Source organism: Nuphar pumila, chromosome 7 (assembly GCF_984573655.1).
Source record: "Nuphar pumila chromosome 7, dmNupPumi1.hap1.1, whole genome shotgun sequence".
Classification (NCBI taxonomy): domain Eukaryota; kingdom Viridiplantae; phylum Streptophyta; class Magnoliopsida; order Nymphaeales; family Nymphaeaceae; genus Nuphar; species Nuphar pumila.
Genome location: NC_143255.1, coordinates 39,042,986 through 39,187,164, shown reverse-complemented (window position 1 = coordinate 39,187,164; position 144,179 = coordinate 39,042,986). Strand labels below are relative to the sequence as shown.

At 38.3% G+C, this 144,179-nt stretch overlaps 5 protein-coding genes across 6 annotated transcripts; 1 reads left to right on the top strand and 4 right to left on the bottom strand.

Annotated features, from left to right (window-relative positions):
• Window positions 1-29,303: 29,303 nt before the first annotated feature.
• On the bottom strand, window positions 29,304-30,254 carry LOC149831986 (chlorophyll a-b binding protein 3C, chloroplastic-like). The gene has a single exon (XM_090014248.1). It carries the CDS (start codon window positions 30,199-30,201, stop codon window positions 29,404-29,406), a length of 798 nt encoding a protein of 265 aa, XP_089870374.1. The 5' UTR covers window positions 30,202-30,254; the 3' UTR covers window positions 29,304-29,403.
• Window positions 30,255-31,967: 1,713 nt separating this feature from the next.
• Window positions 31,968-32,913, top strand: LOC149831985 (chlorophyll a-b binding protein 3C, chloroplastic-like). The gene has a single exon (XM_090014246.1). It carries the CDS (start codon window positions 32,021-32,023, stop codon window positions 32,816-32,818), a length of 798 nt encoding a protein of 265 aa, XP_089870372.1. The 5' UTR covers window positions 31,968-32,020; the 3' UTR covers window positions 32,819-32,913.
• Window positions 32,914-44,255: 11,342 nt separating this feature from the next.
• On the bottom strand, window positions 44,256-45,201 carry LOC149831984 (chlorophyll a-b binding protein 40, chloroplastic). Its single transcript, XM_090014245.1, has one exon. The coding sequence runs from the start codon at window positions 45,162-45,164 to the stop codon at window positions 44,367-44,369; it is 798 nt and encodes a 265-aa protein (XP_089870371.1). The 5' UTR covers window positions 45,165-45,201; the 3' UTR covers window positions 44,256-44,366.
• A 2,798-nt stretch (window positions 45,202-47,999) lies between these two features.
• On the bottom strand, window positions 48,000-98,591 carry LOC149831983 (Nuclear transport factor 2 (NTF2) family protein). The gene is made up of 6 exons (XM_090014244.1): window positions 98,407-98,591; window positions 98,049-98,088; window positions 96,233-96,312; window positions 96,039-96,128; window positions 61,201-61,307; window positions 48,000-48,777 (listed from the first exon to the last, which is right to left on the bottom strand). Exons 4-6 carry the CDS (start codon window positions 96,105-96,107, stop codon window positions 48,195-48,197), a joined length of 759 nt encoding a protein of 252 aa, XP_089870370.1. The 5' UTR covers window positions 96,108-96,128; window positions 96,233-96,312; window positions 98,049-98,088; window positions 98,407-98,591; the 3' UTR covers window positions 48,000-48,194.
• A 33,911-nt stretch (window positions 98,592-132,502) lies between these two features.
• On the bottom strand, window positions 132,503-135,061 carry LOC149831982 (ethylene-responsive transcription factor ERF118-like). Of its 2 annotated transcripts, XM_090014238.1 has the most exons (3): window positions 134,977-135,061; window positions 134,389-134,872; window positions 132,503-134,287 (listed from the first exon to the last, which is right to left on the bottom strand). In XM_090014238.1, the coding sequence occupies exon 3, from the start codon at window positions 134,060-134,062 to the stop codon at window positions 132,950-132,952; it is 1,113 nt and encodes a 370-aa protein (XP_089870364.1). In that variant the 5' UTR covers window positions 134,063-134,287; window positions 134,389-134,872; window positions 134,977-135,061; the 3' UTR covers window positions 132,503-132,949. The 2 variants fall into 2 exon arrangements, with proteins under 2 accessions (XP_089870364.1, XP_089870365.1); XM_090014239.1 differs by having other exon boundaries at window positions 134,389-135,039.
• Window positions 135,062-144,179: the final 9,118 nt, after the last annotated feature.

Here is a 144,179-nt window from a genome sequence, read left to right as displayed (position 1 = left end):
TATGAGGTTCTTGTGACTCTTACATGACCATACCATAGGCATGCACACTAGTAGAGTACTATAGAATTTATTAATTCATAAATTCATGATTTGTCAAACATAGCAAATACTTTAACTTTTTTAACTTTCACTATAGTTTATACTCCCACTATCTATGTGCATTATCATATATTGATCATCATCATTTTAGATCAGTATATCCAGATCTAAACAGTCATAAATATAACTGACCATGTTGCATTTCATGCAAAATCTTCTAAAGCATGAAAAATGTCCTTTCATGCATTCATACAAGCATACCATATAGAGCATTATTTATGATGATTATTTATCATCATATACAAATAAATATCCATACAAGTGCAAAAGTTATAATTCAGCTCCCACTATTCTAATATATTGCCTTTGAGCAATATTTGCATTAAGTCATGACATCATTAGGTTTTACATACACTAGCTTGACTTTTTCTTCATGATATGTCACCATCATGAGGCTATTCACTTAACTAGATTGATTTTTCATCATAAAGTAAGGTATAAATCTTCATATTCAAATCCAGTTTGAATATGCACTAGATCCATATCTAATGAGAGTTATCCTATTATCATTTGGATATATCAAACATGATGAGCCAATTTCAAGGCTTTAAACAAACCACAAGCTTGTGAACATATAAGTTCAAATTCATTACCGAATCTACTTAAGTTTTAAATCCAAATCCATTAGATTTGTATGCGACTTGAGATGTTCTCATCAAGTCCAACATGATTTATATTAGAATTCAAATGGATCTCATGCAAAATAAAACCATGGATCATAAAGGGTTTGACCATAATCCAAATCCATATCTTTATGGATCCAGACCACATATTCAGTAATACACTTATATAGATCTAACCATGTCAAACCAGAACCTATACAAAATATATGTCATTATTAGGTCCAAATATCTAGCCCGATACTATTCAGATCCAACATAAAACCTAGATCAAATATAGATCAATACAATATATTTGATTATATATATATATATATATATATTAGATTTGTCTCTTGATCTAATATGGATCCATATCCTATATCTAGGCATTATACTATCTGAATTCATTATTAGATCCATTCAATAAAAGTCTATTCATGCATCAAACCATAACTAGGTACATATCATATTATTAGCTTTAAGTCAAAACTTATTCCAAACTGGATCTCAATACTTTATTCATGTTGAGCTATTTGCTCAACATCTAAATAACCTCAAAACACTCATAAAATGTCCCATTCAAATATGCTGAATAATATTTCCTGGATCCATAACTTATTAACTTGATATATTTAGATCTATTGAAGTTCAACAAAATCTAATAGCATTGTCTGGTTCTAACCTCATTTAATTGGATCTATATTCAATCAATTTGTTATTATTCTCATTTTGATCTATCCAGATCCATACAGATTAAACCAGATCCAAAATATTTTACTTGATCAAACCAAGGTCTGTGTCACCTTACTGGATCCAAACATTTGATCTAATACCGATCAAATCCAATCTTGACCCAAACATTAGATTTAATGGATCTTGATCTAATTACACTTGATTCATATAAAACTAGATAAAAAAAGGGATACACTAGATCAAAATATAATATGATTCAAAACATGAACAAAATATTAAAGCATATAAAAAATAATATGCAAATACAATATTTCAGGATCCAAAAAATTATATATGTATGCTAATTTTTTTTTTCTGTACGAGGGTAGAGATCCAAAGCAAAACATAATTGGGTCCAAAAAGTTTTACAGGATCCAACCAAATTTATAAGAAACTACCTGAACAACTTGACCCAATTCAAATAAAAAATTGTTTGGATAACACTCTAGGAGGTATTTTGTAAACTAGAAGCACTTTTCTACAAAATAAAAAAAGTCAAAATAGTTATGGGTAAAATCAATAAGCCAGAACATTAAAAATGAACTTTTAGAACTTTCTGAGTTAAACAAAAAAATTTAGGTGTTTTTTTGTAATTTTAAAAAAGGTTCAAGAGCAGTTCTGAGAAAAACCCCAAACTACATTCCTGTCTCAGATATTTTTCAGAGAACATGTATATTTTTGAATTTTTTAAAAAATAGCCTATGTTATGAAAATATTAAAGATCTCACAACGTAATATTATAGAAAATAATGACTAAATATGAAACAATCAATAAAAATAAAATAGATAAATAAAGGATAAAAGAATTTTTCGAGTTTTCGAGAAACCCTAACCCTTTTCGTTTTCACCCTTATTTTTTTTCGCAGGTTTTTTCATGACTGAGGTTTTCGGCAACCGTCCGGTGGAGAAAAGTCCTCTGCCTCCCCTGCTCTATCGGCTACCTACAAAGGCTGGCTAGATCTCCCATCTTGCTCTCTCCTTCATGTCGTTTCTTCCATTTTTTTTTTCTTTGTACAGTAAAAGGCCCTAATATGAGAGGGAAGAGGATGAGGCAGCAGTTGCCACCCTCTTCCTCTTCTCTAGTTTTCCTTTTTCTTAGCTATTGCCGAACCCTAGTAGCCATCGGCCGACAGAGACAATCTCCGTAGCTACTACATCTCAGGGTAGTATCTCTCTCTCATGGCAGCAAGGATCCCATGGTAGTAGCGGTTCGGTGGAAGAGTATCCTTCTCAGTCGCTATCCTTCACCGTGAACCACTGTCGTCAGCAATGGCCCCTGACGGAGTTCTACCACCACCAACCTGACCCCATCGCACGGTATTCCCTTGTAAATTTCTTATGTAGATTCCTCCAGCAATCACCCCTATTCTGGGAACCATTTGGTGGAGAGAACCACCACCTTCTTTACACCAACCCCAATTTCCCATTTCGCCTCTTGTGCCTGGAGAACATGGCATGCTTTCCTCTCTGTCCACCAGGTTAGCGGGTAGCAGTTGCGGGTAGCTGGTTAAGCATTCACCAGGTTTTGCGATAGGAGAATAAGATAATCAACATCTTTGTCAGCGGAGAGGCAAGATGCCTTCCCGGTGGAGGGGCACAGGAAGTCAACTTCCTTGTGATCAGAACCTAAGCAATTGGGCAATCTGTGGTGGCGTAATCAATGCCATCGGTCAATGCAAAAATGAAGATTAGAATTCTTCTGCATGTTGATGCTTTTGTAGGCGAAGAACTCGCCAGAATCCGGTAAAATCTTGACTGAGCGACCACGAGGGTATTTGCAGCCTGCTCTAAAACTCGACAGAATCCGATGTTGATTTTTTTTTCTGCTTCTTTGATGGCTCTGGCGGAGCCAACTGTTCGGCGAGGCTCAGCCAATAGAGTCTGCACTTATTTTATTTTTCTTTTTGCTCCCTTTTTTTTCTTCGGTGGTGGTCGAACCCATGCGTTGTCATCGCATAACGCACCCAAGTCCATGCCTTGGCTCACCGCTAACTTTTTCATGAGTGCACTGATATCGAGCTCTGATACCACTGAATATTCTGAATCGTGGTGTGCACAAAGAAGGAGCACCATAGAGAAGAGAGGAAAGAAGGATGAGAGATTTCTTGTAAACGACCTACTTCAAAGGGGAATTTCTCAATGTAATTATCGAGCTCTCAAACTGCAGAGGTAGAGGCTGAATTACTTATCCTCTCATGGGTACCCATAACTGTCCTATTAGATTCTCAAACATGTGTTGTGAGGCCTACCACTATCTCACTGGTTCTAACTCAATGACCCACTTATTGGATTCTTCTTGACCCACTACTCTAGATCATTAGATCTAATACCTAGATTCATATTTTCATGTGTGAGACCCAATGGCCACACTGAATCCGTACCAAAATCCCACACATCCTTGCTTTCCACAAAAAATATAATTTTGTTGTGACTCCACAATTTTCTCTAGTACCAGACCGGAGGGAGTCGCAACTTTGAGCATTTCCACATTACCTTTTGATATTAGGGTCTACCCAACTAGCTGACCATTTTTGTTCATATGCGCATACATATTTTTCCCTAATAGCAACAAGGTGTTGTTGCACCGCTGGTGTGCGTGAGTCACCCTCAATGCCCACGCTATTCTTATCGCCTTGGAGTCCTCAACTGTAGTAAAGATGCGAATTAATATCCTGCAAAAGTTGGTGGGTTGTACCCTCACACCTTCCACAACCTTCTCCCATATTCTGCAAGCTGAATTGCCGCACCTCGCATTACTATCCATCAATGAGCTAATCATTGTGTGCATAAACTGGTAATATGTTTAAACAATTGAATTCCACTTTGTTGAAATTTCAAACATTAGTGCTCCAACAGTTCCCCTCTCAATCCTTCGCATCAGAGAAGCTATCTCACTGGTCATGCTATTTACCAAACTGGTAGAGCATGCTGCAAACATGGCCCACCATGGTCATGCTAGGCATTACCGAACACTGCACTAGAGCATAAAAAAAGTGTGTCGGCTGCAGCTCACCAATGTGATGAGAACCCTCACATTCAAGTCCACAATCAACTCTCTGCTTTTGGTCATTAAGAGGTTGTCAGGTCCTCAATTTAATACTTGCACATTTTGCATTTTCCATCTCCATGATATATGAGCACTGCAATTGGATCCTTCTCAAGCCCTTCATGAATGCAGTTGTTTTGAAGCCATAGGTTCCAAATATTGTTTATATGTGTTACCAAGATATGGTTTTGCCAAATATTGTGAGGGAGACATAGTTGGCACAAACATTCTCTTGTGAATGGTGTTGAGATGTGCCAATTCCATATTCAATGTAGCCATTTTGGCAAGACCACTAATCCCATACAACATAGTGTTAGGACAAGGTATTGCTCCTAAACAGCAGAGGGTGTTGGAGAAACTACAATGCACTGCTCACAAACGGTAGAGGGTGTTAGGGTAACCACAATGCACCTCCCATACAAGGCTCCCAAAAAAGGAAATCAGTTTCGCTCATCCCATATGTCATCCCTATCTTTATACCCCTCATTGGGATTTCATTGCTTTAGGTTGTCTTGATCAAATCGGACTCCACAGATGTATGAACAAGTAAATCAACAAAATCCAACTTTTGTATAGGATTTTTTTGGCGATTTAACATTTGACAAAATACAAAATTTTGTGATTTAAAAAATCATATTTTGTTGTTGAAAAAGTATGATCTAAAGGTTGATTCTTATTAAATGGACCATGATAAATCCATCTATAGGGTCAGATTAATTTAATCAAAACAACTTGTATCATATGATTTAAGTCAGGTATGAAGATGGAGGATGACTCAAGGGATGAGTGAAACCTAACTCCCCAAAAAGAGCTATTTTAAACACACAACTGTCTTCCAACTTTATATTGATACCAATTCAGCTGAGGTCAGATCAGGCGACATGCCAAAACATAGTTTGTTTCGTCTTTTAAAATCACCATTGTCCGTGGCTTTCATCTTTATGCAATGATGTCATCAACCATTTTTGGTGGTCTCCACTGTGCACATTAATGAATGGTGGTGATGAAGGCTGCCGACGCTGGTGATTTCAAAACACAAAAAGATTCTGCTTTGACACACCACCTGATTTGACTTTCCACAATAAGAGCATCTGTGATATAGTATTTCCTGTGATATTTTTTTTATGAAAGATAGGGAAACAACCCTCAAAATCATAGACCAAGTCACACTCGCTAAGCCTACCGTACTTAAGGTCACTGTTGAGATGGTATAAACCCATGGCACACCCCTTATTAAGACAAGAAAGCTATACATGATAATTTAAGCACAAAATGTTGATGATGAAGAACTAGAACAACTGAATTTCAGCTAAGACAATGAAGAAATATGAAAAGAATTGAAGAATTTGTTAAAGAATCTGTGAAGACAAGTCTGCAAATGTAAAGCTTTTTAAAAGTCATAGATTCTTGTAAGAGCCTTACTTTGATTGCATATCTTACTTGCATTACACCTAAAAATACTTAGAAATTTTTTTCTATAAGAACCCATGGCGAAAATCATTTCAGAAAACTATTTATCTACATTTTCAGGTTTATTAGTCGACCAATAAGTTTCATCAGTCAACCAATTTTCTAATGTCTGTTTTTCAAAAGGCCTATTTTCTGATCAGTCGACTAATCTACTCTTAGTCCACCGACTCAAGAGTTTTTTTCTGGAAAGTTTAACAACAGTAGACTGAAAATTTTCCTAGTCGACGGGACAAAATGTTCAATTTTCTGGAAAATTTAGCAGAAGTCGACTGAAAGTTTTTTCAGTCTACTGATGATTTTCATCAGTCGACTAACTTTTCTTTAGTCGACTAAGTTTCAAAAATCCAGAATTCAAAACTAAACGGCTAAATGCAGTAGTTGACTGACGGTAACACTCAGTCTGCTAATATTTGAGTTCAGTCTACTAATAACTATTCCAGTCGACTAATATATCCATTTTTCTGAAACTTTCAAAAGTTGCGTTCTTTCATTTTTCAAACATTTTTTATTGTTCAAAAACTTCAGTTTGACACCCCTTCGTACCACCAACATCTTGAATTGTTTAGCTATAAATAAAAATGAGATCTATACTCAAAATCATCAAGAGAAACATCAAATTCTTTGTTTTTCACTCAAGTATTCATTTTCTCGCACACTGAGTATTTTCACTCTAATTCTTTTTGCGAGTTAGTGAAATTGTGAGTTGAGTATTTCAGCAACCTTAAAAGCCTATTCCATTCTATTTGCATTCATAAGAAAGGCTTGTAGGTTGATTGTAAGTTGGTTATTTCAATTTTTTTGTAAAAGGACAAAGTCTCCTTGGTTTAAAGGAGAAGTTTGCTTTCAATAGGGTTGTTGCTGAAAGTGGAACCGGTTTTGGTCTGTTTGAGCTTGTAGTGACACAAATGTGATAGTGCAAATCTCAAGCGGGTTTTGCTTGGGGACTGAATGTAGGTCTGGAAGACCGAACAATGATAAAATTCTTGTGTTCTTTGTGTATGATTGCTTTGCAGTATTTAAATTTCTTCAAATTTCAAAGACGAAGATTAAATGCACTATTCACCCCCCTCTAGTGCTCGTTACATCGATCCTACAATACTTTTATTTGGTATTAGAGTAAGGTTTGCTATCTTTTGATCTTACCATCATCTAGCATGTCAACAATATCGTCTTCTCATCACAAAAAAGGATGCTCCTCAGATTGTCCTCCTTTCTTTGATAGAACAAACTATGGATATTGGAAAGTAAGAATGACAATATTTTTACAAACCATGGATCTTGAAATTTGAATAGACATTTCAAAAAAGTACCAAGCAACATCAACTGATTTCAGCCTATGGACCGATGAAGCAAAGAAGACTGCTTCACTCAACGCCAAAGCTATGAATGCGCTATATTGTGTTATTGATGTAAGACCCATCATATTTCTGAGATAATTTTATATGTCCTGTGTTTCAGTGTTGGTCATTTCTTGTTTTATTGCGAGAATTTCTCGTAATTGTGCATATATAGCTATACGAGGTCTTGAATTGCGTAATTTTGATTTACGAAGCGATTAAGGATGAACCACGATGAGTTAAGGTCTGATATTCCTAGATTAGATTTATTATATATCTAATCAGACACACCCTGAATTCGAAACCTAAACGAGGAGAATACCTCATTATATTATGTAAATTGGTGAAAAAGGGTATATCGATAAAGTGTGAGTCATAACGAGGAATAAATTTTGTCGGAATTGAAAATCTAAATAAATGATTTTAAAACTTAGGCCTTAATTCATGAAATATAAGTTTAAATTAAACCATTTAAACCGTTTAAAACCTAGCTTTTTAAATAAAAAGCAATTAGGGTTTTTAAATAAGCAAATTATAATTTTTACACAACCTAAGTGAGGCTTTTTCAAAAATTTCTAAAAGAAGCTTGTTTTGGGAATTTTTGGAAAGTAGTTAGCATGGGACCCACCTCAGCCCATGCTACCTTAATTTAAAATAAAATCGAATTTCAAAAAAAAAATGCATCTTATAAAGGATTTTTGAAAAGTTGGTAAAAAACCCAATTTAAGGTTGGGATTTGGCATTTCACAAAAGGTGGTTGGCATAGTTTGGGGGGCCCTTAGGGGGTAGCCCATGCTACCATTAATGCATTTCAAACACACACACACACACAAAAAAAAGAGTTTATTAAAAAAAATGAATTTTTGAAAGAAGCCTTGTCTTTTGAAAAGTCAAAAGACAACTTCCCCTAAATCAAGGAGTGATTTAGGGGAGAGTTGGTGGGGGTGGTTGGGTCCAGCCATTGACCCTTTGACCTAGGCTTGAAGGGTAGGGGGGGGGGGGGCGTGGAGATGGAGGACTCTCCCTCCTTTGCTCCCAGCCCTCCATCCTCACATCCCCTTTTACATCCTTTATAAAAATAGAAGAAGGTGAGGAGAGAGAAAGGAAAATCGATTTTCCTTCTCCTCTCTTTCCCCATCTTCTCCTCTTCACTTGTGTATGTGTGTGTGACTAAGGTGCAAACCCTTCTTTCAGCTGAGGAAGGACTTAATCTCCTCCACTAAGGTGAGCTCCCTCCCCTATGTTTTTGTTTTTTTGGTAAATCATGAGATGCAAGCATGGGACCCCAAGGTCGTTTGCACCTGTAAAGTGCAAACAGGTCCAAATTGGCTTCAAGCCATGGGTGTGCTGTAAGGAACCACTTTGGTTTCCTTTTTCTTTTCCTTCATTTATGCTCCATTCACATTAGCATGCATTTTCTTTTTGTTTATGCACCCTTAAAAAATTCAGTTTCGTTATCTTTGTTGGAACGCCCCTTGTGGGGGCTGTGCTTGTTGGCAGTCGGGTTGGGCTCCTTTGCAGCCAGCCCAGGCCTGCATTTTCCCTTGTTTTGGGCCCCATGGCCCATTGGGTGCTGCTACGGCCATTGCAGCAAGCCCTCAGACTGACCAAGGGTCGGTCAGTCCAGGCCCCCTTCATTTGCCCTTGTGCGGTTTTGAACTTGGGTTTGCAGCAGCCCCAGCTGAGCTGCTGCGGCCTCCGTGGTGTAGCAAGCTGGTCTGGGCCACTACGGGACCCAAACCTACCTGAGTGACCCACTCACAGAGTGGGGTCACCATTGGGGACCCATCCCCTTAGCTGCTAAGCAGCAACATTGAACCAGGTGCACACAACACACGGGTTCATGTCCTTGGCGCACCCACCATTGTGGTGCTAGCCACCGGATGGGGTCCTGGTCTGGACCCTTTCTCGGGTCAGACCAAGGGTGTAGACTCCCCAACACCACTCCCCACTCTCTTGACCCAGCAGAGTTTGGACCCACAGGGTCCAGACCATGCTGCTTGTTAGGCGCTGCCCAAACTGGGTGCTGGTCACCCCTTGGGCGCACTTGCATATGGGTGCAGGCTGCGACATGTGGCCCTGGCCTGGGCCTTCCCTGGGTCCCAGCAGGGGAACATGCATAGCACACACACCTGTGTGCTACCCTGCCCCGTTTGGCTCAACAGGGTCTGGACCCACAAGGTCCAAACCATGCTGGTTGGCTTGACCCACCAATTGGGGTCCTTGGGGTAGCCACACCCCATTTAGGTGGATGCTAGGCCTACTACCCTGGTCTGAAACCCCTAGGTTCAGACCAGGGGCACCTTCTGACCCAGTTGGGTCTGGTCACCACTAGACCAGACCCTGCTAGGTGGTCTTTGCTCTGCCCACTTGGGCATTTGCCCCAGCCGAGCCATTTTGGAGCTCTATGCTTAGTTGGGTGCTAGTGCACCCAGGTGAGCTGGATTTTTGGCCCCATGGCCAGTGCTGCATCGAGGTAGCACTTGGTTTGCACGTAGGGTGCAAACCAAGGTAGACTTGGGCTCCGTGGCCTAGTCATGCAGCAGGCCCCACTTGGGCCTTGATCCTTGCCTTTGTGCCAAGTTGGCACCGAGTGCTAAGGCACTCAACAACCTTGCTGCCCCTTCTAGAGATTTCGGGCTGGACTACGTTCAATCCACAACCCATAGTCTGAGCCATATGCGGGCTCAGACCTGATTGCCTTGGCCTCGTTGAGCATCCAGCGGAAGCTCAATAGGTGGCTGCAACTTCCTTGTTGCCTCCAATCTGCAAGACAAAACCACTAGCTATGAAGTGAAAGATTAGCTTGTGAGCAATGAGATCATTGTGATCTTGGGCATCGGATGCCCGTGCCTCGCTGTCCTATCATGGCAGCGAGGTGTTGATCTTATGATGTGTATTATTCTATACTCTTACACGTATTTTCCCTCGCCTTCGTCGGATGCTCCGACAGATAGCATCGTTCGTGCCTCGTTTGTGCGGGCAAAGTGCGGCCACGCATTTGGATATGCTAATATAATTTCCATACGAATGGATTAAGTTAGGTCTCGTTCTCGACACTCATGAGTGCCGATTTTGCGAAGGTCCTTCGCAGAAGGTTTCACTATGCGAGATTTGCCACGGTACGATGTTTGGAATACGTGTATTTGGGAAATACGTATTCCAAGCTCCGGACACTCTTTGCATGAACGATAGTGATTGTTTATGCATTTTGAGCCTCGTATCGCTCAAAAATAGTGAATTGTGCCATTTTATAAATATATTGTTGTATCATTTCTCATTGCTCGATACTTGTGCAAGTTTAAGACTTTGTGGGCTTCCCTATTTTGCACGTGCACATTGGCACATCCTGACACGTATGTCACTGGTTTTGATTTGTCCAGTGTCACTTGTTTTGGCTCACATTTGTTTCTTGATGAATGTACTACGCACCAGAGGCGTGCTTCATACTCGATGTGACATATACTTGAAAACTGAAAACACCATAAGGGTATAGCACAATTTTACCGGTTGAGGTTTGGGACTCGGTTGGAGTCTTCGAGCAATGACCCCATGTTCGTGAAAGAGAGAGCTTACGTATTGTGATACCCTAGGTGTAAAATGAAAATGGTATTAAAATCATCTTCACAAGCGATGTGATCTTTTGTGGCCATGTGAGGCTGAGCACGTGGATGGGCAGGCTAAGTCCTCGTTAGCATACCCCACGGGGACCACAAGGCAGAACTACCTCGAGAGGAGGTAAGACTTGATGAATGGGCCTAAATAAGATAAATCTGCTGCGCCCCATTCACAAAGATGGTCACCCAGGGAGAGGGTGAATGATACAACCCTAAGTGACACATCGTTACTATGACACTTTCTTTTGAGGAGCTGTAGCGTCCTTTGACCTTCAGTCACTCAGAGTTAGGGAGGTCGAGGTTACCCTTTTCAGGGACCTTTACTAATGCAGTAGTACGGATTGCAATCCTTTACCCCTGCGAAAGGTTTATCCTAGTTGTGTGCTGCCCGTAGGTGGTTGACTCAGTATGTAGCATCCCCGATTATTATATTAGAAATTGAATAACAGACGTCGGGTGCATTGGTGTGAGTTTTGGAAAATGGTTTTTTTTTAAATAATATTTTTAATCAAAATCAAGTGAAAGCCAGACACCAAAAATATAAAAACTGGCTTGCACGAGTGGTGGAGTCCGGGTCGATCTCAGGGAACGGGAAATACTTGTATTCAACCACACAAGCTAAACTACTCTTTATTGCCAAAAGTAAAAGAATAAATTAAATAATTAAGTAACTAAGGGAGTATGGCCCTACGCAGAGGGCTTAAACAAAATAAATAAATGGTTTTATTACAGACCCAATTAATAAAATAAAATAAAACTCTAATCTAAAAAGAAAAGGCTTCAGTGCTTCGAGTCTTCTTGTCCCTTCTTGAGGTAATGTATGTTTTCTTGAACTTTTGCTTTTCTGAGGGCTCCCTGAGGGGTCTTTCTGAGGGTCTGAGGGTCCCTTGAGAGGACCTTTTAGAGACCTCAGAGGGCTCTTTTAGGGCACGAAAAGGGCTCTACCGCATGTTCCAACGCTTCCCTGCAAAACACAAACCAAAAGCAGTACGAAGAAAACTAACAAGAATTTACTGATTAATGCCTAAAAATATTCAACATAAACAAGAATGAAATTAACTAAACTAAACATAAACTAAACTATGAACAAGCTAATATAACCACCTACATTAAAAGACAAAATAGCAAAACAGATTTAACTAACTAGAATTCAAGAATTAATGTAACAAACTAATGCCTAATACAAGAAATCAAGAAACTAACTAATAAATGATAGAATAACTAACAAACTGCTGAAACTCAATAAAACACATTACATAACTATGTTGTCTAATGAACTAAATAAAGGGATTAAGCAAAAAGCAAGAATCAACTAATGATTAAACAAACTATTAAAATAAACCACCAAAACAATTAACGTCTATTGTAGAAGACTACTTTAAAAAAAAAAACTTAATAAACTAAAACTAAAACAACCAAAATAAATGCTGAATGCAATAACAGGCCAACTAATAAAGAAATAACCAAAGCAACAGACGTTGATTCAGAAAAGTTAACATGTTGTATGCACAAGATTAAACTGACTAACAAAAAAACAAACAAAAAAAAATGATTAATAAAACCAACTGAAAATTCTATATGCTGGAAACGACTAACATGCTGAACAAAAACCATAATCGGCTGATAAAAACTATGCACTCAACTACCTAACAGACATTAACACTATCCTAAATAAATTAATCTAACACTGCAGCCAAACACAATGGAAATCACCCACCTGTGCAAAAGAAATTCAAATGAAATAGCAAACCAAAACCGGCTATTCTAATTCACTACAAAATTAGAAAAAGTAAATTCTAATAAATAAAAAGTTAAACAACTAACCTAATCAAACAATGATTGACATAATAAAACAAAAGAACAAAAAAGGCTTTCACGCAGCTGGTAATGTATTGCTGGCTCAAGAGAGAGACCAACGTGTCACGCTGATTGATGTTAGATAAAAATTAATATTGAACTTGTTGACAGCGTGAAACGCTGTTCATGGATTTTGAAGTGCGACCAGATGAGTGCAGCCTGCACGGTCTGCGTTCTCCAGCACAGCGGACCTGCAGATTGTGCTGAACTAAACCACGATTCCCTGTTTGCGTGACTAAAAAAAAACTATACACAATAATGCAACTAAACAGTGAGAACACAACGATGTTTAAAGTAACTATTACTAAAGAAAAATTTATGCTATCTAGAAGATGAGACGAGCATCAAACGTAGCCAATATAATTTCTACCATGCCAAGATGAACGAATAAAAAAAACATACCAGATTATGCTATATGTAGAGAATAGGTAAAAAAAATATCAAGTACGAAGCATGCAATGATCCTAAGATGGGGAGAAAAGAAGGACTTACTAAGATCGGCTGGATGGGTTGAGGAAAGAGGGTGGTTGATCCAGCTGCATCCACACGGTCCCGACGAAAAAAAAGAGGCTGCCGATGAAGAAGGGGTTCGAGGCTTGATGAAACGAAGGGGGAAAAAGAAGAAGGTGAGAAGAAGAGAAATCAGGAATAGAGGGAGAGAGCAAGGGAGAGAGAGAAGAGAGAGGCAAGATGGAGGGGGTGTGAGGGCTGCTGGAAAAACATCTTCTCCAGCCCTATTAACCTTATTTATAATCCCTAATTAGGTTAAAACATGTTTTTTCAAAAAGAGTCCAAAGATTTTTGCTAATTTCCAAAACAAGGTCTCTTATGAAAAACATGTTTTTCTAAAAATCAAAACTTACTAAACTAATTAAATTTTAGCTAATACAAGCCTAAACTAATTGAACTATAATTAAGAAAATCTAAATCTAATAAAAATACTAAAACTGTAGGAAAAGCTTTAAAAACTCGATTTTCTGATAAAATTCAATTCAATGCGGTTTTTCAAAACTAACGATAAAAATGGGTTTTTAAAGCGATTTTAACATGGATCATGCATAAATAACGATTAATAAAATGCAAATATTATGCATGATCAAATACCCCCATGCTTATCGTTTGCTAGTCCTCGAGCAAACTGAAGCAAAAACAAAAATACTAAACTAGACAAAATAAAAACCTAACTCACTTTCGTAGGAATCACGATTGCATTTAGCATATGCCACGAGCCCTTTCAACCCCTGGGTTACCCCAGTGGACGAGTAAGGTCTCGTGAGGGTTTACAGTGATGCTACCCACAAACATCTCTATCAAGTATGCATAAAAACACAAGGCATTAGGCAATTAAGGAGTTTGTTTTCACAAATATTTCATGCCATTGCATTATCAAAACATGATTAGAGACTTCTACCTACCACCACAGAATAAAATATTTTCTTTCACTTTTCTAAATAACATAATCATTTATGTTTCATCCTCAGAAATTCAAATACATACATATTATTATTTACTTCTCCTCACTCATATGTGTTCTACACAGGTTTTCTCAATATTTGCTTTTAAGCAATGAACTTTTCTCTTTTACGCTCTTTTCTTTTTCTTGATTTTCAATTTTTCTCATTTTTCAATTTTTTCTGAGCACTATACCCAATTTCTAGTTTCGTGACCCGTGTAACGAGCTTTGGGTCAGTGACTCCCAGGCCAGACGACCTTAGGGCACCAGATACAAAGTATCCCTCAGACTTAATTGCTCGAGTAACTAGACCTTTAATTTTCTATAGTTTATGTATAGTCTACTTCTCTGTCATGTGCAATGTCAATATCTATTAGGCTCTCTATAAAGTCCATGTAACGAGCTTTCAGGCCGATGGCTCCCAAACCAGATGGCTTTAGGGCACCAGGTGTAAACACCCCTCAGGCTCTACTTGCTCGAACAAAATAGGCCACAGATATCAACGTAGACAAAGAATTGACTTCCTTCGTTATCCTTTTCAACATGGACTCAAACACTTCAACTTGTGTCTAAGCCCAGCTACTAGGGAGTACGAAGATATCAAACAACTAAACGTATGCTCGTTTCACTTTTTGAGCTCTTTTGCAACGTTGTTCATTTGCTTAGTTTTCAAAAATAAAACTGTGCATATTCATACTTGTGATTCAAAATAAACTCTAACATGCATCCATAATCATTTCTTTGAAATCCACATAAACAACCATGGTTTTCTAGATTCGTGTTAGAAAAAGTTTTTCGTGGGGCCTAAAAATTCTCTAAAAACGTTAGATGTTGCAAAGCAGTCATATAAGTTCAAACTCATTCCCTAAAAGCCTAATTTTTATGAGTTGACATAAAAATGCAAGTACAAAGACATGAAAAAAATTGGGTGTGCAAACTACACCCTCCCCCATGCTTGAATGACACTGTCCTCAGTGGCACTCCCCCATGCTTGTATGAAACTAAGAGAATGCATATGAAAACAAAAATAAATGAGAGAAAAAAGAGTAGAAGTCACCTGATCCATACTATGAAACCTTACCAGATACGACATGCGAATGGCTCTGCATAGGTTCCACCTGTCTCACAGTTTATAACTCATAGAGATATGCAAAAGAATGCAATGCATACATGATCTAGGCTTGACGCTCATGAAGAAAAACTACCTAAAAACAAAAAATATTAAAGCTACTAATGGTACATCAAAAATATGGGTTGCCTCCCATAAAGCGCTAAGTTTTACGTCCCCAGCCAGGCGGATCTCTGAAAAAAAAACCTTCATCGTCCATGAGATCAATGGACATGAAGTCTCGCTCAATCGGGCTCAATGAAGAAAAGAGTATCATTCGTGACACTACGCATTGTGTTTCCACCGACTCGACCCCTAAAAGTAATATCATGACTCTCGCTACAGGAAGAACAAAGGTTAGTCTCCTCTGGGAGACTACTCTCAAAAGGAGAGTCTAGGACCAATCGACTATCGATATATGCAACCTCAAACAAGTGGTGGTCCTGATCCTGCTTGACTAGGTCAAGCATCTTTTGCATCTGCACCTCTTGCTTGCTAAAAGCAATCGGCGGTCTGAATGCCTGGGAGACTGGGGCTCGATGAATATATGATGACTATAGAAGCTGTGGGCCTTGCCCCTTCGCCTGCGGCCTAATGGAGGAGATCGACTCATCAGTGAGTATGACATTGGGTTCATGAATCGATTCCTGAATGGGGTGACACGCCTTCCCCTTCTTAAGGGATGTAACAGATTTGACCTGCGTAGGATGTGAATCTGTGGGGTGCAGGTCAAATGACATGAGATCCTTTTCCTTTGGGTTGACAACAGAGTGACTAGATAGGCTCCCCTGGCTTTGTCTACTCAGTGTTAGAGCTAACTGTCCCATTTGGGTCTCTAGCTTAGCTATTGACTGTGCATGGGAGTAAAGAGTGACCTTGATATAAAAAAAAACCTCTAATATCTTCTCCTGGAATGATGGACTTGAAGTGGGCTCTTGAGGAGGAGGTAGACTAGATTGGGGATGAACCTGTGCAAAAATGGGATGCGAGTAACCTTGTGAAGGGTTACTGTGTCCATACTGTGTCTGGGATGGCTGATGGGATGGAGAAATGGAATGGTTTCGCCAACCTGGGTTATATGATGGTGTAAATGAATCAGGCATGGGTCTAGCGAAACCTTGGGCAGCATTCACCTGCTCCTGAACGAATTCAGGATATAGCGGCACTGCCGGAAAATCAAAAGCACAGTGTGCAGGGCTAGCACAAAGCTCACACACTTTTCCTACTGGAATTCTCGAAGAGTTTGCTAGGAATTGATCTAACTTCCTATTCAACTGGTCAACCTTGGTATGCGAATCTAACTCAGACCCAACTTCGAAAATTCCAACTTTCCTAGGACCACTAGACAAAGATGTAGTCCTATCGAGCTGTGAAGACAAAGCATGATGCATCGTGTTTTCACTTAAGGTCTCAAATAAAGACCATGCCTCGTCCTCACTCTTGAGCATAAAAGTGCCCCCACACAATGAATCAACCATTTGACGGTTCTTCTCAGTAAGACCATCATAGAAATATTGCACCAGTTGCCAACGAGGCACCTGGTGGTGGGGACACTTGAGAAGAAGATCCTTCATCCTCTCCCAAGTCTCGTGAAACGTTTCCCTCTCTATTTGCGAAAAGTTGGTAATGGCCTTTCGATACTTGTTCGTCTTACCAATTGGGAAATATTTTTTTAAAAACTCTCTTTGCATCTGTTCCCACATGGTAATTTGAACTGTATCTAACGCTTTCAACCAATGCTTGGCTTTATCCTTCAAAGAGAAGGGAAACAGGGTCAACCTCATAGCGTCGTCTCCAAAGTTATTGATTCGCACTGTCGAGCAAATCTCAAGAAATTCATCGAGGTGACGATATGGGTCCTCATTGCTAAGGCCATAAAACGAAGGTAACATTTGAATCACACTGGCCTTAATCTCAAAATGGCTCACTCCTACATCAGGTCTCGTGATGCAGGAGGTGGGAATATACGTATTTGGCATGAAGTACTCCCTCAAAGGATGGATCAAATGATGATCGTGAGCCTTTGCGTACACCTTGGAGTAGACCGGTGTAGCACACGTCCTAACTTTGGGTTTTCTACCTAACTAACGCACTTAGCTGCCAAACCATGCAAACTACAAAGCGAGTAAAAACAAGAACTAAAAAAGCGTGTACAAACACCACACACTTGCACTCAGCAGGGATTTTGCAAAAAGCAAACTATGAGCACGGTACCAATCGTGCGCAGTCACCTCTAAGGGAATCCTATTGGTGGGCTGTGCAAGAAAAATAAGATGGTCTCTACGTTGTGCAAACACGTGGTTCTAACCTAAATATGAAAAACAACTAGAAACCTAAAAATACGAGAACAAACAAAGGCAATAAAGTGAATACCAGTATTTCGTCGTTCCCCGGCAACGGCGCCAAAATTTGGTGTGAGTTTTGGAAAACGGTTTTTTTTTTAAATAATATTTTTAATCAAAATCAAGTGAAAGCCAGACACCAAAAATATAAAAACCGGCTCGCACGAGTGGTGGAGTCCGGGTCGATCTCAGGGAACGGGAAATACTTGTATTCAACCACACAAGCTAAACTACTCTTTATTGCCAAAAGTAAAAGAATAAATTAAATAATTAAGTAACTAAGGGAGTATGGCCCTACGCAGAGGGCTTAAACAAAATAAATAAATGGTTTTATTACAGACCCAATTAATAAAATAAAATAAAACTCTAATCTAAAAAGAAAAGAAAAGGCTTCAGTGCTTCGAGTCTTCTTGTCCCTTCTTGAGGTAATGTATGTTTTCTTGAACTTTTGATTTTCTGAGGGCTCCCTGAGGGGTCTTTCTGAGGGTCTGAGGGTCCCTTGAGAGGACCTTTTAGAGACCTTAGAGGGCTCTTTTAGGGCACGAAAAGGGATCTACCGCATGTTCCAACGCTTCCCTGCAAAACACAAACCAAAAGCAGTACGAAGAAAACTAACAAGAATTTACTGATTAATGCCTAAAAATATTCAACATAAACAAGAATGAAATTAACTAAACTAAACATAAACTAAACTATGAACAAGCTAATATAACCACCTACATTAAAAGACAAAATAGCAAAACAGATTTAACTAACTAGAATTCAAGAATTAATGTAACAAACTAATGCCTAATACAAGAAATCAAGAAACTAACTAATAAATGATAGAATAACTAACAAACTGCTGAAACTCAATAAAACACATTACATAACTATGTTGTCTAATGAACTAAATAAAGGGCTTAAGCAAAAAGCAAGAATCAACTAATGATTAAACAAACTATTAAAATAAACCACCAAAACAATTAACGTCTATTGTAGAAGACTACTTAAAAAAAAAAACTTAATAAACTAAAACTAAAACAACCAAAATAAATGCTGAATGCAATAACAGGCCAACTAATAAAGAAATAACCAAAGCAACAGACGTTGATTCAGAAAAGTTAACATGTTGTATGCACAAGATTAAACTGACTAACAAAAAAAAATGATTAATAAAACCAACTGAAAATTCTATATGCTGGAAATGACTAACATGCTGAACAAAAACCATAATCAGCTGATAAAAACTATGCACTCAACTACCTAACAGACATTAACACTATCCTAAATAAATTAATCTAACACTGCAGCCAAACACAATGGAAATCACCCACCTGTGCAAAAGAAATTCAAATGAAATAGCAAACCAAAACCGGCTATTCTAATTCACTACAAAATTAGAAAAAGTAAATTCTAATAAATAAAAAGTTAAACAACTAACCTAATCAAACAATGATTGACATAATAAAACAAAAGAACAAAAAAGGCTTTCACGCAGCTGGTAATGTATTGCTGGCTCAAGAGAGAGACCAACGTGTCACGCTGATTGATGTTAGATAAAAATTAATATTGAACTTGTTGACAGCGTGAAACGCTGTTCATGGATTTTGAAGTGCAACCAGATGAGTGCAGCCTGCACGGTCTGCGTTCTCCAGCACAGCGGACCTGCAGATTGTGCTGAACTAAACCACGATTCCCTGTTTGCGTGACTAAAAAAAAACTATACACAATAATGCAACTAAACAGTGAGAACACAACGATGTTTAAAGTAACTATTACTAAAGAAAAATTTATGCTATCTAGAAGATGAGACGAGCATCAAACGTAGCCAATATAATTTCTACCATGCCAAGATGAACGAATAAAAAAAACATACCAGATCATGCTATATGTAGAGAATAGGTAAAAAAAATATCAAGTACGAAGCATGCAATGATCCTAAGATGGGGAGAAAAGAAGGACTTACTAAGATCGGCTGGATGGGTTGAGGAAAGAGGGTGGTTGATCCAGCTGCATCCACACGGTCCCGACGAAAAAAAAGAGGCTGCCGATGAAGAAGGGGTTCGAGGCTTGATGAAACGAAGGGGGAAAAAGAAGAAGGTGAGAAGAAGAGAAATCGAGAATAGAGGGAGAGAGCAAGGGAGAGAGAGAAGAGAGAGGCAAGATAGAGGGGGTGTGAGGGCTGCTGGAAAAACATCTTCTCCAGCCCTATTAACCTTATTTATAATCCCTAATTAGGTTAAAGCATGTTTTTTCAAAAAGAGTCCAAAGATTTTTGCTAATTTCCAAAACAAGGTCTCTTATGAAAAACATGTTTTTCTAAAAATCAAAACTTACTAAACTAATTAAATTTTAGCTAATACAAGCCTAAACTAATTGAACTATAATTAAGAAAATCTAAATCTAATAAAAATACTAAAACTGTAGGAAAAGCTTTAAAAAACTCGATTTTCTGATAAAATTCAATTCAATGCGGTTTCTCAAAACTAACGATAAAAATGGGTTTTTAAAGCGATTTTAACATGGATCATGCATAAATAATGATTAATAAAATGCAAATATTATGCATGATCATGCATGTCTCACAGAATGCTAGGTTTCCTTCACGTACCCGAAAGAGTAATATGAAGAACATAATTACTAACCAAACAAACTGACATACTGTAATTGTTTATTTACTTTAACACTGCTCGTACTTCTGTTATGTTTGTCTAGCTTGTTGCTTAGTTCTTGTTCTATTTGCTATAGTTGTTACACTTGTCACTTACTTCATTGTTGCTTAGTCTTGTAGCACGTGCACCTACCTGACACACACTTGTACCTTTGTTTCAAATGTTTCTAACTATTTCATCATGATAGTCATAGCATGTTACATGTAGATGTAGCATATCTGTATCATGTTGCTTACTGTATGTTTTTTCATAAAAATGATAATGTATGGATGGTTTATCTCACCAACTCGCAAGAGTACTGACCCCGTTTTATGGGGATACATGTGACGAGTAGACGCAATGGTGATGCGATGGCACACATCATGAGACTTGAGACTCACACTTAGCAGCAGATCTGGGCTCCTTCTGGTTTTGGGGTTTGAGGTTTTTTTCCTCTCATTTTGAGAGACTATTTCCTTTTGATGTACTCAATCTCATTTTGTGATTTTGTAAACATTGTGGTAATGGAATGTATTTTGATTCGACTTGTGGTTTGCTTTTCCTTACTGTGGCTTGCTCAGACTTGCGGCCTTTGTTTTACCCATGTTTTCTTTCTGTACTTCCGCTGGTTGTTTTCAAACTATATATCAAATTTTTTTTTTGCTTAAAAACCAAAGGTTTTTACAAGGTCGGGGTTTAGGGCGTCACAGTTGACAAAGTAGAGTTCAATTGTATCTCTCAATGTTCTATTGCAAATGAAATTATACATAATCTTCTCATGACTCATGAAGGTACATCAAAGGTAAATGAATCTAAAATTGCCTCTTTAGTTCATAAATTTGAGTTATTTAAAATGAAGCAAAATGAGTCAATTTCTAACATAATAACTAGAATGACCGATATTACTAATACTCTCAAATCCCTTGAAAAAAAATATTCGTAAGTAGATTTAATTAGAAAAGTCCTGAAGTGTTTAACTCCTCAATGGGAGAGAAATACCATAACAATAGAGGAAGTCAATGATTTAAACACCCTTTCTCTTAAAGATTTAGTTGGTAATTTGATGGCATATGAAGTTCAACTTCAAGATAGACAAGAAGAAGAACCAAAGAAGAAATCTCTTGCATTTAAAGTCACTTCAGACTCTGAAGATTCAGATGAAGATATTTCCTTTATCACTAGGCAATTCAAAAGATTCATAAAAAAATGAAGATTCCAAAGAAAGGTGAAGAAAATTGAACCATTAAATCCTGATGAAGTCAAGTGTTTCAACTGCAAAAAGGCTAGACATATCAAAAGAGATTGTCATCTTCTCAAAATCAAGCCTAAGGACCAATTCAAGAAGAAAAAGGCATTTCAAGCAAGTTGGAATGAGAGCGACTCTTTTTCCGATGAAGAATAAAATGAAGAAGTCGCCAACAAGTGTTTTGTAGCATAAGAAGATTCGGTAAGTCAATTTGATTATGATGACTTATTAGAAGCTTTTAATGATTTATATGCTAAATTTAAGAGTCTAAGTTCTAAAAATAAAGAGTTTAAAAAAAAATTGACTTTTGACTCTAAGAACAAAGTGTTACTTTAAGAGATGAAAGATCTCAAAAAGGAAATTTTTTCTCAAGCATCTAAGATAAAATAAATTGGTATTAGAACCAATGTCTTACAAGAAGAGATATCTAGTTTGAAAGAAAAATCTAATGATCTTCTCTCTATAGTGACTGAGTTCACTAATGGTCAAGAAAATCTAGAAAGACTTCTTGGTTCTCAAAGATGCTCGGTTAACAAAACTGGATTGGGATATAGTTTCTTTGATACTCAAAATAGACCAAACTATATGGTAAAGAATCAAAGTTAAAATTCTCAATCATTAGTTCAAAGAACTTAGTTTTTTAGACATGTATATCATGGTAGAAACATATTACATCATGGTACTTCTAATGCATATAAGCCTAGACATGATTATCCATCTTATCATTCTAGAAATGCTAAATCATTTTATAATAGAAAGAATAATTATTCTCAAAGGAAACCAAAATCCAAATGGATTTGGGTTACTAAGATTAACTCTCATGGACCCGAATATAAAAAGGGGTCAAATGCTTTGTCTTCCAATTTTGTTGTAGGTACACAAAATAAGGAACAAGTGAATCTTGGACAATAGATGTTTCAAACATATGACTGGAAGGTCGGAGTTATTTTCCACCCTTCAAAGTAAGGATGGAAGAACCGTCACCTATGGTGACAATAAAAAGAGAAAAGTAATAGGTATTGGTAATATTGGTAATCCTAAATTTTCCTTGATAGAAAATGTTCTTTTAGTAGATGAATTAATGCATAATTTGTTGTCTATTAGTCAATTATGTGACAAAGGTTTTTTTGTTTCTTTTGAACATGATTTATGCTTAATTTCTGATTCTTGTTCTAAAAAGATCATCTTTAAAGAAAAGAGAAGAAACATTGTATATGAACTTTATCTTTATGAATTACCCACCTTCAATGAAAAATGTTTTATTGCTTCAAATAAAATTCAATGGTTATAGCACAAGAGACTTGGACATGTTAACTTCAAATTAATTTCTAAGTTATCCAGGAATGATCTTGTTAGAGGCCTACTTAGAATATCATATAAAAAGAATCATTTATGTGATGCTTGCTAAATGGGTAAACAAATCAAGAGTTCTTTCAAAGCAAAAGATATTGTTTCAACAAATCGTCCTCTCGAACTTTTACATTTAGATCTATTTGGATCATCTAGAATTGAAAGTTTGAATGGTAATAAATATGCTTTTGTTATAGTAGATGATTATTCTCGTTTTACTTGGGTGATTTTTCTGAAAAGCAAAAATGATGCTTTTTCAGAATTTTCTAAACTTTGTAGAAGAATTACAAATGAAAAATCTACCTCTATTATTACTATTTGTAGTGATCATAGAGGAGAATTTGAAAATAAATATTTTCTAAAGTTTTGTGATTTATATGGAATATCACACAACTTTTCTTTTCCTAGAGCAACTCTCCAAAATAGAGTTGTGGAAAGAAAGAATAGAATATTGCAAAAATGTGCTAGAACCATGCTTCAAGATAAAAATTTACCAAAATACTTTCGGGCTGAAGTAGTAAATACATCATGTTGTGTTTAAACCACATTCTTATTCGATCGCTTTTATATAAAACATATTTTGAATTGTATTATGATCGTATACCAAAGATCTCATATTTCAAAATTTTTGGTAGTAAATGCTTCTTGTTAAATACCAAAGATAATCTTAATAAGTTTGATTCAAAATCAGACGAAACAATATTTTTTAGATATTCTTCCAGAAGCAAAGCTTATTGTGTTTTTAATAAAAGAAATTCTTTCATTGAATAGTCTTTATATATTGTATTTGATAAGAATTGTTAGCAAGTTATACCTCTAAGCAAAGGAGAAGAAGGCATACCTCAAGGAGGACCTTTGATAAAAAGCATTTCACAAGAAAACATTCCTCAAAATCTTCTACTAGTTTGGAAAGAACTTTGTAATCATCCACATAAGCAGATTATTAGAAAAATAAAGAGTGGTGCCCAAAGTAGAAATCATTTGGAAGAATATATTGCAAATTTTGCTTTCATATAAAAAATAGAACCCAAGAATATCAATGAAGCTTATGGTGATGAATTTTGGCTTTTGTCCATGTCTGAAGAACTTAACCAATTCACTTAGAATGATGTATGCGATTTAGTTAATAGACCAAAGGATCATCCGGTAATTGGAACAAGATGGGTCTTCCGGAATAAGCTGGACGAGAATGATAAAGTCATTTGAAACAAAGCAAGGCTAGTAGCACAAGGCTATAACCAAGATGAAGGCATAGATTTTGATGAAACCTTTACACAGTGGCTCAATTGGAGTCAATTCGAATGATGCTTGCTTTTGCTAGCTACATGAATTTTAAGTTATACCAAATTGATGTTAAGAGTGCATTTTTGAATGGATACATCAATGAAGAAGTTTATGTAGAACAACCTCCGGGCTTTGAAGATGAGAAATATCCAGAAAAAGTCTACAAATTAAAAAGAACTTTGTACGAATTCGAACAAACATCAAGAGCTTGGTATGAAAGACTATGAAGTTTTCTAGAAAAATCTAATTTTTCCATCGGTCGAGTAGACTCCACTCTATTTATTAAAAATCTATTTTCAGATATTTTTACTGTACAAATTTATGTTGATGATAAAATATTTGGTTCTACTAATGATTCTCTTTACAAAGATTTTGCTAAAGATATGCAGGAAGAGTTTGAAATGAGCTTGATGGGTGAATTGAACTACTTCCTTGGACTTCAAATAAAACAAACTGAAGAAGAAATCTTCATTAACCAAGCCAAGTATACAAAAAAAACTTCTTAAAAGATTTGGTATGAACTCATCTAAATCAAGAAGAAATCCTATGAGCACAACTACCTCTCTTGACAAAGATGAAAACGGTAAAACTATAGATACTAAGCTCTATAGAGGTATGATCGGATCTCTATTATATTTAACTGCTAGTCAGTCTGATATAATGTTTAGTGTATGTATGTGTGCTAGATTTCAACTTAATCCGAAGGAATCACACTTAATTGCTGTAAAACAAATTCTTCGATACTTGAAAGATACTTCAGACTTTGGTTTGTTTTACCCGAAATCATCTTCCTTCGATTTAGTTTCATATAGTGATGTAGATTTTGCTGGAAGCAAATTTGATCCCAAGAGTACTAGTGAAATTTGTCACTTCTTAGTCTCTTGGTTTAGTAAAAAGCAAAATTCAGTATCACTCTCAACTACTAAAGTAGAATATATAGCGGCTAGTTTAGCATGTTCACAAGTACTAAGGATGAAGCAAACCTTAAGAGATTTTGGTTTGAATTACTCTACAACAATAATTTATTGTGATAACACTAGTGCTATAAATCTTTCAAAAAATTATGTTCAACACTCAAGAACTAAGCATATTGAAGTGAGACATCATTTTTTACGAGACCATATTTTAAAAAGATATATTTTTTTAAATTTTATACCCATAAATGCACAACATGCAAACATATTTACTAAACCACTCAAAAATGAAGATTTTATGAGAATTAGAAGCGAACTAGGCATTTGCTCATTATTAGATTTATAATTTGTTTTTAAAATTTTCATTTTTCTTGAAATTTTTCAAAACTAAACTTTTCAGTCGATTGACATTTGTCAATTAGTCGACTAATAGTTGATTATTTTTTTAAAAAAATGGAACCAACTTCTTATTTGTTTTAAAAACAAAGGGTAGTTGACTTCGGTTACACCCCCCCCCCCCCCCCCCCCCCCCCCGTGTTTTTCTCTCTTTCTCTCTACCGCCTCTTCCCCTCTTCTAAAAACCCTTGGTGAATCAGTGTCCCTCTTCCACTCGTTGGATGACGCCAACCTCTGCAGTGCCGAACAATCTCTCTTCCACTCGCCGGACGACATCACTGCAGCGCCAAGCGACATTCACTGCATTCTATTCCTCACAGCGTCCCATTCTTTATTGCGGCAATGCCATTTTCAGCAGGTTCCATCTTCTTCGTTTCTTCTTTCTTGACGACAATGCCTTGTCAGAAAACTGCCTTCGGACATGCTTACCCTTCCTCATCCACACCCACAGCCAAGGCACGACATGGATTCTCACTTAACCTTCTTCGAAATCCTCTTTTATATGATAGGTTTGGATCTATATCTGCCCTTTCGATTTTACCCTGTCGAAATGTCCTTTTTCATGTCTATGAACAATATAATCTCAAGACATTGTTTACAAAAATTTCACATCTTTTTAATGCTTCTTCTCATCGCGATTATTATCCTTTATTGATCCATTTGTTTTAAACAAATTTGCAAATAGATCACGATACTGGTTTTATTTCTTCTCTTGTTAGAGGTGTTGAAATCGAATTTGACTATAAACTTCTTGAAAAAATTCTTAATGTTTCATCTTCTGGAACTCTTTTCAATTCCATTGAACTTAATGATGAAAATATTTTTGAACAAATACTGCTTCCAGGCACTCCTCATTGTCCTCCTTTCAAAAATACAAACCTTAAACCTCGCGCTCAAATTGCAGGAAGAATTCTTGCTCATAATGTCCTTCCAAAGACAGGGTTTTTTGATTATTTTTTCACTGATCTTTCTACTGCTCTCTATGTCTTATTTGGAAATATATCTGCAAACTGGGGAACATGTCCTCTTCACTACTTTATGGAAGAAAAAACCTTTTCTTCCATATGGCTTAATCCTTACTCGAATATTTAAATATTTCAAAGTGCCTCTGAATAATGAAAAGTCTATTACTCAAAAGAAAATATTTGATGAAACTGTTTTTAAACGAATGAAACTTTTCTCTCTAATACCTTTATCTTCTGGATCTCCTTTATCTTCTGAACCATCACCATCTCCTATATCACCTCTATCTCAAGGCAAAAGGAAGAGATTCTCTACTGGAAAAGATGATGATGAAATTCTCAAACACATTAAAGCTTTGGAACTTTAACAACATACATTTCGTGAGGATGTTACTCAACAACTTTCATCTATTCAGTCTGATATTATTGAAATCAAGGAGATGCTCAAGCAATACTTCTCTTGAACTTTGTTTACTGATATTGCTTTGATAACACTTTTGGGTTGTAATATTTTGAACTTGTATATGCATTTTTTTTTATACTTTGACCCCCACCTACTCCTTTTGATCATGAAAAAGGAGGAGAAGAGACACAATATGCATGAGAAGAATGTGTTTTGATATTATGCTAACTTCTTATGTTTTGATAGCATATTGATAGGGGAGTAAGTTTTCTCTCTGTTTAAGTAATGCTCTATCTGTGACTAGTTTGTCATCATAAAAAAGGGGGAGATTGTTAAGACAAGGAAGTTGTACACGATAATTCAAGTACAAAATTTTGATAATGAATAATTGAAACAACTGAATTTCAGCTAAGGCAATGAAGAAAGATGAAAAGAATTGAAGAATTCGTTGAAGAATCTGTGAAGACAAGTGTGCAAATGTAAATCATTTCAAAAGTCTTAGATTTTTGTAAGAGTCTTACTTTGATTGCATATCTTACTTGCATTACACCTAAAAATACTTAGGAAAACTTTTCTAAAAGAACCCTTGGCGAAAATCATTTCAGAAAACTATTTACCAACATTTTCAGGTTTATTAGTCGACCAATAAGTTTCATCAGTCAACCACTTTTCTAACGCCTATTTTTTAAAATGTCTATTTTCTGATCAATCGACTAATCTACTCTTAGTCGACTGACCCAAGAGTTTGTTTTCTGAAAAGTTTAACAACAGTCGACTGAAAATTTTCTTAGTCGACCGGACAAAATGTTTGATTTTTTGGAAAAATTAGCAGGAGTCGACTGAAAGTTTTTTCAGTCTACTGATGATTTTCATCAGTCAACTAACTTTTCTTTAGTCGACTAAGTTTCAAAAATCAAGAATTCAAAACTAAATGGCTAGATACAGTAGTCGACTGATGGTAACAGTTAGTCTGCTAATATTTGAGTTCAGTTAACTAATAACTATTCCAGTCGACTAATATAATCATTTTTCTGAAACTTTCAGAAGTTGAGTTCTTTCATTTTTCAAACATTTTTTACTGTTCAAAAACCTTTGTTTGACACCCCTTCGCACCACCAACATCTTAAATTCTTTAGCTATAAATAAGAATGAGATCTATACTCAAAATCATCAAGAGAAATATCAAATTCTTTGTTTTTCACTCTTATTCATTCAAGTATTCGTTTTCTCACTCACTGAGTATTTTCACTCTAGTTTTTCACTTTAATTCTTTTTGTGAGTTAGTGAAATTGTGAGTTGAGTATTTCAGCAACCTTAAAAGCCTATTTCACTCTATTTGCATTCGTAAGAAAGGTTCATAGGTTGATTGTAAGTTGGTTATTTCAATTTTTCTGTAAAAGGACAGAGTCTCCTTAGTTTAAAAGAAAAGTTTCCTTTCAATAGGGTTGTTACTGAAAGTGAGACCGATTTTGGTCTATTTGAGCTTGTGGTGACACAAGTGTGATATTGAAAATCTCAAGCAGGTTTCGCTTGGAGACTGGATGTAGGTTGGAAGACCGAACCAAAATAAAATTCTTGTGTTCTTTGTGTGTGATTGTTTTGCAATATTCAAATTCCTTCAAATTTCAAAGGTGAAGATTAAAAGCACTATTCATCTCCACTCTAGTGCTCGTTGCATCAATCCTACAATACTTTCACCCCTTTTCATCGGGAAATTGTAAATCTTTCACTAAGCAAGGGCTTATACCTTACCCTCATTAATGCAAGGGGTTGACACTCACTGGAATGGAACTCTTACCACCCCTTTAGTGGCCGAGTCTCCCTCTACTGCACCTAATTGAAATATGCATGCCTTACTCATCAATTAGAATGCACGTTTCCTTGAGTTTTATATAAAAAGATCCCCTCCTTTGACATAGGATACAAGGGATCCTATGTGGTCTAGCTGATGGATCTGGATGGCTAGTATCAGTCCACATCTAGGTCAGAATGTGAACCAATCGTAGCCATTGGATGGATGGCTAAGATTGAATGTGAGATGAAACCCATCCTATTTCAAATGATGGGAACCTACTCGAGTTTTATTTTAGGACTTCACATTATGTGCAGCGTCACTGCACGGTGGCGTTCCGCAACCTGCCTGGCAACCATCCATCTTGGCATTTATCAAGATAGATGAGTTGTCCATCTCCAGAAATGTTGAGAGATGGATGGTGCGCAGTAGTGGAGCTGCATGTAAGCATGCAACACTGATGCATAAAATTGACCTCTTATTTTTTAGTACTAAATCTCCTTTTCTGATACTGTCACTGTGTAGTGTGTAGTGATTGGTTTCCTTCAGCTTCTGGCAACAGGGTGATCATCTTGCTACTTCAAAGGCGTTGCAAAATTTGGGTAGTGTGTGGTTCATGATCAACACCTGAATGCCGGCCATTAACATTTCCACACTCGGTCCATAAAAGTAGCAATACTATCATTAACATTTGCACACTCTTCAGGCTTACAACAAAGGCAAACAGATCATTTACAAATTAAACACTCCTCCAACCACTTCATTTTCCAGGGACAAAGTTGGTAGCGTAGGCCCAGGCATTGTTATTGACTGGGTCTGCCAAGTGATCGGCCAGGTTCTCCAACGGACCCTTGCCCGTCACAATGGCCTGAACGAAGAAGCCGAACATGGAGAACATAGCAAGCCTGCCATTCTTGATCTCCTTCACCTTTAACTCGGCAAACGCTTCAGGGTCATCAGCCAGACCCAGTGGATCGAAGCTGCCACCTGGGTAAAGCGGGTCAGTCACCTCACCAAGAGGCCCACCGGCAATGCGGTACCCCTCGACCGCACCCATGAGTATGACCTGCGTGGCCCAGATGGCCAAGATGCTCTGAGCATGAATCAAGCTTGGGTTGCCCAGATAGTCAAGGCCTCCCTCGCTGAAGATCTGAGCCCCGGCCTTGAACCACACGGCCTCACCGAACTTGACTCCATTCCTAGCAAGCAACTCGGGGAAGACACAGCCGAGGGCGCCGAGCATAGCCCACCTGGCATGAATCACCTCGAGCTCCCTGTTCTTGGCGAAGGTCTCCGGGTCGGCTGAGAGACCGGCGGTATCCCAGCCATAGTCACCGGGAAATTCACCAGTGAGATAGGAAGGGGCATCACCTGAGAAGGGACCGAGGTACTTGACTCGGCCAGGTCCATACCAGGGGCTGCCAGAGGAGACGGGCTTGGGCTTAGCCACGGTCTTTCTCATGGTGACGCGTCCCTCACCAAGGAGCTCAGAGGTCATGGGGGAGAGGTTGATTGCACGACCGGCCAGGGTAGGGGAGGAGAGAGCCATGGTGGCCATGTTTGAACTATGAAGGGCTAGGCTGGCGAGTGAGCTAGATCGAGTGTGGTGGGTTGGCAATGACAGACAAGTGAGTGCGCTATTTATAGCAGGTATGAGGCTGAGTAAGATCTGATCTGGAGGGTGGGCCCTGCCCATCCTCATCCAATAAAATCTTCATCTCTTATGCAATAGGTTGATGCTATTCGGCAATGTTGTAGAACCAATCATGGCCACTCCTTTTTATTCTCGTGTTCTGCTGCCAACCTTCAATTTCTGAAATTCTTAAGATCCTTCCTTGGAACTCCCAATAAATGCTACTTGTCAAGTAGTGATTTATTAAAATAGAGTTACCTGAGCATGGCTGAGTAGAGTGATCTTCAGACTTTTTAGATCATTTAACAATTTAAACCACTATAACCATATGTGCTCTTTAAATCATTTAACCTCTTAAATATTCTTCCAAAAGAAATTCAAGAAGTGCGTAGCTTCTTCACCATGAACTTTACTTCTTTAGATTAAGAGATTAGAAAAACAAAGAATAAAAGCACATTAGAAAGCAATGTAAATTACCCAACATTAATATTGTGTTTTCTGAAGTTACAAACTTTGCTACCGCTAATAAATTTTACATTGTAACTCTGGTACTTCATGTAAGATAACACCACTATGGACGATCTTAGGGATGGCAGTGGGGCGGGGCGGGGGACAAGGTTTCCACCCCCGCCCCGCCTCAAAATTTTATCCTCCACCCACGCCCCGCCTCAAAATTTTATCCTCCACCCCCGCCCCGCCTCCGCGGCGGGGATGGATTTTATCCTCCACCCCCGCCTCCATCCCTGTTTCATACCCTTCATCCCCGGTCCAAACGGGGATGAGGCGGGGCGGGGCGGGGATATTGCGGGGAAAAGTGGTTGGGGCGGGGATGAGGCGGGGACGGGGCGGGGCGGGGAAAAGTGCACGTCCATCCCCGCCCCGCCTCCGCGGCGGGGATGGATTTTATCCTCCATCCCCGCCTCCATCCCCATTTCATACCCTTCATCCCCGGTCCAAACGGGGCGAGGCGGGGCCCCACTTTCCCCCGGTCCACTGCCATCCCTAGACGCTCTTATACAAATATAGCACGCTCATTTTAAGTGAAAATTAACTAATTCTAGCTTTTGTAGATTAAGAAAACTTTTGATCGAATTTCAAAATTCACTACTGAAAGATAATGAAACTACCAAGGTGTACAACATCCAATGTGAGCCATGGACGTTAAGTGAAAATTAAACCTTCCCAAGTGCAGAGATGGAGCCGCTCTGGCTCAGCCTGCCGTACTTACGGTCTCTGTCCATGGTGGTGAAAAACTCTGAGGGCTTACCCTTCAACCCCAGGGAGTCACCAAGTTTTGGCTGCATATGGGATTTGAACCTAGACCGCCCGTCGAAAGGTGTAGGCCCATCCCACTACGCCAAACCCCTTGGGTCGGGCACCTCTTAGATGAGAATACTAACCAACATGGAGGATACGTACGTGTGCGATACCTATTCAATATCACCAAATATTTTGGTGATATTGAAAGAACCAAATCTCATCTAATTTGGATTTGTTGGCACAAGTACACGAGAATACAAAGGGGTGGCCAAGATTGCTGCCTACGAACATTGTGGAATAGCATCAACCTATTGCAGAAGAGATCAAGATTTCATTGGATGAGGACGTGCAGGCTCCACCCTCCACATCAGATCTTGTTCACTGCCTCATACCCGCTATAAGTAGGGCACTCACTTGACTGCCATTGCCAACCCACCACACTCGGTCCACCTCAATCACCAGCCCGGCCCTTCATAGTTCAAACATGGCCACCATGGCTCTCTCCTCCCCTACCTTCGCCGGCCGGGCTGTGAACCTCTCCCCCTCCACCTCTGAGCTCATCGGTGAGGGCCGTGTCACCATGAGGAAGACTGTGGCCAAGCCCAAGCCCGTCTCCTCCGGCAGCCCATGGTACGGCCCCGATCGAGTCAAGTACCTCGGTCCCTTCTCTGGCGATGCCCCTTCCTACCTCAGCGGTGAATTCCCCGGTGACTACGGCTGGGACACCGCCGGTCTCTCGGCCGACCCGGAGACCTTCGCCAAGAACAGGGAGCTCGAGGTGATTCATGCTAGGTGGGCTATGTTGGGCGCCCTCGGCTGCGTCTTTCCCGAGCTGCTTGCTAGGAACGGAGTCAAGTTCGGTGAGGCCATATGGTTCAAGGCCGGGGCTCAGATCTTCGGTGAGGGAGGCCTTGACTATCTGGGCAACCCAAGTTTGATTCATGCTCAGAGCATCTTGGCCATCTGGGCCACGCAGGTCATACTCATGGGTGCGGTCGAGGGGTACCGCATTGCCGGTGGTCCTCTTGGCGAGGTGACCGACCCGCTTTACCCGGGTGGCAGCTTCGACCCGCTGGGTCTGGCTGACGACCCTGAAGCGTTCGCAGAGTTGAAGGTGAAGGAGATCAAGAACGGCAGGCTTGCTATGTTCTCCATGTTCGGCTTCTTCGTTCAGGCCATAGTGACCGGCAAGGGTCCGTTGGAGAACCTGGCGGACCACTTGACCGACCCAGTGAACAACAACGCCTGGGCCTACGCTACCAACTTTGTCCCTGGCAAATGAAGTGGTTGGAGATGTCTTTAATTTGTAAATGCATGATCTGTTTTGCCAATGTTGTAAGGCTTAAGTGTGTGGAAGTATTGTTAATTTTATGCCCATCATGCATGTGCTGATGAACAACACACACACAAACCAAAATTTCCCAAATTTTACAAAGATTGCTCCTAAGGACCGGCAGCTACTATTTTGCTAACAATTTACACATAACACATGCCCTTGTTGAGTATATAGGGAAAGGGACTGAAAAAAGTGAACAGAAAGAATCAACAATACTGAAGCACAAAACTACAAGTGGCTTAATTGCTCATGGTATGGATGTAAACCTATCTAATGGTTCATGTTGCGCATATACATTCATGAAAAGTAAATGAGAAAAAGAAAGAAGCACAGTGTTGAATCAAGATCTTCTGGACGAGGCCTTGGGCTATAAGTATAGTGGGAGATGTCAGCCAGGAGGCTGGTAGTGAACATGTTAAATTGTCATGAGAAAACTAAATTTGTGTGAGTGAATCCCGTGAAAGCTTTTGAGATGTGCCTTGAATTTCATGTTACAACCTCGACATATGTCGCTTGAAGAAAACCATATTAAGAAAAATTTTGGAAGTATGTGGTGGTAGAGGAGGGGATCGGGCCGTTAGGCCCGGGACCATATAAGCTCACCACTGATTTCGTGGGGGTGGGGGGCAATGGACCTGATCCATTTGTAAAAAAAGTCCTATAAATACTCTTTTAGGGTTTCTTATTGAGGTAACTTCTTTTTGCGAGTTTGGGCACGGTTTTAGGGTTTTATGTGAAAAGAGAGCCACCATCTACTTTTGTAATTCCCGTGGATGTAGGCCACGTAAATCGTGTCGCTTGTTTTCTTCTTGAATCTCTCTTTCCTCTCAGTCATGTTTAGTCTGCTTTTAACAAAAGCCATAAGCATGATGAGACTGGCAAAGTTTACTATAATAAAAATGTGTGATGACCTGCAGGATGATAATTATTTTTACAATATTGTTGGCACTGTGCATTCAGAAACAGATATTAAATTAACTTTTAGTGTGAGGATCTTATTTGGGCTCAGTGACTAGTTATCATGCTATTTGAAGGCAATGGGCTGTTTTCAATAGTTGAAGGCCTTTAAAAGGAAAATTGTAGGATGTCTTTTACCACTGTTGATGCTTTGTTTCTTGATCTGGTCTTTTGAAAATCTTCTTTGGGCTTGTATGATGTGTCTGTTGGAGAGTGTGCAAGAGCAAGCTATAGAGTTTTCAAGGAGTTGTGTACTTCTATTTTGTGGCCTGAGATATGAGCAGAATGTCATAAAAATCAATTCAGTTAAGCTGGGTGGGCATTTGTATTTCTGGGTATACATGGTAGGGAATACAAATTTCGGTAAATATGGTCATAGAACATAATCAGGTATGCAGTTTATCATAAGTGTGAAAGATCTCCAAATTTGATGAGCTCTTTGGGTTTGAGTGAATCACGAAAAGAGAGCTGAGTTTGGTGGTTAACAAAAACTTTTTCCTGTTATTCAAGCTATGTTTCTTGGACTTCAAGGCTGAAACAGAAACCTTGATCACAAAGGATGCATCGATTCGGATTCATAAAACATTTAAACAAAAATTCGCTGAGTTGTAGGGGGGCAAAAATGTAGGGGGCGTCTCTCCTTGTTGCAGGAAACAAAATGGGAGAGGAAGAAGGTCGTTGGGTTACCTTGAGCTTACCTTGAGAAGTGAATGAGCATCGAGTGAGCAATAGAAGAGGAAGAAGGTCGCTGGGTTGTAAGAAACCAAAGTGGAGGGTGGCGTCTCTCCCTAGTTGCAGGAAACTGAAGAGACGCTAGAGAGGGGCTTTGCCCTAAGCGCAAAATTTTTTGATTGGAATCTTTCCTATAAAAAAAGCACTTTTTAGAAAATGTTTCGTAGAGAAACATTTTGTTTCTTTTTGGAAAGGCAGGAAAATCGGTACTTTTTTTTACATTCACTTTTCCAAGTTTTTTTTTTCACTTCCAAACGTGCCCTAGGCCATTGCCGCATTCTGATGAACCAAGGAGCAAGAACAATAGCTTAATGCTAGCAGAAAGCAGCTTCATATAGCGAGCACAAATGTGATCAGAAGCAGCAAGGCCTTATGCGTGAGGTCTGCATCTGTGGATCCATATGCAGCACCAGCAATGCTTTTTATAATCAAACAGATACTTCTCTTACCTAAGGACAAAAAGAATCGTGTTTCACTTAGCACAATACATACACATTGGAAAGATCATAATGTTGGTGTATTCGCATAAACAAGACCGAATTGTAAATGTGTACCCGTAGACGTCATTAAAACGATGTATGGGTGCTCGGCGTTCTCCTCAGCCTATCAACGCCCACGATGAGCCTGGGCCTTAGGTCGATGGTGAGTAGGACCATGAACCCAATGCTAATACCAGAATGTGGGCAATATGGGGTGTTGGTGGTTGATGGCTCTCATCATACGTACAACCCCACCCCTCTCCTTTTATAATGGGAGATAGGGGTGGTTACGTGAATGTGGTCTCTCTACATTCACGTAACCTCCACCCACTAACTCCTCTTAACTCTCCACTAACCAGCCCACTAATAGTGTCAAACTGGGTCACCTGATGGGTTAGACCCAGACCCAAAATGTTTAACATTCTTTCACTTGACCCATTGACACTAAAAGTACACTAAATTGAGGTTTATACCGTTGTCTCGATTTAATGAGCTCACATGCTATCTTGTATCACAAGAATGAATCACATGAGTAATAGAGATGAACACATTTTTATGAAATACTATATTTTCATATACTATAATACAATTCATTATCAATGCTTTAGCATGTTAAGATTACCTTTATGAATAGGTTGGTCTTTAACCTATTCTATTGGTCCTTTAATATTGTTATTCTGTTATTCGCTCTAACCAAATGATAAATTCTTTATGCAAAATCAATAATACACAATCTCATTAATATTGTTATTCTGTTATTCTCTCTAACCAAATGAGAGATCATTTATGCAAAATCAATAATATACAAAATCATAGAGAATTAATTCATTTTCACAAATGTGATCACATATAATGTATTGTCATACATCAGAAGGAATAAAAAAAACCCATCACCTTTACATGTTGGGAATACAATCCCGGTGCTAGCCCTTTAGAAAGGGGATCCACAATTATTTCCTTCATCTCAATTATATCAATACATATCAGATAATTCTCAGTCATTTCTTTAACAATAAAATATTTTAACTCCATGTATTGCCACGAGGTTGAGCTCTTTTTGTTATTTGAAAAGAGCACGACTGCTTCATTATCACAAAAGATCTTTAGTGGTCTCTCAATATAATCTACAATACCAAGACTCATAATGAAGTTTCTTATCCAAATAGCCTGAGATGAAGTCTCATATAGAGCAATAAATTCTGCCTCCATGGTATGATAAACAGTTGTAGATTGCTTTCTACTTCTCCATGAGACGGCACCACCTGTTAATAAGAAGATGTATCCAGTAATGAATTTTCTACTATCGAGACATCTTCCTAAGTTCGTATCAGAGTATCCAATGACCTCTATGTGGTCAACTTTTCTGTAGGTCAATATGTAGTCTTTCGTTCATTGTAGATAGTGCATGACCTTCTTCGTTGTCTTCCAATACGCAATGTCTGGATTTGACTGATATCTACCAAGCATTCCTACAACAAATGCTATATCAGGTCGTGTGTAGGTCTGCGCGTACTACAAACTCTCAACCGTTGAAGCATATGAGACAATTGTCATCTGAGTCTTTTCATTATTATCCTGAGAACAATCCTTTACGCTCAATTTATCCTCTTTCACTATGGATGCCGAACCAGGAGAACAATTCTCCATCCTATATCTTTTAAGAACCTTAAGGATGTAAGATTTGTGAGAGAGGCCAAGGATATCCTTAATTCTGTCACGACGGATCTCAATTCTAAGGACATAAGTTGCCTCACCCATATCCTTCATATCGAAATAAGAAAAAAGAAAATCTTTTGTCTCATGTAATAAACTCAAATCATTAGTTGCAAGAAGAATATTGTCAACATATAAAACCAAAATTATGAACCTACTCCCACTAGTCTTTATGTAAATGCACTGATCAACAATGTTTTCAATGAATCCAAAGTTCATAATTACCTAATTGAACTTTTTATACCACTGGTGGCAGGCCTGTTTAAGTTCATAAATTGACTTCTTTAATTTGCAAACTAAATGATTTGAGTTATCTACACTAAAACCAGGAGGTTGTTGCATGTATACATCCTCTTCTAGATCCTTATTCGGAAAGACAATTTTCACATCCATTTGAGGTAGCTCTAAATCAAAATGAGCTACGAGGGCCATAATTATCCTCAACGATTCCTTAGTTGAGTCAGGAGAAAAAGTCTCATTATAATCAATGCCATCTATCTGTGTGAAACCTTTTGCAACAAGCCTAGACTTGTACCTCTCCACTTGACCTTTAGAGTTTGTTTTGGTCTTATAGACTCATAACCAACAGATCTAATTCTATCAGGTTGAGGTACAAGATCTCACACTTGGTTCTTTGCCATAGAGTCAAGTTCTTCTTTCATGGCATTGATCAAATGTGTTGATCTTTCACTTTCAATGGTTTTTATAAAAGTAAAGGGATCATCCTCAATATCTATGGAAATTATTGGACTCTTGCTAATACACCACATAGTTCAGATTGATAGCGAATTTCCTTATCCTCATAGACCTCTATACAGGTGCTACAAGTGGTTTAAAATAAACTTATGTATCATGTTGTTGTTGTATATCCTTAACAAGAACTAGCTCTATTTGTGATTGATGTTCATTGATCGAACTTTCCCTAACATTATCCAAAGGAACAATGACAGGAAAAACTAGGTCTTTATCTTTAGCAGGTATGAAACTTGAATCCTGCATTTTCTCAAAATCAATATTTCGATATGCATCTATCCCAATAGAACCATTTAAAAAAAATCTCACTTTATTTATTTCTACTATTTGTGGTATATAAGATGAACAATAAAACATAAAACCCTTTGACCTTTTTGGATAACCAATAAAAAATCCACTAGTCGTCCTAGGATCAATGACTTTTATATGTGGGTTATACAATTTAGCTTCAGCTGGACATCTCCATATGCACATATATGACAAACAAGGTCTTTTATCTATTCATAACTTGTAAAGAGTCTTCTGAACAACCTTCGCAGGAACCTTATTCAAAATATGTACTACTATCTTAAGAGCTTCACCCCCACAAGGTCAAAGAAAGGCTTGAGTGATTCAACATCACTCAGACCATTTCTTTAAGCGTACAATTTTTTCTTTCAGCTACACTATTCTGGGAAGTACTACCAGGCATGGTATACTGAGGTACAATGCCTTCATATTTTAAAAATCGCGCTAATGACCCTTCCTTTTGTCTCATCTTAGTGAAATGAACATAATATTCACCACCTCTATCAGACCTGACAACTTTAATAACTTCACAGGTTTTTTTCTCTACTTTTTTCTTTAAGTCCTTAAAAACCCGAAAGGCTTCTCATTTTTCAAATAATAAGTAGAGATACATATACCGTAAGTAATTATCTATAAAGGTGATAAAATATTTTTAACCCGTATAATATAGTGAAAAAGGGTCGTAAGCATCCGTGTGCACTATCTTCAACTTTACATTATTGTGTTTGACATCTTTCTTATATGTGTTAGACTGATTAGCCTTTATACAGTCAACACATGGCTCTATATTCGTAAAATCAAGAGATCCAAAGATTCTTTCTTTCACAAGTCTTTAGACTCTCTCTTTCAAGATATATCCTAACCTTCGATGTCAAAGTAAGTATGATTGATATAACTTTAGACCACGTTTATTGCCAATCAATGTGTTTTCAACAGAATGGGATTCCTGAATTTGAAATTCGGTTTTTAACTGATACAAATCATTACACACGTATGCAAAACCTACATTAATAAAAAAATTTATAATAACAAGCTTGGAATTTTTAAATTTAAAACTAAAATCAAACTTATCAAGTTTCGAAATTGAAATCAGGTTCCGACTATAGTATGAAACATAAAATGTATCAACTAAATCCAAAACGAATCCCGATTACAACACTACTCTGCAGCTCTCAACGTTCTTGACATGCGAACGCATCTTATTTTATGAGAAAATGTTTCTTTCATGTTCTGTTGGTTCTCTTTTGTTCAGAAATGTCTACAAAGAGTTGACAATATGCACTGTGACACCATAATCAATCCACCAACTATGCAACGAAACATGAATTAAATTTCACTCATGAGAAACAAATGACTTATTACCTTTATTTTCAAGTCATTTCTTATGCTTTAAACAATGCACCTTCTTCTTGCAGAAAAAATACTTTATAAAAAGCCTTCTGCCTGGGATTTGACTTTCACCTGAGAGTTAAAACTCTCCCCAAAGGCCTTCTTGTTCTTCCTTTTGAAGGAGTTTTTCTTTGACCCCGACCTCTGTTTTTTCTTATGAGAGGCCATATGTGCACTCGACACCCTCTAACCCTTCAGTCTTTCATCTCCTTCAACACACTTGGACAATAGGTCATTAAAAGACCACTCATCGTTATGTATGTTGTAGGAGATTTTGAATAGTCCATATTCAGTAGGCAACAAAGTCAAAATCAGATGGACCAAGAAAGAATAAAAAATGGTAAACTTCATGCCATTCAACTGAGATACAATATTCCTCATTTCCAAAATATGTTGTCGAATGTGACTGTCATTGATATATTTCATAGATACCAATTTGGACATGAGTATACTGGCCCTTGCCTTATTATAACTGATAAATTGATCCTCTATGGCTTTCAGAAATTCCTTCATTGTCCTACAGTGAGGAATGATACCTCAAATATTCTTAACTGCTCGAGATTGCAAAAGCAATAGGCTAAGTCTGTTTGAGCGCTCCCACTTCTCAGAGGCAACTTTCTGTTCGGCTGTGCTCTACTCTGTAAGAGCGGGAGGTTCCTTAATTCTAAGGGACAAATCAAGGTCCATATAACCCAGAGTAAACAACACTATTTCTCTCCAATTTGAAAAAATACATCCATCTAAAAGGGAAATATTACTAGAACCTTCAATAAGAAAAGAACTTGATATAACAAGGAATAAAAGATAAAACTTTATTATTGCTCAAACGAGACTCTGGATGAAAAGGTAAAAAGTGAGACCCTTTATTATTCATCTTTTCTAAGACAAGCATAGTTGAACCATTATCGTTTCACTTTAGTGGAAACGATAATACTCATAGTTGCCTTGTCTCTTCATTTCACAAGGAATTTACTTCAGTTGGTGAAACTAGTTGATCATGCAACTAGAGGCAATTCAGCACTGTACCTTTGGGTACGAATATGCTTCATGAGCTGGAATACACATCTGTTATAACACCCTTTGTGAATTTGGAACACAACAACCTACCTTTGGGTAGAATTATTTTTTCATAAAGTCACACACAATCATAATAATGAATCTTAATACGGTCCAAAGAATCCTCAATCAACACAACTCAGATCACTTTGGAGATTGTATGAATCAGTCAATCAAGATCTTTTACCGAAAATATATTTGTATTATGGAGCATGTCCATGAACACATGTTAATGCATGTATATTCATGACAAAATATACTTTATATCATCAAAATACAAGTTTATGCTTCAACTTATATGCATAAACTAATTTTGATGATAAAATATCATGAATTTAGTCAATAATTTATGCTTAAAACATCATGCATAACTTAACCAACATAAAACACATAAATTAATATACATAAGTCATGCTTTCTTAACAATGAATACTTATAAAGCATGAAAAATAACAAAAGCAAGCTCATATGGGTAAAACCCGAGGTCCTCAAAATAGAACCGGTTTGAAAATATCTCTAACCGGTTTGAAACGGCTCCGAACCAGTCATCCAAGGGTCTGAACCGGTTCTGAACCTAATGAACCAGTGAAAAAATATGAACAAAAAACTCATAAAATCCTATAACCGAATGAGAAAATCCCTATATTTTCATAGATTCATGAAAACATGGTCTCTACATATCAGAACTGGTGAAAAATCAAAGGAACCGATCAAAAAATGGCTTCAAACCGGTCCCGAAAAGGGTCGTATTAATCACTGATCCGGTTCAGGTGTAAATAGTACCTGGACCCTGTTATGGATCCTACCCAGTCCAGGATCCGAGTCTGACCCGGTCTAAAAGGGACCCGGTTTGGACCAGGTCCATACAGGATCCCAACTTTTTGGATCTAATCCAGACCCGAGCATTATCCGAATCCAAAAAAGATCAAAACCCAGACTCGAAACCCAAATGTGTCTGGGTCCAAGCCTGAGTAAAAAATGACCCGATATCCAGGCATACTAATCCACCCAAAAAAGGTTTGGATCGGGCCTGTCATTGGGTCGGTACACCAGTCTGACCCGGTACTCAACGTAAAATGAGGAATCACATTCAGTTTCTGAGAAATTGAAAGGATTCGGTTTCTCAGAAATTACAATACCCATGCCGCCTAACGGTGACCCACATCGTCGTACAACGACCGACACTGGTGCCTAGTCGGCGACGGTTACCTACCCCGGTGACGCACCCCCAGTGATACCTCGACGACAGCGGCGCCTTCCGGCGATGATCCTGACGGAAACCCCCTTTCAATGAAGGGGTTCCATCAGTGGCCACTCTGTCCAGATGTCGATCGAAAGCATCACTGGCAACCGGCCGACAAAGGGCTCCTGCTCCCCCAGTGACGCTCCCTGACCCAGTGCCACCGGCGAGAGGTAAGGATCTGTACTTTTTTTTAATATCTATCATTAAAGCTGGTGGTCGCCACCGACGACCAAACTTTAAGGTCGCAATCACGTCGCCCTATAGTGACGGATGGTCTCCGACATCGACAATCGACCAAAAAACCCGTCGCCGACGACAACCTTGAGCCCGACGATCTGCTCTATCCGGCGATGACCCCAACGAAAACCCCCTTCCAATGAAGGGGTTCCATCGCCCGACCATCTGATCCAGAGGTTAGTCGGCGACGATGGTCTCACGATCAGTCAGGTCACCCCCTGTGCAGGAAACAGACAGTGTGCCCTCCGATGATGTCGATGGTGAACGACATCACCCCCCTTCTCGATCAACGATCCATGGCCGAAAACCCCTCTAACAAAAAAAATGGATATGGGGTTTCGACGGTCAGGCGATCGTTCTGGGAAAATGGTGAGGTCTCCCAGCAGCTAGTGGCACCGGCAAGGCCGCCGACTTACATCGCCCCTCTCACCTTCCATCAACAAAGCCGCCTACAGTGATACACTTTGTATGCCTGACAACCACCACAGCAGTGGACCTGCCAGCTAATGTGGCTGTAAAGGCCGATGGCAACGGCCAATCACCTGGTAGCAGAAACGGGCATACATTCATGTCGGTCTCGATTCTGCTACCCGCCCGGTGATCGCACCTATCGCCAACACTCAAATGCGACAGAGCTTGCGGCAGCAGCGAGAAAACAAATACACCTTCGTCGACGAGCGTAAACAAGATGCTCCTGACGCACCCACACGCGTAGTGGAATTGCGCGGACGTGGGCCCATAACCCATTGTTGGTGTATTCACATAAACAAAATCCAATTGTAAATGCCTACTGGTAGGCACCATTAAAACGATGTGCGGGTGCTCCACGTCCTCCTTAGCCTATCGACACACATGATAGAGCCCAGGCCTTAAGTCGATGGTGAGCAGGACCCTGAACCCAATACTAATACCAGAATGTGGGCAATATGGGGTGTTGGTGGACAACCCCACCCCTCTCCTTTTATAATGGGAGATAGGGGTGGTCTCTGGATATTATATTTACGTAACCTCTACCCACTAACTCCTCTTAACTCTCCACTAACCAGCCCACTAATAGTGTCAAACCGGGTCACCTGATGGATTGGACCCAAACCCAAAATATCCGACACAGAATTGTTTCGCAATTGCAAACTTTTTATAATCTTCTCAAGGAGTTCACTTCCCGGGAACAAAGTTGGCAGCGTAGGCCTAGGCATTGTTGTTGACTGGGTCTGTCAGGTTCTCCAACGAACCCTTTCCGGTCACAATGGTCTGAAAGAAGAAGCCGAACATGGAGAACATAGCAAGCCTGCCGTTCTTGATCTCCTTCACCCTTCAACTCTGCTAACGGTTCAGGGTCGTCAGCCAGATCCAGCGGGTCGAAGCTGCCACCCGGGTAAGATTCTATCTAATTGTAAATTTGTAAGTAAACAACATGAGATTTTGACTGCTAAGCTTTTGTTTTGTATTGGATGTTGAAGGTAGTGTGGGTCTTAACCTCATGCGTGATCTAGATCTAAATCAAGTAGAAAACTCCAAAAGTCGTCCAGCCAATGAAGATAGAAACCGTCGAGATATATTGTCTATTGTTGAAGAGAGATAATAAGAAAGTTGATAAAAAGGACTCAAATAACAATAGTAATCCAAAAGAAGTTGGGCCATAAGAATAAGAGATTAGCAAATTTGTTAAAAATTTCCTTCCTTATAATGAGCATTATTTATCAAGGGAACCTCCTCTCATGTTAAGCGTGTGAGAGAGGAGAGAAAAAGTTGGTTGGTCATAGACATGGGCACTTAGTGGCCGAAGCACATTAAATCTCTGTGATTGTGTGTGATTTAGAGTGTCTCAATACCTTACATAGCACAGGATGAGGAATCCATCTGTGGAAAGATAAACCCAACCCCCAGATTGGGAGGTTAACACTGAAAGTTAATGTTTGTTCAGAAAGAAGGGGGGGGGGGGGCTTAATCCCCCATTATGTGAATAAAAAAATTGGTGCAGCTTAAGAACTTGTAAGTTGTAACTTTATGTCTTGAAGAAAGTAGTGCTTCTTTAAGTAATATTAATAGAAAGTATGTCGCACAGTTAAGGGAGCCAAATGGGTTCTACTCATCCCCAAAGTCATTCCTATCTTCCTGCCCCTCGGGATTTCATCGATGCAAGTTGTTTTGATCAAATCAGACTCCATAAATATGTGTTCTACATATTCATTAACGAATACCAACATTTAAATAGTCAAAATCGGACTTGTGTGCAGGATTTTTTGGTGATTCAGAAATCAATGCTTGACAAAACACAAAATTCTGCAATTTAAAAAATCATATTTTTCTATGATCTAAGGGTCGATTCTTATTAAATCGACCAGGCTGAATTCATCTGTCATTGCAGCTGATCCCTGCAAGGGATAACTCGTGCATTTCCGACTTGTCACCCCCTCAGTTACAATAGTTTGACCAAACCATTCAGCTATCTTGTTCGATCCCTCCCGACTTAATAATTGAGTATAATACTATCCAAGATTTTGCGTGAGTTACCCATCCATGAAACATTGCAGAATTAAGAGAGAAAAATAAAAATGGCGTTTTTCAGTAGCACAGTACATTTTACACATTGGAAAGATCACAATTGTTTCGGAATTACAAACTTTTTATAATCTTCTCAAGGAGTTCACTTCCCGGGGACAAAGTTGGTAGCGTAGGCCCAGGCATTGTTGTTGACTGGGTCCGCCAAGTGGTCCGCCAGGTTCTCCAATGGACCCTTGCCTGTCACAATGGCCTGAACGAAGAAGCCGAACACGGAGAACATAGCAAGCCTGCCGTTCTTGATCTCCTTCACCTTCAACTCCGCGAACGCTTCGGGGTCGTCAGCCAGACCCAGAGGGTCGAAGCTTCCACCCGGGTAAAGCGGGTCGGTCACCTCACCAAGAGGACCACCGGCAATGCGGTACCCCTCGACCGCACCCATGAGAATGACCTGCGTGGCCCAGATGGCCAAGATGCTCTGAGCGTGGATCAAGCTCGGGTTGCCCAGATAGTCAAGGCCTCCCTCACTGAAGATCTGAGCCCCGGCCTTGAACCACACGGCCTCGCCGAACTTGACTCCGTTCCTAGCAAGCAGCTCGGGGAAGACGCAGCCGAGGGCGCCCAACATAGCCCACCTAGCGTGGATCACCTCGAGCTCCCTGTTCTTGGCGAAGGTCTCTGGGTCGGCCGAGAGACCGGCGGTGTCCCAGCCGTAGTCACCGGGGAATTCACCGGTGAGGTAGGAAGGGGGCTCGCCGGAGAAGGGACCGAGGTACTTGACTCGGTCGGGGCCGTACCACGGGCTGCCGGAGGAGACGGGCTTGGGCTTGGCCACGGTCTTCCTCATGGTGACGCGGCCCTCGCCGATGAGCTCGGAGGTGGAGGGGGAGAGGTTCACCGCCCGGCCGGCGAAGCTAGGGGAGGAGAGAGCCATGGTGGCCATCTTCTTAAGGGTTGTGATGGTAGGCGAGTGGAGAGAGTTGAGTGTGCTTGAGTTGAAGGTGAGAGATCAATATATATATATATATATTATGTGCCGAGCTTTATCCAACGAAATCAATATCTTCTCTGTAATTGGTTACTCGGTTTAAGGGATCTGGGGAACCAACCATGACCACTCCTTTTTGTTTTTTTGGAGTGTGTTTTCTTGGTAGATCTATGCTGTGCGTGACCTAGGTGTGCAAAAGGATCGGATTCAGGCAGGATCATGCCATATCCGAATCTAAATCCAACACGTGAACAGTAGATCCAAATCTGGACCCGAATGTGGTAATAGTGGATCTAATAAAAAAGAAGAAAAAAAAGAAAAACAACATTATTTGCATACAAACGGATCAAATTTTGATCTGAATCTGAATTAGGTTTGGCTTACAACATTGATCCAAAACTGACTTGACAGATCCAAATCCAATCTGAATGCCCATTTGAATGTTACTTCAAGGATCTGAATCCAGAATTAACACATCGGGCTTGGATTGGATATGTGACCATATCGAATCTCTTTAATGTCGACTGTGTTACCGTTGTGGGAAAATGGGTGAGCAGATCAGGTCGAAGGACCTTGGACAGAAAACAGTCCAAGACACTTTGGATGCCGTCCATCATCAAGATGAATAACTCACAAAAGCTACCAAAAATTGGTCTTGTAACAGTCTTAGCTATCCATTTTTCAGCCTTTGGTGCCGTTCATCTACAAATCAAACAGCATCAGATCATTGTTGTGGGGCCCATCTAGATAGGGTGCCAGTCCCTTGTATGGGTTTTCGGAGATGAACGGTCCAAGGTGCCTTGGACCTGATCTGTTCTCCAAAAATGGGACCATGTGATCGGCACAGTTACATCGATCATCTTTCGGACCAAACCAAAGACAGTGTTGGTTTGGATCAATTATCTGGATCACCTTCGAACCAATCCTAAGCGTGGGTATGTGATCCCCAACAAAAGATGGCACCCACAGCCAACCTCTACAAGAACAGCATTGCTTAGATACGATATTTGAATGATGGTCACTGTTGGTTCTGGGCCCCAGCAAAACATAGGGCCCACAGCCAATGCCATTGCTTGAATAGGTGATTGGGTGATAACCAGGGTTGATTGTGAGTTTGTGAGCCCCAAGAAAACGTAGGGCCCACGGCCAATATAACGGAATGTCATTGGTTGGATTAGGTGATTGGGGTGTGATGGCTCCAATCACTTGATCTCAATCCACCAAAATCACATCTACTTCCAATTCTTAGACAGGACAACTAATTACTGGCGCACTACTGCTTTTATCCTCCCAAATGAACGGACTACCAAAAGCTCTCTCTCTCTCTCTCTTAGAGACAAAAAAACTATTCACACTCATTTTGGATGGTTTCAAGGGATAATACGCCACTGGTTCATAGTAGCCTTTTTCTTATGAGTTATGGGAAATTTACATGTGTGGTGCATATGATTGCGAGAAGAATAAACATGCCAATCTTCCTTCCCTGCATTTCCAAAAAGTGCCCACTAAGGGTGGCGTTTGTGTCATGCGGCATAGAGCCTCTTTCCATGGTGACAAAATCCAATGTGAGTGCCTTGTTTGTATTGTCAGTGTGCGCCTGTGGAAAAGCTCAGGTTTTCGCGTGTTTTCTGTAGAAATGCCACATCTTTTGTGACATGCAAACATGCCGTAAAGAAGGCAGAATGCATTGGGCTGAGATGATCATTCCAGGCGACGGGATCCCGTCTTTTCCATGAAGTATTGATTTGAACAACACTACCTTGAAGCATCGGGGATGTTATTCAAGTATTTCCATAAACAACAAAACGGGCCAGCTATCTGTCTGGATGATAGGTCACCAATATTGCCAATATTTTTTAAAATATTGTGATTTTATTGAGATGTTTTCAAAACTGATGCAATACACAAAAAATGTGTTTTTTTTTCAGAATAGTTCCTATTTTGAAATTATTGCAATTTGTTGCAATATTAACACAACAAAAAATAATTTTGGCACTTTTTTATACTTTTACTATATTATTATGCATTTCGATATTTTCCATAGATTTCACCAAGAAAATCAAAACTTTTCAAAATGTTTCGAGGTATTATTCCCTTGCCAAAACCTTTTCCCAACATACTTGTGACATTAGCTTGACTAGTATCCAGAAGAAGTGTTAGAAGCTTGATCGATAGACAATATCGATGAACCTAGAAAAAAAAGGTTGAAGGTTGGAACAAACATATGACAGGAACTCCTAGAATACTTTGGGAATTCCTGATTGGTGCCAAATTCACCCCGCCCAAAGCTTTCCAAGAACATAAGATCATCAAGGGGTTGATGTAGGTGTAACTGACCTATAGAATTGAATACTGTCGGTCCACTATTTTCCACTACTAGAAAGCAGCAGGCATAGTTACAGACTTACAAAGAATGCATGCAGGTTATGTTTGAAGTTGACCATTTGCGAGATTTTCCTTTTGGGTGGATTGATCCCATAAAATTTTCATCCCACCAATTTAACATACATTCAAGTTCTTTATGGCTGGGTCTGAGATGAGTGCACGGAGCCCCAACATGAACTGTATCCATCCTGTGCAACATTCGTGTCCTAATCATAACAAGCATTTCTTTTTCCAGATAACCAGGGAAAGACAGCCTCACTTACCGAGTTCATTAGGCCCCCCTTGCCCACCAGGGAGTACAATTAGCTTTGGCCTCATGGCAAAGGAAGTATACTCATAGGCTTCCAACTGTGACATCCCATCAACTTAGTAACACCTCTACCAGATGAGCGGAGCCCTTAATCATAGACAGCAAAGTTGGCAATACATGAAACAAACCAAAATTCAAATCTCCATCTTCAACCCAAAATTACAATTTGTATAAATGCCGTACACCATCTTCAATTTCTAGACATTCTTATGCAATACAAATTCACAAATCCTCTCCTCTGCATACAAAAACTAAAAGAATCCACATGCAGCAGGGCATGAATGAATACCTCAGACGCCAATGTATGATGCATGGTGAATACAAAGAAGCCATTGGCCCTTAACCTTTTCAAACACATTAGTGGCAACTTGCCTTCCCCAACTGCTTCCTTTGGTTTTAACCACTTCCAAGCATGTCACATAACCAACATCACCTCTAACATAAACTTCAGTATTCTGCAGTTCAATCTTGAGCGGGAACTCAATATCAGTGTCAGCAACCAACTCCCAGCTTTCCATAACAAGATCATAGCCACAAATCCGCCCTGCACCGGGGTGCACACATTGGACATGCTCACCTTTTGCCCAGATCGTCCGCATAGCAGCTAGATCACCTTTGCTGAATGCATCATAGAAGTTCTCATTCGCTGCAAGAATTGCGGATCTCTTGTCTTCATGCAGGAGCTGAAGAGCATCCCGAAGTTTTGCCGCTAGTGAGTAATTCTCATCAGCAATGGCATTTTGTAGTTCCTGCTCCAGTGTTTGCTCATCTGAGGTCATGCTATCTTTGCTCACACCACCCTCAAAGTCTCCACTTATTCCCCGAAGTGGAATGCATGAGTGCTGCCGGGAAGTTGTGTACAGAGTAACTGCACTGAATGCCGCAAAGTTGGATTAATTTTTGTTGCATAAAGTACAAGTTTCTCAGAATATGAACCACAGAAGCAACACTACAACTGAGAATATGCACATGAGCACAATGTTAAAATACTGTATATATATATATACCTGACTGATATACGTATATTTATACAATATATGTATATCAGGGGTATTTTGGTCATTTTATAAGATGTATTTTAGTACAGTCCATTAGGGACCGAAAAGTCTTTTTAATTTTTATTTTCTTTAAGTAATATGTAATATGGCTGTTGGGGGACAGTCCAACTAGTTGCTGGACTACCTCCCTTCACTATATGTGAGGCTCTATGATAGAGCCTCACTCCCCCCTTGTAAAGCATGCTTTTGAGAAGCATATTGTGAAATATATAAAAAAATTCTTTTTATGTTCTTGTAGGCTTTGTGCATTTGTGCTATTGTGGAGTTCATCCTTTTTATCTCTTTTGTGAGATTGTTGTCGGTCCATTAGAGACCATATCACATTTGTGTAGCCCGTCGTTGGCATTGTAATTGTGCGCTCTTGCTTCATTACATGGTATCAAAGCGAAGCTCTTGAAGTAGTGAAAGTTATCTTGAGATTATTCTACTTGTTTTGGTGCTATTCAAGTCTTACTCCTCTTCCAATCTTTCCACACAAAAAATCTTGTAATCATTATGGAAAAAAGAGATTCTACCTCCGTCATCTCCTACAAGCTCAATGAAAACAATTATTTAATGTGGGCGACGGCGATGGAGAATCACATCAAAGGTAAAAAGCTATGGGGTTTTGTTAGTGATACCACTAATGAACCGCAACTCAAATTGACAAGAGGAGATCAAGTCAAAGCTTTGGCCGAAGAAGAAAAGAAGAAAGCTTTGAAAGAATATCAAGACAAGTTGGAGGATTGAGAAACTAGCAATGCTCAAATTCTCTCATGTTTCATAAATACCATGGAGTTCAAAATCGCCACCAACATCATCAAGTTTAAAAAGGTCAAGTTTAAAAAGGCATGTGATGCATGGATTTTTCTAAATAATAACTTCATCCAAAAAGATATGGCTAGGCTATATTATCTTCAAGACAAGGTACATAATATCAAACAAAGAGATAAAAGTGTAAAAGACTTTTACGATATTTTATCTCTTATTTGGGATGAACTAGCCATGTTAAAAACAAAATGAGAAAGTTTGACTATTGAAATAAGAAAACCTTTTTTTTTTCTTTATGGTCTCCGATCGAAATTTGAGCAAGTTAGGTCATCCTTGCTTCATAGGATCTCGACTCCTTCTATAAGCGAGGCTCTTGCTCAAATTTGCCAAGAGGAAACAAGACTCAGAATGCATAAGTTTAATGATGAAGTCCTTGCCATGGCAAGACCCAAATTTTTTGTAAAAACATATAAACCACCTCACTTTGAAAAGGAAATTCAATGGAGGAAGATACAAAGGTAAAATCATTTATCATCATTGTAAAGAACTGAGGCATATAAAACCGAATTGTCCCAAATTTAAGAAAGTGGCCGCCTTAAGTGAAGAACCTCAAGAATCAAATAAAGGAGGCAACAGTTAAAAATATATGTACATATGTATATATATACATATGTATATATATACATACGTATATATATACATATCTATATATATAAAAATATATAATTCTTTTGTAATACCCGATAGGGGTATTTTTATCTTTTTATATAGTTGTTTATAGAAACAACTATTTATTTATTAGGTTAGTTTATCTTTTTTTATTTTTTGTATTTTTCCTTTTTAAATCCCATTTTTTGAACACGCATTGGGGGTCCCACATAGAGTCGTTGGGACCCCCAACAATCACAAATGTAACAATTGGGGACTCCCAACGTCTCTATGGGGAGCCCCCAATGGCTCTCCTTTTGCTCTTTTGTTGTATAAATAGGGGTGATTCCCCCTTGTATTTGTTATGCCTTTCAAAGATTCATTCAATAAATATTTCATTATTTTTATGCTTGTATAGCATTTTTAGGCTTTCATATTGTCCCTTTGTGGACTTCTTGTTTGAATGCCATAGTGTTTGTCCATTATTGGACTTTGTGAATGCTTGTGCATTCTTGGGTTACACTTCCGCCTATTTCTTTACATGGTATCAGAGATTGGTCTCTAGAAGAATAGCTCGTGTGTTGCTTCATCACGGTGGTTGCCTCGAAAAGCGTACCATTCAAAGTTTGAATTCAAAGAATTTACCCGGTATGTATCGCATACTTTTTAAAAGGTATCTCTTGTATTATTTATCTGATTCATTGTGCATGAGAAAACACTTATTTTCTTTATTATTATATATATGGATACTTTTGCTATTTTCTTTAAATTCTCTACTTTAAATATTTATGGTATGCATTTGAAAATGTATTTAAAATATAGTAGCCTCTTGCTAAATATGTTAAAAATGAATAGTTCTTTAAATAAATTATTAAATCTTATGCGTAAGCATATCTCCATAAAATATTTGTTTTAATTATGCATATTGTCATAGAAATTATATTTTACAAGAATATATGGTTTTGCTTTAAATCTTAAAGATTATGCTTTTGCTAATTCCCTTGTTATATGCATTTGGTTTTATCATAATAATTATCAGTAACCATTATGAATTTTATGATTTTCTTAAAAATTTTAAGAAATTTGTATGAAGTACACCTTGTGCCATCATGTTTTCTTTAATATCGTGGATATCTTTGCATACTCATATAATTTCAACGATTCTCTCATTTTTCCTTCAATAATATTCTTCTTTTGCTTTTTAGCATTTAACCCTTAGTAGGTTTTTGTGTATTTTGCACTTTATGTGCTCGTGAGATTTGGTTCTTTATGAAATCCTCTTGTGTTATCCCTTGTAATTTGTATTTCTGCATATCTCATTACAATGGTTAACTTTAAGATGTTTTTCTCATTATGCAAAACTAATTCTTTGAAAAACATTATCGAATGATTATGCTTGAGAATGATCTTCAATATTTGTGATTTGACTTTTATATAGAAAGTAAATCTTGTATTAGATGCTTTAAATGCATTTTTGTTAACTCGTTTTTCTCTAAAAAAATGTGTCATAGTCATACAAAATTAGATTGCATTATGAATTATGTTTGGTATAATTTCACAGCTTCTATATAAGCTATGTGGCTATGAGTTATTAGATCATCTTATTGCTTCAAGTATTCATGATTGATAGTAATTATGTCTACTTTTGAGAGTGTAAAAGGTTCTAAAAACTTTATATGTATTATTTCCTTAATATATTACATGTTTCATTTGTCTTATAGTAGATTTTTTATTTAAAAGAATTCCTTTTAAGATAATATGTTTTTGTCTTCTCTTTAAAATTATTAGATTTTTTGTATATAACGTGCTCTAGTGCATCTATTCCTTGATCGGAATTGACTATGTTAAGCATGATTCATGTTTATTCAAAAGATTGTCATATTATTATGCATATGATTGCACTTTTTCTAAGATTGGTCATCTACCATTATTGGTTTTTTCAATTTGAAATTATCTTTTCATATCGGTTACTTTTATGAACTCACCTATTTGGAAAATGATTTCCGTAAGTGTTCAATTCCTTTTTATGGCATTTGTGTTGTCCATCACAGACTTTTATATGATGTATCAATAGGGGTGGCAATTTCTGACACGACCCGCCAACCCGCCTCTTAGGCGGGTTCGGGTTGGGCTTAAGCCAACCCGTTTAATAAACGGGTCGACCCGTGTAACCCGTTTATTAAATAGGTCGGGTTCGGGTTGGGGGTATGCCAACCCGCCAACCCGTTTAATAAACGGGTTAGGCAGGTGGGTCAACCTGCCAACCCGTCTGCCCGACCTGTCAACCCACCAACCCGACCCGCCAACCCGCCAACCCGTCTGCCCGACCTGTTTAATGTGCTCTAGTGCATCTATTCCTTGATCGGAATTGACTATGTTAAGCATGATTCATGTTTATTCAAAAGATTGTCATATTATTATGCATATGATTGCACTTTTTCTAAGATTGGTCATCTACCATTATTGGTTTTTTCAATTTGAAATTATCTTTTCATATCGGTTACTTTTATGAACTCACCTATTTGGAAAATGATTTTCGTAAGTGTTCAATGCCTTTTTATGGCATTTGTGTTGTCCATCACAGACTTTTATATGATGTATCAATAGGGGTGGCAATTTCTGACACGACCCGCCAACCCGCCTCTTAGGCGGGTTCGGGTTGGGCTTAAGCCAACCCGTTTAATAAACGGGTCGACCCGTGTAACCCGTTTATTAAACAGGTCGGGTTCGGGTTGGGGGTATGCCAACCCGCCAACCCGTTTAATAAACGGGTTAGGCAGGTGGGTCAACCCGCCAACCTGTCTGCTCGACCTGTCAACCCGCCAACCCGACCCGCCAACCCGTTTGCCCGACCCGTCAACCCGACCCGCGAACCTGAAAACCCGTTTACCCGACCCAACCCATTTATTAAATGGGTTGGCGGGTCGTGTCGGGTTACCCGTTTATTAAACGGGTCGGGTTCGTGTTTGCCACAGCTGACCCGTTTAATAAACGGGTCGGGTTCGGGTTGAGGTATGCTGACACGCCAACCCGACCCGCCAACCCGACCCGATTGCCACCCCTATGTATCAATCTTCTTGGCCTTATTATTGTTGAATCAGAGATGTATGTTGATCTGAGTTGTGTGTACTTCGTTTTATGTCATTTTAGATTGTCAACTTGCAGTTTGACTCTAACTGACAGTTATGGGATCTTTGATTGTGAGTGTGTTGTATCATTCCTTTGTTCTTTGGGCATCTACTTTATTATGGATGCTTTTAATTATGTGTACTTGTGATGACTATCTATTTCTTAAAACTATGGTGTTTTGAAATGTGGTCTAAATTAATATTTTTTTAAAATTGCATTAGTGTTTTCATTACAAGCCTTCTTACCTCGGGTGTCTTCTCTTTTTTATGCCTCTTATCTAAGTGTCACTATATGTAGACAAAAGATGTTGATTCACACATTCGTGTGTGGTTTTTAGCCCATTGGTGGCTTTGTATTCTTGCTCTAGTAGCTGATACACTTGTTTAAAGTGTTATTATACGTAGACAAGAGATGTTAATTCACACCTTCGTGTGTGATTTTTAGCTCATGGTTGGCTTTGTACTCTTGCTCTAGTAGCCGATACACTTGATTTTGAGTGTCATTGTATGTAGACAAGAGACATTTGTTCACACTTTCGTGTGTGATTTTTAACCCTTTGTTAGCTTTGTGCTCTTGTTCTAGTCGCTGATACATTCGTTTCAAGTGTCATTATATGTAGACAAGAGGTGTTTTTACACACCTTCGTGTGTGTTTTTGGCCCTTTAGTGGCATGTTGTTTATGCTCTTGGTCTAGTAACCGATACACTTGATATTTGAGGTGTGGAGGACTAGGAGGTGATTGCTTGTGATAGTTAAACCGATGCTCTAATATACTTATTCAAATGTTTGAGAATTTTTTCAAAAATTGTCTAACTCATCTTCTCTTCTATGAGAAATGATTGATTGAAATAATTTCATGCATCTTGCATTGTATTATTAAAGTTTGCAAAATGTCACTTCTTAATATTTGTGAGAACGTAATGTTTCACAAATTGGTATTGATTTACAAATTTCATTTCTCCTTCCTTATATAAGTTTTTAAAATCTCTCTTTGCAAAATACCATTTCTTGATATTTATGGGATTTTTTAAATTTGTCATCTTCCGCAAATTGGTTTTGACTTGCTTAAATCACTCCCTTTGTTCTTTAATGAATCTCTTAAAATCTTTACTACTTGTTCCTTCCGTGTATGAAAAAATATTTATCAATAAAAATTCATGCATTTCATTGATAACATATATATATATATATATATATATATATATTTGGTCCTCTATACTTAAAATCACTCTAGGATGGGTGAGTGAATTATGCTTTTAATTGATTATTGTGTCCACATTGTGGTGTGCATAAATTTAATTAACTCATCTTTGATAAAAGTTATTTTTTTATTTGTTGTTTCATGTGCATGATTCACATAATTGCATGAATAAAGTTCATTAGCTCTTTCTAAAGATTTTGAGTTCTCTAAATAAAGATTCTATATTATTTGTGCCTTTGTGATCTATTGAATGTGTTGTGCCTTCTTGATTTTAAAGTCATTTTTCGAACTTGATGTTCTTTTAGTCTTGAAGACATTGTCACATGGTGCATATTCAATGCTTCTTGAGCATTTTTGTCATAAATAAAGATTTACTTATTTTTATTGTGCTCTTCCATTTATACCCTTTTATGGGTTTTGTTTGAAGTGTTTTTAATAGACTCTTTTGAGAGATTTATATGCTTTTTGGAAGACCACCATGTCATTTGAAATATTTTTTATGCATAATTGATATATTAGTTAAAAGAGGTCGGGGTAGGCCTAGGAAGACATGGATGGAGATGATAGGAAAGGATATGAATGCTTTGAACCTCACCAAGGACATGGCATTGGATAGAAATGATTGGAGGAGAAGGATTCATGTGGAAGACCCAGAATGATTTTCTTTTTTTGTTCATATCGCCGACCCCAATTGTTTTTTGATGAAGGCGTAGTAGTTGTTGTTGTTGTTGTGATAATTGATTATCTCTTCTAAATAAATCATGTCTTTTAAGTAATCAAATCTTCTTATGATCAATGTTATGGATTCTTGAAAAATAAGTTAGATTATGATTCAATTTCATCTTTGAGGGATGTTCCTCTTGTCTTTCTTAATATTCAATGATTCAAAAAGTTATTACTATTTTTTTTAAACCATTTTATTTTTGCTTTACAATATATTGTTATTGAAAATTTTGCAACTCTTGGGCTAGAATATTTTTTCTTGTGTACTTGGAGTCTTCTTTTGGTTTGTTCTTTCTATGCAGGATCTTTAAAATGTGATACCTTCAATACATCATGGAGATATCCAATGAAAGTGCTTGGGGATGATCACCAATAAAAGCATTTTGAAGACTTATATTTGCAAGAATTTTCTGAGATGCCATGAAGATGAAGATTTTCCTTGAAGACTTGGACTTCTTCCCAAGATTCGTTTTGTATTTCCAAACTTTCGGGATAACTTTCCCCGTCAAGTTTGAGGGGGTATTAAAAATACATGTACACACACACACACACATATATATATATATATAATTCTTTTGTAATACCTGATAAGGGCATTTTTGTCTTTTTACATAGTTGTTTTATAGAAACAACTATTTATTTATTAGGTTAGTTTATCTTTTTTTATTTTATTTTATTTTTTTATTTTTAAATCCCATTTTTTGAACATGCATTGGGGGTCCCACATAGAGTCGTTGGGGGCTCCCAACGTCTCTATGGGGAGCCCCTAATGGCTCTCCTTTTATTCTTTTGTTGTATAAATAGGGGTGATTCCCCCTTGTATTTGTTATGCCTTTCAAGGCTTTATTCAATAAATATTTTATTATTTTTATGCTTGTAAGCCTTTTTAGGCTTTCATATTGTCCCTTTGTGAACTTCTTGTTTGAATGCCAAACTGCTTGTCCATTATTGGACTTTGTAAATACTTTGTGCATTCTTGGGTTACACTTCCGCCTATTTCTTTACAGCAACTTCAATGATTTGACCATTGCCCAAATAGCAGAGGCCGTGTCACAAATTCTTAAAGTCACACCCTCTAGATCCGACACCGTCATCTCCTCCTCTTCTCTTCTAGGTAAGTCTTCTTGGATTTTGGATTCAGGTGCCTCTTTTCACATGACTCATAATGAGTCTCTATTATCCGATTGCACTAATTCATATTTTTTATGTGTATCAACTGCCGATGGTACCTCTTTAAAAGTTAAAACTATAGGAAACCTCAACAATATCTCAAAAAACTTTTTTGTTAAAAAAGTGAGGGTCATTCTAAAATTGAACTTAAATCTTTTTTCAGCTTCTCAAATTTCCAATTATAGATGTAAAGTATTCTTCTCATCTAAGGCTTGTTGGGTGTAGGATCTTTAGTCAAGGAAGCTGATTGGGCAAAGCCATAAAAGAGAAGATCTTTACTATATGTATTTCTTATGTTTACCCAAAAACTCTTTTTGTAATCATGTCAAAGACATTAATTTAGATCTTTGGCATAAAAGATTAGGACACACAAGTATATCCAAATTATCTCATTTTTTGAAAAGTTTTGTAAAGATAAAGATTTTGTATATGAAGATTGTATACTTGAAAAAATGCAAATGACACCTTTTGGATCTAAAAACCTCGTGTCTAATGAAATTTTTGAATTAGTGCATTCGGATGTATAGGGTCTTGCTCCCGTTATTTTAAAATGTAGTTATTTATATTATGTTACATTCATAGATGATTTTAGTTCCTCAAACTCAAAACTAAAGTCTTTTCGTATTTTAAAAACTTTCATAATCTTGTTAAAAATCAATTTGAAACAAATATTAAACTCTTCCGCTCTGACTCAGGGAGAGAGTTTCTTTCAAATGAATTTCAATTACATCTAAAAACACATGGAATTGTACACCAAAAATCTTGCCCTAGGATCCCTCAACAAAATGGTATTTCCGAGAGAAAGCATCACATTATTGAAACTACTAAGACCCTACTTATTTCAAAAGAAATTCCAAAAAAAAAAAATGGGCCGAAGTCGCCCTAACCGCAGTATATCTAATAAATAGAATGCTTTCTCAAACATTGAAAAATAAATCTCCTATTGAAAAACTTTTTAAAATTCCTCCAGACTTGAAAAGGCTATGGGTATTTGGATGTAAATATTTTGTGCTTCTTGAAAAATATAACAAACTCTGTCCTAAAACTATAAAATGTGTCTTTCTTGGATATGCCGAAAATAAAAAAGGCTATCGATGTTATGATCAAACAAATGATAAGCTTTATATTTCTAGAAATGTTACTTTTCTTTAAAATGAAAATGGATTTGATTTTGAAAAACCCAAGGAAGAATATGAGTATACCTTCTTATTTGATTTGTTACCTAAATCAAATAATGAAATTGTTGATAATGACATTGGTAATTTCGAGTCTATTAATTACTTAAGTGAAGAAAGAGAATCATCTCATAATCTCTTACAGTACTCTAGACGAGATAACGGGGAGCATCCATATGAGTTTGAAAGATATAATTAATCAACAAATATTGAAAAAACTAGTGTTAGAGGCCTCCAAATAGATTTGTCTCTTATGAATCATTTTCTCCAAACTATAGGACTTGTCTTCTAGCTATTCATGCATATCATGAACCATCTAACTACAACAAAGTTAAAAACATAAAAGAATGGGTTGAAGCTATGAAAATAGAATTAGATGCATTACACAGGGCCCATACTTGGGCAATTCAACCTTTTCCCGACGGAAAGAAGACAATGGGGTGTAGATGGGTCTTTAAAATAAAAAAACAAAAAGTGATGGGTCCTTAGAAAGATATAAAGCAAGATTAGTTACAAAATGATACTCTCAAGAATATGGAATAGATTGAGGAAACATTTGCCTCAGTAGCTCGTATGACACAGTTAGGGCTCTAGTTGAAGTAGCATCCATTAAAAAATGACCTATATATAAGTTAGACGTTAAGAATGCATTGTTAAATAGAAACTTAAATAAAGAAGTGTACATGGATCCTCTCTCTTGTTTGATTATTGAAAATAGTATGGTTTTTCATCTTCAAAAAGCTTTATATGGGCTTAAACAAGCCCCTAAAGCATGGTATGATTGGTTTAGTGGTACTGTGTTGAATCTTGAATTTAAATCTCGTTACACTGACACTGCTCTTTTTGTAAGATCTATAGGTACCTCACTTATCATTCTCCTTTTGTATATTGATGATATGATCATCATTGAGAATGATCAGAAGAAAATTGAAGAAATTAAAATTATGCTTAAATATCTTTTGATATACTAACCTTGGTTTTTTTAGATATTTTTTAAGAATTGAAGTAGCCTACTCACCAAAAGGGTACATTTTGTCTCAAATCAAGTTTGCAACTGATATTGTTGTGCGTTCGGGAATCACTGACACAAAATACGCCGATGTTCATGAAGTGATAAATGCAAAAATGAGAGTTGAAGATAGAGTGTTATTAGATGATCCAACTTCTTATAGACAACTTATTGGATCATTAATGTACCTATCTATTACCATGCCAGACAATGCGCATGTTGTACACACTGCAAGTCTATTTCAACATGCATCCACATTGGTTCACATGAGTGCAATATTAAGAATAGTTCGATACATCAAGAAAACTATATCTAAAGGGTTATTCTTATCCTCTTCATCGTCTTTAAATCTTATTTCTTATATTGATTCTGACCAGGGAGGAGATCCCAATAACCGTCACTCAACTACAGTTTTTTGTGCATTTATAAGTGATTCCCTCATCTCTTGACGATGCAAAAAACAACAAAAAGTGTCTTTATCTTCCACGAAAGCTAAGTACAAGGTGATGGCTACAACAACCACCAAGGTCGTGTGGATGAGAACACTACTTTCAGATACGGGTGTTGATGTTTCAGAACCTTTAAAGCCATGTTGCGATAACAAAAGCACCATATATATAGCCAGCAATCACACATTTCATGAGCGAACGAAATATATTGAGATGGATAGCTACCTAAGTCACAGACTCTGCTAAAAGGTCGACGCACCCACGTCGACACGCCCCGACACGGGCGCGGACATGGGTGCAGCTTCGAACATGGAGCAGACATGGTCAACTAAGTGTCGAACTCGGTCAATGCACCGGGGCCGAGTCCGTCCACATTTTGGACTTGGTCAACTTTGATCGAATCTATTTTTATCCATTTATTAAAATTAATTTTGGACTCAGTCAACTTTGACTGAGTTTATTTTTGTCCATTTATGATTGTTATATATATATATATATATATATATATTATTTTTTTTATTGTTATTATTGTTATATATATTTTGTCAACTTTGACCGGTCAACTTATTGCTTTAAAATTTACAATCTTATTATATATATATATTTAATATATATATATATATATATATATATATAGCCGTGTCCCCGTGTCCAAAATTTTTGAAATTGCTCTGCACCCGTACCCGCACCCATGTGACATAGATTGCCACTATGTTCGTGAAGAATATTTGAAGAAAACGATTACTTTGCCATATGTTCAGTCCGAGTTTCAAATTTTAGACTTCTTCACCAAAGCTCTTCCTCTACCCAAATTCTTGTATCTTCTTAGCAAACTTTTGGTGATTTCACCGTAAGTTCAAGGGAGAGTGTTTATATATATATATATTATATATATATATATATATATATATATATATATTATGTATATTTATATAATATACGCACATTTATATAATATACATATATCAAGGGTATTTTGGTCATTTTATAAGATGCATTTTAATACAGTCCATTAGGGACTGAAAAGTCTTTTTACTTTTTATTTTATTTTTTATTTTCTTTAAGTAATATGTAATATGGCTGTTGGGGGACAGTCCAACGACTGTTGGACTGCCTCCCTTCACTATATGTAGAGCCTTGCGCCCCCTTTGTAAAGCATGCATTTGATAAGCATACTGTGAAATATATAAAATTTCTCTTTTTGCATACTTGCATGTATTTGATGCCACCAACAGTTTATTGTTGAAATAACCACAAAGAAATAATTGAAAGTGAAATATTTGAGCAGAGATAAATGAGAACATATGACAAATGAAGCCATGAACGCTAAAGACTGAACAAATTCTTATTTCCTCAGATGATCAGTAGCCAGAAAAAAATTAACGGGTCAATTCTATATCAATTCCTAGCTGTAGGTTCCAGTTGCCCTTGCCTCACAAACAAATAGGAAAAAACACTCCAGATGAAAATGCACAGTTCCATGCATGAAACAGACAAAGAAAACATTCAGACATCAGAAGAAAAAAGGACAACCAAAAAAGAAGAGGAAAGGAGCCTCAATGAACAGGACCAAGAGTCGAATATTCAGGGGAAAGGGGAACTTCCTGCCAAACCTGAGTCCTAAAATATGGCAAGAAAGCAAAATTTTCAAATTCAAAAATGTAAAAATACAACTGTAGGATTGAGGACCTTCAAACCTCTCATGCTTTATTGAAGAGGACGAATCAGATTTTGTAAGCTAAAGAGCTAAAGGCATGCTAATAACAATAGCTGGCCAAACTCTATGACATGGACCATGTGAAAGCAATTAATATTATGAACTATGAAGCAATCAGCTAAATCTACAGAATGCTTTGACACCAATCAGGCTACCCATTCTTAGCTACTAAAATAAGAAATCAAGAAGCAGTAGAAGTGACAATCGAACACAACACCTGCAAACTGTAACTAGTAAAGACGATAAAAAAAAGTGTTGAAGTGAAACCTAAAGTCGCCAGAACAGGGAGAGCAGTTAATTCCTTTTCTTCCCAAAATAGATTTTTTGGGAGCTAAAGCATGACTTCCAGAGGCAAATAAAGAATGAGAAGTAACCTGCCAAAAGATAAAACTTATGCATGAGATAGTATCCAATGAACCATTAAACTTTCAAAATAGAATTCACATTTAAGGAAAAATAACCTCAAATTGTTAAACATGCATATAAATGTTAGAAATCAAGGGTTCTGTCATTCAATCACAAGAACGAATAAAGAATAGAGGGAGAGAACGTGGTGGCTGCAGAAAACCCCAATTAGGGTCTGCGGTATCTGGCTTATCATTATATATAGGCTGGTACAAACATTAGGGTACGAAAATACCCATTACACAACAAGCAAAATTACAATAGGCCATTAATGAACACAAGAGAGTTTTCTATGCAATATACTTTCTCATTTGACCCTTGTGTGGGTGGTGTGATTATTCAATCAAGTGTTACCACTTGATTGAGGTGTGTGTTCTTGCATGTTCATCGAATTCGATCCACTTCATTACATGGTATCAGAGCTTGGGTGTTCCAAAACCGTTTTTAGAGAAGATCGTGACAATATCAAGAGGAGGATCATGAGCTTGGAAAAATACAACAAATCATGAATTGTTGCATCGGGAAGTGGACGACTTCAGAAAAAAGTCTTGTATTTTCTTCCTCGTTCTCTCTTTCTTTTTCTTTCTCTCTCTATCCACTTGTTGTAAATGAAGAATGAGAGGGAGGTAATAGTCCCCATTCCCATATGCCTAAATGACACAAACTATGTGATGTGGGCATCCATAGTAAAACATAAAATATGGGAAAAGGGACTTTGGGGATTGGTTGACGGCACCGAAAAGAAGCTTAAACTCATTCTTACAAAAATCGAGAATGAAAAAGAAGTTGCGCTTCAAGGAAAGGAAATGGCTAAAGCCGTTTCCGACTATGAGAAAAGATGGAAGGAATGGAGGATGGGTCATTCCAAAATTATTGGATGGCTCATCAATAGTGTGGACATCCACAAATGTTCTAGTTTGGCGAAGTTTGACTTCGCTAGTGATGCATGGAAATACCTTAAAGACATGTATAGTCTTAAGGATATCACACATATATGTAACGTCCAAAACAAAGTAAGGACCATGACTCAAGAAGAGATGAGCATAAGGGAATACTACAATGCTCTCTCTCCTTTGGGATGAATTGACTCTTCTTGAACCAAAGTGGCATTGCCCACAAGATGTCGAACTCTGCAAAAATCAAATCAAAGCGGAGGATTTCTATCAATTCATAAATGAGCTTAGGCCCGAATTTGAAGGAACTAAATCCGCTCTTCTTCATAGAAGGGTCCCTTTCATAGTTGAAACTCTTAAAGAATTAACGATGGAAGAAAATAGATTGAAAAAGCCATCCACTTCTAAAGATGAAGAATTCGTGTTTGCTATGTCAAAGCTTGGAAATCATACCAAGAGCTATAAACCACCTCATTTTTTAAGAAATGAGAATGATAGAAATCCCAACAACTATGAAAATAGGGGTGATCATAATTTTAAAAGGGGTGAAAAATTATTTGTTATCATTGTTATGAACTGGGACACATCAAACCTTTTTGTCCCAAAAAAAATAAAGGAGGATCATAAATAAGGAGGATAATAAAGACAAAAAAGTGGCAGTTTTCTCCTTTTGAATGTTTCTCATTCCCCTTTCTCTATAGTATTCAGTTTATTATTCATCTCATTGTTTATTTTGGATTCCATTAAAATAAAATAAAACAACACAACCCATCATTTTGGGTGGCGTTTCCCCTATTGTTGCACATCGCCCGATCGTGGGGATCGGTTCATCTCATTCAACCATCAGGTGTTGCGCAACCGACACCCCTCCCACTTGCATCAAATTAGGACTCTGTCTCAGAGTCTTGATCGGATCAGGACTCTGTTCTGATTTCTGTTTTAACACCTATTTTCATTTGTTTTCGAAAATCCTTTCATCTGTTTTCCAAAAGAAGCAAAATTCTAGAGTTTCAGTCGAATCAGGACTGTCCCAGAGTCCCAATCGGTTCAGAACTCTACCATGATTTCATCTGTTAACTTTATTTTACTTGTTTTTTGAAAACAAACCCAAAATTTTAGAGTTTCGGTCGAATTAGGACTCTGACTCAGAGTTTCAGTTGGATTAGGACTCTAATCATGATTTCAAATTTCATTCCATTTCCACCTGTTTTCTAAAAACTCTCTCAATTATTGTCAGAAAAACCAAAAAAATCTAAAGTTTCAGTCCGATCAAGACTCCGTCCCAGAGTCCTAATCCGGTTAGTACTCCGTTCTGATTTCAGTTTCTACTTTCATTTTCATTCTCTTCATTTGTTTTCAAAAATTAGTCCATTTCGCAGAGTTCCAGTTGATTCAGGACTTTGTCTCAGAGTTTCGATTGAGTTAGGACTCTAACCCTGACTGCTTTTTCTGACTTATTTTCACTTATTTTGAGAAAATCTTTCAAAAACCTCTTCATTTGGCTTTCAAAAACCAAAATGTTAGAGTCTTATTTGGTTTAGGACTCTAGTCTAGAGTTTCAGTTCACTTAGGACTCTGTTTTCAAAACTTCTGATTTTCATTCGGTGATTTTAACTCTGCTTTGAAACCATTTCCAATCTTTATCTCAACTTTTTCAAAACCCTGATGTGGGGCCCACACAGTTGACGCCACATTTAGAGGAGTCCCGATCCATTTAGAACTCTGATGGACTCAAATCCTCCAGTTTCAAAACTAACCTCATTCTAAACCTCTTTTTTAAAATCTGTATTTTCAAATTTTAAAATCGTTTTTTAAAAATCAAGTGGGGCCCATCCCGGGTGCCGCCATATTTGAAAGAGTTAGGGTTAGCCAGTGTCCTAATTAGGTTAGGAGTTAGAAGAGTCAAAATCGATTTTAAAATCCATCTTTATTTTAATGTTTTAGCCTTGCTTTATTTAAAGTTTTAAAAACCAAATGTGGGCCTGCCTAGGTGGTGCTACATTTGAAACCTTTTTTAGTTGTATTAGGTTAATTAGGCTAATTGACTAGAGTTAGATTAGGTTAGGAGTCCTCATAAAAATCGCCCCCCATGGATAATTATCTTAATTAATTTTTCAAGATAAATCCAACCCTTTAATTAAGGGTTGAAAAATCTATTTAAAGGAGCCAAAAGGGGGGTCGACCCATAGGCTTTCTCTCTCCCTTTCTTGCTGCCTCTCTCTCCTCCCAGCATCATCTCCTTCCTCCATTGGAGCAACAATCCCCAAGGTAAATTTTCTCTACCTTATTTTATTAGTTTTTTCGCTTTTTTCATGGTTTTCACCATAGTCGCCCCTTGTATATGGATTACAAGCTTCTTTTTTATTCAAGAATCATAAAATCGATTCAAGAAAGCGATCTAAGGCTGTGTATGGACGTTTTTCATGATTTCAAACCATTGAAATTGTTTAAATCATCATTTTTTAAGTTTAAGCCAATAAAAAGATGAGATTCGCCCGTTAAATGGGTCGAATCTCTCTTTTCGAAGGCTAAATCAAATTCTAACCATGTATTCCCTGTTTTTTTTTTTCTTATCATATTAATGTTTATTTTACTCATCCAAGCATCAAATCCAAATTTGTGATATTATTTGCATGTTTTTCTTATTATTTTCATGCTTAAATTAGGGTTTTGCAAGCTTTATCGATAATACATGATTTTCAATCTCAGGCACGCGAAAATCACGTTATTTCATGTTTAAGTTTCTGTCAAAAAAATATGATTTTTTTAGGGTTGTTCCACGGATTTGTCAGTGACTTCCCATAAAAAAATCAGATTATTTTGAATTCTGAAACCCTGTCAAAAATAGAAAACCGAACCATATTTTTTAAACCGTGAAGTTGCTATATGGATTCGGGTACAACTTGCCGAGGCGATATCTCCCTCGTCAGAGATCCGATCGACGATCTGTAAGTTGCAGTGGTTTTGTCTTGATGTCTAGTATTTACTGTAAATTTTTCATATTTTTATGCATCTGTTTGCTATTTTTCCTCTGTCAAAAAGTAGAATCAGTTTTTCAGAGCTTGTTATACCTTGTTTAAACCCTAGATCGACTTGTGTCGATCGTATCTCCCTAACCGGAGATCCGATCAATGATCTGTAAAAAGGAAAATCTTCCTCTATGTATCTGTTGTTCACTGCTAAAATTTTATAATTTCTTAATATGATTTGCTATATTTCCGTGTACCCGAAACCGGATATACTTATTTCAACTCGTTATATATTCGTCAGAATTGAGCATATATTACCGGAACAATATCTACCTAACCGAAGATGATTTTTCTAGATCTGTAAAAAGGGAAATCGTTGTTTTTCTGTCTAGTACCTCTCTGTAAATTTTTATGAATTTCTATGGTGGTTTGATACCCGATTCGGGTCTGACACTGATAGGTACGTGTCCGCGGGCAAAATCGCGTATTTTAGGGTTTTATTCAATTTTCGTATTAAAACAATGTCAAAAATATATTTTTTTGAATGCAATTTAATTTTAAGGTTATCAGAACTATCCATGTTGATTTTTACAGATTTTTTAGTTCATTTGATATATTATTTGATTAAATCATGAAAACAGGATGCCCACGGAGTCCCGATTCGAGTAAAACACTTGTGAAAATCACTATTTTTGTGATATTTCGATTTTTTTATAAAAAGTTTCATGTTTTTAATGTTTGATCATGTTTATAATCATGTTAGGGTGCTTCACACCCGATTTGGTGTTTATTTGAATCCATTTGAGCCCTAAATCTAAAGTTTCACAAAAATCTTTTCTGAAAACCCTGATTTGAAGGCCATAGTCTTGTTTTCAGGGGTATTTTTGTTATTTTTCTCTAAATTCCGAATTTCAAAATTGTTTATCTTTATTATTTCTTCAATTTTATATTATCTTTTATTATGTTTATCTCAAGAAAACATGGAAAAAGGCTTATAACTAGATAAATCCAGTAATTTCCAGATATTATTGGATAAATCTAGAAAAGCTGACATATTTTCACTAACAAGTTTTCTAGTTTTGCAGGGATATTCAAGAGTGTATTTTCTTTTCTTTTCTTTTCTCTTTTTATGTAAATTGTAATTGTAAACATTGGAATAAGAATTTACTTTTCTTACTTAGCTTAAGCTATATTGCATATAGTTTATTTTTTTATAATATGCTAATGTGTGACGAATGATGATTCATGCATCTTCAAATTCACCATGGTCTACACGAATGACACGTGCACTAGCTTCTAAGAAGTTGATAAACTCAATAGGTTTCGTATTTATGGCCATTGTCAGAATACGAACGAAACTCAGATTTATCTTCTTCTAAGCCACAATCGGCCTACACTCTTAGGATATCTTTAAAAACCATTGCATATTTCAAAGTTCTCTAAACATTTTATTCTTTTAGAATCAAATGTGTTATATTTAATCCATATATGTGGCCATAGTCAAGGGATATGAGGTGAAGTTACTTCATTGAAGTTCTATAAGGCACCTAAATTCCCTTTTTCAAATAGTTTTCTCAAAATTTCTTCAAAAAGAATATTTTCACAAGATAGCATTCATGCATCATCTAGGTTAGAATGCATCATGAAAAGGATTTCACAAGGCTACACGTCCCTCTTTTGATCAAATCAAGAATCCAATTTCAAGAAAATCGATTTCTCAAAGTTATCCTAAAATTTCTTCAGAAATTGATTTTCCTCAAAACATTAACGTTTCCTTTTCATTAAAAACGATTTTCAAGGGATTTTCAAATGCTTTTCTAAGTCCCAAAATCAATTTTCCAAGTTCCAATAACTTCTCAATTTCAGAATTCAAAGAAATCAACTTTTTTCAAAGTCATTTGCATTTCCTCAGAACTCGATTTTCTCAAAATCTCAGGATTTCTTCATAAATCGATTTTCCTTAAAAAATGTTCTCTCAACATGGTTCGCGATTTTCAAGGTATCTCCTTTTCCAAATATTTCCAATATTCCAAGCAAACATCATGATTTCAATCTGCATTTTCTGAAATTCATAGCACATGCATGATTCTTTGTGCATTTAGGAAATAGAACATTGATTTAGACAAGTTGAGCAAAGCAAAACACCAGATTGATCCTTGGTTCAATTATCCCTGGTTATGGTGTCAGGAACGGTTGAACCTCGTACCGACAGGCGAGTCCCATTCTTCAGAATTATCTTGTATTTTAAAACGGAGGCGAGTTATTTTCAAATTTTTTTTCAAAGGTCAGTTTGACTTGCAAAAGCAAAATTTTGCAATGATAACAGGTTTGAAGCAAGCTCCCAAGACTTAGTATGATCGATTTACCAGTGTAATGATAAAAAATAATTTTGTTTCATGCTACACTGACACTGCTCTATTTGTAAAGAATTCTGATAAAGGTATTGTAATTCTATTATTATATGTTGATGATATGTTAATCACAAGTGATGATGCAATAGGGATCAAAAGTATCAAATCTACTCTAACCGAAAAATTTGAAATGTCAGACTTGGGTTTTCTAAAATATTTCTTGGACATTAAAGTTGCTTATTCTCACAAGAGATATTTTTTGTCTTAAACTAAACTTGCTGGTGAAATCATTGACATGTCAGGCATTTCAGATGACAAAACTTGTGATACTCCTGAAGTAGTAGGAACAAAAATGAAGATTGATGATGGGATTCCCCTAGTAAATCCTTTCAAGCAACTTGTTGGTTCATTAATGTATCTTAGTATTACCAGGCCAGATATTTCCCATGAAGTGCATATTGCAAGTCAATTTCAACATGCACCAACAAAGTTCATGAGTGTTGTGCTTCGGATCATCAGATATGTGAAAGGATCGATAAATAAGGGAGTATTTCTATCTTCATCTTCTGAGTAAAATTTAATTGCTTACACTGACTCAGATTGGGGAGGTGACTCGAATAACCGTCACTCCACCACTGGTTTTTGTGTCTTTTTAGAAGAATCTTTGGTTTCATGGAGATGCAAGAAACAACAAAAAGTGTTGCTATCTTCTACGGAGGCAGAGTATCGAGCCATGGCAACTACCACCATGAAAATTGTTTGAATTCGGCAGCTACTGAAAGATATGGGGGTTAGTGTTCAAAGGCCTACAAAATTATGTTGCGACAACAAAAGTGTCATATATATTACAAAGAATCACACTTTTCATGAGCGCACAAAGCATATCGAGATGGACTGCCACTATGTTAGAGAAGAATATCTAAAGAATGTCATTGATCTGCCTTACGTGACATCAGAATATCAACTAGCTGGTTTTTTCACTAAGGCGTTGTATTCACTGCGTTTCCATTTTCTCCTTGACAAACTTTTGGTTATCGCCCTGTAAGCATGAGGGGGGTGTTAAAATATGTATATATATATAAAAGAAGTACATTCCTTCTGTAATACCCAATAAAGGTAATTTTGTCTTTTCACTCTCTTTTATGCATATTCATCTTTTTTAATATGTTTGTAATTTATTTTTTATTTTCTTTCTTTTCATTCATGAGGGGTCCCACAAATAGACGTTGGGACCCCTCCAACAGTTAGATTTCTAACCATTGGAGGGGCTCCAACATCTACTTTGGAGCCCCTCCTTTGCTCCTTGTGGATTATATATAGGGGTAAACCCCCTTTGTATTTATTAAGCTTTCTAGCAAAGCTCCTATTCACTTCAATAAAGATTCTTCTTATTTTTTATGCCTTTGAGCATTTGTGTTCTCATTTATGTGTTGTGCCTTTGTGCACACTTTCATTCTAGTTGTTGATGCTCTGGATGGCAATCTGATAGCGATTGATGAGCGCACCTCGTCGAAGGTTAGATTCCAGTTTGCTCGGATTCTTATAGAATTTTAGGTGAACAGTGAGCTTTGTGAATCTCTGTCTATTATGCTTGGTGTCTCCTGTTCTGAGGACCTTCGATTTGAGTTTGAAACTTTGTCGAAAGTATGTGGGGTTTGTCAGTCTCGCATGCATGTATCGGAGCGCTGTCCCAAAAATACAAAGGTAGTACAACCAGAGAAGGTTGGGGAAGGAGGATGGCAGTCTGCCAGAAAGAAGAAAGTATCCAAAGCTTGGTCCCAAAGGTTATCTCAAAGGTACAACCAGAGAAGGTTGGGGAAGGAGGATGGCAATCTGCCAGAAAGAAGAAAGTATCCAAAGCTTGGTCCCAAAGGTTATTAGCAACCCGTTTGACATTCTCACTAATAATGTGGTTGATGAGAAAGATGGTAATATGGGCCGGGCAGCTGAGTCAGATGTTAATGACTCTCTTCCGGTTCAGCCTGTTGTTCATGTGCAGAAACCCAATTCGCCTTTTGTAGCTGCTGATGTGTCTATTGGTGAGGGTGGAAATGTGACATCCATCGCAGGTGGTAGTAGAAGTGATCCTCAGCAGGCTACTGTTGTAGAGCAGAATGCTACAGGTCAAGACACTTGTGAGTTGTGAGGTTGTGTGTATGGCAGAGGGCGAAGGATAATGAATTGGAGGTTGGTGGGGACTCTGTGGTTGGCTTGCAACAGCCTTTAGACGCTACTTATATTGAAGGTGGTATGGTGACTATGAGGAAAGACGGCCAGACATTAAGCTTGGCTAAGAAACCTTATCCCAAGGTGGAGGGTTCTGAAGCGATGAAGTCAGACGTTGCAGGATCCAAAAGGAAGCCAGGCAGACCTAAGAAGGGGATGACTTCTGAGACTGCTACTGTGAGTAATGTGACTCATAGACCACGAAGCGGTTCGGAAGGAAAAAAAAGTTGTTTCTAAATTTAGATTTTATCCTGGAATGTGAGGGGATTTGCGAAAATCCCAGCCCATAAGGATTTACAGTTTTCCATTCGTAACTTTCATCTTGAGGTTATGTTTGTCATCGAACCAATGATTTCTTTTCAGAGGTTCAGAGATTTCAAGTATAGGTATGCTGAATTTAATGTCATTCATGATGCTATCTCTGAGAAGGATAGGATGTACATTATGCTGTTTTAGGATCCGAGTAGAGTGGACTGTTTTGATTTTTGAATCAATGATGGTTATATCTGCTTTTCAGCTTTTGATCGTTGTAAAAATTTGAGCTTTATGGTTGCTGGTGTGTATTTAAGTAATCACTTTGGGATGCGCTCCAGCAGTTTGGAGCTTTGCTGGATATCATGGATTTGTCTCCGAGGCCTTGGGTTGTTATTGGAGATTTTAATTGTGCTCTCAATAATTCTGAAAAAAACAGGTTCGCCTCCGAGTATCTACTGTGCCTCAAATTTTCATGGTTTTATCTCTGCTGGTGAACTTTTTGAGATTGGGGACCCCAGGGCTAGATTCACGTGGTCGAATAACCAGAGAGGTGCAGCAAACATGCAATGCCGGATAGACAGGTGTTTTGTAAACTATCAATGGTTTGACGATATTGGTATGGGTAGTTCTCTAAAGATATTTCCCCGGTATGTGGCTGATCATAGTTTGCTCCTATTCGACTCTGAAGGTCCTGTCACGATAAGAAAAAGATCTTCGTTTAAATTCTTTGAATGGTGGCTATCTGAGGCAGAGTGTAGAAGGATTATTTCTCAATGCTGGTCTAAACCCCAGATGGGATGCCCCATGATTCACATACTCAATAAGCTTGATGAAATCAGATCTAGGTTGCCTAGTGAAAGAAACCTAATATCAGATTTATGGAAGCACCAGAGTTGCTTTTCTCCAGAAAATGGAGAGAAGGAGAAAGAGAGAGAGGGAGAGGCTCAGAAAGAAGAAATGGCAGCCACAAATGAAGAGGCATACCCTAATTCTATTATATGTAACATAGATTACAAAGGGTTTAAAATACAAACAAATAACAAGAATGCCATTACATAGAAAGAAACAGACTTAACGTGTCCAGATCCGGTGATGTCTAAATCACATTTTATCACCCTCCCTCAAGTTGTGCATGGTCTTGTACCATGGACAACTTGTTCTTTAATAACCAAAATTAATGCTTTGTTAGGCCTTTAGTGAACAAGTCAGCAACTTGACTTTCTGTACGAATGTGACGAGGTTCAATGTCCTTGTCTTCAACCTTCTGTCTGATGAAGTGTTGATCTATCTCAATATGCTTTGTGCGACCATATTGTATAGGATTATAAGCAATGTTAATAGCACTTTGATTATCACACAACAAAAATGATTGGGAGACTCCTCCAAGATCTGCAAGAAGATGTCTGACCCATGTAGCTTCAGCTGCTCCAGCGGCTATGGACCTATATTCTGCTTCAGTACTAGACCTAGCAATGGCTCTTTGTTTTATACTACTCCATGACACCAAATTTTTTTTCCAATGAATATACAATAGCCAGAAACATATTGCCTCTTATCAGGATCCCTTGCCCAATCCGCATTTGTATAAGTGATGATCTTGTGTCCTTTATTGTCAAACCAATTTCTTTGATAAAAAACACAATCACCAATGGTTCCTTTCAAAAATCTTAAAATTCTTTTCATGGCTTCAACATGACCCGTTCTTGGTTCATGCATAAATTGAGATACCTGATTAAGAGAATATACTGGCCTGGTAAAAGTAAGATACAGGAGCATTCTAATGATGCTATGATATTTGGTTGGATCATTATATAAGTCTCCATCATTAGAACTCAGTGTTTGATGCAAAAGACTAGGTGTGTTTAGGGGTTTACAATCTGTCATTTATGCCCTCCTTAAAAGATCAAGAGTATATTTATATTAAGAGTTAAAATATCACATTTTCTATCCACTTCAACTTCGAGAAAATACCTTAAGTTACCAAGATCTTTCATCTTAAAATTTTGCATCAATAATTTCTTCACTGTTTGTATATGACTGTTTGAATTGCCCGTAAGAATTATGGCATCAGCATATATAAGTAATAAGGTAGAAACATCCTTATCTTTGAAAATAAAGAGTGAAAGATCAAGAGAGTATCTACGAAAACCATAGTTTTGAATTTTGAGAGAAAAACTCTCAAACCAAGAGCAAGAGGCTTGCTTAAACCCATAAAGAGCTCTTTTCAGTTTTCAGACATAATCCTTGGGATCTCCTTCAGCATATTCAGGTGGTTGTTCCATGAAAACTTCTTTCTTCAGATCTCCATGTAAGAAGGCATTTTTTACATCTAACTGGCTTAACTGCCATCCATAATCAACAACCAAAGATATAACAATCCGTATTGTTCTTGTTAAGATAAGCCGACCTCTCTAAAGTAAAGTTTATTTATTCTTAAAGTTGTTTTTGGTATTTTATAAATAATGAGGGACTCTAATGTAAATTTGCTCTCTTGGCTAATCTCTATTTAAACTAAAGGAGATTAGACCTAAGGTAGTTTTCTAAGTTCTTTCTTTCTCTCTCTCTCGTTTCTGAGTATTCTCTGAGTTTTTTCATCTACATGGTATCAAAGCCATCGATACGGGGAGCGCGATCTCGAGTTTTGCGTCAAAGTTTGAGTGAAGGGTATTAGATCACGTGAAGAGGATCAGATAAAAAGGTTCACGTGAAGAGAATCAGATAAAAGGTGTCATTTTTTTTAATGAGTGGTACAGATCTGAGGTCTGACAAGAGTCATGACTCAGATCTGTAATCAGATCTAATAGTCGCGTGGATCTATGGGTCTTTGTCGACCAAACTGAGTGGATACATGTATGGGTATTGTGCTGAAGCTATGTCACATGGGTGCGGGTGCGGGGATGCGGCACTTCCCAAAAACCCGAGTGCGGGGGTGCGGCAGGGACAAAAATGTAAAAAAAAAATTATATATATATATATATATATATATATATATATATATATATATATATATATAATTTTGAAGTTTTAACAATTTAACATTTAACAGTTAACATTGTCATAATATCATTCATCATGCATGCAGTATATCAACTTAAATATCAAATTATCAATCAAATAAGTAAAGCAATTACATAAATCAACCTAAATATCAATCAAATAAGTAAAGCATAAAAGAACTAAATTACATACCAAAGTATATCCTGATGAAGTAATGAATGTTAATAATTTTCTTCTTCATCATCAAATGCATCATTAGAAGGAATACTTGGCTCAGCTAAATCCATGTTTGTTATGTTGAAATCATGCTCTCCCTCGAAGTCACACTCTTCTGGGTTTACATCCCAAAATTTGGATGTTCCTTGTCTGCGTTACAAACTCAATTTGAAAATGTTAAATACAATACAAGTATATTTAAATGAAAAACTAAGAAATAATCAAATAACTAAGAGAGCAAATCAGTACCTGTATTCATCATTGGTTCGCGAAAGTAATCGAAGATTTGAATGAACATATACTAAATCCTCTGCACGCTTGCTGGTGAGTTTGTTTCTCTTTATGTTGTGGATTTGAGAATATGTGCTCCAATTTCTTTCACAACAAGATGAACTAGCAGGCTGCGATAGCAATCTTAATGCAAGACGTTGGAGAAGAGGTGTTTCTGATCCAAATGTTGACCGCCATGTGATAGGATCTATATTATCTTTTTCTCTCGCGAATAATGTCGGTCCATATTATCTCGAAGATGAAAATTTTTCAAACTCTTGTGTGACTTGATATAGAAGATATGCTTCTGGAAAAAGTCTTGTCATACACATATTTCTATGTCTTGATAACTCTGGGTCTAAATTTGAAGGGACACGACTAATACCACCAGCCTACCACTTATTTGCATAATATTTTGGATTAAGAGAATATGTCATGCAATGCAAAAAAGTGTTGCTCTTATCCCATCTTCCGACTAAAATTGAATGAATATGATTAAAAAAATCTGAATCATCCAATGCAGGATTTTTTTCTTCATGCTTGAAAACTATAGCTTGTATTTTTTCAATCATATTATCTCACATTTCATAAAATCTGTGAAGCATGGACTCATCCTTATCAACTTCTCTTAACATTTCCCAAATAGGTTGCGTAAATTGAAGGAAGTATACCACTCTGTCCCAAAACTCATCATCAAGAATAAATTTTTTAATTTCTTGAGCCTTGATATCATCATCAGCACGATAGAATGTCCAATTTTCATCAGTCACCATGTGAATAAAAGCATTCTTCACTCTTTTAATCATCTTCACCATCACAATAATGGACGTAAAACATGTTTCAGCGACCTTCAACAATTTCAAGTCAGAATGCCTATTAAATATAGCATTAGCACGATAGTGGTTAACAACAAAATTCCTAATGCTTTTGACATTTCTTTCTAAATTTTCAATCCATGAACATAAAGCACATGCTTGTGAATTTTCTTCTTCTTTGGGGTTGCAGATGCTCTTTAGGACTAGATTTAAGCTGTGTGCTACACAGGGAGTCCAAAAAATATGAGAGTACTCACCCTCCAAACTCAACGTTGCACTTTTACAAACTGGAGCATTGTCTGTAATGATTTGTACCACTTTCTGATCACCAACTTCTTTTATCACTTCTATAAACAATCCCTTCAAATACTCTGCATTTTTATATTCTCCAGATGCATCAACTGCTTTCAAGAATATTGGGCCACTAAGCGAACAAGCAATGAAATTGATCAATAGAATTTGTTCATCCATCAGACACAATAGAAACTCTATTTTGCTTCCATGAACATTTTTTAATCTCCAGCAACCTCTCCACATTTTCCCTCTCTTCTGCAAGAAGTGTGGTTCGTATTTTTTCTGAACTTGGAGGCACATAGCCACTCAAATTACAATTTGCTAAGGATGTTACTAAATCCTTCCAATAAGGATTTCTAGCCGCATTAAATGGGAGTGAACCAGAATAAAAATACCTTGCAACTTTTCTATCCAATTCTTCTCTTCCATATATATTGAATGATGCTTGTATCGTTCCTTTACCTCCTACATTGACTTTTCTTTTCTTTTCAGCATCTTCTTGGTGGCTTGCAAATGGCACACTAACTGCACAAAAATCGGCTATTGCCTTTCTCTTCTTATATTCTTCTTGTATTGTTTTCGTATTGCCTCATCAACTTTTCTGCAAGCTGAAATGTCATATCCTAGTATCTTCAACAAATGAGCCTTCACTCTTGTGTAAGACCCAACAAAATCTTTTTCGCAGAGCATGCATCGAAATCTCTTGTTCCCACCACCTCCTTCTCCAGTTTTTGCAAGTTTATCTACATGTACCCATAGTGGGTCCACATCATCAATCACACTACAACTATCAACAAAACTAGCAGCAGAACTCACATGTTGGGATGAGGATGACGCAAGTCATTTCCCTTTATCCATCATTTTTATCCTGAAAACACAAAAAAAAAATACATTCAAAATTTTAAATCAATTATAGAGACTGACATTATCTTGATATAAAATCACCAAGGAGGGGGGATCTGCCCCTCCCCTGCCAAAAACAGGGAGCAGGGACGGGGGCTCGACCCCCTCCCCGGACGAAAACAGAGGAAGCAGGGGGGGTTCAGCCCCTCCCCTGCCGACCCAACAAGAGAGCGAGAGGAGGGGGCTCGGCCCCACTCCTAAAATCAAAAGGAGCAGGGTGGGGGGCTCGACCCCTTCCCTGCCGAAAACAAAGGGAGCAGGGGGGGCTCAGCCCCTCCCCTGCCGAAAACAGAGGGAGAAGGAGGGGCTCAACCCCTCCCTTGCCGATCCAACAAGAGAGCGAGAGGGGGGGCTCGGCCCCTCCCCTGGCAAAAACAAAGGGAGCAGGGGGGGTTCAGCCCCTCCCCTGCCGACCTAACAAGAGAAAGAGAGGGAGCAGGGGGGCTCGACCCCTCCCCTGCCCACACAAGCAGAGAGCGAGAGGGACGTACCTGCGATGAGGGAGAGGAGGAGCTTAGGAGGTGGTGTCGGGGCGTCAGGAGGAGAGGGCTCGAGCTGAGTTGCGCGGGAGAGGAGAGGAGAGGAGTGATTTGGGCAAAAAAAATTGCCCTAATCACTCCTTTTCATCGGGGCTTTTTTTTTTAATGTTCGAAATATGGACAAAAATGACCCTGGGTGCGTTGACCGCACCCGGTGCCGCACCCGCGTCGCGTCACGTCGACGCGGGTGCGACACCTGCTTTGCCGAGTCCCTGTTACTTAGTGCCGAAGTCGTGAAGTGGGTGACGGTAAAAATTTTTTTTTTGTGGAGGTTAAATGCAGTCCATTGTCATGGATCTGTGTTTTTTTTTCGTGACTGTATGCTCTGGGTAGTTCAAATCTGATCACAAATCTGAATGTAGTGAAGATCAAATATAGTTTTCAGTCGTGGACATGGATATTTTTGGTTTGGTTCGTTCAAATCTGGTTGCCATGAAGAAATACTCATATTAAATAGTCGTGGATTTGCAAATTTTTTTCAGAGATCTGCTCACAGATCTGAGTGTGGTGAAGATTAAATCTATTTTTCAGTCGTGGACCTGCATACTTCTGTTTGGGGGCCCTTCATATCTGGGTGTCGAAAAGAAAAAAAACAAAACAAAAATACTTTATATTACATAGTTGTAGATTTTTTTGAGATCTGATTACAGATCTGACTCATCTGAGTGTGGTGAAGATTGGATATATTTTTCAGTTGTGGACTTGCATACTTCTATTTTGGTTCACTCATATCTGGTTGTTGTGAAGACCAGTTTATATTAAATAGTCGTGGTTTTTTTTTATCAGATCATTTGTTCTGGTTGGTTCAGATCTCATCGCGCATCTGATGTCGTGGTGAAGACCCATCATCGTAGTGGATTTGCATAATGTGGAGCCGATCTCTATCAGATTTAACATTTTTTTTAAGTGGAAGTTTATTGCAGCAGCACTATTCATGGTGACTACTAAGGGAGTGTTATTCATCAGTATGGGTGAAGTTTCTAAATCTGATTTCAAGAATGAGGCTATTGGAGAATATAAAGCCTTCGCAAATCCTTTCTCCTATGGGTCTTCTGTGAAATTAAATGAAACTAACTATGCACGATGGTCCAGAACGTTTATGATGTCGGTGTCTGGACATCGTAAAAAACACATATTGATGGAATCTGAACCAAATGATAAGACAGGAAAAAATACATTACTTGGGAAGAAGATAATGACATTGTTATGTCATGGATCATGAATAGCATTGAACCTCATATTGCAGATGGCCTAATTTACTTCAATACGGCTAAACAGATATGGGACAATCTTCGAGATGCGTACTCTCAAGAGACTAATGTGAGTCGTATTCTTCAAGTTGAACAAGAAATATATAATTTGTAGCAAGGTGATCAGACATTGGCCCAGTACTATACCTCCGTCAAAGCTGCTTTTGAAAGACTTAATGCTCATAGACCACTGTGTTGTTCAAAACAAAAGGATCATCAAGAACAGACTATGGTTGCTCGGTTCCTCACAAGCCTATCTTCAGAGTTCTCAGTTGCTAAAGTCCAAATGTTAATCGGGTTTGATGTTCCTACTTAGCTGATGCATACAATCGGTTGAGTAGACTTGTCATCTCTCTTTCACAATCTCAGCCTGCATCTCAGTCATCTGCTTTAGCTGTTCCATCTAGTTATGGACGAGGAAATACTTTAAATGTTAGAGGAAGAGGTCGTGGAAGAGGTATGGGAGGTAGAGGTAAACTCCAATGTACCTTTTCTGGAAAATCAGGACATTTAGAAGATCGTTGTTGGGATAAACATGGACGGCCTGCTTCTTCTCCATTGAAGCCTAATGTTCCAAAAGCTAATGTTACTAAACTAGAAGTAGCGAATGACACCACTTTCCCCAGTGATTGTATCACTCTTAGTCGTGCAGAATATGATGAACTGGTTGCTCATCGTCCTTCAAGTTCCTCTTCTCATGTAGCTGGTGTGGCCTACTCAACAGGAGACCATCTTTCTCTCCATGATAGTGAGTGGATTATTGACTCTGGTGCATCTAGACATCTATGCAAAAAATCTCAAAAAAATTCAGATCTAAAGGCTATTACTGCACATCAGGGTGTCTCATTAGCTGATGAGAGTTCCTCCCCTGTTACTGGTCAGGGAAATGTTTATATATCTTCTTCCTTACAGTTGAACAATGTCCTTCATGCTCCTTCATTTCCTCAAAGTTTATTCTCTGTTAGTTGCCTTACAAAAGAGCTAAATTGTAAGGTGATATTTGATCCCGTGTGTTGTCATTTTCAGGATTTGCTGATGGGGAAGAAAATTGGTGGAGTCTATGAAGAAAATGGAGTCTACTATCTACATCACCCTGTAAGAAACATTTATGCTGCAGTCGATGATTTCTCGAGTCTTGTTCAGTGGCATCATCGTCTCGGACATCCGTCTTTGTCGAAGCTTCGTCGTGTCATTCCTCAAATTCCATCTACTACATCATTCCAGTATGAAGCATGTCAGTTGGGCAAGCATCATAGGAGTTTGTTTTCTTCTAGTCAGAGTCAGTCCAGTCATAAAGTCTTTGAACTTCTTCATGCGGATGTATGGGGTCCTAGTAAGATTCCTACTAGGACTCAATGTCGTTATTATCTTGTTATTGTCGATGATTTTTCGAAGTTGTCTTGGGTGTTCTTAATAAAAGAAAGATCTGAAGTTTCTAGTATTCTCAAATCATTGGTTATTGAAATAAAAACTCAATTTGAATCCGTTGTCAAGATTATCCGCACTGATAATGCCCTTGAGTTTAAAACAAAAGCACTGTTGCAATTTTATCGGGACCATGGTATTCAACCTCAAACCACGTGTGCCTATACTTCCCAACAAAATGGGGTGGCTGAGTGAAAACACAGGCATCTCCTTGATGTAGCCCGCACCCTTATGATTCAATCAAATGTTTCTGCTTCATATTGGGATGATGCGGTTACCACGGCTTGTTTTTTGATCAACCGCATGCCTTCATCATCCATGAATGACCAAATTCCCTTGCGAATTCTGTATCCTAATGTACCCCTCTTCTCTCTTTCGCCCAAGGTATTTGGGTGCGTTTGTTTTGTGCACAGACTCAGACCTGACCGTGATAAATTGGCCACTAAGTGTATGTTTATAGGCTATCCCAAAAATCAAAAGGGGTATCGATGTTATGATCCGATTTCTCGTCGGGAGTATGTCGATGCGAATGTATCTTTCTTGGAGTCTATTCCATATTATTTCAGTATTGGTGCTAGGATGCAAGCTGATCAAGATGACTCATTTTCTCTTCATGTTCATCCTTTTCCTTTGGAATCGGTGCCCCTAACACCTCCTCCAACTCATTCTACCTCACGGTTTCACAATCCTCCATTGGTGTATGTGCATAGAACTCCACCTCTTCCAGTGCCTCCATCTTCGTCTTCTCTTGAGGTAAGTGCTCCTGATAGCAATGACATTTATGTTAATGATAACAGGCCTATCGCTCTACGAAAGGGGACACGACAATGTACCTTATATCCTACGTCTCAGTTTGTGTCACATGCCAGAATTGGTAATCAGATGAAAGCATTTATTTCAGCTTTATCTGCTGAAACTATTCCTATGAATTATCAAAAGGCAGTACTCGATAGCAGGTGGAAGCAGGCTATGCAAGATGAAATGGATGCTTTACTGTCTCAACAGACATGGGATCTTGTTGATCCTTCATCGGATGTAGACATTGTTGGATGCAAATGGATATATACCATTAAGTACAACTCAGATGGTTCAATTGAAAAATACAAGGCCCGGTTAGTAGCAAAAGGTTATACTCAGACATATGATGTTGATTTCTTTGAGACATTTTCTCCCGTAGCACGGATGGGCACCATTCGTCTCGTTCTCTCCGTAGTCGTTCATCGTGGTTGGAGTTTGTGTCAACTAGATGTGAAAAATACATTCCTATATGGGGATCTGTCTGAGACAGTCTACATGCAACAACCTCCTGCGTTTATGGTTGAGGAGGAGTGTCAAAAGGTGTGCAAATTAAGAAAGGCGATATATGGTCTAAAGCAAAGTCCTTGTGCATGGTTTCAAAAGTTGTTTGAGGTGATGTCAAAGTTTGGTTTTAATAGGTCAGCGTCAGACCACACATTATTTATTAAGAAAACTAACTCAGGCATAATTGTTATGGTGGTATATGTGGATGACATCATCCTTAGAGGAGATAACATGAAAGATATTGCAGCTACGAAGGATCATCTTCAAAAACATTTTGTAACAAAAGACCTTGGTTCCCTTAGATACTTTATGGGCATTAAAGTGGCGAGGAGCAGTGAGGGTGTAATTCTATCTCAACGGAAGTATGTTCTTGATTTATTAAAAGAGACAGGAATGTTGGGAGCTAAACCAGCAAATATTTCCATGGATCACAAAGTTCATTTATTGGATGAGGGGTCAAAACTTGTTGATAGCAGGAGCTATCGCTCACTGGTAGGGAAGTTATTATATGTAACAGTGACTAGACCTGATATTGCTCTGGCTATAAGCAAGGTTAGCCAATTCATGGACAAACCGACTGGGGTACACTGGAATGCTACAATGATGATACTCAGGTACTTAAAAGCTTCTCTTGGAAAAGGATTATTATTCAAGAAAGGGGGTACCCTAGAAGTAGTTGCTTACTCTGATGCTGATTATGCTCGGTCTATAGAGGATAGGAAATCTACCACAGGATTCTGTGTATTTGTGGGAGGTAACCTAATTTCTTGGAGAAGCAAGAAGCAAACCGTGGTTGCTAGGTCGAGTGTCGAATCAAAATATAGGGCTATGGCCCAAACGGCAGTTGAATTAATGTGGGTTCGAACTGTGTTGACCGATCTTCAAGTGAAGGTTTCATCACCTATGGTGATGATGTGTGATAACAAGGCAGATACATATATAGCCAATAATCCGGTATTTCATGAGAAGACAAAACATATTGAAGTTGACTGTCACTATATAAGAGATATGGTTCAAGCTGGACATAATTCTACCAAGCATGTAATATCTGAGGATCAGGTTGCAGATATTTTTACAAAGCCTCTTGCTAGGCCCGGTTTCTCAAAATGTTGTGGCAAGCGAAGCATGATTGATATCTATGCTCCAGCTTGAGGAGGAGTGTTAAGATAAGTCGACCTCTCTAAAGTAAATTTTATTTATTCTTAAAGTTGTTTTTGGTATTTTATAAATAATGAGGGACTCTAATGTAAATTTGCTCTCTTGGCTAATCTCTATTTAAACTAAAGGAGATTAGACCTAAGGTAGTTTTCTAAGTTCTTTCTTTCTCTCTCTCTCTCATTTCTGAGTATTCTCTGAGTTTTTTCATCTACAGTTCTCATCTTAACTACAAAACTAAAAGTTTCATCATAATCTTGCCTATATTCTTGAGTAAAACCTCGTGCCACAAGTCTTGCTTTATATCTCTCAATACATCCACCAAGTTTATACTTAATCTTATAAACCCATTTGCATCCAACAACATTTTTCTTCTCAAGTCTAGGAACAATTTCCCAGGTTTGGTATTCATATAAAGCTTCTATCTCCTCATTCGTAGCATCTATCTATTTATGTGATTTAATGACTTGATAGAAGTTGACGGGTTCATCATGCTTCTCAACTTATGACATGAACAACTGAAAATCCATGGAAAAATTATCATAGATAACCCATCTTTAAATAAGATGATGTATCCTTTTCGATCTTCTTAATAGAGTTTGAATGATACTTTGTGCGACAGAGTCTGTGACATGATCTATTTCTCTTCGAACCAAGGTTTTAAAACCCGTGACTCGGAACTCGACTCGTTCTTTATTGACTCGTGACTCGGCGGGTCAACTCGGTGACTCGGACCGGGTTTTGTTAACTTTTGATTTTAAAAGAAAAACAATATATAATTTGTCTGAAACCATGTTTTTGAGTAAACAGTCTCCAAATGTCTGTAAGAATATAAAAACAACTGCAAAGAGCTATAGAGGTTTGCTTGAATAATTGAATTTGATATCTATACAAGCACTTTGACAGTCAATTTGTCATGTGCCACAGAAATCTGGGAGTTTAAAGATTAAAAGTTTATTAGATGTAGAACAGTTGGTCACGACAAGCAAAAAATCATTAATTTTGCTAGTTTAAGTCCCGACTCCCAAACCATTTCATCAGCTTGCAGAAAGTACTACTCTTTTAGCCTTACTCAAGACCTGGTTCTCCATTTCAACAGTTTATCTGATTTTTCATATCAATCCCAATTTTGAGGTAAACAAGGTCTGAAACTGCAAAATAGACCATTTTTTATTTGACAAAAGCAAATGCATACAAAAATCTCCTGGTTTTGCCAATAGAGTAAGTTTTTCAATGTATGTTTTTACACAGTCAATTGTACATACAATCTATTAGAACACAATTTTTTTTTTCAAATAGTTTGTCAACATGTAAGCAAGTTTCTCAAGGTCTTCACAAATCAATGGCCTACAATATGCCAAAATTTCATGACTCAAAAAAACATATTTTTACATAAAAAAATATGATAAAGGTGTGATTCCTAGCAAATAAACCATGTTGAACACATATATGAGGTCAGATTGCTTAGATACAACTTGCACCTGTGATTTTTCAACTAGATTGTACAGACAGTAAACAGTAGACTGCATATATGTATATATATCATTACCATTTGAAACTCAAAAAACAAATTTCAAACATCCCAGAACTCGCCCGAGTCAGGCCGAGTCAGGCCGAGTCAGGCCGAGTCAAGCCCGAGTCAAGCCCGAGTTTTGGCAAACCGAGTTTGCCTTGCCGAGTTGACTCGCTGGAGGGCCGAGCCGAGCCGAGTCAACGAGTTGACTCGGCGAGTTTTAAAACACTGCTTCGAACATAAACTTGACCAAAGAATCTCTGAAATTCTCTAGGTCTTTTATTTTTCGAAGTATTTGGAGATTCAAGATTCTGATTATTTGAGCTCAATTCTTCACCAAAAAAACTGACAAGAGCCCTTTTTTCCTGCAAACAATTCAGTACTCATCCAGGGATCATAAACTTCAACATTTTGAGGTGAGTCCTGCTCTTGAGACAATGATGTGCTCTCAAAATTCTGTTAATCAAAAACAACATTTCTGAAAATCTTGATACGTTTAGTTACAGGATCATAACATCTATATCCTTTATAATCATCCGCATATCTAACAAACCTACACTTCACAGCTTTATCCTGAAATTTATTTCTTACAGACTTGTCAATATGAACATAGCAAAAACAACAAAAGTTACGCAAGTCATTATAATCAGGATGTTTTCTAAAGAGAAAAATTATGAAGACTTGTTCTCAAGAATTCCCATGGGCAGGTAGTTAATCACATGAACTACGGTGTGAAAAGCTTTTGTCCAAAGATTTATAGGAACATTACTATCATGAAGCATGCTCATAGCACTCTCAACAATATGACGGTATTTCCGTTCAGCCACTCTATTTTGTTGAGGGGCATGCGGACAAGACACTCGTCTACTTATCCCATTATTTTGAAGAAAGTTAATGAAGTCATTTGAAGAATATTCACCTCCACCATCACGGAGTTGACAACATCAAAAAATTTCTCAAAACACATTTTGAAATGAGTGATTTGGGTTTCTTAAAAATTTTCCTTGGTATAGAAGTTGCTTATTCTTCTAGAGGCTATTTGTTAACTCAGTCTAAATTTGCCCTGGATATTGTTGACAGGTCCGGTATCTCAGATGAAAAACAGGTTGACACTTCTGAAGTGGTGAACATCAAAATGAAGATTGATGAGGGAGAGCCACTTGAAAATCCTATACCTTACTGACAACTTGTCGGGGTACTATCTTATCTCTTTATTACAAGACCCAACATTGTGCATGTTGTCCACACAATAAGTCAATTTCAGCATGCTCTTACCAGTGTTCATATGGGAGTTGTTTTACGCATCATTCGATACATTAAAAACTTCATTTTTAGGACTTTTTTTGTCTGCTTCTTCCTCCTTAGAATTAATTACGTATATTGATGCAAATTGGAGAGGTGGTCCCAATGATCGACACTCAACTACTAGCTTTTGTATGTTTTTAGGAGAATCATTGATTTCATGGAAGAGCAAGAAGCAACAAAAAAGACTCTCTCGTCAATTGAAGTTGAATACAAGGCAATGGCTACAACCACTATGGAGGTAGTTTGGCTAAGGCGTTTGCTTCATGACATGGGTGTTGAAAGCACAAGAACAACAAAACTATGCTACGACAACAAAAGTTCTATTTATATTGCCAGCAACCGGATATTCCACGAACGCACCAAGCATATTGAGATGGATTGTCACTACATACGAGAGGAATTTTTACATGGCACCATTGATCTTTCCTACGTTTTCTCAAAATATCAATTGGCAGATTTCTTTACCAAGCCTCTCGCTGCTCCTCGATTTCACTTTCTCTTAAACAAACTTTCGGTTATCCAACCGTAAGTTTGAGGAGTGTTAGAATATGTAATCTCATATGTAATCTTTTTTTGTCTTTTAGTCTAGTTATGTATTCTAGTTAGGTTAGGTTAGACATTATTTTTTTGTTTTGGACCTTTTTAGACATTACTGCTTTTTGACCAAAGTCAAAAAGCATTGTACTAAGAGAGTCGTTGGACTCCCAACAGCTCTATTTGGAGCCGTTGGGAGCCCAACGACTCCCTCTAAAATCTCCTTTTGTGTAGTATAAATATGGGGTTTGTTCCCCTTTGTAAAGCATGAATTTTGAAGGGTGTTTTCCCATTTGAATAAAAAGGCTATTTTTCTATTTTGCTTTGCATACCCTTCTTCGGGTATATTATATGAACCTTAGTGGTTCTTGTGGATATTGTTTATGAACCATTCGTGGTTCTTATGAGAGGTCTTCTGTGTGTATGATTTGAAGATTCGATCATTGATCTCATCTTCTTACACATGTGTGCATGTTTAATTCAGCCAAGCTTTGGCATGAACTTTTCAGGACCAGGCATCACTGACCTAAAAAACAAAACATGAAAAGGAAAAAGGGAAAAGAGGTTTAAACCTAATCCCTTTGATCTGACTGTCAAATCACACTGCAAGCTTGAAGCGGAACTCTATCACTTTTAAACTCCAAGTTTAGTGCTGCAGTCCATTGGTGCAGAGTCTACAGACTCACTTACATTCCACTAAAAATGAACCCCCATTAAAGAGGTTGCTTGTAAGATGCAGACAAACCACATAAAACTAAACAATGTGATTGACAAAATGTTAAAAATAAATGTATATATATATTTATATGTAATATGACTAGAGTGTATGCTTCTTGCATGGATTCCACTTGAATAAAACAATATTTTTTATACTTGTGAGTGTTCTTTGTGTGCCCAATGAGTGGGTTTTGTGTGTGAGCCTATTTATGGTTCTTTGGGAGTTCATCTTGGTGTTTTGGTAGACCTTGTAGCTCTTTTGTATATCCACTTTGGTGACTTGGAGGTTCGCATTTTCTTACATGGTATCAGAGCTTGGTAATGGAGCTTAAATTGTTTTTGATGCATTGGGAAGTGTGCCACTCCAAATTTGAAAGTGATGAAGTTCTACTGCAATTTTATGTGTAGTATGATCGTGACTGTTTTCAAGAAATAGGTTGGTGGTACTTTCGTGGAAAAGAAGTATTTGTGCTCTTGATTAGTGGTGTTTGCATGGTAGTGGAGTTCTCGTAATTTTTACCCTTGCGCTTTTTCTCTCCTCTATACTTTCTCTCCTTCTCTCTAGTTTTTTTTTATCTTTACCATTATAAAATGGATGACAACGAAAACTCATCAAGCTCAATGATTCAAACTATGTAACATGGGCTTTAATTATGAAGTACCTCATATGGGAAAAAGGGTTGTGAAGATTAGTGGATGAGACCGATCCAGAACCCAAACTAATCTTTACCAAAGTAGAAGGTGAGAAAGAAGTACCTCTTAGGGAGGTTGAGAAAAATAAGACAATAACCACTTAGAAGAAGTGGAAGGAACGGAGGACATACCAAGATTATGTCTTGGCTCATTAGTAGCGTTGACATTAAGAAGTGTTCAAGTCTTGCTAAATTCGAACATGCGAATAATGCATGTGATTATCTTAAGAGAATGTATTCTATTAAGAATATTGCACATGTGTGCAACTTGCAAGATAAAATACGAAATATGGTTCAAAAAGACAAATGCATTAGAGAATACTACGAACTTTGGGAGGAGCTGGCTCTTCTTGAACCAAAGTGGCATTGTGCGGAAGACAGAACTCCGCCAAAATCAAATAGACGTACAACACTTTTACCAATTTATTAATGGGTTGAGATCAGAAATTGAATTCACCAAATTCGCACTCCTTCATCAAGGGGAGTCCCTTCAATAGAAGACACTATAGAAGAATTAAGAATGGAGAAGAATAGGCTTAAAAAATGTATGACTCGGTTCTAGCCATATCTAGACCAGGAAACTATGTTTGTACCTACAAACCACTACACTATGGAAGGCCAAATGATGAGAAGCAAGGCAATGAGTATGAAAGAAATAAAGTTATTTGTTATTATTGTCGTGAACTGGGACATGTGAAAACATATTGCCCTAAATTGAAGAAACTATATGAGAAGAAGGTTGCCTCTGATGGACATTCACAAAAGTCAAGTGATCCATCTATTGGAAACATGTCATTGAAACAATTAGTTGAGGCTCTTCAACATCTACTCAAAGAAACATCCTCATCCACTGGAGTTGTAGTCTCTTCCTTCAGTTTCTCTGATCCTAGTAAATCTCTTTGGCTTCTCGACTCAGGTGTCTCTTTTCATATGACACCAAATGGTGAAATATTATCTAAATATCATAACTCAAGTGGGTAAAATGTTTTCACTATTGATGAAACATCTCTTGAGATAAAAGAAATAGGAAATTTTGAAAACATTTCTCAAAAATCCAAAAAGATTTTGTATTCCAAAAATTAGATATATTTCTTAATTGAACTTAAACTTTTTATTTGTTTCTCAATTATCTAACCATGGATGTAATGTTTCCTTCTCCTCTCGTGGTTGTCGAGTGTAGGATCGCCAGTCAGGAATGTTGATTGGGAAGGTTATAGAGAAAGAGGCTTGTACTGCATGAATTTTTTGAAAATACCCAAGAATACATTTTGTTGTAATGTTCAGAAATTGAATTTGGATCGATAGCATAAGAGACTTGGTCATCCTAATATATCCAAGATTCAGTTTTTTCTAAAGATGAAATTTTTTTGTAATTTTGAAAATTTTAGATGTAAAAATTGTATTCTTGGTAAAATGAAGAGATTATCATTTCAAGAAAGAACCTTTGTTTCTTCTCGACCACTTGAGTTAATACATTTGGATGTATGGGGACTGTAGAAGATGCATCGAACCCTAGATAGAGAGAGAGAAGAGAGAGAGAGAGACGGTTGCACAGGAAGAGAGGACTCGATACTTGTTATTAGGGTCTCTCTCTATGTTAAATAGAGAGAGGCTTAAAGAAAAAATTACAGCCAAGTCCATAATAAAGGCAAAATTACAAATAGCATTAAATATAAAAGAACGTCACTTAAAACCACCTGTCTTCAACACTCCCCCTCAAGCTAGAGCATAGATATCAATCATGCTCAGCTTGTCACAACATTTTGAGAAATTTGGTCTAGCAAAAGGTTTTATAAACATATCTGCAACTTGGTCTTCCGACTTTAGATATCTAGTAGTGATATGACCAGCTTGAACCATATCCCTTACATAGTGGCAATCAACCTCAATGTGCTTTGTTCTCTCATGAAATACAGGATTGTTCGCTATATATGTTGTAGCTTTGTTATCGCACATCATGGTCATGGGAGAAGAAACCTTCACCTGAAGATCATGAAGAACAGTACGAACCCACATCAATTCAGCAGCTGTTTGGGTCATAGCCCGATATTCTGATTCTGCACTTGACCTAGAAACCACATTTTGTTTCTTACTTCTCCAAGAGATCAAGTTGTCTCCCAGAAACACACAGAATCCTGTGGTAGATTTTCTATCCACTACAGATCCTGCATAGTCAGCATCAGAATAGGCCACTATCTTCAGAGTTCCACCTTTCCTGAACAATAACCCCTTTCCAGGTGAAGATTTTAGATATCTGAGAATCATAATAGCTGCATTCCAGTGTACCTCAGTTGGCTTGTCCATAAACTGGCTAACTTTGCTTACTGCTAAAGCAATATCCGGCCTGAAACAGTTACATACAGTAGCTTCCCTACTAGGGAGTGATAGCTTTTGCTATCAACCAGTTTTGACCCTTCTTCAAACAACTGAACTTTATGGTCCATGGGAATATTTGTTGGTTTGGCTCCCAACATTCCTGTTTCCTTTAATAAGTCAAGAACATACTTCCGTTGAGACAAAACCATCCCTTAACGGCTCTTGGCAACTTCTATACCTAGAAAATACCTGAGTGAACCAAGGTCTTTTGTAACAAAGTGTTTTTGAAGATGAACCTTTGTGGCTTCAATAGCTTTCACATCATCTCCTGTAAGAATGATGTCATCCACATATACCACCATAACAACTATGCCAAAGCTAGTTTTCTTTATAAATAGTGTATGATCTGTTGCTGACCTATTAAAGCCAAAGCGTGACATCACTTCAAACAAGTTTTGAAACCATGCACGAGGACTTTGTTTCAAGCCATAAATCGCCTTTTCAATCTACACACCTTCTGACACTCCCCCTCAACCGCGAATCCTGGAGGTTGTTGCATGTAAACGGTCTCAGATAAATCCTCATATAGAAATGCATTTTTCACATCTAATTGGTACAAGTTCCAACCATGTTGAACAACTACTGAGAGAACAAGACGAATGGTACCCATCCGTGCAACAGGAGAAAAAGTTTCAAAGAAATAAATACCATATGTCTGAGTATACCCTTTTACAACTAATCTGACCTTGTACCTTTCAATAGAACCATCAAATTTGTACTTTTGGCATCTGCTGGGGAATCAACTAGATCCCATGTATGCTGAGATATTAAAGCATCCATTTCTTCTTGCATAGCCAGCTTCCAGCGAGTATCAAGCTCTGCCTGCTGATAGTTCAGAGGAATAGTTTCAGCAGATAAGGCTGAAATAAAAGATTCCATCTGATTTTCAATTCTGGCATTAGAGACAAAATGAGATATGGGATATAAGGTACATTGTCGTGTCCCCTTTCGTAGAGCAATAGGCCTGTTATCAGCATCATGAAGATCACTATTGTCAGTAGAACTTACCTCAGGGGAAGAAGAAGATGAAGGCACTTGCGGAGGTGGATCTCTACGCACATATACCAATGGAGGATTATGAAATCTGGAAGAGGATGAAGGTTGGTTCGGGAATGAGGATACGGATTCCAAAGGAAAATGAGGTATAGGTAATGGACAAGACTCAACTGGATCAACCTGCAGCGGGGAACTGGTACTAGAGTAATATGGAGTGGATTCCAAGAAAGAGACATCTGCACTGACATACTCTCGGCGAGAAGTAGGATCATAACATCGATATCCCTTTTGATTTTTGGGATAACCTATAAATATGCATTTTGTAGCTTGAGCAGCTAATTTATCACGGTCAGGGCCAAGTTTGTGTACAAAACAAACACATCCAAATACTTTGGGCGAGAAGGAGAAGAGGGGGGTATTGGGTTTTAGGATATGAATTGGAATTTGATCACCCACAGAAGATGAAGGCATGCGGTTGATCAGATAGCGAGCAGTTGTAATCGCATCACCCCAGTATAACGCAGGAACATTGGATTGAATCATAATGGCCCTGGCAACATCAAGCAGGTGACGATGTTTTCGCTCAGCCACCCCATTTTGTTGAGATGAATAGGCACAGGAAGTTTGGGGTTGGATGCCATTATCTTGGTAAAATTGTAACAGAACTTTTGATTTAAACTCGAGAGCATTATCAACGCGAACAATCTTGACAATAGATTCAAACGGAGTTTTTATTTCAAGAATTAAAGATTGGAGAATACTTGGAACTTCAGATCGTTCCTTTATTAAAAACACCCATGACAACTTAGAGAAATCATCAACAATAACTAGATAATATCGACACTGAGTCCTAGTAGGAATCTTACTAGGACCCCATACATCTGCATGAAGAAGTTCAAAGACTTTATTACTAGACTGACTCTGACTCGAAGGGAATGAACTTCGATGATGCTTACCCAGCTGACATGCTTCACACTGAAATGATGTGGTGGAAGGAATCTAAGGAAAGACCGACCAAAGCTTTGACAATGAAGGATGACCAAGACGACGATGCCACTGAACAGGACTGAATGAATGTTCCATTGCAGCATGAACAGTACCCATTGGATGATGTAGGTAGTAAATTCCATTTTCTTCATAGCCTCCACCAATCTTCTTCCCCGTCAGCAAATCTTGAAAATGACAACCCATTGGATCAAATATTACTCTACAGTTTTGTTCTTTTATACGGCAACTAACAGAGAGTAAACTTTGAGGAAAGTTTGGAGCATGAAGAGCATTTTTCAACTGTAATGAGGAGGATATAGAAATATTTCCCTGACCAACAACCGGGGAGGAGCTCCCATCGGCTAATGAGACTCCAAGCTGAGCCTTAATATCCTTTAGATCTGAAAAAACACGTGAATTTCCACACAAATGTCTGGATGCACTAGAGTCAATAACCCACTTACTATCAGTCGGATAAAGATGATTTCCGGTTGAATAGGCAACACCAGCTACAGGAGGGGTAGAACTCAAAGGTCGAAGAGCTATCAGCTCATCATATTCCGCACGACTAAGGGTGATACTACTTTCATGTGCAGAGATATTTTCCTGTGCCTCGAGAGTAGTAACATTTGCTTTAGGAGCATATGACTTTGATGAAGAGGGGGTTGGCCGGCCATGCTTATCCCAGCAACGATCTTCTAAATATCCAGATTTTCCACAAAATGTACATTGAAGTTTTCCTCTGCCTCCCACACCTCGTCCTCTGATGTTACGAAAATTTCCACGCCCATAACCAGATGAGACAACTAAAGCAGATGACTGAGTCACAGGCTGAGAATGTGGAAGAGAGATCGCAAGTCTACTCAGACGATTATATGTCTCAGCAAGAGTAGGTACATTTGAACCAGTCAACATTTGGACTTTTGCAACAGAGAATTCTAAAGATAAACCTGTAAGAAACCGAGCAACCATAGTTTGTTCTTGATGATCCTTTTGTTTCGAACAACAGAGAGGTCTGTGAGCATTAAGTCTTTCAAAGGCAGCTTTTACGGAGGCATAGTACTGGGCCAAGGTTTGATCTCCCTGCTGTAAATTATATATTTTCTGTTCAACTTGCAGGATACGACTCACATTAGTCTCTTGTGAATACGTATCTCGAAGATTGTCCCACATCTGTCTGGCTGTATTATAGTAAATTAAACCATCTGCAATATGAGGTTCGGCACTATTCATAATCCATGACATAACTATATCATTATCTTCATTCCAGGTAACATATTTTCTCACCTTTTCAGTGGGTTCGTCTTCCAACAAGACATGTTTTCTACGATGTCCAGATACCGACATCATAAATGTTCTGGACCACCTAGCATAGTTAGTTTCATTCAACCTTACAGACGAGCCGTACGAAAATGGATTGGCAAAAGCTTTATATTCTCCAATATTTTCCAATTTTGAATCACCTTTCGAAGTTTCAGCCATACTTCTGGTTCAGCAAAAAAAAACTAGACAGACTCCAATCAACTCAGGGAAACACGTGTGTACCACCCACACATCAACCGATATGACAATCAGCAACTGTTCACATAAAAAAAAACTCACTACAGTAAGGGACAGCAGCCCACAACCATAAAACAAATTTCAGCACGTCAGTAAATCACGACCAACATAACTCTGCATACGCAGAACCTGGTTCATAACATGGGCTACTCCTCGGACATATACAGCTCGACAATCAGTCATTTTTCAATCACAAGCAACACCACTACTTGTTTGATTGTTGTTTCTTCAAAAACTAGGAAGTCGCAACATGAACTCACGATAAAAAAAAACTCAGGGTCCAAATATCAGGGTATCATGGCTGAAATCAAAACATTGATAGATTAACACATTCACGGCTGAAATATCAGGATAGAAGCACTGATATCTTTCACACATTCACGGCAGATCAGAAAGCAAATAGATTAACACACAGGAGCTAACGTGGTTCAGTGCAAACTGTACCCATGTCCACGATATCAAGGTCTCACGCCATGAAATCACGAAAGAACAGGACCCAAACATATGCAGAATCACCAATAGCAACCGCAGACTCACCAGGGAATGAAATAACCAACATTCGTCAACACTTACCGACAGCAGAGTCAACCTGGAATGAAATAAGACTCGGCAACAAAGAACCACGACAGGAACTCACAGCGAAGAAGAAACTCGACAACAGGTAGTCACGAAACAAAAAAAAAAACTGAGAAGCTACCAAACCCACAACAAGCATCCACGACCAGCAGCACGCCCAGATCTTTCATCAGATCTTAAAAAAAAAATTTAATCGCTGACCTGATTGGAGAAATAGTTTCATTAGATAGAAGTTTGATCACGATCGAGAAAACTTCCACGATCGACTGTGCTTTGATCACACTCGATCATGCTCCCACGATCACGATCGGCTATCGATCACGCTCCCACGATCGGCTACGCTCTGATACCATGTAGAAGATGCACCGAACCCTAGATAGAGAGAGAGAAGAGAGAGAGAGAGACGACTGCACAGGAAGAGAGGACTCGATACTTGTTATTAGGGTCTCTCTCTATGTTAAATAGAGAGAGGCTTAAAGAAAAAATTACAGCCAAGTCCATAATAAAGGCAAAATTACAAATAGCATTAAATATAAAAGAACGTCACTTAAAACCACCTGTCTTCAACAGGGACCAACACCTGTTATATCAAAGGGTGGTTTTATGTATTATGTAATCTTTGTAGATGATTTTATGAGACACACTTCAATTTATTTCCTTAAACAAAAATCTAAAGTTTTTTTTACATTTTCAAATATTTCACAATTTAGTCAAAAACCAATTCAAGAATGATATTTCCATCTTTTGCACTGATTTACGGAGAGAGTTTTTATCAAAAGAATTTAAAGATTACTTAGACCTATATGGTATCACACATCAAAAATCTTGTCCTTATACCCCTTAACAAAATGGTTTAGCTGAAAGGAAACAGTCATATTATAGAAACAACAAGAAGTTTACTTATTACAAACCAAGTACCTAATATTTTTTTGGTTGAAGCCACATTAACTGCAATTTATCTTATTAACAGAATAGCATCTTCTTCTTTGAAAAATGTATCTCCTATTAAAAAACTTTTTAAACAAGTCCTAGATTACTCTAGATTGAGAGTTTTTAGATGTAAGTGTTTTGTTTTTACTGACAAAAACGACAAACTCTCTCACTATGTTATTTCTTGTGTCTTTTTAGGATATGCAAATAATAAAAAAGGCTACAAATGTTTTGATTTTAAAACTAAGAAGCTATATGTTTTAAGGAATGTATCCTTTTTAGAAAAAGAAAGTTTTTTTGAAATTGAGAAAACTAAGGAAATAAATGAGTATTCTTTTATGTTGGATTTAATTCCAAAGATTGGTGATTGTGATATTGATGAAGATCAAGAAGTTAAAAGCGATGTGATGAGTAAAGAACAATCTCATAAGGATCAGGAGTGCACCTAATATTCTAGGCATGGTAATTCTGAACATCCATGTGCTCTTGAAAAATATACCAATGATGAAAAGCATATAGAAATACAAACCAAAAGGTCATCTAGCGTATAAAAAACCTTGAAAAAAGTGTGTCCTATGAGTCATTTTCACAAGTATCAAGCCTGCATTACATTAATACATTCCTATATACAATCTTTCAACTATGTTGAAGCAAAAGAACATTCTGAGTGGATAGAAGCTATGAGAGTAGAATTAGATGTCGTATAAAAGGTGAATACTTGGATTGTCCAAGACATTTCTCTAGAAAAGAAACCTATAGGTTGTTGATGGGTATATAAGGTTAAAATCAAGAGTAATGAAACTCTTGAAAGGTACAAAGTCAAATTAGTTGCTAAGGGATATTCCTAAAAGTATGGAATAGATTATAAGAAAACCTTTGCTCCAGTTGCTAGAATGACAACAGTTAGGACCTTAGTAGCCCTTGCCTCGGTAAAAAAATGACTTATACACCAAATGGATGTTAAAAATGTGTTTCTCAATGGTAAATTGATTGAAGAAGTCGATATGGAGGCACCGCCTGGTATAGTTATTCCTAAAGGAAAGGCTCTTCATTTAGATAAGGATCTGTATGGCCTTAAACAAGCTCCAAAGGCTTTATATGATACGTTTAGTCAAGTTATACTTGATGTTGGATTTCAATCTTACTTAACTGACACAGTTTTGTTTGTTAAGATTTCTGATGCAGGTATTATTATTATTATTTTTTATATGGACGATATGATCATCATGGGAGGTGACAAACACAGAGTTGAAAACATTAAAAGACTTCTCAAAACACATTTTGAAATGACTGATTTAGGGTTTTTAAAGTATTTTTTTGGTATAAAGTTGTTTATTTCTCTAGAGGTTATTTACTAACTTAATTTAAATTTGCTTTATACATTATTGCCAGGTTAGGTATTTCAGATGATACGAAGGTTGACACTCTTGAAGTTGTAAATGTCAAAATGAAGATTGATTATGGGGAACCACTAGAAAATCAAACACCATACAGACAACTTGTCGGGGCTCTATTATATCTCCCAATTACGAGACCTGACATTGCGCATGCGATTCATACGCATGCTCTCACCAATGTTCATATGAGAGTTGTTTTGCGTATTATTAGATATATCAAAAATTCTATTTTTTCTGCTTATTCCTCCTTAGATTTAATTGCTTATACGGATGCTGACTAGAGGGGCGATCTAAATAACCGATACTCAACCACTGGTTTTTGTGTGTTTTGAGATGAATCGTTGATTTCATAAAGGTATAAAAAGCATCATAAAGTTTTTCTCTCTTCAACTGAAGCAGAATACTGAGTCATGGCTACAATTACTATGGAGGTGGTCTGGTTAAGGAAACTGATGGCCGACATGGGCATTCAGAGTAAAAGAGCATCACGATTGTGCTCTGACAACAAAAGTTTTATCTATATTGCGAGCAACTGAACCTTCCACGAAAGAACTAAACACATTAGATGAACTGTCACTATGTTCGAGAGGAATTTCTACACGGCACTATTGATCTTCCCTACGTTACTTCAGAATACCAACTGGCGGATATCCTCACCAAACCTCTCGTTGCTCCTAAATTTCACTTTCTCTTAGACAAACTTTCAGTTATCCAACCGTAAGTTTGAGAGGGAGCGTTAAAAATAAATGTATATATATATATATATAAGATTTTTGGTTTTGAACTAGTCAACATTACGAGTCCTCTCTTCATTGTGTATAAATATGGGGCAAAGCCCCTCTTCAATGTATGCTTCTTGTATAGATTCCACTTGAATAAAACAATATTTTTTATACTTGTGAGTGTTCTTTGTATGCCCATTGAGTCGGTTTTGTGTGTGAGTCTATTTATGGTCCTTTGTGAGTTCATCTTGGTGTTTTCGTGGACCTTAATGTAGCTCTTTTGTGTATCTACTTTGGTGATTTGGAGGTTCTCATTTTCTTACACAAACTATGCATGATGAAACCACATAAAAATAAACAGTGAGATAGACAAACTATGCATAGGCAGTGCATAAACTCTGGTTAAAAGAGGCACTAATTACAAAAATATCATCACCTATCGAGGCCCAAGGTATTTACTGAAGCATTACAAACTAATAAAGCATTTTACTCAGGCTTCACTCATGGATACCCAATGAAATAATAATTGGCATACCTTGTACTGGGAAAGCAGGCTCTGCACACGTAAACAAAGACCAACCTCCATACTCGTGCTACAATGCATGACAGTGGGAATGAATGTGACCTAGGCAAGGGGCAAGTACTAAACATCAGATATATAAAGAACCGATTTGAATAGTATGTGAATCAAATACACCAATGCAAAATTGAGCCATGCAGTTAACTAACATGACCTTGTGCACCATTCACTTCATATGCATCTTCAGATATCACCTCCAATTCTTCAAAAGAGTAAAGATGTTCGGGATCTTCGATATCTCAAACATGATTTGTCATTGTTAAAAAAATGAAACGGTTACATTGTTCTGTATGAAAAATGTAAAACAGGGGATTCATTATTAATTCTCTTTTACCCTACGAAGATTATACATGTCAATGTATAAGCATAAACATGACCAGAATATATACAGAGAGAGAGAGAGACTGTTTGTGTGTGTGTGCTATCACTGGTAGCCTGCTGGAATTAACAAAGAGATGACACCCTCGTGTCCTAGCATCTTCAATTTCACACATTTCCTATCTTATGCACAAAGTTTAGCAGTATTGATCCTAAAACAAGGTCTTGATAGGTAGAAAGCAGCCTAAGAGTTCATCTGTGTTGGGTCGATAGTGAGGCCAGATGCAATTATTTATTACCACAAGTGCTCTAAAACCCACATTCAAATGATCATGCTGTTCACTCCACAACCTAGTGTTCTTCATTGGAGCATGAAAGGCATTCTGCAGGTATGTTTGCTCATCTAAGAAGATGGTATTCATATAAATGGCCTTGCATGCCATTCACATTCCTGTGTGTACACCATAAGAAATCAAGGATTTACCAGCATCTAGAACCATCCATAAACCTTTGCTACTTACATATAGTGGCACAAATGAACAGCCGAATACTTTGCAATTAAAGTTGTTGTAATTATTTTATTAATAATGGTCAAAGACATCAATATAGTTCTGACAATTAGGGGCAGTTATAACGCCATTAAAGATCCATACATTAGAAGCGGACACTGATGTCACTAGCTTTTATGAAAGTAGCCTGCATGTGATGGAAATAGGCTCAGTTGCTCAACAAGATCTGGTGATAAGAATATGAAGATCCAATACCATAGAAAAAAACAAACATGTCATGTCACGGGAACCAAGTAGTGTGATCCTTCTTACAATAATCAAACTCACCCCTATTTTCCAGTGATGCCAAATTTACCATTTTCAATAGCTCTATCTTTGACATTCTTAATTCTTTCTATCAAGACACCATTTTATGTTTTAGAATCAAATGATAGTATAAATATGAGAAAGAGTCCACGAATCTTATAATGTTTTCAATCTGAACGGTGCTTGACACACATGGCACAGAATAGGACAATCATAATGTATAAAGCCTCTACTTCAGGACAAGGGCCATATCCTTCAAAACATTATATTTGACTGTGAGCCTGAGTATCGAGTAAACAACAATGAAAACGCATGGATGATCTACAAGTTCAGTACTCATACTGCTCGCGTTCATATGACATTTCAAGCCATCTTGTACTTGCTATTGTTGAAAGAAAAATATCATTAACTTCCAAAGTGAAATGCTCGCTTATCAATCAGAGTACGTTCAAGCATCGTAGATTGGCTCTAGGTTGATAAAAATCTGCATGATGTGGCTCTAAGTTGATATAGATCTAGGAGAAGGGGAATCACCTTAGTGGGGAAGTCCTCTTTGGCTTGCCTTTAGTTGGAATTACAATGGCTCTTGGCAACAAGGCTCTCGTGGGCCTAAAAGATGTACCACTTGGACCAATCTACCGTTATCAGATAAGGCCCTCCTGTGAGCTTCCTGGTTAAAGGAAGAAACAAGAAAGGGAGAAAAAAGGAAAAGCCAACGCTCTGCTACGCTGATTTCATAGTAAATAGAAGGAACCCAACAGAGGAAGTATGTAGAATGGGAAAACCTTATGCTTTTCAGTACGTTTCCTCTAGAAACAGCAAGAGAGAATACCTCCCTCTCCTCGATGGCCAAGTTGAAGCAACCTTTCAAACTGTGCATATCAAAACAAAGCATGAGTGTTGAACCGATAGAGGTAAGTGACTCAGCCTCTTTTAGGCATTCTAGCAAACACTTGGTGTGCAGAAGCAGTTTGCAGTTTGCAGTGTGCAAAACTACCCACCCAAAAGAAAAGGAGGACGAGGGGCGTCGGTTCATTGACACCCATCCATCGCTGGAGGGAGTACACACCCAGCGATTCTTCTTCCTTTGGCTCGGGCAGGAACCTTTTCCGGCTAGACGCATAGATTAGGAGAGAATGGCCGGAAAAGCGCGCCAGCGACTCTTTTATGGACAGAGAGAGAGAGAGTACCGGAAATTGGTAGCTGGAGACGGTTGTCGGAAGGACGGTCGTCGAAGAAGTCGTCTGGGGTGTGGAGAGGAGAGGGCGAGGGGATAGAGAAACGAGCGAGGATAAAGTCAGTTCAGGTGTATCGTCAGGGTGCCTTGGATGCCGTTCATTTATGGTGATGAACGGCGCCGAACTACCATGGTAGGATAAACTATGCTCCGCCTACACATGGGCACCACAAAAACTTTTAGGCTCTGTTTGGGAACCAACCATCGGAGCACCGTCGGAGAGTATTCGGAGAATCCCCAGCGTCAAACCCTATTTGGGCCATTGATGCCCTACATAAACGGCATCCAAAGCATCTCTAATGAACGGCTGACGGCAAAGACTGGAGGGCGTTTGATTGCACGGACATCAGTGTCTGTGGGCCGCTTCTATCCATGCCCCACTGCCCCCACACCCCTGACACAAACATCGGATGCACGAGACACCTAGAACACGGCATCCCACACGTTCAGTAGGACACCTTTTAGTGTCCCAGAGTGTTCTATCCCACCTCTTGGAGCAGGAATACCTGAGACAAAATAAAAAAAAAATGAGCGAAACACCTGAAACAAAAACTGGACTCTTCCACCTACAAGGGCTCTGCTCATTTGATAGGGTGACTTGGGAATGTCACCAAGTTGACAGGACATTACAACTTCGAAACCCACATGTGGCATCCTTTGCTTAAAGGTCGAAAGCTTGGTGTGCTCTCCGGTGAGGTGAGCAGGAGGGACCTCAGGGGTTTTACCAACAGAAGGCCAGTCAATGTGTGATGATGGGAGGTTTTCCCCTTGAATTATCTCAAAAAAGACATTGACTTATCCAATACACCACTGCACCTGGCCAACAATGTTCAGATGAGACTGATCTCCACAATTCTGACCATTCAATCAAACATAAGGGACTCGTGAATTAGGCATGCAAAAATTGGGTTCACCACAACTTATCTTAACTTTTCAAAACCCAACTAATCGGGCTAACAACTAAAATCTAAAACCGAGTTTTGGGTGTCATCCAAATGCACCGTTAGGTGCAACTAATACATCCAAGTTGAAAGATATGGTTGTCATTATTATTGTTTAAGCAGATGACTTTATATGTTAGTTACACTTGTCCATGTGTATGTTTGGGTTTATATTCTATACTAATCAAGGTAAAAAACTATTATGCTATGAATCATGCATTCAAGCTACATCAGCATAATCCGATCACATAAATACATTTGGCATAGTATATTTACTATGGATTGGACCTTAGATCGTGTTTTTTTATATAAATATGAACTTGTTTTAATCATGACATTTTAGTGCATTATAGGCCATTGGTTTTTTAAGCTCATGTTTTTTTTTGTTACATGTCACAATCACATGATTCAAAGCCCAATTCATGCTAACCAAACACCGTAGATCACATCCATATGGTCTGATCTACAAAACTATTAAAAAATATGAAATGTATGTGATTTCTACTCAATTGTTTTGTACCTTCATTATTATCATATATGTATATATATATAGTTATGTGTAAGTTCTAAGTCATCCCAAGCTCTTTTAAAAAATATATTTGCATGTATCTTTTACTTAATCTAAACTTTGTAGATGTGATTTTTATGATCTATTTTAATAGAAAACATGTATTAGTTTAAACATTTTTCATGTTTTTATGTGTTTTTAGCTCAATAAAATGATTAATTGTTCATATTGCACCAAAAATTTGATTAATTAAAAATCAATATGATCTAAAGCACAATTCTTAGTGAATAAATAGTGATACCCACAGTTCAACACATGCAAGCAGGTTTTTAGAGAGGCTTGAGACTTTCTGGGACATAAATGGTTTGAAACTGAGAGGGTGTTGTGTGTTCTCCCCCGAAGATGCACGGTTTTCTACAGTGCGTGTTCAGGGGTCCGAATGAGCGCCACATATATAAGCATGTGGGGCTCGTATCCCCGTGTGTGTCGACATCACTTAGCATCAGAGTCTGGTGCGGTTGCAAAGACTTAAGTACCCTCTATCCGTCATTCTCACCATGAAACGATGGTTCGAGAAAAGGATAAAAAATGTCCTCCATCCAGAAAAGGGAGTTTTGATCTTAACTCTTCAAAAAGTGCAAACGTTCCATTTTCGCCCTAAGCAATAAACTTCTATGTTGCCAACGGATCAGCCTTTGACGACGCATCATCTGTTGTAACAGGAGCTCCCTTTGACGACACACCCTTTACTGTCGTCGGAGCACCCTTTGCTGTCGTCTGCTGACATCAGAGCACCCTTTGCCATCATCCTGAGTCCAGATTCCCGCCTTGGTTTTTAGCTTGTGTTAGAACACATTGCCGCCTTCTCATTCATACCTTGTGTTACAAAACATTCCTGAGTTCATTCCTATCTAATGGAGATAACTATAAATCGATTGACTGGTTCGATCATTGGTGGTCATCATAGGGGCATTTGTCAGCCATCTCTTTTTACAGTCTTCTCTTCTTCTTTGTTTTCGTTAGGCAGTATGGAAAAAAGCAACGACACACAAATATTTAAAGAAGTGTCATTAAGGCGTCGTGAGTACCTTTCCATGTCATCATGCTATTGTTGAAGAATGTATGTCGTTGAGAGTGCCATTAAGGTATTATTTTGTTATTGTAGGTGGATGCATTTTCGACGGTTGGAAAATTAAAGATATTTGTAGAGTTGCGGGACCTAATGACACGAATGCTTGTTTACAGAAGTGAGAAAAGACCTCTACCCCATCCGATATCGTCCATTCACTCAGTATATGCAATGTAATGCAAATCGCGGTTGTAGTAACATAATACTGATTTGTGAGATATTGTATTATTTGTTAATATCGATTTGTAAGCTATTATGTTGAATTTCTGTATTGATTTGTAATATATTATGCGATATGTATATTGATTTGTAAGATATTATGTGTTTTGTAGTTTTGATTTGTAAGCCATTATGATGAATTGTCGTATCGATTTGTAATATATTATGTGATATGTATATGATTTGTAAGATATTATGTGTTTTCCAGTATCGATTTGTAAGATATTTGTAGTATGATTTAAAAATGTGTGCATGCGAAAATACATTGTTGCGCGCCCGTGGTGGCGATTTGCGTATTCAAATCGCTACTAATTTTAGCGATTTCTATTAAAATCGTTTCACAGCTTCATACATATAATTAAATCGCTCTCACGTGAATCTCTATCGTCAATACATATACGTTAAATCGTTTCTTTTATTGGTATGGTAAATAACAACTTGATGCATAGTATAAGAAAATACTATGATTCATTCAATTGTTTCTTTGACTTGCTTAACTAATCGGTGTCTGTTGTTATATGCCTCTTGAGTAAATCATAGTAAACATATGTGCTCGTTAACGCAAATTGATATCTTGCTTATGACAGTGGTGAGCTTATCATCTGGTTGCAGTGAAGATGATGTATCTCAATCAGTGAAAAGTTATGGAGAAGTGAAGATATGTACTAATGACGCACCTGAAGAAGTGAACATGTGCACTAATAATGCACATGATAAGAAGGGTGCAGACATTTGATTCACTCTTGACTTGAATCTTTCAGCAAAAGGAATATAAATTGATAATGAGGTAGATGATCATGACAGTACACTTGATAAAGGTGCAGGCACTGAGAATGTACATGATAGTACACTTGACTTTGTTCCTGTAGAAGGAATGCAGTTTAATAATGAGAAAGTTGCATATAAATTTTATAATGATTATGCCTTAAAACTTGGCTTCAGTGTTAGAAGGTATTCTTGGTCAAAAAATACACATGATGTCGTGGTGAGAAAGACATATGCTTGTTCTAAGGAAGGTTGGAAGAAGTCAAGTGGAAACCCAACAAGGAGCAAGCTAGATTCAAGATATGGTTGTCCAGCGAGAATGTGTTAAAAAGACTTCTGAATGGAAAATATGTAGTGCATACTTTAATCAGTGATCATAACCATGAATTAGCAGCTTCACATATGAGTCCTATGTTAAGGTGACATCATAAAGTAACTGATGTGCATGCTGTAATTATTGAAATAGCTGATAGCGCCGGCATTGCACCAAGGAAAATATACAATTTGTGCACGCACATAAATGATGGTTGCGAGAATGTTCCATTCACACCTATGGATCTAAGAAACCACTTGAGAAGGAAGAGGACAGATAACATGTCTAAATGAGAAATATGTTCTTTGGTTGATTACTTACAGAAGAAATCAAGCAATGACCCTCGTTTCTTTAGTGCAATGCAACTGGATGAAGATGGATATGTTGTGAATATGTTTTGGACAGATTCAAAGTCAAGAGTAGATTATGAATGCTTCAATGATGTGCTTATTTTTTATACGACAATGAAGATTAATACTGAACAGTGGTCATTTGCGCAGTTTGTCGGAGTGAACCATCACTCACAAATTTATTGCATTGCGCATTAATTAAATGAAAAAATATTGTTTCATCTGCCTTTTACAAAACTAGTCAACACGATAGGACATATCAAGCAAATCACGATAGCACTTATCATTACAGTGAAATCGATTTACAACTAAGTCTCTATTTGTAGTTTACTAAGTCTAAACATCATGTTGATTTGTTTGTATTTTTTCTTTTTTGCATTTTATGAATATCTAATTGTGTAAATCATGATAGGATAAATCGTTCACATAGTCAAAGCTCGTCAACGCAAATCGCGATAGCATAAATCGATTTGCAATTGTTACTTAAATCGGTCTCAAGTTATAAAACAATTTGTATTTATGAAGTTACCTTGATTTTTACTTTATCTAGTCTGAACAATGTCTCAATTTGTGTGTTGGGTTTAGGTGGGGGAGTGATTGGATTGGGTTGTTTGTGAGACCCATTTAGTTGTCATGAAATCCAAACCCAATCTACATCCTAAAACCTTAAACCCTAAACTCCAAAACCTATATCCTAAACCCTAAACCCTAATCCCTAAACCCTACAACATAAAACCCTAAACCCTAAAACCCTACAACCCTAAACCCTAAACACAAAAACCTATAACCCTAAACCCTAAAACCCTAAACCCTACAACATAAAACCATAAACACAAAAACCTATGACCCTAAAACCCTAAACCCTAAACCTTATAACCTTAAACCCTAAACACAAAAACCTATAACCCTAAACCCTAAATCCTAAACCCTACAACATAAAACCCTAAAACCCTACAACATAAAACCCTAAACACAAAAACCTATAACCCTAAACCCTAAACTCTAAACCCTACAACATAAAACCCTAAAACCCTACAACCCTAAACCCTAAACACAAAAACCTATAATGCTAAACCCTAAAACCCTAAACCCTACAACATAAAACTCTTAACACAAAAACCTACAACCCTAAAACCCTAAACTTTAAACCCTACAACATAAAACCCTAAAACCCTAAGCTCTAAACCCTACAACCCTAAACCTTACAACCCTAAACCCTAAACACAAAAACCTACAACCCTAAACCCTACAACATAAAACCCTAAAACCCTAAACCCTAAAATCCTACAACATAAAACCCTAAACACAAAAACCTACAATCCTAAACCCTAAAACCCTAAACCCTACAACATAAAACCCTAAACACAAAAACCTACAACCCTAAACCCTAAACCCTAAAACCCTAAAACCTAATCCTAAACCCTAACAATCAAGTAAATCATGTTGGTATGTAGTCTTTATACGTATAAATCATTTCAGGCTTTTATCAATGTTTGTGTAAATCGTGATAGGAAGACCGTTAAAGCAAATATCACGATTTATACAATGATGTCTATGTTCGCCACAATGATTTGCCTTTGTTACTATAATATTGTTAAATCAATGTTGTTGTAAGTTGATTTATATTGATCAAGTTACCTCAAATTATTCTTTACCAATAAACATCGTGTTGAGTTATTTTTTCTTTCTCTTTTTCACCTTTTGTCAGTCATTGTGTAAATCACGATAGTACAAATCGTTACAGACATAAGAAGAAGAATAAAGAAGAAGGAGAATAAAAAGAACGACATAAAAAAAAGAATAAGAAGAGGTACACAAGCATAAAACCCTAATATAGATTTGTTTTATACCCTATTCTATGTAAAACCCTACCCAACCCAACCTGACCCGTTCTCTAGGTCTAAAACCCTAATCTATTTAACCTCTCTTGCTCTTTTTTGTGACAACGCAACTTCTTCTTCTTCAATCCCTTTTTTCTTATCCGCCTTTATCTTCTTCTTCTTCTCTCTTGTATTTTTTTTCTTCTTTGTTCTTCTGTGTTCATTCTACTTGTGCTAATATCCTAGTTGTTTCACGCCGTGAGAAAAGATATGGATAATCATTGATGATGATTATAGTAGTTATCTTTTGTGTATACGTCAATATATTCATGACACATACGACTGTGACGTATTTGTCATGAAGTTTGTTATAGAAATAATTCTATAATTATAGAATGTCACATTACAACAAACAATTATAATTGGTTGCAAGGCAATCAATATCAATCAAATCGCGATAGCACGTAGCCTTCATATGTATAAATTGTTTCAGCCTTTTATCGATCATTATGTAAATCACTGAATGCGATTGGAAAGCTTATAAAAGTAAATCATAATTTCTATAGTACACAATGCTAAACGGTTCTTCAATTTTTATTTATGAAGACCAAACATATTGTGACCAGATTTGTCTCCCCATATTCTGCACCTGCTCGTAAAAGCAAATCACGATAAGACAAATCATTTTCGCTTTATGTCCTTGGCTGTACAAATCATGTCAGAGCACTTCTTTTAAAAAACAAATCGCTATCTGTTATAAAATGTTTCATTACTAGTACCAAGCCAATCACTATCAAGCAAATTGTTGTACATATACTGTATCTGAATCGTTATACAGATTGTGATAGAACATCTTCTATAAAAAACAAATCATGATCTCTTATACAGCTGGTTGCAAGCCAATCACGATCTCTTATAAAAAACAAATCGTGATCACTTTTATTTATGAAAGCCGAACATTACAATGATTTATTCAGTGACACTTATGCGTTACACTTATTAAAAAAAGAATTAAACAATTAAAGAATGTCACGTTACAAAAAAGAATTATAGAATTACAACAAAGAATTATAGAATTACAACAAATAATTATCGGGATAAAAAGAATCGTTATTGTTTATTCAGTGGCACTTGACGACTCAGATGGACTATGACATACAAATAGTCTCTTTCTTTTTCTTGGTGAACTCTCTATCCTCAGTGACCTCTTGGTCCCCTAGATCTTATTATAAACACTGGTCATCATCTCTACCAGTGTATCATATTGTGATTGCATTTGTCTTCCCAAATTCCTCGCATGCTTCTGTAAGTCCTTATTCTACCTCTCCAACATCTCAAACCTTGTGGTAGAGACTACCTTCTCTTTTGTGAGCTGTGTTCGCTCCTCAATGTATACTGCAATTGAGATAATCGTTGTTGTAGCAGGAGGGAGACAATGGACATGTTTTTTATGCTGGGAGACGGCATGATGGGGGACAGGAGGGATGCATGGGTTCCCAATATTTTTAATCTCTAGATTTCGATGCATGGTTCCCAATATTTTTGAAAATAATTGGGATCATATTATTGTTCTTTATAATCATATGCTATGGCACAAACACCTCTTTTATTTCAGCTATCCAACTGTTCTTTGTAGCATTCGTGCCAATTCACGTTTCTGGCCCCACCACTATTCATTTTCCTTCTCACTTCTACAGGCTTCTTTAGGGTAGACTGTCTCATGCCAAATTGTAGGAGAACTCGACTACCACGCTGTAACTCAACTTCATAATTGCTAAACAGCCAAATATCGCAGTCAGACAGTCTCGCAACCTCAGCAACAACCTCTTGGTCCTTGTCCTCCCCATTTCCATACGGTTTCCACACAACCTATATATTGGAGATTATGGTTTAGGTATAGATAATTATTCATGCTAATAAATTTTAAATATTAAAATGGTTTATAATAATGAGTGCTAAATATATTATAATGACTATTACTAAGAATGCTAACGATTACAATGACTTACACTAACGAAAGTTAAATGGTCAAGGGATAACAATTTGTACTAAGGAATACAAAATCCTACAACAATCATTACTTACAAATGCAAATGATTATAATGATTTACAGTACTGAAAGTTAAATGCTAAAGCAATAATGATTTGTACTAAGAAATACAAAATCCTGCAATGATGATTACTTAAGAATGCTAAACATTTCAATGATTTATACTAATGAATGATAAATGTTGAAACAATTATAAATGATTTTAAATCATTTACCTCATTTAATTACAGACCATCTAAAATGAACTTGGCATTATCTTCCTTGACATTTAATCTAGCCCACTGGCCAATCTTTGAAAAACCACACATCCCAGGGCCACACTGAGGACACAAGGCAACAATATGCTTCCATAACCAGGCCTACAAAATCAATATATTAGTAAGACTATAACCTTCAATGATCTTAATCTATAACTATAAAATATATAATAAACAATTACCTGGACAAATGGCCAAAACTCTGTGACAGTTTTTATACTCTTACTCGCACGATAAAGTTGATTGTACAAGTGTGCGAGCATAACAACACCCCATGCATAGTTGTCGACTTCATCTATGTTTTCCAAAAACTGCAGCCACAGGTAACTTATCCTCAAACCAGACAAATCAAAAAATAAAGTAAGTCCAAAAAAATAAAGAAGGAAGACACACAACTCTTGGTCAGCTCTTTCAGATGCACATGTAGCTAACCGACCTTCCCATTTATTACAAAACGAAGAAACTTTCATTGATGTAGAATTATTTCCACCAGAAATACATTGACTTCAGTCATCCATCGACATTCCTAGAAGGGTCGTGCACTTTTCCCTTATGTTATAGTTTGAATCCCGTTACAGGACAACACTTTCATGACACTTAAGGTCAGTAATCTGTGCCACATCTTTTAGGGTCATGGTGATCTCAAAAGAATCAAACTAAAATGTGTTCATCTAATGATTCCACTTATTTACCAGGTAGGTCCTGGTGTTCCAGCATATTTCAAAATAATGTTGGTTCAGAAGGCCGCCAAAGTGCATATTTCGTAATCGATCTTTTTGATATTCACTCAGCTATCCATACCACGATAGAAGTACAAGTCACTGACACCGCCCTCTGAGCTTTTCACCTGGTGCTCTACTTCTCTTTTGACCTCTCTGTAACACAAAATAGCATATTATTCACATCAATTATTAATTAGTCCAATTTATACTTCTACACGTCATTGTACACAGTAATTGCTATCACAGTAATCGCTATACAAAATTATACCTATAACAGTAAATCGTTCACAGTAATCACTATACATAGTAATCGCTATCACAGTAAATCATGAAAAACATGATCGATTTACGTACCTTGGTCACACTTTTCTCCTCTTCATCCCCTCCCTCCATCCTCTGCCTTTCTTGTTGCTCCGACGCCTCCCTCTGCTTTTTTACTTCTTCCTTCCTTCGCCCCTTCGCCTCCCTCCTCTACTTTTCAATTTCTTCCTTTTTTTCCATTTTCTTCTCTTCTTCCTCCTCCTGCTTTTTTCTTTTCCTTTTCTTCTTTTCCTCCTTATGCTTCTTCCTTTCCCTTTGCTTCTCTTTCTCTTCCTGCTTTTTCCTTTTCCTTTTCTTCTCTTCCTCCTTGTGTTTTTTCTTTTTCTTTCCTTCTCTTCTTCCTCCTGCTTCTTCCTTCCCCTTTCCTTTTTTTCCTCCTCCTACTTCTTCCTTTCTCTTTCCTTATTTTCCTCGTCCTTCTTCTATTTCTCCTTCCTTTGCCTTTCCTTCTCTTTCTCATCCTGATGATTCTTAATTTGCCTTTTCTCTTCAATCCTCATCATTTGCCTTTCCTTCTCTTTCTCCTTCTTCTTCTTCTTTAATTGCCTTTCCCTCTCCTCCTCCTTCTTATTCTTTTTTTGCCTTTTCCTCTCCTCCTCCTTTATTTGCCTTTTCTTCTTTTGCTTTTGAAAATATTCTTGCTTCATCATTTGCCTTTCCTTCTCTAACTCTTTCTTCTTCAATTGCCTTTCCTCCTCCTCCTTATTCTTTTTTTGCCTTTCCCTCTCCACCTCCTCCTTCTTCATTTGCATTTTCTTCCATTGCTTTTCATTATTCTCCTCCTTCTTCCTTTGCCTTTCCCTCTCCTCCGCCTTCTTCCTTTGCCTTTCCCTCTCCTCCTCCTCCTCCTTCATTTGCCTTTGTTTTGCATTCTCCTTTGCCTTTCCCTCTCCTCCTCCTCCTTCATTTGCCTTTGCTTTGCATTCTCCTTCTCCTTCTTCCTTTGCTTTTCCTTCTCTTCGTCATCCTTCTTTTTCTTCTTCATCTTTAGTTCTTCCTCATTCTTCCTTTGCTCTTTAGCCTTAATATCTGATGGATAATCCTTCGCATAATACAATTGCAACGCTTTGTCCCTGTCTTTATCATTCTTAATCTTCATTATATTTTGATACCTTTCATAACGCTCATATAGATGAGACTGATGGATAACTTCTCTAATAGTCATCCCATAGAATGGCGGGGGATTTCTTGTCTGACGAGCTTTAGACATTGCTAACTTGCACAACACATAAATTTAACCGTATCATTATATGTTACAACCGCCTCCCCAAGTATATACTAATACAAATTATCTCATTCGTTAAACAATCACCAACATTACAAATCGTTGTAATATTTGGATTCATAAGTAAACATCATTATAGTATTTAGCAAACTTAAGTACAAATCGAGGTAACTTCATAAATACATATCGCTATTGCTTTAAATGTATAAATCATTGCTGCTTCAAACTTACAAATCATTGTATAAATTGCAACCTTCATAAGTATATATCATTGTAACATTTGGGCTTCATACGTAAACATTGTTGTATGATTTATCAAACTTAAGTACAAATCATGGCAGTTTCATTAAATCATTACTGCTTCGAACGTATAAATTGTTGCTGCATTGAACATATAAATCGCTACTACATTAAATGTATAAATCATTGTTGCATTCCAACGTACAAATCATTATAAAAATTTAGCCTTTATAAGTACATATCGTTGAAATATTTGGCCTTTATAAGAACAAATTGTGCTAACTATTTTTGGATGCCCAGAAGGTGGATAGGTACAAATAAATTTGTTTCAATATGAAAATAGGTGTTATTTAGCATAAATAGTACAACCAGTTGTAAGATAAAGCATTCAGATTTACAAATCGATTTATTTGCATAACGAAACCTTACACGAAACTCACCAAAATAAAAAGAGTTTTGGTAATCCGACAGTGGAGGAGAAACACTCAGAAGGTAGATGCAGCTAATGGTGGCAACGATGCTGCCACTGCGCAAACAATGGTAAAGGATGCTCCAACAACAATAGATGAATGAAAAGGTTGCTCCGACAACAGCAGATGACGACAAAGGGTGCTCCGACGACAACAGACGACAACAAGGGGTGCTCCGATGGAAGCAAACGACGACAAAAGAGGGTTCGATGGGAGCAGATGACGACAAAGAGAGCTTCTGTTACAATAGAAGTTGCAAAAACTTACTGCTTAGGGCAAAAACAGAACGTTTGGACTTTGAAGAGTTAACATCATTCTCGAACCGACGTTTCACTTTTCTAGATAGAGGATCTCGAATTGTCGTTTCACTTTTCTAGATAGAGGACATTTTTGTCCTTTTCTTGAACCATCGTTTATTGGCAGAAATGGCAGGAAAGGGTACTTAAGTCTTTATAACTCCGACGCTGGGTGATAATGACACACACGGGGATACGAGTCCCACATGCTTATATATGTGGCGCTCATTCGGACCCCGAACATGCACTGTAGCTAACGACCATCTTGGGGGGGGAGACATAGAACCTACTTCGTTTGAAACCTACAAACTATATATATATATATATATATATATATAGAGAGAGAGAGAGAGAGAGAGAGAGAGAGTAGCTACCTACACCAATCCGTGCACAGGCTTATGAAGATTTAGAAGGATTTTTTCCATGTTTTTCTCAAAACTGACTATACAGATGCATTCTAAGTGCTTGATTTTATAGGAATCAACTCTTGTACCCTCCAATTGTGACACACATAGGTTTTTTGTAAGATTTAAAAATCCACGGTGTAAAATTTTTATAAATATCCAAGGCTGAAAAATCACATTTTTTTATCCAAATAATATGATTTAGAAAGATTTTTTTCATGTTTTTCTCAAAACTGACTATGCAGATGCGTTTTAAGTGCTTGATTTTATAGGAATCAACTCTTGTATCGTCCAATTCCCATACACAGATAGGTTTTTGTAAGATTTAAAAATCTACGGTGTAAATTTTTTATAAATATCTAAGGCTGAAAAATCACATTTTTTCATCCAAATAATATGATCCAACTGTCTTTTCACAACAAATCAACTCACATTGAACACATCTGCACCAGGGTAACAGATGGTTTTAAATTTGATGGAGCAGATTGATGAGTTGTGGAGCCTGATTCACTGTTTTTGCCCTTGCAGGAAGGGGGGTCCGGGGGCTCCCCCCGGCGCGGCTCCCGCTGCGCGGTCAGCGGGCGGGGGTCCAGGGGGGAACGCCCCTAGCAGGGGGTTATAGGGGGGCAGCGCCCCCCCCCCCCCCAGAAGAATTTTTTTTGGGACTTATGTTTGGGACCCGGTTTTCAGTGGATCCGACCCGATTTGGTTAGGGTTAGGGTTGTCGCCCTTGCCTTGTTTATATTTCTCGTTTTTCTTTCCCTAGCTTGTAACTGTCTGATAAGAGTAATAAGATTTCTCTCTAGGCGGCCGTGGTTTTTTACACTCTCTCGGATTTGAGGAGAGGTTTTTTCACGTAAATCTGTGTTCTTCTTGTGTTTCGTTAGATTGTTCTTGTTCTTTGTTTCCTTTTGGTTGTTTCTTGCTTGTGGTTTTCCTAACACAGATCAAGCGATCGGGCCTGAATACTTTACAAAGACCACGGGCCACACAAAAACACACAAATTGTTGCGTGTGTAACGGTTTTCTGTGCAACAATTTTCTGTGTTGTAGTTTACACACACAGAATAGCTGCACATGCATGAGTTAGCACGATGCCTCAAGCCCGTTCTGCTGGTCAAATGCGCACTTTCCCTTCAGGTGAAGTGGAAGTGTAGTTAGACAAGATACCTTGAGGAACCAGCTTCCAATTCCCCAGCAAGTCCAGATGGACCTTGGATATCACGAAAGTCTCGGTCATAATTGCCTGTCAAAGTTGTACTATGAGTACAGGAAGTAACACGCTATGATGAACAGAAACAAGAGATTATGATAGCAGATGTAACGTAGTTCTGCTCTATCAGTGTATGTCACAAAGGCACTTCTTCTTTGTGGTATCAGTATATGCGATTCAGAATGTACAAGCCAATATATAGATTCTCATGTTCTCAGATTTGGAGATGGATGGTCCTTGATGATTATCCACGCCCTATTTTCCCGATGGTTAATAAACATAGTCCCTTTGGTAACGTTGGACAACGGTTTCTCTTTTCCTTCTAGTTAATAAAATGTATCTCTCCCCTACTTTTATCAACTTTTTTTTTATTTTATAATGTTTTGCTCTGGGATGAATATTTGATACTAATGAAGGTACAAAACTATCGAGTAGAAATCACCTTTTGTTTTTTATTTTTTTATTTTTTTTTTTAGATCAAACACTCAGATGTGATCCACCTAATTTGTTTGGTGGAAAATGGGTATGGAATCATGTGATCGTGACATTTAAGCAGGCTTTTCATGCCCTTCAAAAATCAATGATCCACACTGTACCAAAATCCCATGACTTAAAAATTGTGTTTCTCATGTTGAAAAAATATGACCCAAGACTCAATCCTTAGTAAACAAACTATGTTGAAAATGTCAATGTGGCCAGATTGAGTTGATATAGCTTGCATCTATGATTTTCAGCTCAGTAGTTTCTCACCTTCATTACACAATTTACTCTAACATGCTTTACATCCAAAAACTAAATGTGATAGTACACACCCATACTAAGTGTAATGCTTCAAAATTTTGACCCAAAATTCATGAAAATTTTTTAATACATTAAAAATTAACAGCAAAAACCATTTGCTAAAAAGATTGGTTAAAAATATTGGGCGGATTACAAATTTAGTAATATAACGCCGCAAAATTTAACCTAAAATTTTTGAAGATTTTTTTTATAGCAGAAAAAATATTAAAATTAACTGGGCTAAACATTTTAGGCACATCACAGGAATCATCAAAGCAACTAATATTCACTTCATTTCTAATAAAAGTTTAAAACATAAGATCAGAGTTCGAAATAACTGAACGATATAATTAACAATAACCAAATTAAATTTTAATATCCCAAGAACACAATAGATTATATATCATGATCCACACACCATCCCGCAATTGCTCTTTATCTTCTAGTCTTCTCCTAAAAAATAGTAAAATAATTTGAATCAGACTACAATCAGTCTGAGTAGGAAGATACTCTACAAGCTCACAAGTTCAATATACAAAGAAATATGATACCATGAATTTTCAATAATTAAAATATGAAATCTTATGATCGACAAAAAATTAAACTCATCAATTATTTTCATATATTAACTAACTACATATCATAATAAACAATCAAGGTCATGAATAATTGCAAAAATTAAAGCATGACAGGTTTCTGCATGTAACAGGGATATAATAAATTCTATATTAAATTTCTCATTCATGAACTAGCATATAATGAATCATCACATGTTTAAGTAAATCACATGTTTAAGTAACTAAATAACATGTTTAAATATCTAGCCACATCTGCAGATGTAGAATCTCAAAATCTTTTATCTGAATGATAAGCACAAAATATCTTATTTTAAGTTTCTTTTGAATTATTTTGTGGGTACTCGCAGGCCAAGACAACCGTAGCAGAAGAGAGCATTCAGGTGTTTATTATACATTGGTGTTTTATTAACCCAAATGTTTAACTGAAACTAAAATCCTAAGGGAGTGGTTAAATAACCGAGAGAACCACCCAAGGGCCCAAACAATATGATGCATCCCTAACTTTTGTAGAAGAATTTGGAGCAACCACCTAGAACAATTTGGTAGTCCGGGTCTCCTAACTCTGAGAGCTGGGGACCAACGAGTCATTGCTGCTCGAAGGAAAAAACACATATCTCCAGAGTTTTGTACCACCTACCCTCTCTAAGGTAAGCTCGAATCTGAGTGGGTTGCTATCTTATTTATCTATATTACCCAATTTATCAGGGTTTTCCTCTTATCTGAATCCAATAGCTTAAAGACACTAGAGTTCCCCAAAAATTTGAATCATACCACAGTAGTAGTAGATCCATAACCCTTCATACCATAAATAAGTATGTTAACCATTTCATTCATTTACTTGAGCAGTCTCACCCAAAGTGCTCTGGTACCTTTAAACCGTTGAGCACTAGTACCTTTAAACCAATCAGGCAAGATTATTATAGTTACATTTACTTGGGTATTAATTTTGTAGGCTCGGGCACCAGTGAGAAACTCACAAATCCCGAGCTTGGCAACTCAAGTGCCAGCAACAACCAACCCGCAGGCCCGTTCATGTGTTCTTTATTTGAAAATTTTACGTAAGTTACCTTTCCAAGTAAATCACAAGAGATTGAGTATAAGGCTTTATACCAATATTCATTTTATCAGGCACCATATTATTATTATCAATCCTAAACCTAATACCTTATATGAGCAGGGCACATACAGTTGATCCTTTGTATATTAAATGTTTATAAGTAGTTGGATAACTTTAGAAAATACACAGTTTTTCCTATGTGTATAACATAACTAAGTTTCTTTTTATGCACGATAATGAGTGTAGTACAAGCATATCACCACTAAATGTGTGTGGGTGTGCTACAAAAATGTGCAGAAAATTACAAGCATGATAGTATATATATATGTTGTCAACTCATACCGGTAATGATATAAATGTGTACTAATGCAAATGCATAATCTTGTACACTTTCACGTATAAGTGAAATGCAAAATTTTAGATTTATTAATGTATAACCTCATACATTTTTTGACACGGATAACATGTAAAACCCATACTTCCAAACATACAAAAAAGACACCGACTATTTCATATAATAATAATAAAAAATCATTAACTACTATATCTAGATGCAGACACAACAGGGATTGCCGAACCATGAACATAGCCCTGCGGGGTTTTTTTTTCTTCGCATATTGGGAACACAACTTCTCTCAGATGTATATTAGAAATGCCACACTCGTTCAGGTGTATACTGAAAATGTAACAAACTCTGAGTATTTCTCTATTGTCAATTAACATTGCAGAAATTGCAAAGCACAATCGTATGGTTGTTAAAAATGCAGACATTCAAATTAGATGAACATCATAAGAAAGCTTGGCAAAGTGCATCTTGCCACTGTCTATCACTATACAGAAATTTGTTTTGATGCACATAAAAGAAGGATAGGCACATAGGCATATTCAGATGTTTGTTAATAATGTAGACATTTCATTCAGATGTATCTCATCATAACACATATGCAGACATAGTTGGGGTTAACATATAGAGCTAGATGTACAGTTATATAAAATGCAAGCTCATTCATTGCTTTAACAGATTTCTAAAACAACTTAAGTTAGATGCATGCTGAAACATGTAAATCCTACTAAAATCCCTATGCTATGAATATTTTAATAACCCATGAGGCGAAGTTTTAGAACCTACCTCAAATTTTTCTGACACACATAATTCAATAGCTCTAGTTCACACGCATGCTCTGTTAAACAAAATAATACCATATACGACTTTCCAAAGCATAAACTCCTTCCCAAAAATACTTTTTTCTCAAAATCACCACATTCATATCATGATTGACGTGCTGAAATACCAAAATTAATAATTTCAAACACGGTTTAACGTATTTAATTCCCCACAATCAGGTAGTAGGATAGAAATTGCACAACATGCTAGACATGAAACATTGAAACCTAAATTGTACAGATTAATATCAACTGTAAATACCTAGTGGTTGACTGAAACCATTAACATATGCTGAATAACAGTAACAAAAAAAAAATAATATATAGGCAATACTTAACAAAACCCATCCATAAGTGGTATCATGCTAGAGCAAGTATTTAAAACTACAGATTCGGTCCACATACCTTACACCCACATACACGACAATCTAGCATTTGGAAAAAAAATAAAAACCTAACCCTAACGTTTGTATTAGATAGCATGCCAAGATCAAATTGCGTTGGTTACCAGATTTTTCCTCTTTTCATTTTTGATGTGTATCGAAAACTCAGGGTAACACACCCCTGACATTAAACCCATGGTAGGACAGAGATCCTACCTTGGTTCGTTGCGGTAGATCGGGCCTTCCTTGGTTGTTGCAGTGAAACCGTGAGCAATCCCTTCTTTCCTGGTCGTGCGACAGAGAGAGAGGAAGGGAGATAATGAGAGGGAGAAAAAAGAGAGATAACAAGAGAGGGGGTTTAAAGAGGTGAGGGAGAGAGAGTTGGAGGAGAAATGGGAAAGAAAATCGGGGAAACAGATGAGAGATCGCGGGGGAGAGGGGGTCGGTTACCCACCCTCCCTCATCCATTTGCAGCTGCGTGAATAAGATTTCATGCAACCCTTCCCTCTTTCACCTTAAGAGTAAACCATGGTTTTAGGGTTTACGTTTTTTTTTTCATTTCACCACTTAACGTGTTTTAGTTTTTAGCGAGTATATATATATATCATGATTTTATTTTAACGCACTATCGGGTGTGGGTTTGGTTTGACCGAACTCGTGACCCACTTATAGTTGAGTCCACGCTTTTGGGCCTATTCGGATCCATCCGCGGATCCAGATGTTCTTTTTTTTTAATTTTTAAAAATACTAATATTTAAAATTCTGATAAAGGATCCAACTTGAATTACTATGGATCTAATTACGTTATTCTGAATTTCACATAACTATTTTGGATCCAGGATCCGCTTTATTCATAATTTCATATAAGAGATCTGAATCTTTGGATCCGAAGTTTTCAACATACCCTGATTTGGAACCATGGATTCAATTTAATATTCATGGATCCAAGCCAAATATTATTGATTCCAAGTATTGTATCTCTGATCCAATTGAAATTTTATTTGGACCCTTACCATATTTAAATCTCTGATGTTCAAGATCCAAATGCAATATTATGGATCCCAACATCGCTGAGGCTATACCAATCCCACTAAAGTGTTGTAGGTCCAATATAGAAAATTTTCTTATTAAAAATTCGATTTAAACTTCGCGGATCGACTCTATTCGTCCTGGGTCCAATATCAAATTTGATCATGATATTGAGGATCCAAAACCAGAGATCTGATATATTTGACCAAAATCTATTATTAAATATCCAATTTAATGTTCATGATCCGATTTCCAAAATCTGAATGGAATATTGAGGATTCGAACAAGATATTAGGGATCCAATATTGAAGATCCAAACAAGATATCTGAGATCCAAATATGAATAAACAAATAAAACAATAGAATTATCCTTGTACTAGTTTAAGGACATGAATTTCAAGTATATTTAAATCAGTAAAATTCATGGTTATTACATCCTTTCCCCCTAAAAAATTTTGTCCTCGAAATTCTCATACAAGGACTACTCAAAAAGACCGGGGTACTTTTCTCGCATATTGGACTCAGGTTCTCATGTACTTTTGTCGATGCCATGATGTTGCCATTTAACCTTGACAAGAGGAATGGTCTTGGATCTCAGTACCTGTTTGCTTCGTTCTAAGATTTCCATCGACTTTTCTTCTATAGTCAAGTCTTCCCGTATACCCACATCCTCGTACTAAATGACATGGGACGGGTCTTGAATATACTTCCTCAGCATAAACACGTGAAAACATTATGAATTTGTGCATATTGGGGAGGTAGAGCTCCTCGATAGGTTGTTTAATCAATCCGTTCCAAAATCTTGAATGATCTCACATATATTGAACTCAATTTTCCTTTCTTGCCAAATCAAAAAACACTTTTGGTTGGTGACACCTTAACAAAAACCTGATCTCCCACTTCAAAAGTGAGTTCCCTATGCCTTTGGTCCGCATAGCGCTTCTGACGGCTCTGGGTTGTCCGCAATCTATCTCTTATCATCTGGACCTGTTGAGTATAGTGATATAGTACAATTGGGGATTTCATAGATCGTCCACCAACTTCGTCCCAATACACGGACGATCTGCAGGGTCGTCCGTACAGAGCCTCGAAAGTAACCATGTTGATGCTCGCATGATAACTATTTATTGTAAGCAAATTCGGCCAAACCCACATGCTTATCCCATTTGCACTTCTAATTCAGCATACATGCTCGTAGCATATCCTCTAGAGTCTGGATGGTCCTCTTGGATTGCCCGTCGGTTTGGGGATGAAAAGTGGTACTCAATTTTAGATTTGTACCTAAAGCCTGTTATAATTGCCCTCAAAACCGAAAAGTAAACCATGGATCCCGATCTAATATGATCGAAACAGATACTTCATCCAAACGAACAATCTCTCAGATGCATAAATCTGCTAAGCTCTCTAGAGATTGATTGATTCATATGGGTAAAAAGTGAGCCGATTTGGTAAGTCTATCCACTATTACCCATATGGCGTCATGATGTTTTTGGGTTTTGGGCAAACCCACCATGAAATCCATGGTGATTTCCTCTCATTTTCACTGCAAAATCTCCATCTGCTGCATAATTCTTTCAGGTTTCTGATGCCCAATCTTGACTTGTTGACAAGTCAGACACTTTGAGACATAACTGGCAAGTCCAAGTCAATACGAAAGTTATATTGAGCTTATGATAACAATGGATTTACCCAGAATAAGAAATTTAAAGTTTAATTTACTTGTCTTACCTAGCGACCTCGCGCTATATTTTGTTTCACTAATACCCCCGTTGTAAGTCTTTAAACATCTTTGTACTTCTCGAGTGTACGATGTACTTGGACTTATGTGCCTTGCGCAACAGTTCTTCCTTTGACTTAGGGTCACTAGAGACCCAAAGTTGCTTTTGCATCCAAATACTGGCATCTTCCTTCAATGTGAACAAAGAATCTTCTTGTTGAGCAAGTGACTTAAGCTTCTCATATTGAGGATCCTTCTTCTAACCCTCAACAATTCTTGTGAGAATCTCAGGGCGAGTAGATAAACTGGATAGCTTAATGATTACCAGTTCGTCTTCGAATGGATTCCAATCAGTAAACTCTTCCACCAATTTCCATCCCTTCGCCACTAAACTGGACAAAGTGCAACCCGCTTTGAGACTAAGAGAATCTTCTACAACATTTGCTTTTTCTAGATGATAGAAAATAGTAAAGTCGTGGTCCTTTATGAACTCCAACCAACGTTATTGTTGCATATTCAACTCCTTCTGTGAGAACAAGCATTTAAGACTTTTATGATCTGTAAATACCTCGAACTGTTCCCCGTATAGGTAATGTCGCTATATTTTCAGAGCGAAGACTATGACTGCCAATTTTAGATCATGAGTTGGATAATTTTTCTCATGGATCTTTAGTTGGCAAAACTCATATGCTATAACTTTGGTATTTTGCATTAAGACACATCCCAACCCTGTACCCAATGCATTTAAATACACCACAAAACCACCCTGACCCGATGGTAAGGCCAATATGGGAGCGGTTGTAAGCTTCTTCTTCAGGGTTTGAAAGCTCTCTTCACACTTATTTGTCCATTCAAACTTGATCCCCTTTCTAAGGAGTTTGGTCATAGGCATGGCGATCCTTCTGTAATAGCCTATCAAATCGAGAAAACTCTTGATATTGTTGATGTTTTTCGGTTGTTCCCAATTCAATACAGCTTCAACCTAGCATTTGATGCCAATTAGCATGATATTTTTATTGTTTTATCTACATTATTCTTGACATAACTATGGAAAAGTGGTTACCTTAGTTGGGTCTACCGATACTCCATCTCTTGATATTACGTGGCTTAAGAACATGACCTTCTCAAGCCATAATTCACATTTGGAGAATTTAGCGAACAACTGATGTTTCTTAAGAGTCTCCAACACAATTCTCAAATGGTTTTGATGTTGCTCCATGATTTCTGAATATATCAGTATATCATCAATAAAGACAATCACAAAAGTATCCAAGTATGGTCTGAATACCCGATTCATCAGATCCATGAATGTAGTGGGAGCATTTGTAAGTCTAAACGACATTACTATAAACTCATAATGTTCATACCTTGTTTGAAAGGTTGTCTTTAAGATATCATCGTCCTTGATTTTGAGTTGGTGATACTCAAATCTGAGGTCAATTTTTTAGAATACCTTAGCCTTTTGCAACTGATTGAATAAGTCTTCGATGCGAGGTAGTAAATACTTGTTTTTAACCATTGCCTGATTCAACATTCAGTAGTTTATGCATAATCTCATAGATTCATCCTTCTTCTTCATAAAGAGAACTGGTACTCTTCGTGTTGATACACTTGGTCTGATGAAGCCTTGCTCCATTAACTCTTGTAGCTGTTTCTTTAGCTCCTCAAGTTCCACTGAAGCCATACGATAAAGTGCCTTGGAGATTGGCGCTGTCTCGAGCACCAAATCGATATGAAAGTCCACCTCACATTATGGAGGCAGTCCAAGCAATTCTTCTGAAAATACCTATGAGAAATCATGAACTACTTCGAGTTCATCAAGTGGTGTAACTTTCAGTTTAATTATGGATACATTCACTAGGAAAGCTTTGCATCCATGTCTCATATACTTTTGAGCCTTCAATGCCGATATTACTCGGTTCTTCACAGCAGGTCTGAAGAGTTTGAACTCTATTTTCAGTAATTCCGATCGGGATAACACCACTTTCCCTTGATGACATAGAACATTGGTGTGATGTTCATATAACCAGTCCATCCCCAATATAACATCATACTCAGCCATATCGAGTAGGATCAGGTCAGTAGGTAGATTCTGCTCGTCCAATAGTATTTCTACATCTAGTATATAGTTTACACATATCGAGTTATATCCAATAGGGTTATACACATCTAATATATGTTTCAATGGTTCAGTGTTTGCACCCAATTATTTAGCAAAGTCTACGGATATAAATGAATATGTGGCACCATAATAAAAAAGAACAAGTGCAGCATGACCATCAACAAACACCGTACCTTGCACTAGATTTCCCTTCTCTAGATTTTCGGCAGTAGTTATATAGACACGTCCTGGCACCCTCTTTTGAACGTTTTGTTGTTGTACATGTTGCTGCTGTTGAGGTGGTTGTTGTTGTGACTGTCCTTTTCTAGTGTTTCACCTTTGAGTATCTGCGATCTTCTTGTGGCACTGACGGGCATAGTGGCCCATTTTGCCATAGTAAAGACATGCGCTCGTATCTCTAGGACATGGCTACCCATTGTGGAACCGATTGCATTTTTGACATATTTGATTTTGATTCTGGTTCTGTTGGAGATGATCACCACTGTTCTGCTTCTTATGAGGTGGTTGATGCTTCTTACCACCCTGGTACTGCTTCCGGTTTGCTCCACTTTTACCAGAAGGTCTGGTTTGATCCTTTTTTGATCTCTCCCATTCTTCACTCAAAGTGGTAGCCGCTTCTATGGCTTGGTGGAAGGTGGACGGTAGACTGGTCATCACTCAGTATCGCAGTCAGTCATTGAGTCCATGAACATACTTGGTCACCACTACAAGAAAAATATTATTTAGCGATAGAAATTTACGACGGAAATAATCCATCGCAAAGTTGCGATGGATTAGCAAGAGAAAACTATCTGTCCCTAAATTTGGAATTAGTTGCAAAATTAGCGACGAAAAAATTTCATCGCAAACGCCATCACAAATTTGTGACAGAAAAATTATGTCTCAAACTCTATCGCAACTTCACGACAAGTGAGCAACAAGAGAAAACTATCTGTCCCTAAATTTGGAATTAGTTGCAAAATTAGCGACGAAAAAATTTTATCGCAAACGCCATCACAAATTTGTGACAGAAAAATTATGTCTCAAACTCCGTCGCAACTTCACGACAAGTGAGCAACAAGATTTTTTTGTCGCTACTCCATCGCAAATTTGTGATGGCGTTTGCGACATAAGTTTTCCATCACTAATCCATCACTAAATTTTCTGTAAAACCCTAATGCGAGCCCCTTTTTTTCCCTTTCTGTTTCATCCCGTCGCCCATCGTCCATTGTCTACCGCCCACCACCCATCGCAAGTCGCTCGTTGCCTGTCACCTGTCGCCCGCCGCCCTCTCTTTCACCTCCTCCTTCTTCCCTCACTCTATCTCTCTTGCCGCAGTGTGCCACCGTCGTTGACCCCCGAGCACTCTCCCTCTCGTCGCCTTTTCCGACCCGCCATCATCGGTGAGCACTGACGCCTGGCGACAACGCCCCTACCACTGCTTTCTGCTCCTTCATCCTCTTCTTTTGTTTACCAGGATCGATGCAGGCAACCCTCTCAGCTGCCTCCTTGCCTCCCTTGTGTGCTCTCACCGGTGACCCTTGCCAGGTAACTGGAGACCCTTGTCGGGTAACCCGCGACGCTAGCCGCCTTCGCAGGTAACCTCTTTCCCCTTTGCGTGTCTTCTTCTTCTTGTCCTCCTTTTTCTTTTCTGCCGATCGATAGTGGTTAAAGCCCTGCCTGCCCATCTTTTTTGGCAGTTATGGCCATTCGGCAGGGGCTTCAGCCCCTGCCAGCATTCCATTAGGTCGGCAACCATGGCAGTTCAGCAGAGGTTAACCCCCTTGTCAGTATTCTTTGTCTCTCTATTGCGGCAGGGGAGGGTGAGACCCTCCCTGCTCCCTGCGCTCCTTTTCTCTCGCGTTCAGTGTGCCTATGCCCTCGGCCTGCTTGCTCACTCGTTCGGCGGTTCTGTCGGCTAGTGGGGGGAGCTTCAGGCCTGCTGTGCATGCTTTGGGCATGAGTGGGGTTGGCTTTGGTACCCAACGTCGTCATGGCTATGAGTTGTACTTTTGCCACGAGGTGCTTGGCCCCCTTCTTGTCTCCAAACAATGACCATGTTCTTCTTTGATTTATGGGATCAGTTTCCCATTTGATTTGGAGAAACCGAGTTCTTGTTTGTATATTTGTGCTTTACAGGTGCGTAGCTGAGCTAATTGCGCAATGCTTAGTGCTAAGCACCACATGCAACTAAAAATGCCATACAGTTGATTAGTTTATATATGCATTGTGTGAATTTCTAGCTCATTGTTCTGTAGAGGATGTTTTGTCTGCACATGACCCACTTACACCAGCTACTCATACACATCACGCGACAACGCTGAATGTAAAGTCTTCTTAGTCTGATACACGATGACTCATTCAAATAGTGTATATCAATAGTCGACCGTAAGTATTACATTGTCACTTATCCAATACTTATCTTATAAATAGTGTGTATCAATAATCGATTGTTAATGTGTATCAATTCATGTGCAGCGCAAGGTTTGAGCCACAAGAAGTAATATGAGAAATTAGAAAGTCATTACTTCAACATCAACTAGGACCGATCGCTTAATGGAAAGAGTACCCGAAGGAGGTGTTGGAAAGATTATGGTCCTCATTCATGGTATACAATCATTTATCATAGCTAATGTGTTTCATATTTAATTTTTTGTTATAGTCATGTGCACTAACTTTCTGAAATTATTTGTAGGCTTCGAATCGCTTTACAATTATGAAGGAGGAGCAGGACGCGAGGATAGTGTGGCAGAAGGTGGCTGTCAATCGATTTGTTGATATACTACACAATATGAAGACTGCAACAATAAAACTAGCTAGTGGGATAGATGATCCACAACAGTGGAAGAGCCATGGTCCTTCTACTATCAGGATATATTATTGAGATGCAATGTGCGACAAGTAGGCGAGTCATGAATTTCGAAACCGCTCAGCAAAGGCTGCAAAGAACCGAGCGAAGATGCCTGATACACAGGTGGTTCTAGGACTTTTGGGAGCCACCCGAATAAAATGATAACTCATCAATATATATATATATATATATATATATATATATATATTGTCAAATTTATAAGTATTTGAGCATACATTCTAATTGATTTTTTATCATTTAACCTTACAGAAAGCCGAAAAAGAAGGCATTGTGCCTTACAAGGATGTATTTATTGAAACACATAAATGTAAGAGCACATATCAGAGAAGGCGAGAGCGACAATGATATATATTTATTGTATTAATGAACATTGTAATATACAAGTTACCATGAATTATATTATCATAAACATTGTAATTCTTAATTCTTAATTCATACTGCAATTATTACTTTGTAGGAGTCATACAGGCAACAGATGGTAGAGCGATACAGTGATGACTCTACTCAACATCTGCATTTTGATCCTGCAACATAGGTGACTACAACCAATGACCTAAAAAGGGTAGTGTATTCGGGTTTGAGAGTAATATGAACACCACACCAGTCGTTGCCTCCTCCTGCTAGAGCTCTCAGAGTTCTCCCGTCAGCATCAACTCCCAGCGTTCGATTGACCCTGCTAATTCTTGGGATGGTGCCCGCCAGCTTGTTAAGGACACAATGCATGACTTTTTACATGAAGCTATTTTCGATGTTGTCCGTAATGAGTTGTGCAACTTTTTTCGGGATAGGAGAACTTCATCTACATTCAACATGAGCTTTGTTGCTCGTCAAGTATGAATGATTGAAACACTATAAATTTTTATTGCTAGCATTAGAACACATGTATGCATGATTGAATCACTATAAAAAAAATTGACTGCTTTAAAACACATATATGCATGATTGAATCACTATGAATTTTTATTGCTAGCATTAGAACACATGTATCCATAATTTCATCACTATGAAAGTTTTTTGACTGCCTTATAACACATATATGCATGATTGAATCACTATGAAAGTTTTTTTGACAACCTTAGAGCACATATATGCATGATTGAATCATTATGACATTCTTTTGACAACCTTAGAACACATAACTGCATGATTTAATCACTATATTTTTTTTTGGTCAGCCTTCATTAGAACAAATATATAAATGATTGAATCAATATGAAATTTTTTTGACTGCCTTATAACATATATATGCATGATTGAATCACTATGAAAGTTTTTTGACAACCTTAGAACACATATAAGCATGATTTCATCACTATAAAATTTTTTTGACAACCTCTGAATTCTGTTAATGTCCTTCACTTTATTGCTAGTCTATGTATCATTCAACCATGTTACTTTGATTGTCTTAGATTAAGTGCATTACATATAATTTATTTCATTATATTTTGTTTATCAATACTAACATTTCAGTTCTCTTGTAGGATGTTGGAGATGATGGAGGCATGGATGGAGGGGCAGATCGAGACAATAAAGAGGATGATGATCCGAATCTTGGCAAGGATTAACTTCATATGTTGAATTTGTTTCAAACAAAACTCTTTGTATATATTCACTTGTAACAAATAAGAACTTGGCAAGGATTATACTAGGTTGTTAATTTTGTTTCACTTATAACTTGTGTTAAATTTGCTTCACCTACTTTGTAGTTGTATTTTTTATGTGTACTTTGTTTTTTATACACAGGATATATAAATTGTATAACAAAATTTTTTTCTCGATATTTATATTTCAAACAAATTTTTTCTTTATTTTTATGATGGATTAGCGACAGATAATATCCATCGCCAATTAGTATCAACCTCCAATTTAGCGACAGATATTTATCCATCATAAAACTGAAACGACCGATGTTTTATGATGGATTATAATCCATCGCAAATCCGTTGCTACAATAGCGACAGAATTAGCGATGAATGCGTATCTGTTGCAAAACCAAATCTCTGAGGATTAGCAATGGCCTCATGACGGATCATGGCATTCGCTATTCTGTCGCAAATTAGTGATGGAAGTAGCGACAGATATGTTCCATCGCTAATTAGCGACTAGGAATTTGCGATGAAAGTTATCGATCGCTAATTCTTCGCTAGTCCGTCGCCAAACTGTTTAACGATGGATTATGCCTGTCACTAATTTGCAGATTTTTTGTAGTGCACCCTGACTTTTTTGTTGGCGAACAAGTTGGGGCAATACCATTTCAAGTTTCTAAACTTAGTGGTATAGTCTGCCAGACTCATGCTTCCTTGAGTCAACTCCAGAAACTCCTGTTATTTCCGATCATGGGCATGCTGGGGGAAGTAAGTCTCCAAGAATGCCTCTCAGAAGACTCCCATAAAATAGGATCCATGCGGAAACATGTCATGCTTTATTGCATGCTTTAATTTTTGCAACTATTCATGACCTTGATTGTTTATTATGATATGCAGTTAGTTAATATATGAGAATAATTGATGGGTTTAAGCTAATCATAAGATTCCACATTTCAATTATTGAAAACTCATGGTATCATATTTCCTTATACATTGAACTTGTGAGCAGGTAGAATATCTTTCTACTCATACTAGTTGTAGTTTGATTCAAATTATTTTACTATTTTTCAAGAGAAGAGTAGAAGATAAAAAGCGGTTGCGGGATGGTGTACGGATCAAGATATATGATCTATTGTGTTCCCAGAATGTTAAAATTTAATTTGGTTATTGTTAATTATGTTTTTCAGTTATTTTGACCTATGATCTTATGTTTTAAACTTTTATTAGAAATGAAATAAATGTTAGTTGCTTTGATGATTCCTGTGATGTGCCTGAAATGTTTACCCCAGTTAATTTGAATATTTTCGTTGTTACAAAAAAAATTCTCAAAAAAATTGGGTTAAATTTCGGGGCATTACAGTTATGGTATCAGAGTCTGAGAATAATAAATCATAAATCATAGTCGTACAACAACCCAGCAAGTGCTTTGTGAGTATATTTCATTTTTATTATTTATGTTACTTGCATGTTCTTTTAAAGTATCTATAAGTATAGATATATACATGTAATAATTATAGGAATACTACAATTCATAGATAGTAAAAATGTGTGCTGTATTGAAATGATTACTAGATGTATCGACGAGCAAACACCAGTATCAGTACAGGGAATGACTGACAAGAGCAGAGGGGTTTCATGATGGAAGCCCTCAATAGTCTGGCTCAAACGATGAATACTCAAATGCGCAACCAGACGGAGCTAGTCATGTCCACCAACGAAAGTCAAAATACCAACACGATTACGTACGAAAAGTTTCTCAAGTTGAATCCGCCAACTTTTTCTAGAAAAAGCTAATCCGGAGATGGCCATGAGTTGGATTAAAGAAACATAGTGAGCTTTTCGTGTTTTTATAAGTAGAAACTACACCAATAAAAGAAGGTTTAAAATTTTAAGGGTTTAGATGTGTGATTGAGGGCACCAATCTAACACATCATAGAAAGTGTTCTATGCACCATCAAGTCATCCCTTTGTCTTTGTTTACAGGTCGACGAAAAGCTTTCCACCAAAATCTTGGTACTAAAGCAATTGAAATAGATTGTGGAAGAGTAACAGACAATACCGGTAGGAAAGGGTTAGAAGCAAACTGCACCAAGCCGGCTAGTCTCTTATTCAAGAGGGAGGGCACCTTCCCGGATATTGTGCCCTGCAAATCGAGTCATTCATATAATAAACCCCACTCCCATCCCCTCAACACCTTAACTCTCTCTCTCTCTATCAAAAAAAAAACCTTTTTTTTTTATGCCAGTGATGGTCGGCCGGTTAACCGACGGGCCACGTCGCCCCACGGCGACGGGCTGCCAAAAAAAATACTGTCACCCCACGGTGACAGTCACCTACAACCGGTGACCTGCGTCGACTGTCAGCTATCAGCATCCAGTGCCATCGATCGAAATCGCCGGTGGCCACTGGCTTTCAAAAGCTATTCCGACGACAAAGAAATAGTAGGTATTTTATCGGGTCTACCAGGAAAAAGTTGTCACCCCATGGCGACAGTGGCTGGAAAAATGCCAATGTCTGCACAATGGAGGCATGACGTGGGCCCATAACCCAATATTGGGGATCCTCTTGCAAGGCACAACAAAACAGACGGAAGGCGTACCTGAGGTGGCCATCGAGGAACCAGTTGATGGCTGATGGTTGGCGCTGGTGGCTAGAACAGGGCGAGCTTCGCTCCTCAGCCAGACTGTATCCCTTCAATGAGCGCAGGCTCCTTCAGCAGTCAGTGAGCATGATCCCTCTTCCCTCTTTAGCTGAAAAACTCAGAAAAGGCATTTTTCATTCCTTAACCCTTCTCTGCGTTTTTTCCTCTTCACCGGGTTTCTCATTGACACTCGTTTATATAGCAACAACAGGGAAAACGGTTAGCGTAACCGTTCCCTCTTTGAATTTCCTTATGTTTATCGAAAAGGACATATAAGGGAAAAGTTACCATATTGTGGGTAGCTGCCACGATGTGTGGCTTATCCCAACAGATCTTGCTAATCAAGATTTTCTGTTCTCTTTGGTTTTCTGATTCAGAGATTACAATTTAACAAAAGCCCCAAGGCAATTCTGCATAAGGACGAGACGTGCACGTGTCATCTATTGCATAAACTATAAACTTGTTTTCTTTTTGAACCTCCATTGCAGAACCTCAGACTACATGCTCCATTGACTTAAACTTTTGTAATTAGTCCAAATTCTGAACAACCATCGTCCTTTTCTTCATTTCCTGTTGCCTGTTTGGTGAAACCCACTTCACATCATCAAAACCCCATACTGCTTGTATGCAGCATGGTTTCACAAATTGGTTCTTCTGTGTCCACCACTTAACTAGGAAATCTGAATTTCTGGAGTGATCCACTGGATCCATTTATATTTCTAAAGTTATGCTTTTGGTTTGTTCCATTTGGAGGGAGATTCAAATGTTCGTTGAGAAATTTTTTTTTTACAGTATTATGTTCTTGACTCTAAAAAAGAAGTGTTAAATTATTGACAAGATGTTCACAACCCTACATTATGGGAATGTATGAGATCTGTGAACTGGGGTTCATCAATCCTGTTGATTCATTATTAGGTGCATTTCCCTGCATGTCAAAACGATTGAATGGATATGGAGAATACGGGAAAGACTGGCACAAAAGCCATTGATGATAGAGGAATAAATTGCAAGACATTTGTTCAAGATATTTATTCAAAATCTTATAATTTATGATATCCAGGATTTCATTAAAGTGTGCTTTGTTATGTTCTAGTGATGAAGCTAAGCAAGCCATTTTGTTATTAAAAATTCAAGGTAGTTTTGTACTTCTCATGTTATAGGGTAAGGTTGATGAATGATTGATATATGGCACCATACTGCCTTCCAGGCAGCTTGCATATTCCCTGGTTTGGTTGCAAGCCATCTCATCATTGCACTTCATCATATTGGAGTCCATTGCTGGTTATCTGCAGAGAAGATTTGAAACAAAAATGACATTTTCTTTTGACTATTCTTGTGTTTCCTTTAATTTTAAAATTATGCCATTAATTGTTAGCACAGGAAATACTATTGAAGTTCTACATCCTCTTAGTTACACCAGTAAATTTTACATTAAGATCGTGACAGTCTAAAAGACTGCCGTGCATTTATCATTTAGTTGTTTTACTAAACTATGCAAAAATGCAGATTGCAAATCTTGTTGGGCCATTTGGCATGGATTGGTTGATTTCGAGAATGTTAATGAAAGATGGTATGGATGACATGAAATCTATAGCCTCCACATCTGATCAAACGGCAGGAAAGTTAAATCATATGCCTTTTATTCATCTTTTGCAGGGCTACCTACACTTGGTATTTTCATATCATTTTATGCAGGGACAAAGGTATCGAGTAACAATTTTCTTGCTTCAATGTGTATTATGACAGCCATTGTTCACTTGGTTAATTTCTCTTCATGCACTCTTGTTGTTTTGCAGCTCATGTTCCACATCTGTGACGCTAGGACAATTCATCCATGAATATGGCAGGACATTTTTTTTAATCACTGTGTATGTTTTGCATTTCAACACACACACAAGTTATTTATTTTGTATTTGTGACCTTTTCTAGTTTTGATGCAGAATCTTGGTTCTTCATTTATTTTCCCCATCCCCAGGGAAATAGATTTACTTGTTAGTAATTTTCTCGATCAAAATTTAATTAAATTTGCTTCCTGTTTGGGTTTGTTGGACAGAATCTTGGATGCATTCAAAGTAATACTGTGCAAGGTTATGATACCACATTGATGAAACTGACGGAACCAAATATGTGGGGGCACAACTGCAGTTCTTGTTTAATTTATTTTGGCTCCAGTGAAAACTTTACATTGTCAATATGAAGATGAGAATAGAAACATCAAAAGCAGGGAGGAGAGCTTTTTATTGCAAGAGATCAATATCGTCCTTTTCTTTATTTTTGTTGGGCGTTGTGACTAGGAAACTGATGGAGGCCTCTATACATCTTAGAAACCACACAAATACCAAATTTGATTTCAGTATGTTTTTCTTTAATAGATGTTTGTGGGAGCACGAACGGTTGTGCACTTGTTCACTTTCTTGACAGGGTTGTAAAATGCCATCAATTTAATAAGGAAATAGTCAAATATCTTGATGAAAATTATGAAGGCCAATTTTAAAAGGATTATGAATCTTCATAATAATATAATTTTTTTTACTTTTTCACAATTGAGTCTTCATAACATGCCTTTTGCAGTGCTTTCAAATCATCAGAAGTCAGATTAGCAGTGCAATTTCAGTGATTATTACTTCCATGCAATGTAAGGCCACAGTACTGCAGGTACTCACTGCAATGCAATGTAAGGCCACAGTACTGCAGGTACTCACTGCAAGGACGTTTGCAGCTTTTCTACACAAAATCCGCCTATTCTCTCGCTTACCGATTTTTAGTGGCTTGCAAGCGTCGCTGTTCGCAGTTATGTGCTTAAAACGTTTGAAGTAAAACGTTCTATAGAAGTAATACATTAAAATTTGACGATAAGTTGAACGTGGATTTGGACCTCAAGTATCGCAGCGAAAACTAGGAAGTTGTTTTTGTTTTCTTTTTCTTCTGTTGCAGTTTAAATTTCATCTCCATGCTCCCCCTGCCCTTTTCCCTTCCTCGTCTCTTCACTTTTTAAAACATGAAGCCTTCCCTAAAGAAAAGACAAAAAGAATGGAAAGAAGAATATAACAAAACAGAAAAAGCGAATTTAAACAGATGCATTACTCCTTGCACCATTTGGAAGTGATTCAATGATTTTTGAGGTAATAATACCATTACATGATGCTTGTAACATTCTTCTTTTGGTCAGTGCCACTTGAACTGCTATCAGAGTCACTTCCCTGCTAATGTAGCTTCATCATTCTTGCCAATGCAATCTGATCCATTTGGCGCAGAACTTGCATAAGTGGGCTGTCCATAATAAGGTTGAGAATAGGCAACATACTTTGTTGTGTGAGAGACTGCATGATACCCAAATGTAGTTGGATAAGGACAAGCAGAATAAGCTGTTTGATTACGGTAAGCAGAAACTGGCAAATATGGGTTTGGTGGATATCGAGGGAAGACAGCTTAAGGAGGAAAATGACTCGTATGGATTGGAAAGTAGGAAGTTGTAACTGCACTTGAAGCACATGAGAGTGTTTGGTGTAAAACAGAGAGCTTGAAGAGATTGATTAACAGAATGCCAAGCTCGCGGAGATCAAGTTTAATAGCCTGCATGAGCCCTGCAAATGAATCTCTCAGTGACTGCTCTCAGGACAGGAAATTAAAGAGAGCCAGGCTATCAAAACTAACTTCACCCCCAGTGCCATCTCACAGGAGACCGTCAAGTAGTGTGAGAGTGCGGGATCCAGCAACAGCAGTAGCGTCGTCTCTTATCAGAGCATTATTATTATCTGTTCAGAGAACTATGTTCAATTCTGTTGTAAATGACTTATCTAAAAATATATCTGTGCATGAGAATGCCACAGACACTGCTATGATTTTATTTGTTAAGGATTGCAAGGTTTAAATAATTAAGAAAGAGAAGATATACCTCTCAAGTAGCCTGTGGTGATCCAAGGTTGCATCATTGTAGCTAGGGATACATGAATTGATACGGAATGTATCACTTGGTTGACTAACGCTTTGGATGTAATCCATTGTTTTCTTTTTTTTCCTCAACCAATGCATGCAATTGTTTAAGCAGAAGAGAAAAAAAAGGGCACAATTTCATGGACATCAACTTTTGAATCATGCCACTTAATTTTTTTTTTATGAAGCAAAAATTAAACTGATTGATTTTGCAGAGAAAACTGGAGAAAAAGTTAACCTGAATATCATCTTGCCCGAGTTGGGCCCGCTAGAGTTGTCTATGCTTCAGGCAACGTGACCAGATGAAGATGGAATTGGGGCCCCTAGACTACCAAGTCGGTCAAACGAACTAACTAGGGGCCCTGATTTTCCAGGCTCCTTGAGAAAAAATAATGATAAAAGAAACTTGAAGTCAATGGATGCTACAAATCTCACCAAACCAGTAAAAATAAAAGATCAAAAGAAATCAACCAATAATTTCTTTCAAGATCCTTTCAGCAATTACCCCAACTCACGGGAATTACTAGTAGTCAAAACGGCCATACAAAGTCTGAATTGGCACATTGAATGACTCACCAGTCGCCAGAGTCATAGACCACAGATGGCGAGCAGCGAGCAGGGATCAAGGGAGCGGCTATGTGCCATGGCTGACAGTAGTTCATGTGGGGCCGGGACTCTATAACTGTGAGCCCCATCCAATGCTGTCATATGATTGACTATGGCACTTAGCCATGTCACTTAACCGCTCCTTTGCCCAACCCATAAAGAAAAAGCCAGTGTCACATTAAAGACAATCCCGCCCACTGCTTAGATATTGTCACCTTTTACGTTCTATGTGCAGTGGAAATTGACCAATTATTCCTAGATACGATATTGGAAAAAATTATCCAATGAATCCACCATTATATCAAAACAAAAAAACAATGGAATCTGCCAACAAAGAAGATAAAGAATAAAGAGACATAAGGCGAGCACAATGCTCATTATCTTTATTATCAAGGAGGAAAAACTCTATCAGATGGAACTTAATCATCCCAGAGAACCATTACAAAACTTGGACGGCTCACAAGCACATAAAAACCGAAGCTTTCTCTTTTTTTCTTCTCACCAAACTCCTGCTCTCCTAAAAAACCATATCAATAGCAAAACTGTAATCATCCCAAAGGAAGACCAAGACCTCCACTCCTCCAAGCGTCTTAAAAGCCTCCCCACCATACAAAAACTCGATTAACACTACTCCGAACCAAAAGAAGACGAAGAAGAATAACAAAACCAACAACCAGTTCTCTCTCTCTCTCCCTTAGATCACTCACCTTAATAACTACTAAACAATATATCGAAGAACAAAATTGGGACAAATAAATACAAAAAAAAATCCACCATGATCTCTCTCTCTATGCCTCACTCTTGTATCAAAGTTCTAACCAGGAAAAGGCTTCTGCATCAAAAATGTCCAGATTCAAGCACTCGGTGAAGATGTCATCGTCTTCCTCTCCATGACCAACAAGGCCACTACAATGATGGAATCCTGGGAAATCCACAGTATCCAAACACATGCTCGGATCATCAGCAAACAATGGCAAGGAAAAGCCAGCAATATCATCCATGGACAGAGGAGCCATGGGGACGTTTTCAAACTCATCTAAGCACATTGCCGCGGCCGCTGAATGATCCTCCTGACCACCTCCGCGATCCTTCATCACAATGTCATCCATTGTTTTCTTGGTCTTACTGAAGAAGTTCCCCGAAGCAGTTTCAGAGGTAACAGAGATGTCCAGAACAGAGGAAGGAGAGGAGAGGCCGAAATGGCGATTGTCATCCTCGGAGACGCAAGACATCGATGCCACCAACGATGAAGTCTCCACGGGGCCGAACTTGGCCGCTGTGGCGGCCATCCGATTGTTGCTTCCGGCCAAGACAGAGGACGAATGCCTTCCCTCCATCTCCCTCGACGCCCTCTCGTAGGCTCTCGCAGCTTCCTCGGCGGTGTTGTAGGTGCCGAGCCAGTCCCTCACTCCCTTCACTGGGTCCCTGATCTCCGCTGCCCACTTGCCCCATCTCCGCTGCCTCACCCCCTTGTACTTCCTCGACTTGCCCTTTTCCGGCGGGAAATAGCTCGATCTCTTCATGGCGGACTCCGATCCCTGGTTCGGATTCTTGGTGTTGTCGTTCTTGGCATTATAGATCTTGGAGGTCTTCTTCCTGGAGCTGCTATCTGCAGAGCTCTCCGAATATAAAAAGGAGGCCGCACAGGAAGAAGACGGGTTTGGGATGATGATCTCCTCAATCAACCTCTTTCGAACAGCGAAACCCGAGATCCCACCGAAGACGGGAGGCTGCCGCCGATGCCCGCCACTATCGTCCTCATCGCTCGACGATTCTGTGGCGTCCGGGTCGTTGCAGATGACCCGGATCTTCCTCACACACACCCGCACATCAACAGGGAAAGGTTTCCTAAAAACTTTCTTCACCCCTTTCTTCAAGCATTTATCCTGGTTGAGGGCTTGCCTCTGAGGACCCGGCATCTTCCCCAACCGCCACAAATACAAGTTCCGATGAAAAGAAAGAAACCAAAAACGAAAAGATGGGAAAAAGAGACGAAGAAGAAGAAATGAAATGAGATCGGGGGGCGAAAGAAGGAAGATGGTTGGTACTGTTATTACGTGAGAACGCCTCTGAAGAACAAGAAGACAAGAGAATGGAGAGACGATATCTCTTTGCACCTGCTGCTTGCAACTCGAAAACCAACTCTGAAAAGGGAAACAAAGCTGGTTCGGATCTTCCATAAGGAAAGAAAGTAAAGCGTTGCGACCAAATATAGCAGGAAAAACAGCAAAGAGTAGCAACTCACCGATTTGAAGCTAAATGCATGCCTTGGTAGACTCGGTCGATGTGAAGCATGCGTATGAAAATCAACAGGAAGAAGAAGACGCACGAGAAGGCGAAACTCCAGAGCTGTTGTGCTCCGATCAAGATCTCAGCACCAACCGACATAAATCCCTCTATTCGCTCCTTCCACCTCCTCCGCCGAAGCCGGAACCAAAACCTCAGTGCTAAAAAAAAAAACACTTCCCTTTTCCTTTCCTCCCTTCTTTAAACTCCCAGGAGAGAGAAAGGACTAAAATAACAGGAGAGAGAGTAACCAATAGACAGAGAGGACGAATTGGGTAGGTGGGTCTTGCACTCTTACTGACTGCCTTTTTTATTGAGATTTTGTGAATGTAATATAAGCCGAGGGAGAGAAGAAAAGTAGTTGCCTTACGGAGGGGATTGAGGAGCCTATCTACGGCTTTTTGGGGGTTCTGTTCTGCTCCTTTGGATATCACAAAGAGGCTCTGCAACCGCAACAAAACCAAGAAGGAGTTTGAGAGAGAGAGAGAGAGAACCAAAATGAATATTGGTTGGTTAGGAAGACAGCGATAAAAGAGGAGAGACTGACCAGAACCTCTCTGCTTCTCTCTCGCCACCCCTCCTCTCTGGCGACGACGTCCCTCTCCCTCTGTGTGGCCTAAAACCCTTCCCTCACCTTCTCCTCCACTTATCCGTCTTTTTGTCGGGGCGCACACTTGCCTACGCGGTCAAAGGCGTTACCCATAGGCCAGGCGTAATAAATAAATGAGAAAGTAAACGGGGGAAAAGAGAAAAGCTGCCGTAAAAAACACTTTCTGACACAGCCGGATATGTCACATGGACACGACGACAAAGACACGTCACATGATATTTTTTGTGCAGTTTTTTTTCTTCAAAAATGATATATAAAGGGACGCGACACGAGCTCAACTTTGAAGTATCCTTGTAGGGATGACAGGGGACTTGGGAAAACAACCTTGAAGGTTAAAATCAAAACCGTGCAGGGATGGACTTAAGCGTTCTCCCATCCCACATTACCGCACCCAGTTCTCAATTTTTGTTAGTAAAATAATTAAAATATCCCTCAACGGTTTAACCTCTTTTAGGGATGGCAGTGGATTAGGAAAAAATGAAGCCCCACCCTGCCTCGCCCCGTTTGGATAGGGGACGGAGGACATGAAACGGAGGCAAGAATGGAGGGTAGAATTTTGAGATGGGGCAGGGGTTGGGACCTTGTTTCCTGCATCCGCCTTGGTTCAGGGCCATCCCTGCATCCTTGCACATGAGTGGATAAGTGCTTGATGCTTTTTGTGCCTATCACCAAACGATCTTGTATAGGGTTTTCAAGTTGTTTTTAAAAGTCTGTACATATTTGTTCTACAATCGATTTGCTAAGAAATCACACTTGGATCATGTTTTTTAAGAAAAAAATATTTTTTTAAGAAAAAAATAATTTTTTAAGCAATGAATATTTTTTAAAATTATATACCGCTGATTTTTGAATCTTATAAAAACCTAAATTGATTTTGGAATCGGACAATCCAAAAGTCGATTCAACAAAATCAAGCACATAGATCACGTGTATAGCTAGATTTAAAAAAAAAAAATCTTTCCAAAGCCCGGTAGACACGTAAAGTCATGGACATTTACCCATAACTCATCCATGTATATCTAAAGAGAGAGAAAGAAAAGGCATGCTGCTACACTTGCTAGTTATGGTAACGATACATGAAGGACGCTAGACGAGCTTTAACTTGAAGTATCCTTGTGACATAAAGAGAGAGAGAGAGAGAGAGGAGGCAGAAAAGGCATGCGGTTGCGGTTGCGGTTGCGGTTGCACTTGCACGTTATAGACCATTGCACCATGCATGAGGCATGATGCCATTAGCATGATATGCATACCATGTGCCATGCACCCACCTGGGGGTGGGCATCAGCCCGGCCTGCTAATGGACCGGGCCGGCCCAATGAACCAGTTCGGGCCAGCCCATTGAGAAAACCCTGGCCCACAGTCAGCCCGTTATATAAAACACAATGTATATTGTATACATTATATATATTATGTTAAATATAATATATAATGTGTATAATATATAATAATGAGCTGCACCAGGCCCGCCCACTTCGGGCAGGGCTAGACCAGCAGCCCAGTTCGGGCTGAGCCAGGGCCAAATATAATGGCCCACGTCCGACCCGGCCCAGTGCCCACCTCTAGGTTCACCCTCCAACCCGAAAAAAATAAAATATTTATAGGGGTGTCAATGGGTCGAGTTTGGTTCACACCCAGATAGAACCAGACTTGGACCTGATTTTCAGGTATGGTGTCAGGTTCAAACCACTACTATAAGAGAAACTATATCAGGATCCGATAAGAACTACATGAACCAGACCCAGACCATAGTAAAATAAGGTTCTTTATCATTTTTGCATTGAAAAATTGCAGGTCTTAATTGACACTCGGGTCGGGCCCAGGTTTGGTATAAAATTTCACAAACTATACCTGGATCCATGTATTAATCGAACGTTCAGGTCTGAACCCCGGTATTAATCGGGTCTTTCCTTAAAATTTTAGCTGTTAATTTTGTTATCAATAAAAGTTTTTAATTTTCAAAGTACCTTCAAACTTATTACATTTTGAATTCTCTCCGTAAAGGTGGAATGAAAACCTCTTTTTTTTTTTTATAGTCAAGCTGGGGTTAGGCAGACCCAAGCGGTTCATTGATGAATAGAAAGGTATACAAACTTCACCCATTCATAAGTGAGTGCCAATCAAGGGGTGGTCTTTCCAAGTTTTTTTAATACCACCCCTAACTAATCTAGCAAGATCTCTAATAAAAAATCAATTTGATACTTTTAAACCAAATTTTGGTTCTCAAGATTGTACAAAGTGTTTAGCAAAGGAATAGGATGCTTAGGGCGGGTCTCCTTCCAACACCCGGCATAAACCACCAGCCAGGTCAACCAGACCCGTCTCTCTCATCAAACTTTCGGTTAAGTGGGTTTTCCCCATGCCCCCCATTCCCTATCTTGTAAGTTTCTAGTTTTTGTGAGGCACCCTGCCTCCATGTTACCTCCTTCCTGATCTTGCAGCATATAACCAACGTGCCACTCCCTACCGTATACGATGTGTATACTCAGTTTTACCTACTCCCTACCGCACCCTCCTACCATTAAGAGGAACTAATCACTCATATAGAGAAATTGGGTTCTTCCAAACAGTCTATATGGTAAGGAGATACTGATTTTCAATGTTTCATTAACTGTTTAATCATGTTTTTTTTATAAAAAAATATGATTTTGTGAGCTTTAAAATTTATCAATTTTTTGAGCTATTGATTTTTTAACTTAAAAAACCTACTCACATGTCATAATTGGATGATTCAAAAGAGATTCTTCCAAAAACAATAAGCCTCCTACCACTAGGAGGAATGAATCACTATGTATATATAGAGCTGAACGAAACATCAACATTACTAAGACAAAGGGTCAACAAACGTTGAGCCCACGAGCAAACAAACAACAAACCCAAAGCAAGGGCCGAAAATAGGAAAGAAAAAACAGAAAAATATAAGGAAAGAAGTCAAAATTCTGACAAATTCATCCAGGGTCAGGAGGAAAAGAGGGCGGCTGAAGGCGGTGGAGACCAAGGCAGTAGAGATGCAAAATTGCGTACACATCAGCCAAGATGCAATGCACAAGCTTATTGAAAACAACCGAAATTTGACGGAATATTGCATTGTTGTGGGTCATCTAAACAACCCACCAGGTAGTGAGGAGCCAAGTTCTCCAGATCAGCCGCCATCTCTTGCAACTGCGCACCTACGGTGGGCCCCACAGAAGATTGAGCTCGAAGGAGTCCTGTCACACATTGACATTAGGTTTGTTCCATGTACTCTTGAAGAGATCCACAAAGATGGGACAAGCCCAAAATAGATGATAGGTGGATTCTTTCGCCGCATTGCACAGGACGCACCGACTCAGAAGCTAAAAACCCACTCTTTTGAGGAAGTTGTCCGTCTGGATCCGATCATGCAGAATCAACCAAGCTAAAAACCAAGAACGCGAAGTTGGGCCTTTAGCCCATAACAAATGCTCATGTAGCCAGTCAGCTCCAGGAGGAAGAAGAGACCGATAAAGAGATTTGGTGCAGAAAGCACCGCTAGGCGCAATTGCCCGATGCAAAAGCTGGGCAACAGGGTCAGGATCACCCTCATTCATGAGGACGAAACACATAGCTTTAAGCCACATGCGACGCAGGTGCAAAGTAGGAAGTCTGTGTTGATTATGATAAAAAAGAACTACTCAAGGGAGTCATATTTAGCATACAGTAAGGGAGCGCACAAATGGTGTGCCATCCAGTATTGCTTCACGACGAGAGCAATACTTATAAGTCTCGGAGCAAGAATCCCCAGACCCGCCATACACGCAAGGAGCATCAGAGAATTCCAACCCACCAGATGGCGCTTAGCCTGAGGATGACAACTAGACCAGAGGAAATCCGCCATCAAATAGGAGAATTTCTTCTCAATGTCCGTGGGCATCAAGAACATAGACATAAGGAATTTCGGGATAGAGGATAAGACGTGTTTGATGAAAAAGGTAGGAAGCCTTCTAGGAAGAAATTTTGGTCTGGATTTTTTGAAGAGTAGCATTCCAAGCGGCTGAGGGGATGCACGTAAGTTGCAAAGGGAGACCCAGATAGGAAATATGAGGATTCGAAGTAGCGCAGTCAAAAATCTGTTGTCCAATGTTCAACAAAGAAGGGGAAACATTGAACATGGACATGCAACATTTACTGTCGTTTAAAGATAAACCTGACAGAGAGAGGAAAAATTGAATGATGAGCTTGAATCTCAACATTTGCTGCACGAAGGAGTGACTGAACAGGATCATATCGTCAACATAGGTGAGAATATGATGGGAAAAATTTTGGATGCTGAGGGGATCAATAAAGCCATAATCTACAACCCTCTTGAATAAAACCACAAGCTTCTCAGCAACGACGTTAAATAACAAAGGGGAAAGAGGACAGCCTTGCTGAATACCGCACCCAAGCTTGAACTGTGAGCCTCTAACTTCGTTGATTTTAAACAAAGAATGAGCATTTGAAACCAGCTTGCACACCCATCGAGAGAAACGATGATCGATACCGAAGTTGTCAAGCATATGGAATAAGAAAGGCCAATGAATCGAGTCAAAGGGTTTATGGAAGTCGATCTTGAGAGAGAAAAAAGGCTTGCCGCTGATATTGAAAGAGTGCAGCACTTCTGAGGCCAAGATGAAGGAGTGATGAATTCATCTAAGGGGGATAAAAGCGAATTGGGAATCCAAGAAAATTCGAGAAGCGACATATCTGAGCCTATTAGCCAAAATCTTAGCAATAATGTGGTAGATCCCCTCCAAAACCGAAATAGGATGGAATCTCGAGATATCAGAAGATGCCACGTTCTTAGGGATGAGAGAGATAATGGCTAAGTACGTGTGGACTGACAACCGACAATTGCGATAGAACTCAACGAAGACTTTGATAATGTTATTCTTAGTCCAGGACCAAAAGATACGGAAGAAGTCCATGGGAAAGCCGTCGAAGCTAGGAGCTTTCCAACCTGACAGGTCCTTAATAGCCGAAAAGATCTCATCATCAGTGAACAAAGTTTGCATGGATCTAGATTGAGCTAGGTCAATAGACCGAACAAGGAGAGGACCAATAGAGCCATCGATGAAGGGCTGGGCAACATAAAGGGCCTTGAAGTAGAGAAAAACTGCGGGGATGACATTGTCGACAGAATAGGTTACTCCCTCACTGAAGATAAAAGGGATAACATGCCTCCTATGCCGGTGCGAAGCGAAGGAGTGAAAAAAATCTGGTGTTGACATCACCAGCGGCAAGCCAATGCACTCTCGACCGCTGCTTCCATCGAATTTCATCCTTGATCTGCCAGGTTTGCAAAAACAGAGAAAGCGCAATAGATCTTGCTTTTAAGCTTTGAATAGAGAAATCGAAAAGGAAGTTCGGGAATGACAAAGAGTGATGAACAACAAACAACTCTTGTTCCTAGGCATCCAGTTGTTGGAATTTGCTGATGCTATTAGACCGAAGCCAAGCTTTAATGTCGCGGGAGAGAAGGAAGAGCTTCACAAGGCAACAATGATAGCTCTAACCGCATTGGAAGGCCTGTTCCATCAACGACCGACCACATATTTGAAATTTGGCTCCTTCAGCCACCACTGTTCAAAGATGAAAGACCTAGTAGAGGAAAACCCTTCCCCCCAATGAGTAATGACCTGACTATGTTCAAAGACAGGAGGAAGAAGAAAGCAGGTGATGTCAGGAAGGATCACCAGAAGATCTGGGGAGACGAGCACACGGTCTAGCAGTTTACATCATAGACGAGATCATCTATTAGACCATGAGAAGGCCTCACCAGCGGGAGGAACAGAGTAAAGCTGGGGCAGTTGGACAAAATCCTGGAAACCCCGCTTAGATGCCGATGGAGAAACAAGAAGGTTGAAATCATGGATGGACAACAAGCAGTTAAAGTCCCCCATAAGAAGGTGCAACTTCCCTAAAGAACCAAGAACCCTTCTCAAATCAGTTCAAAAAGCAGAGCAAAGGTGGGGACAGTTGAGACCGTAGACAAAAGTGACTACAGCATGGGAGGCCCCCACTTTCAAGGGGAGAGAAAATGATAGGGAGAGCAAGCCTTCGTCAACTTGGGAGATGCCCAAAGAAGGCTTACCGAGGATAAGAAGAACACCAATGTAGTGGACCACGGGATTAAAAAAGAAATCGGCCCCTCTCCAAATTTCAGAAACAACAGAGCGAGAAACCACAGCCATTTTGGTTTTGCATAGGGCAATGAGATCTGGTTTTTCTTGGCGAATCCAGCTTGCCAAGAACAAACGCTTGTTGGGACAGTTCAGTCTCCTGATATTTCAGCACAACACCTTCATAGCTAGAAGCCAGCAAAACTCTGAGGGGTGCGAGTTCTTGTAGAGCGCCTAGGCTAATAATCAGCAAGGGAGGCCGAGCATTACGGGAAGCGGTGGTGCCCACGACGGGCAAACCAACATCGCCTCAAGGAAGAAACAACTCCAGCACCAGGTAAAGGGGACAAGGAGGCAGTCGGGCGACCAAGAACGGTCTCTGCTTGGAGAGCCACATAGGAAGGCAAAATGTCAGAGATTGCAGCAACAAAAAATAGCATGACGTCAGAAATATGAATGAGCTGCAGATGAGGAAGAGAGACTTCGAGCAATCGGGCAACATCATCCACGTTGATGCCCAAAGGAGAGGAGGGATGACTGAGCCCTACAGGTGGGTGAGCACCTGCAGGGGAAGAAATGCCAAAGAAAGCGATGTTGGGCTCGCAAGGTGAACCTTGGTCGACCGACATAAATGAAGTAGGGCAACGAAAAATGAAAACCACAAGGAGGGGGGGGGGGGGGGGGGGAGAAGAACCTGCATGGGGATGACAATGCTAATGGAGGCATGACATGAAATGGTATTGAAAATCATCACATGAATCGAAGGGTCATCAAAATGCCTGCATGAGAAAAGGATCAGGAACGAATCCCCACACTGAGACTTACGAAGGCTGCACACGACTCCAAAAGCAACCAAAAAACCTTGCAAAATGGTGGCCTGGAGAAGTGCACGAGCTAATGATGGCCCAACGGCTCTAAGAGGGGGGGATAAGGAGACTTAAGCCTGGGGGAGCGAGCAGGTGGCAGACTTTTGAGCAGGGGAGCCATCATCAAAGGGTGGGAACCCAGAAGCCTCAAGAATGCCAACCGCGGATGCTCTTGGCAGCTGAGAAGAACGATAACCAAGAAACCTCCAGAGCGGGAAAAAGAGCGAGGGTGGATACCAAAGCAAGTGAAAACCGAGAATACCACCAACCACACCATGAGCCACCAAAGCACCTCAGAAAGGGGCACTAGAAGATAAATGCGAAGAAGATTGAGGACGCCAAGAGATCCCTTGCAAACCACGAGCATTGAGAGACAAAAGGAGAGAGGACGACTTCCCAGAAAAGCAATCATCGATGAGAGGAATTCTAATGCACTTGGGGGCATCAATCCGAGATAGAGATGGTGGCTGAGAGGAGCAGGAATCGATGAGACCACCAGGCAAGCAAGAGCTGCCACCGAAAAGAGCTATTGACGAAGAAGGACCCGTCAAAGACCGCACGAAGGATTTTTCGGTGAACGTCATTGGCAATGCAGGCAACTGGCCGGTTGAAACCCAGAAAGAACCAATTTTGATAACCAAAAAGGATGACTTGGGTTCAAGCAGCTTGCCAACCTGCACCCAAGGAAAAAAAGAGGTGCGGTGCCGATGCTTCTGAGAACACCTAGGACCCTGGCTGAATATCGACTTCTGCCACAAAAAGAGATAGGGAGAACTATTGACACAATGACGCTTTCAGACAGGATGCCGTTAGGAGAGGAAAGAGGAGGCACAACGGTGACAGGCGGCACACTTCTGAAAGTTAAGGAAGAAACATTCGACACATCACCAGTCGCCAGGCTTCGCGCAACGCAGCTCGACCCGAGAGAGAACACTTGAGAAAGAGTGTTGCCAGGAGGGCTTAACATCCTGCCAACCCCGAGCATTGCCCCAGCAAGGAGAAACACGAAAGAAAAATGGTTCACGCAACAAAGCTCCCGCCGAGCAACTCTGAAGAGGCTCCCTCCTAACGGCACAGATGAAGTACCGGATGTCCAAGGAGAGAAGCGAGCCGAAGGTTAGACAAGAAGAGAACACGACCGAAAAGGATGAGAATAGATTGAATGATAGACGGAACGGAAGGGCAACATTAAAACCCTATCGTCGTAGGTCAAAAGCAGCACCCAGTAGAAGGGCTTGTTGGTTGACGTGCAGAGGATGGTTGAAGTTGATACCTCAGAAAAAATATGGCGAGGAAGACATGGAGAGAGGCTTAGGACGAGGGGATTGGTAGAGAGAGAGAGGGGGAGGTCAAATCAGGGTGGGAGCGCAAAAGGGGGGGGGGGGGGGAGGCAGAGAGGAAGGCTAACAGGCATGGTCGAGAGAGAGAGAGAGTATGCCTCTGAAACCGCCAGAGGAGGATACCAGACAAAGAGAGGAGCAGTGGTGACGATGGTGGTCAGAGAGAGAGGAAAAGTGGTAGCTGTTAGCTATCATTTTTCTAGCCTACCATCATGCTACCATAAGAGAACTGGCATTTTTGGGTTGTTTTTAACCCAATATATGTTTGGCATAGTGGATTTGCTGGGAAATGATATTTAGATAATGGGTTTTGATAAAAAAAATATTATTTTTAAGCCTTAAATATTTATAAAAGTTTTAAACTGTTGATTTATATATCTTATAAAAACCTATCTGTTAGTTGGAATCAAACCATCCAAGAGTAAATTCTTATAAAATCAAGCATGTAGAACACATTCGTATGGTCATATTTAAAAAAAGTATAAAAAACCCCTTCAAAAGCCTGTTGGATAGCGGTAGGCCAAAAAGTTGGTGGGCAGCTACCACGTAATATATATATATATATATATATATATATATATATATATATATATATATATATATATATATATACAACAACAACAACAATAACTATGCCTTCATCCCAAAACAATTGGGGTCGGCGATATGAACCAAAAAAGAAAATCATTCTGGGTCTTCCACATGAATCCTTCTCCTCTAATCATTTCTATCCAATGCCATGTCCTCGGTGAGGTTCAAAGCATTCATATCCTATCCTATCATCTCCATTCAAGTCTTCTTAGGCCTACCCCGACCTC

Excerpts from the sequence above, each read along its gene's own strand:
- LOC149831984 (XM_090014245.1), bottom strand. The coding sequence starts at position 45,164 with ATGGCCACCATGGCTCTCTCCTCCCCTAGCTTCGCCGGCCGGGCGGTG.
- LOC149831985 (XM_090014246.1), top strand. The coding sequence starts at position 32,021 with ATGGCCACCATGGCTCTCTCCTCCCCTACCTTCGCCGGCCGGGCTGTG.
- LOC149831983 (XM_090014244.1), bottom strand. The coding sequence starts at position 96,107 with ATGCATTGTAGCACGAGTATGGAGGTTGGTCTTTGTTTACGTGTGCAG. Across the intron at positions 61,308-96,038 it reads GCCTGCTTTCCCAGTACAAG|GTTACTTCTCATTCTTTATT; the intron begins GTATGCCAATTA and ends ATCTTTTGGCAG. Across the intron at positions 48,778-61,200 it reads CCCTGTTCTGGCGACTTTAG|TGCAGTTACTCTGTACACAA; the intron begins GTTTCACTTCAA and ends TGCGGCATTCAG.
- LOC149831986 (XM_090014248.1), bottom strand. The coding sequence starts at position 30,201 with ATGGCCACCATGGCTCTCTCCTCCCCTACCCTGGCCGGTCGTGCAATC.
- LOC149831982 (XM_090014238.1), bottom strand. The coding sequence starts at position 134,062 with ATGCCGGGTCCTCAGAGGCAAGCCCTCAACCAGGATAAATGCTTGAAG.